The following is a 144,179-nucleotide window of genomic DNA, read 5'->3' as shown; positions in this document are numbered from 1 at the left end:
GCTTAACAACCTGATGACGGCATTATATGTTTTGATAAGGGAGTACACTATGACCACTTTTGCATGAGACTGACACGTATATATTCCATCCCAGCTCATGAACGTATCTTTGGACTGAGCTGGGGGATGGGTGCAGCCCTTAAGCCAGGGCCTGAATGCGCCACTGTATTTTTTTTCTTTTAGACTGTATACATATATAAAATTAATTGCATAACCCTTTTCTACTTATATTTATATTCTTTCCTGGGTAATTTATATATTTAGTGCTTGGTACGTATTTATATTAACGCTAAAGAATACAGTTGTATGATCACCGCAGTTTATGTACGGACAATTCCGATGATAGGCGAAATGTGGAAACATTCCGTTGATCTCGATAACAGAGTTTTCGCCCCTTAACAGTTCAAAACCGCTGGGCATGGTTTAAATTGTTTATATATATTGTAAGATGATCAAACATAATAAAGCATCAAACACTAAGCTTTATTTAGCATAAACACTAAATAATGGAAATAAGCGAAAGCTAATAGTAATCACGCCATGCGAGCGATAAATCATATAAGTCACACTTAAACAAACTCCATCGTGTTTTTCAGGTAGGGAATATAGTCGATTTAAAATGTCTTCTACATAAAAGTAATACAAATAAGAACTAATCCGTTAATAGTTTGTATAGAGCATGAAGAAATGTAGCTTATACATAACGATATAGACGTTAACATTTTAATATTCCAAAACAGTACGATAAATGGCGTGTGCAAGTTTAATAGTTATCACTCAATGAACTACAAAAACTTGAATAAAAAAATGTAAAATGGAATGAAGCTTAATGCAAAGTTTAAATAGCATATAACAAGATAGAATCAAGCATAATGCAAGTTCCAATGTCAACAAGCAATATGGATTCAAGCATAAAGCAAGTTCCAGCGTCATCAAGCAAGATGGAGTCCAGCATTGACTATTTAAATGGAAAAAATATGAACATTCATATAACTCACGCTCGAGTCTGCTGTCATTACGTAGAGAATGATAGTTTGTTAATAAGCCTTTTGGCCTTTAATAAGCCTATTAGGGATATTGTTGAAAAATTTATATAATGAAAATTAAATGCATATAACACGTGTAAATTTATTACATGCACATGTTGTGTGTGTTAAAGTACCCAAGGTACTCTCCCTTTTACATGTATTATATATGCTTATATTTTTTGTATGTATTCTATTGAGCCTCGAAACATTGTTAATATTTATTTACCTCATGTTGTCAATGTCTTGACCTGAGAGAAATAAAGATATTTGTATTTGATCACATTAATATGATATTTAAATCAGTCAATACATTCGAATATCTATAACTTCTGAAGTATTATTCAATAAATTAATAGCTATTGTATTACTTTTACATTTTTCTGTGTCAAATTTGAGAATGCGTCAAGTGTTTTTCCCAACTGATGTCTTACTTTTCACACAATAGTTGGCCAATTAACACATGTAGCTTTATATGTCAATAAAATGACAATTGACGTGAACAACTGTATATTAGTGTCTATAAATTAGTGTTATATCAACCAACTATTTGTCTATTCTGGGCAACAAAATGAAGTTCACGGAGACGTAATATCAAATTGATATGTTTATTTAGGGATAAAGTGTGAATGTCTGGGTAGGCGTGTAATAAAATGTTCAGATTTGATCAAATATTCTACATGACTGACTTTGGATGACAAGAGCGTTTTACAAAGAAAGCCGTTATTATATTATCATATACATGTGATTTAATTTTAAACTCAATCATTACCGTCATTTAAACATTAACATATCTTTAACTGATATAGTGCTAAGAAGCTGATAACATGAAAAATCCCATGATCCAATATTCGAAAGTAACAAGTTGCTTGTCAATAGAGTGCAACTTTAAGCATTACGAGACTGTATGGTAACTGACAAAATACTTTTATAGAAATACCAATCTTACGCCCAAATTTTTATGGCATGTACGTCGCATAATGACATGTTGTTTTTTTTTAAATAAGGTTCCATTTTTCCACGCTGCTTTGTTAAGTCTTAATATCTTTTCTACGTTATATTCACTAGACTAAGTTAGTTCAATATCAATTAAGAGTTCAATATTTCGAGGTTATTGTCACCAAACAGGTGTAAATCTCAATAATTATCTGCAACCACATGACAGGATATGAATGCATTGATAAAATCATGTTTGCAAACGGCAACTGTTCAAGGTTTGGTTTCGATTGTGGCATAGCATTATATTTTATTTTTCTAATGAAAACTGTTATAATTATAAGCACATCAATAATTTTATCGATGGCAAAATAGCCTTCATGAAGTGAAATATCCGTGCAAGCATGCAAAGGTTTGTACGGGGCCGCCGGCAGTGAATGTCGCTTTTCCTTGCCGAATTTTGTTGTCACATGTCGTATATGTGCACGTCTTATGTATACGCTCGTATCTTTGATATACAATGTAGATAATAATCTGGGATCATATGACTGGAAATAATCATACAGAAACATAAAATATGAATATTAACAGAATAGACAATACATTCTATGTTCATGGTACATCGCCATAAATAAAAGAGAAAAAAATCACGTCACGTAGTCATGGTAACACAAAATAATTAAATATAAATTTCATTTGTTTACAAAGGGAATGTAAAGATATGCAGGTAGATGATATTTTGTCAAGCACAACCGTACTAGAAAAATGTTTGCAAAACGAAACTGTTAAAGGTTAAAGATCCTATGACATAATTTGTAAAGATATAACTGAATTAACATTCATGATAAGAAAGGAAGGTAGTAAGAAATTTATTTTCTATAAAGTCTAAGTCAAATTATTTATAAGAAATGAATGTATATATTTTAATAATTACATCTAATGTTGACAACTATTTCACTACATATTTTACGTATTCTTCGATGTTTGAAAATTGTTTTTGAAGCATAATTATAAACATATATAAAATTTCAAATTTTCACTTAAGTGTGGTTAGATCCTTATTTATAACATACAGGATCTTTAAAGAAAACAAGTTCAATAGTTACAATTTAATAATTACAAGCACAACAAAAAAACTTATCAACGACAAAATGTTTCTCATTAAGTAATGAAAGCAAACCAGTGTTTACGTATATTCGTGCGCGTATTTACGTTCGTGTCTTTGTCTTGTGCATGTTTTCGTGCAGCATATTTTTAATTAAATGTTAAAGGCAAAATGCAGATATATATTTTTCAACTCAATCATTATTTTTAAAGTATAGATAATTACTCGTAATGAGTATATTTAAGTGACATTAAAGCCGGAAATATCATTAAGTACGATATTTCCAAACTAACAGTATATCTAATGATCACTGATTCTTCTAAATGGATTTTTTTGCTAACGGTGATAAAATCCGGTTGATTTTAAAAGGTTCCATAAAAGATTTCATTTTGAATGACAGTGAATGAAGAAGAGCTTTTATCTTTTTTTACAATTACCAACTATCATGACACTTTGGGAATAAAAACCTGTCACATTGAAACTAGATTTCTTTTTCTTTGGGACCATATGCTGCTTTTCACGGAATTACACGAGAGTGTCACATTAAAAGTTTTATTATAACCACCGTATGAATACATCTGCGAGTGTTACTAAATTCAAAATTTTACCATTTTTGAGTTTAAATGTTGAATTCTGCTTAAGCCGGTGCTAAGGGGAGTGACCGATAACTTGCAATTTCTAGTAAGTTTGAAGAAAACCCCGGCAACAGCAATCATGCGACAAGGAAACGCTCCAGGCACCGAAAAATCATAGAAGAGGGCACGATGACACAATTCAGTCAGGAGTTCTCTTCGACTGCAGTTTGGTAAGTTTATTAGCTCGGCAACTTTGATGGAGGAGAGGAGCAAATCTTTAGAATTAGTTTCTTCAGATTTGAAAGTTTTCTTGTATTGAGGAGGTTACATATGGTTGAAACTGTAAGTGCGAATAGCCAGTAAAAATCAAGATCGAATTCCCTTTCGAAGACTTGAATTATTAATGTTAATTTAGTGATAATGAAAAGTTTAAATAAGTGTCAATACGTTTATAATGTTTTTAAAATCAATGCACTGATTAAATCATGAGAAAGGTATTCGTTCTGTTAGCTAGGAAATGATCTCTGGTCAAATTCTTACTGGACAAAATAATTGGGTTGTTTTAACTTTCATATACTTCGAAACATACAGGGGTTTGTATGTGGTGCCTTTTTAAAGGTGCAACCATAAGTGCTGACATATGTTTCCATTTTCTAGATATTTATGAAATAAAAATATTTTAGATACTTTAGATACAATCATTTTGGTTTTAGTTAATACAAATTTAGTTCGATGTGTAGGAAGTTTTTAACTTAAAGACACACTCTCGAACTAATGAGCGATGAATGTAACGTTTCTTGCTTAAGGAAACAACGGGTCGCCTCAAATGGGTGTTGGACCCTCGCAGCTAGCCATCCTTAAATTACTAGCCCGACGCGTTAACCACTCGGCCATGTCGCCACTTAACAAAAGTTTAGTTTTGTGAACTAAACATAATTTAGTTAAAATGTCATCTTCGAATGAAATACTTATACCCTTTGCTAACTTCTTGGCTAATCGTATATACTCCGGGAAAATATTTACAATATTAATCTATGTATTTTATATACTGATGATAGCAATAACTGAAACTGTAAATGTTGAAAAATGTATAGAAGCTCAATATTATTTAGAGGCTTTAGCAAATATTCTGGCTTTTATAACTGTATGATTGTACTTGAATAGGACTACAAATGTTAATCATCACGAAACAGTCTTATAGACGCCTTGTTTTGTCAAATGCTAGAGATTATGAGGATTTCAGAGAGAACGGTTTTGAATAGTTTCTTGTATAACAGTTTGAAGATAAGGATTATGTTCACATTTCCTTTGAGTAGTGCCCATGTTAGGAAACTAAATGATAATGATTTAGATGCTTAACAGAAATATAATCAATTTTATCTTAATTTATTTTAGGAACGTAATCTATCTTTCTAATTTATTTGATTAGAAAATAGCTTAAGGCAATATTACGTTTGTAATTAAAGTGATCATTATCCTTATCTTGCCTTTTGATTCACTTGCATGTGTATCTTGTTCTGACATAAAATATCATCTTATATCCATTAAAACATTCATTGGAAGACATATATCTTGCGATTTTAAAAGGCTCTTTAATGGAGCAATTTTTCATTAATTTTCATAACAGGAACCAATCTAGGATTCTACCCAGACAAGCGAGACATATAATTCTCTAATATGTTTGTGTCTGAAATTATTTTTATAAACAATATGTAAATCACAAGAATAACAACGTTGTTATCGAAAAATACAACGGCTGCATAGTCAAAATGCTTAGCTCGACATTATTATATTGTCGTTGTTGGTCTTTATTATTACGTAAATATTGTTTTAAAGTTAATCAACAATTACATTTACTCATCTGTTTATCCTGTCATTTAATTCAATATTTCGTCGTCTTCATACCTTTGAAATGCATAAAGCACCACAAGCAAAAAATGGTTTAGAAAATTGTCCGATGAGTAACTGTTTTGAAATTATAATAGGACATCAAAAATACAAAAGCTTTTTATGAATGAAAAAAAAAACATTTCTGGTGCATAATGGGCATTTAAATCTTGTGGATTTCAATAGTCTATCTTTATGGCAACAGCTGTTCTCAAAATAAACTGACTTTAATGCATATATTACGTGCTAATACATAATAAGAAGTTTCAAAAAGAACACTTAATTAATGATTATGTATACGTATTAATTTGCAAACACTATTATATTATTTGTATATCATTAATGTGTGATATTATCAAACAAACTCTTTCAAAAGATACAACATTAGGAAACACAATCAAAAATTAGTCTTACAAATGTATATATTCATCAGCAAATACTCTTAGATAAATAAGAAATACTATGAATATCCAATTACCGTTCTGAGGTTCCTGCCTAAAGAAAGCAACACCATTTTCGTGATGTGTCTTAAAGGATACAAATATATCCATTGTTATATGACATATAGCTGCATTTTGATACAATTGTACTTAATTACCTTCTTGAAATTTTCCAATAATACGGGCGGTAATAACCACTAAATCTTCTGAAATAGCATTGAAAGTTGTAATGTTTATTCTGTGTTTGCATAAAATGAGAGAAACATTCTTTTCGGTAACATTATATCTGGTGTAGATCATCAGAATGTGAAAATCAATAAACAATTTTGGGTATTATGTAGCAACTCACAGCTGTACTCTCTTTAAGAGCAGTAAGTTTTGTGCTATCGCATAGTGGTTTGTTAACTTTGACAGAATATTGTATACAAAATTTTTTAATAAATTAACTAATTTTGAAATGTTATGTAGTTTATATTGCCAATTTTAACTTAACATGATATCAGAGAAGTAGATTATATGCTCATATTAAATGGTATATCTGTATTGAAAGGATTATAAGTAAATGAATAATGTAACCCAAGAGTATATCCAATGTTAAAGTTGTTTTAGATCTTGATAGTACATCATAATGTAAAATTCAATTATCATCGTCCGGGAGGATTAAAATCTATATCTTAGTTAGCATCTGATAAACTAAACTTTAAAAGCTTTAGAGTGTCAATTGTAACACAACATTTTTTTCCTATTAAGGATCGTTGAGTTAGTGTATAAAATAAGACTACACTTAAAATCATGAAAAAAGGGATTAGCTCAACATTTTGTTTTGAAAATACATTGGTGATACTAGTTTTAAAAAAAAGATGCGTTTATCACTTCAAATAAAAATAATAATAAAATTATTTCAGTCATATGATATTTTAATGGTTAAATAATAAACCGTTTTTTGTACGTAGTTAGTTCTTAATTATCTTGCATTTAAAGGCACAAGAGAGTACATTTACAGGGAAAAACGCATTAACAATTAATATCTAGTGAGCACGGGCCGTTGTTTGAGTGACTCAGAATGCCATGTAAATAAGATGACGACCATAACAGTCCGGGTAATATTATAATTCAATCATAACTTTTATATAATATCGCACTCGACGTTTGAAAGGGAACGAAATCTGGTTTTTAATATGTAAAACAAACAACGCCCCGCTGAATTACAGCATCGGATGTATATTTTATATAGCGGAAAAGGGCTGACATAATAAAATTCCCGACGGACATCGAATGTTTTTAAACTTGCACAAATGGTTTACATATTATGCAAAGTGAATGGACCTTAGCAAGTCAAGCATTGCAGATTTCTTACATTTTTGTATTTTATATGTGTACTCTTTTTTTTATATTATCATCAAAAATTAAAAAAAGAAGACATGTTTCCCGAGGTTCCATTATTTACTTTATGCGGAATAATGTTAGATTTTCTTTTATTTTGGACTTGTTTTCGATCAAGACATCAAGTGATCTACTAAATATTCACTTGTTTTTTTTTTCCGGCAACTTGCGAAAACAAAAGTAAACTATTGACATGCGAAAACAAAGGTAAACAATTGACAATTCTTGTTCTTTTATTGAAGTGAAATACTCTTTATATTGTTGTAAATACTTCCATCCGATATATAAAATAATGAAGGAACAAACAAAACTATATCTTGTTTAAATATCTTAATTTATGTTAAATAGAAATAAATATATTATTTCTCCAATATAAAAAGATACAATGACAATACATATCAACAAGGCAAGCAGGGTTAAAAGATCGCAGCCCTCAACACAACCCAGTCATACCAGCAAAAGGCATCGAACCGAATCGGGATAGGGAACAAGGGTGGGGAAAGCAGGGGAGGATATAAGTAAAGAACATAATAAATTACTAGATTAAAGCCAAAAGGGCCGCAACGAGAAACAAAACGACAAGGGCGGGCGCGCAAGGTGGATGGCGGTTGCGGCGTGGAAAAAAGGGCGAAAAACAGGGGCTATGGAAATTAAAAGAAAAGGTCAGAAAGTAACTATTTGACAACTTTAAATTGAACAATTATTTTTTGCCCGTACAACATACTATCAATATTTTATTTTGTAAGGATTACTTACAGCAAAAAAAAATATTTCTAGTTATCGTATAATAACAGGTTACCTGATTACAAAGGAAACTTAAACAAACGTTTTCGATTAAAACAATTACTAAACATTAATATTCCTCATTTTAAATCCCCCCATTATTATTTGTCAACAGTTACAAGGAATTCAGCAGGTATGTTAAAATATTTCCTTTGTAACATTCCTTTCAAGTAACACAAGATGAAGGAATTCATTTCAAAGATAAGATAAAGACTAGCTTTTTATTTGTATAATATATTGATACAAAGATCCCAATGGAAGAACAAAAAAGATTACTGTCTGCAGAAAACGTAGAATTGTACTTAGCTAGCTGATAAATGGTATGGCTTGACAGATAAAAAGTTGTTCGCCAGAATACAATCTGATAAAACACTGTTGTTTCGTTTTGTGAAGTAAATTGGAAAATATGTTATTTTTCATGTGTGAGAAAATGCGAGTATGACCCTGTGAATAAAATCTATTTGTTTTTAAAAGTATACAACTATTCATTGAATGTGACGAAATGTCGTATTGGTTAAAACAAATTTAAAATGGTACCAACGCTGATGCATAGTTTATAAGATAATATTTAACAAAAATAAAAATAAGTTACTCAAAATAATTTTCAGAGCCTACAATTGTTCTCCTTACAACTTTCGATATAAAACAATGCAACAAATATTAAATCACTGTTCCAGTGGTTCTTTTAATGGAACATGTATGCTTATATATGCAAACAAATATATCTCTTAATCAGTATTATTTTTAACAATTTATATTGACGAGACAAGATGGAGTACAATATGCATTTGGTATTCATATTTCGGACTCTGAAAATGAAAACAAGGCTTTATTTGAAAACAAGGCTTTATATTTTATTTAAAAAAACAAAACTCTATATGCTAGGGGGCGTGGACGGTAGTTTGCACGTGACAGTATCGTCAATGAACGGGCTCAATCAAACTGAGCCTGCAACATTTTCAAATTTGACGTTTTGGACTTTTTGTAAGGATTCATATTTTCTCTATTTTATAAGGTACATTATTCAAAGACATGTTTAAGGATAAGTGGTGATAAACGAACATTATACATGTACTTTTACATAAAAAAAGCACAGATAAACATGAAAAAGGTAATCTATTTATGATAACTTAATTTGAATAAACTTTTCAAAAATCCTCTAATCATTCAATTGTATCGGTTTCATATATATTATATTACATACTATGTTTGAATACATCGACTGATGTTTATTGTTTATATGTACTTTTTATATATTTCTTAACTTCTAAATTGTTTAAACATGGTTTACACTTAGTTCTTCCAGAAGGTTGTATTTCTCTCACGGTCCCTTCCGACAACTTATTGCGCATGCGAAAAGACTTACGTTTCATACGGGTCTGGTAAAATTGACGCTACACCGGAAACTTCCAAACGTTGGCTAGTCCTACAGGTATAAGGTTTTCAGTGTCCTGAAAAAGTAAAGCAAATCAATAAAATCTATATAAGTCTTTTACACTTATTCTTTAACTAGTCAAAAAGGCTTTAATGCTAAAAATTAAGCAAAGCGACTGACTATTACAGCTGTTTAAAGCGTGTTATTCTTTTTAATTCTTTATCCAAACAGAAGCTACATTTGAATGAAATTCTGATCAAGTAAACATTTAATGTGTCAAAATATTTCAAATTTCGACATTTCCTCAGAGAAGACAAAAGGGCTAACACTAAATATGTTTTTATTCGTTTACGGCGAAACGTTAACAGCTTCCGTGGATGTTATAAACAAATACATTGCTTAAATTAGAATTATGTAATATATTTAATAGAAGAAAACAAATTTTGTCAAAACACTGTTTGTAATGTTTGTTATGCATAAAACACTTGTGATTTATACTTTTTCTGTCTAGAAGTGTCTTATTACGTTGCAATAATAAAATTCAATATACAAGTGTGAACTCATTTGATGCACGACATATGTGATCAACAATGCAAGACAACTAAAACCAAGTGGCAAGGTACCCCGCTGCTCCTCAGAACGGACTTTGGAAGGAAAAATTGGCATTAAAAATTCGAATAGAAACCCAATTAAAAAAATAATGAGAAAAATAAACATTAAACCTTATGTTGTTTTTCTTGCTAAAACATGAATTCTGACTTTTTTGTGTTTAAAACATTAATAGAATACCAGTGTGTATAAAACACTTTCGCGAGCAAAATTGTCTCATTACTTTGAGATATAGCTAATTACTTGTTTTGTCGGATGCAGTTTCCGTTCTCATATTATTTCGTTCATTCTGCGAGGTGAAAAAGGAAATTACTGAGTGGTCATGAAGTATCAATTAGAGACAGATTTATTCTAGAACCAATAGTTATATTGTTCTCTCACAACAATTGATCCCGTTAAGTTTCATTTGCCTGACAATATAACGTTCTGACCTGCATGTTGTCAGCGTTATTGGAAGAAACTGATATAGTATTGAACGATGTAAACAAATTAAACATGTAGCCGCTCATCATATTAGTATTTGCAAATAAAGATAGCTTTCCTTTATTTAGTTTGAATGGATATTACAAATGTGTCCCATCCTTTAAATTTAGGTTGAAAATACACATTTGCGATCCTGTAATTATATAAAAATGCAATTTATGGTGAATATACAAAAGTCATTATTTAATTAAATACACAATATTACAATTACTGACATACATGATTCATTAGAGTATATATTAATAAATAAAAATACATTTATACCGGTAATTATATAAATGAATAAATACAGAAATGGATATATATTTTATAGCACAAAATGGCTTTGTTATTGTTTTGAATAATGACAGAGAAAGGCGTAAGGAGTTATGATTGGTTATTAGCCCGTGCAAAAGTAAAGCGAATTCAACGAAAAGAAGTTTTAAATACCAACAATTGCATATGACACCCTGTAAGAGTACCGTTTAAAACTGATATAACTTGCTCTGTGTGTGTATGTGTGTGTATTTAAAAATGATATAATCTAGGATAGTTTATTGGAAGTGTAACACATGGTGTTATAACACAGGGTAGATGTGGTAATTCATTTATTGTTTACATATACAGTCAAACTGAATATACAATATATCTTCTAAGTTCTCTATTGAAGTCAACTTTAATCAAGGCACTGAAATGACATAATAATAACAATGTTTGCACATATAATATATACAATCAATAAACATAGCATTTAATAAACATCTTATTACTATAGACATTAAGATCACTAAATGATTATAGCCTTTGTACTCTTATGTCTTACCAGTTAAACATTACATGTATAATGTTTACATTATTACAAAAGGTATAAATACCAACATACTCTTATACTTACAGATCTATGGGATCTTAAGCCTATTCCACAATAAACCAATGACAAATCATATCACTTCACATCACATACATCCTGTCTCACGTGATGGTTAACTGTGAACAAGATTTAAACATATAATACATGCTGGTTATAAAAATATAGAATTGAAAGAGAAAGTAAATGACTGCCATTTTGGAACATTCAACGCGCTGTAAAATACAACATTGCAAATAAACCGAATAATAAATAATCATTTCAGCCATCACAAAACTACCTTAAATACTTCTCACAAACACTTGGATAGCTCAACCAAATGTAAATCATATAAACAAGTTCAAATTAACAGAATGTTCTCTACATCAACCATGTAAACTCTTTTCAAAACCTGCACAACATTCCCGCCAAACTCTCGCGAGATCACACAGAAAACAAGAAAATAAAAGACCAGCAAGAACTTATCAAAACCTAAAGAAATAAAACACAGGAAAGAGCTGACATGTTTCATAATACTGTCATACAAAAATATGACCCTGCTACAGAAGTATAGGTTAAGTATAGGTTAATAAACATCTGCCAGTACAATGTAATAAATATGTATACCCTATGACACTATAACAATTCAAACATCACTTTCAAGTTACATGATACTCGACGTTACAAGGAGGAAGAACATCGGAATTTTAAAATAGGGAAAAAACGGAGGCATTTTTTTATGTATATAGCGGAAATGGACGTTATGAATTCTTGAAGGGCTTGGGCATTAAATGTGTTTTAGTGCTTCTGCAGATGTAACTACACTTATATTATATAGAAAGGTGCATTTATTCTATAATATGGTTTACATATTAGACAAAGTATATGCACTGTTGGCAAGTCCAGCATGGTTGTAGTTTTCACTCCGGGTCACGGCAGTAAGAAACATCAGATTTATAAGAGCAGTTCAGCCACTGCATCGTTCTTTGGCATGCTGCCTGTTTACCTGCACCTTCGCAAGGACTTGATAACTTCAATACATAGAAGCGCAGAGGTACAATGCCATTTGTTTATTCGAATTTAATTTAGTTCGATTGTGTTGGAAGCTATAAGCTTATTGAAACACTCTCGAAACCCGAACCAACCAGCACTAAGCGGTAAGTGTAAATTTTCTTACGGATACAACGGCTTGCCCCTAACGGGGTTTGAACCTACTAGTCCGACGCGTTTACCACTCGTCCACGCCGCCACAAAACATGCTATTAATATTTTATTTTGTAATGATTACTTACAGCAACCATGCCTCTGTAGCAGACTAATAAATGCCGTTTTAGATTATAATGTAGAAAGAAAAAATATTTGCCAAGATTTAGTATATTTGTTATTGGAACAGGTGTGCATACAGAGAACAATGATATTTCACCAAACTTGATATCTTATTATGACATGATACCTACATCAAAACCGAAATAACAACGGCAGTAAGGTAATTGAAAACGATTTCTAGTTATCGTATAACAGGTTACCTGATTACAGAGCAAACTTAAACTAAAACAATCACTCAACATTAGTATTCATCATTTTAAATCCCCCCGTTATTATTCGTCTACAGTTACAAGGAATTCAGCAGGTATGTTAAAATATTTCCTTGGTAACATTCCTTTCAAGTACACATGATACACAAGCTATGTGAAGCAATTCATTTGAAAGATAAGTTTGAGTCTTACTATTTATTTGTATAATATATTGATACAAGTGTACCAATGGAAAAACAAAAGAGATTACTGTCTGCAGAAGAGACGTAGAATTGTACTTAGCAAGCAGATAAATGCCATGTTTTGACAGATAAAAGTTGTAAGCCAGAAGACAATCTGATAAAACACTGTTGCTTTGTTTTTTGAAGTAGATAGGAAAATACGTTATTTTTCAAGTGTGAGAATATGCCATTATGACCCTGTAAATCAAATTTATTTGTTTTTAAAAGTATACAACTACATCACTGAAGTGTAAGTCTGAATGACCTATTGTTCAATACAAATGTATAAAAGCATCAACGCTTTTGCTTAGCTTATAAGATATTGCTTAACAAATAAAAATAAATTATTCAAGGTAACGGTTAGAATTTACAATCTTTTTCCTTACAACTTTGTTCATAAATCATTTAAAATCATTTAAAACAATGCAATAAGTATCAAATTCACTATTCCAGTGGTTCTTTTAATAGAACACAATTATATGTTTATATATTCTATTATATATATCTCAAAATGACTATTTGTTTAAACGATTTATAATGATGATACTAGATCGAGTACAGTAATCATTTGATTCACATACTCTGAAAATGAAAACAAGGCTTTATAATGTTCACAATTTATTTAATATAGATATTTCAGACACTGAAAATGAAAACGAGGTTGTACAATATGCATTTTGTATGGATTTGGTAGGAATGGAAAGATGACTCCATTGATAACATTGGATAAAATTATTATATCTTTTGGAACATAACGTTCACGTGGTTTAAACGCTTAACATTCATTTGTTATATTCCATAAGGTGTGAATTAAAACTAAATATCAATCTAATGTCGGCTGTTGATACAAGTCGATTTTGTTATTTTTTGTTATCTCGAGGTGTGAACCGTTACTTTAAAGTGGCTCTGCCAGCTCTGAAAAAGCATTTGATAAAAAGATGTATTGAAGCAAGTTATATAATATCAAATGAAGTCAGTGAAGATAGAGAATGATTTGGTGTTAAGACACTGTCGTACTAACATTTCATAACAACAGAAATGTCAATAATGATATAACAATATTATAATTCAAACAATACCTTGACAAACACTTAACCAAATTAAATATTTTCGTGACATTAACTTTATATTATACTCTTGACAAAGTGTTATCCCTCTGAAGTATTAATCACAACAAAATTACATGAAAGTTGACTCGGTTTGAACACTTAACAGTGTTGGAATATTTAAGTGTTGAAATCAATGATCCCTAAGGACCAGAAAAATAGAACAACACTGAAGTGCACTGAAGAGACATTTTTATAGTCTTTATCTTTCAGTTTTAGGATTTCATATCTCGATAAGTGTTCAATCTATTTTCTTTAAAGTTTTTGTTACTCAAAACATTTAAAAAAGTTTTATTTACTACGCGAGTTTCTTGTTACATGTAACAGATTTTCCACAATTCGCCCGATCAGTAACAGTGTTCGATCAGTTACAGTGTAACATCCAAAGTCACGAACGCCTTAAGTCCGGATATTTCTGGAATGCTGCAGTACGTTCCTCACGGTGACACAATTGACGCCAGGCCGGAAACTTCCAAACTCCGAACAGTCTTACATGTGTTCTGTTTTCAGAATTAACACTGTACTGAAAATTAAAACAAATCAATAAAATCTCTATTAGTCTTTAACACTTATTCTGAAATTAGCATATAAAGGTTAAAATAGATAAATACAGAATCCCTAAAGAAAGCCCAACACGGCAAAATTGAAAATGTTGCAGGCTCGGTTTGATTGAGCCTGTTCATGGACGGTACCGGAAAGGGCAAGTTACCGTCCACGCCCCCTAGCACCGGCTTAAGCAGAATTCAATATTAAACATGAACTAGTAAAATTTTGAATTTAGAAACATCCGCAAATGTGTTCATACGGCGGTTATTTAAGCATTTAAAGCTAAATGATTAAGCAAAGCGACTGACTTTAACAACTATTTAAAGCATGTAATTCTGCTTAATTCTTTGTCTTTTAACGGAAGCAACATTTAAATGATTTTTTGATCAATTAAACTCGAAACAGAGTCAAATTGTTTCAAATTTCGACCTTTCATCGGACGAGAAGAATGTTGTTGTTTTTTCAGTTAACGGTGTCATTTAACAACTTCCGTAGATATTTTAAACAAATAAATTGCTTAAATTAGAATTATACAATATACTTAATAGAATCGCATGAAAATAAGGAAACAAATTATGTAAAAACACTGTTTGTTTTATTTGCATGAAACGCATGATTTCGATTTTTTTTCTTTTGTTGTCAAAAAGTGTTGAAACGTTACAGTGAACTCATTTGATGCATAACATGTGACATCAACAATGCAAGACAACTTATAAAAAATGCCTTTGGCATAACCCAGTTATGTATGACCACTAGCAAGGTAACTTGCTGCTCAGAGAGGCACAATGACGTAGAATAACTCAAATAGAAACTCATATAAAAAAAATAAGACGAACAAACATGAAACATTACTGTTGTTCTTATTGCTACATCACAGTGAGTTTTTACTTTTTGTGTTTAAAACATCAATATAATATCATTGTGTATAATATATTTTCAAGAACAATATTTTCTCATTACTATGAGACACAGCTAATTACTTGTTTTGTCAGATGCAGTTTCCGTTCACATATTATTTCGTTCATTCTGCGCGGTGAGAAAGGTAATTACTAAGTCGCCATGAAGTACCAATTAGAGACAGATTTATTCTAGAACCACTAGTTATATTGTTCTCTCACTACAATTGATACCGTTAAGTTTCATTTGCCTGACAATATAACGTTCTGACCTGCATACTGTCCGCGCTATTTGAAGAAACTAATATAGTATTGAACGATGTAAACAATTTCAGCATGTAGCGGCTCATCCGATTGGTAATTGCAAAATAAATATCGATTTCCTTCATTACGTTAAAATGGATATTTCTAATTTGTCCCATCCTTTTAAAACTAGGTTCAAAATGAAATTAATTTGCGACATGAAGTTACTTTCAAATTGCTATGCCATGGAAAATACGGTGAATATGCTTATTACAGTAACTAATTTACATGCATATGCTCATTAAAGTAATAACTTTACACGCATTTAAAGTAAAAATTAATTCTGGCGTTTGATGCGATATATGACGCTCATTAACCTCGTTTGGCTACGTAATGTTGTTTAGGCAAGTGTATGATCAAATGGTTTCTTACATTAATGGTATATTCTAATGATATCGCATTGTAAATATATTCAACCCTTCCTCTAAAAAGAAGCACCAGATCAATGAAAAAAAACCTATAAAATAAAAAGGAGCTAAAATACACATTTCATCAAAATATAAGTTTTGTCCAAAATTCTAAATAAGATAATATTAATACTTCATATTCTACACAATACATATACAAGTTCTGTAAAAGTTTATATAACATGTATTTCAAGTTAAAATATTAGGCAAAATATATTTCTCCAAGGGTTTGTCTTGGTAAAGTTTATTGGATTAACATTCTCAACGTAAGATATTGTTTTATTTGATGTTATTATAATCCAAGACAAAGGCATGATTTTATCAGACATTAAGGTCACTGATAAAGGTCTTGGTAATTACGCAAGCCATTTCTTTTCAGCTTTTTAAATACATTTGGTTTACAACAAATCAGTATCTGTCATTTCTTGCACGCCAGAGATGTCAAAATTAGAGTTATTTGTCGTTATCATATGACAGATGTTTAGACGGAAGGTCGTATAAAAGTGTTTGACTGCACGTAAAATATACAGGGAATAACTAAATTTATTAGCACTTTAATTGGCCATATAAATTACAAACATAAATCTGAGAATATCATTGGATATTCTAAAATTAAAGCGAAATACGACAGAAAAGCGATAGTACGAATAATATTATAATCAATGTACATAATGGTATCCTCTATCTTTGCTTATGGTTTTAATAGATTATGATGAAACCTTGTTTTGGTTACGCCCCATATTGTTTTGAAATACAATTATAATGTAAAAACCTTAACACTACTGAGTGCCCTTCATAACTGTTTGAAATCACAGCTTTGAATTTGCAGAAGTAGTAACTTTTATTATTACATCATTAAAGAGGCACTGACCAATACAAAAATCGAAATAAATGCAAATCAAACAGTTTTACGTCGGCAAAGTATATGTTTGTAAAGATATTTCTTGTTTCCAATTTTTAAAATCTTTTTATTTTTATTTTGTCTGGAATTCATTTCGGTTGTCTTCACAAATTTACTTAACAGACGATGTATAAGATGTATTATAAATATTGTTTTACAATTCTAATTTGTTTATAGATTCTTAAACATTTGAAATCCCATAACCTGGAGTCCTGGTTTGTTCTAAAATCTAACTAAATTAATAACAACCTGTCAAATTTAGTGCCACTTTGGTTCTGTCTAGGGAAATAATTTAACCAATTTGTTTTAAACAAGCTATAGCTATTTAGAAATCGAAACAAGAATTGAGATTGCTGATCAAGTTTGACTCCAGTGTAATTGTATTGTTTGTTTTGTATGATGCAAAATGTCTCTCAAATTGAAGGCCAAACATTTCAAATTAAATATCAGAACAAAAATAAACATCTATTTATAAACACAAAGTTTATGTGTAAAAATATGTGTCTGTGTTCATATATGTATTTTATGATTAACCAAGTTTACTCAATCTGAAATTAAAAAGATCTATACATCAATAAAATGAAGTAATATGTCTTTGAACACTAATTAAAACCATATATTAATAAACCAAATAAGTAAATCTTCATTTAGACAAGCAATAATAAATAATTAGTTACCTTTAAAAGGTTCCGTTCTCATTAAACATACTTTCTTCGATTAAGTTAAAAAGAAACGGATCAATCTGCTTTATTATCAATTAAGTTAGAAAAGTGTCACTTCCGGGACAACTTGAACTGAGTAAATAAATTCTCATTCAAACTGAAATGTTACACAATAAAAATTCCATTCTTTTAGTGTTTCAATTATTGTTCAATTATACGAGAAAAGTCTCTAAACGAATCATTTAACAAGCTGGTCCTCACCAAGTTTTCTTTTGTATTTGTTTCCTTCATTATGTTTTTTTTATTTATCTCAATTTTATTGTGAAATGAACAAATATTATCTCTCACTGTTGTTTGTCCGTATCATATGACTCCACACGGTAATGTAAAGTTTTAACTATATGTCTTATTACTATCATTAAACTTTTAGACGTTGAAACAGTGTTGCAGAATGCTATTTTTCGAAAATTACCCGATGATGTCAAAAAAAACCCAAAAAAAACGAGAGCCGCAGGCCAAAAGATCAGTTATGATTCGAGGGCGGCGCGCAACGTCTTTAAAACCCATGCCGTGTCTTCAATGAAATACGCTGTCCCTACATCGACAAGAAGTAAGTCTGCGGAAATTTCATAATGGCTTTGAAATACCCTATTTTGTATTATCGATAGTATCAAATTTATTAAATATTAATAAGCACCAAATGAAGATCGACGCGTCATAAAAAAATATGTCATAAAAATCGAAAATAAAAAATGTCCAGAAGTAATTAATATGTAAGATAAAATGCATATACGGAAATGTTTGAGTTTTTAAATAAAAACAAATGCATTTGTATCTTCTTGCTATTGAATGTTAAATTCAATTCAATGTATATTGTATAAAAAATTTGGATTTCAAAGCGATAATATTAAAGTAAATGAATGCATCCATTTTGAAAACGGGATGATTAGTAAAACAAAAGTTGTCGGTAGGAGAGCGTGCTCGGCAACAAAACAAGTTCAAAAACTGCAATAAGTGTATAAATCCATATTAAAAATATTCACTTTCCTCTTTAGTAGTTTTAGAAACACAACCTTGAACGTGCAAAACTTAACCAAAGTGTCTCGCCAACACCGACGGCTGGTGAGTACATTAGCTCTCTCTATTCTGCACATAGTCGAGCTAAAATGCTTAAACTTCACTATTACTTCTTAAGGCCAGAATGTTAAATTTTATACAAGTTTGAAAATACTTTGAAAAGTAAAATAGATCTTCTGTGAATTGAACAAAGAAAACTATTAACACACTACAAACATCAACTTGAAATATTTCGACCCATCTAGAGGTATGAAACTTTAAACACGAACGTGTTTTGTAAATACAACAGCCTTCGGTCCACATTTTGTCAGCAACAAATTTTCCAAACTAATTATAATACAAATCAATAAATGAAGGCTACATGAGCTTTGGTGTTAACATCTATTTGGTGACCTTGCCCCAACTGACCTTTACTTCCATTCAAGGTAGAGTAATGTTCCTACCAAATGTAAAAGCCATCTCTCAATAAATAACTGTTGTACCTGCAAAAGTGTTAAAATCTATTTTTGGCAATTGAGATCTTTACCTTGACTCAAATGACTCCTTACTTCACGCGAAGGAAGGAAACACAGGCATGTTCCCAATAAAATATCAAAGCGTTCAGTTTATAAATAACGGCTGTATGAGCAAAAGTGTCAAACAGTTTTTTTAAAACCTGTGAGTTTGACCTTGACCCAGTGACCTCAAGCTTCATCAAAAGTAAGAAGACCAATAAAGGTATATATTTACCAGTTATTGGAGATACCATTAAAGAAATGAAATTGTTAGGAGAAAATTAAGATAAATTCAATTTGCCGAAATTGATTTTTCATAACAAACCCTATTTTGAAAGTGATTAGAAGGAAAATAACTGAGAAAATGGATAGCACAGATACATAACTTTGCAATATCATGTATTTTGTATTGATAAGTATTAAAGTGTAGAAATTATTGAGCTTTTAAGTACAGATAGAACTGTCTAGATGAACATTCCCTTTCGTCAGTTTTAGAATCTGTTGAAACTAAATTAAAGCAGCAACCTTACTACGGTTTCCCAACAGGATATAACATAACAATGACGAGTAGAACAAACAGGAAACAACTTGAGATGTTATATATGTGGCAACTGAACTGCTTGACGTCTATTTTAGACAATTCCGAAAGTCACGACCTGTTCTTTATTTCTAATCAAATTTCCTGTATTCCACAGAGAATTTGCGTGGGATTTTTAAAGTATTTCTTGAAGAAGACACAAAAATAAGATTGGTTAAGTATATATAATTATATTGTTTAGTAGGCCTGGTTGAAAGGCACTTTGATTCCAGTTTGTACTGTTTCATCTATTAACTATGACAAAACTAATTTTTATATCCAATATACAATTGGAAGCAATTAAATATTTAATGGCAAGATCACATAAATAACTTGAGATATTTTTTTTTGAGGTAAACAATTTAAAAATTGTAAGTAATCTTTGAAAAATGTATTGGATATATAATTAAATAAAGAAAAGTTGAACATAAAAATACAAACCAGATTTAATTAGTGAACTATTTATGTTATATAATGTTATATTTATAACTTCACAAAAATCAAAAGTTTAATCTGTCAAAAATTTCACTAAAAATAAAAGTGTTTATGATAAAGTTTAGATGAGATGATTAATATGTCACATCAGTATCACACATGTTTTTTTAATATAATATTTCTTTAAGTCTTAAAGGGTTTGCCTTCATTGAACGCCGCATTTCCTTGTTCATCTTGTTTATCATATTTTAAAAAGTTGTCTCGTACTTCACTTCAGTGTTGTTATATATTTCTGGTCTTCGGGATGATTAAGTCCAGCTCTTTTAAATGTTGAGAGTTGAGTTTTTCTAGGGGGCATGAAGGATGTTGCACTTTTTAATTATCCCTCATGTACAGACTCAATCAAACCGAGTCTACAATTTTCATGTTATTTTGCTGTTTTCCATTCTTCCGAGGGATCACTTTTGTTCTGTCAGAACTCATCCTTGTTATCTTTCGCCGTATAGGATGTTTTGGTTGTAATATTGGCTGCACTATCCAATGGTCGTCTATAAATTGGTTATATGCCATATAAAAGGTTCAAGCTTAGCTGACACTGCTTTACTGTGCCTAGACTTTCATATCTATATTTCTTGTGCAGATTGTTATTCTTCATTTAATGTTTCTTTGGTTTTACAGTGTACAGCACAATTTAGGCCATATGAATCCGAAGCAGGAAAGATGGTATACGCTAACCTCGGGTGTTACTTGACGCTTCATCTGCTTTGGCTAAGAGATGCACAGACTCAACCCTCAAAGGCTATCCCTCAGTCACAAGAGGTTCCACATTTTCTAACGCCTTTGTAAAGGTAATTGTGACAAAATATATATTCCGCGATAAAGCATTTTAACAGAATATTTATGACAGGGAAATGTAATAGTATTTGTAGTGTATTAGATTGTAAGTCAGATTGTAAATTTACCTAACGCTAGTCCTGGAGGATTTAAAATTATGTCGTATTTTACAGTTTGATAATCTAAACGTTAAAAGCTTCCGAGTGTAACTTTCAAAGTGTTTTATAATAGATCTTTTAGTTGTTACAAATGTTATATATTATTTTGCAAAGACAAAAGCGTTTCTAATTCATATATATCACATCACATAATTGTTCCCTTATTAGGTTTTGCGTTCATTAAACGCCGCCTTTCCTTGCTGATCATATGTTATTGTAATTAAGAGAAGAAAAAATAACAAAGCAACACATTTATCTTCCTTTGTTCAATCATTTATAAGTTTTTATTAGCTCACCTGAGCTTAGCTCAGGGTGAACTTTTAGGATCGTTGAATGTACGTCGTCTGTTGTCCGTCGTCCGTCAACACTTTTTCGTTAACTCTGTAGCGGTCATATTTTGTGCCTCAAACATCATCAAACTTTGTCAGGAAGCTTGTCTAGTTGATAGCTCGAATAAGTTTGAACATGGATCATCTCGGATGAAAAACTAGTTTACATGAGCTAAAAATAGAAAAACCTTGTTAACACTCTAGCGGTCACATTTTTAACTAAATCATCATCAAACTTTGTCAGGATGCTTGTCTAGGTAATTGCTCAGATGAGTTCGAACATTGGTTATCTCGGATGAAAAACTAGGTCACAGGAGCTTAAAATAGAAAAATCTTGTTAACACTCTAGTGGTCACATTTTTGACTCAATTGTCATCAATCTTGGTCAGGATGCTTGTCTAGGGAATTGCTGGCATGATTTCAAACATGGGTTATCTCGCATGAAAATCTAGGTCACAGGAGCTAAAACTAGTAAAATCTTGTTAACTACTTTTTTTATCCAAATATCCTGTAAATTGGTCTGAAAGTTTGTTCTGATGATTTCAAGGTCAAGGTCGAATATGGGTCACCTGGGGTCAAAAACTAGGTCATACTGCCCAAATATGTAAAAACCTTGTTTACATTCTAGTGGTCACATTTTTGATCCAATTATTATCAAACTTGGTCGGGATGCTTGTCTAGGAAATTGCTCGGCTGAGTTTGAACATGGGTCATCTCGGATAAAAAACTAGGTCACAGGAGCTAAAAATAGAAAAATCTATCTTGTTAACACTTTATTGGCTACTGTTGTGATCCAAATATCCTGTAAATTGGTCTGAAAGTTTGTTTTAATGATTTCAAGGTCAAGTTCGAATATGGGTCATCTCGGATGAAAAACTAGCTCACACCGCCCAAATATGGAAAAACCTTGTTAACACTCTGATGGTCACATTTTTGACTCAATTATCATCAAACTTGGTCAAGACGCTTGTCTAGGTCATTGCACGGATGTGTTCTTACATGGGTCATCTCGCATGAAAAACTAGGTCACCGGAGCTAAAAATAGAAAATTCTTGTTTACACTCTAGTGGCTACTGTTTTGATCCAAGTATCCTGGAAATTGGTCTGAAAGTTTGTTTTGATGATTTCTAGGTCATGTTCGAATATCGGTCACCTGGGTAAAAAACTAGGTCACACTGCTCAAATATGGACAATCCTTGTTAACACTTTAGTGGTCACATTTTTGATTAACCTGTCATTAAACTTGGTCAGAATGCTTGTCTAGGTAATTGTTCGGATAAATTCGATGGGTCAGGTTAGCGATCAAGGGCTATCATGGCCCTCTTGTTATTTTGAATGGTTATATGTTTAAAAAAATCTTTATGAGCTTATATAACCTGAACCGCGTGGCGAAAGTCGAACCGCAATCAAATACTGTATTAAAACATGTATTAGGTGTTTAAATTCAAACTTTAACAACATTAAACTAACGACCATGAACATACTCGATTAAACCGGGCCTGGGACTTTTACTGTTCCGCCTTTTTGGACGTTCTTTGGAGATTCTGTAACCTGGAGTAAACGTCAATCTTACATTATTATAAGGTAGAGAACAAAAACAATCAATGTTTTCCGTCGGATGGATTCTATAATAGTGTTATTTTAGTGCTTTTATCAAATGCTGGAAAACCGAGGAGGCGCTTGAAAGAACACAATTATATGAAAATTGAAGACTCGGTTTGATTGAAGCCTTTAAAACATTTTATCTCATTTTGCTGAAAAGTTTTCATGTAGATCTTTGAATGCTGGTGACTTTTAATGATTATTATTATATCAACAAAGTTCCAGTATTTTTTTTTCGTCCTATATTGGTAAGAATTAAGAAAATGCAAGATTTAGTATAACAGGTGCGTACTTTATCTCAACACATAAGAGCCTTTAGTTTATAGGTCATTGAACATTTTAAGTGTCATTGGTAACCTGTTTTTTATATGTTTTGTTCTTTTTTTAATTTTATTTTTTGTTGTGTTTTTAGTATTGTTTTGTCCTTTTTTGTTATTGGTGTTTTTTTGCTGTTGTTTTTGTTGCTGTTTTCTTCTGTTGCTGTTTTTTTTTCTTTCTTTAATACATCTGGGTGTAAAATTTCAAGTTACATGTACGTTGAAAGTGAAAGCAACGCCTATGTAGACGAAAACTTTACAACTAGTTTATTCTCTTCTACTCTTAACATCCGTTATGAATATTAGAAAAATATTGAAACATTTACGTACCTTACGTTTCAAAGTTCGCACGTTGAACGTAGATTACATGAATGTCTTTAAATATGTTGGTTATACAAAATATTCTTCCCAACATGTTTACATATGTTATTTAACAAAGCAGTTCCATATTAAATGTCATATATTGTAGATTCAGCTGGTTCACTTGCCACCTTAAATATTTATTCAAGGTGATGTATGAAGCTTAGTTTCACTGCATCGCTAGTCTGGTTTCAGTCAGCTGTCTTAAAACAAATACAAACATCAAAAAAAAGGAACTTATGTATAACTATTTTCTATTATTTAGTATTGTTGTATTTTTCAAATGAAAATAAATCGCCGGAAATATTTAAAACATATAAACTTTATTTGTTTATTATTATTATAATTATTATTATTATTATTATTATTATTATTATTATTATTATTATTATTATCTATTTATTTTTGCTATTTCTATGTTATTAGAATGGAATTTAAAAATACTAGGTATATAAAATTTGGCAGGATTAATTTGCATTACACGCCGGACACTAAAAATAGTAGCACACGACATACATTAAATTAACGCGTGTTAAGTGACAAACATGTGTTAACGGGAACACAAGGAAATGACATTTTGGCAACACACATTCCGTAACATATTAAGAAACAGCAAGAGTAAAGATTAAATCGCTGTCACAAGTCAAGCATCGGAAAAAATCCAGAATATGATGAAAGCATTCTTAGACAAACGCATGCACTATAATTAACAAAACCGAAATTCAATTATCATAAAAATGAGTCAGGAGAAATTGGTAAGCTTTTTTGTTTTATTTTTTCAAAAACATAAAAAATGAGTTAAATACGTTCATTAAACGTTTTTTTTTTTATTTTCTTAATCAAAGACAAACGAACCCTACTAAATAAAATTTTAATTTAAAAACATCCTTGACGACTAACGTTTCACAAAGTAATGAGCCTAATTTACTATCTGAATAACACAGTCTTGATGAATTCTCTATTTTGCATCCTCCCACGTTGGTAAAATTTGTAGAGGGTCAATGCACCAAACATCAAAACATCTTTCGTTCATTAAGAACTGAAGAAGCATGAAATCGTATTTAAAGCCCAAGCTAACGGGGAGAGGGTTTTGATTGGTCCGAGGGCTTCGACAGATTTCATATCATATCAAAAAGTGCCTTAGCGCTATTCCGGAATAAAAGAATTTGTTCAAATAGGTCCGCGTTTAGTTAATGTATTTCGTATGAAGAAACCATTGCTTGTTCTAAGCTTTTCACATGCTAGTGCGACATCATTTGATGAAGGGCATTTGACATGTTTTATATATAGCCACCGGGGCCTTGATTGCATAAAGTTAATTTTCTATTGCGCTCTGGGTCAAGCTCATAAAGAAAATGTGAACGACGAAGTGTAGTAATGATAATCTATCTATTTCTGCATGTTCCCCCCCCCGTTAATGTATACTTGTGTGCGCAGTATTTTAAGAATAATATATGTTGTTTTTATAAACGTTTACTAATACTTTCAACATTATTTCATTATGAACAAGTACAAAGTACATATTACAGTAACAGCTACATTGAAAAATGTTACCAAAAATTCCCAATGGTTTAATTTACAAGTGAAGTTCAATACTTCGATAGTTATCATCGGGTTTACAAATGTTAGCAAGACAACGAAGCACAATAAAGAAGCTGAACAGGGGAAACAACAAATAGAGGAGAAGAAAGATAAATAACACAGAGATATACCATTGTGGTAATAAAAGTGTTAATGAATCCTAGGTAGATTTAATTGGTTGTTTCACACTTGCCCTCTCCTGTGTTTCAAAATAACAACAGTATGCAATAAACGTTATTAGCGGCTATATTATCCCGCTGTCGTCTAAATTGCAAAAATAATGTAATTAAAATATACACTCATTTTTGTAATCCAAGACACTTAATATACATGCAAGTTATAGCCTAGCAAAGAAGCAGATCATGAAAATTCGTGTTATAAGAGTTTATTGAAACAAGAAGATGCAGGCTAGACAATTGCTTTAGGATAAAAAACAACATCGTTCAGTTATCTGTGATTCTTTAGTTAAAATCAAAGTTTTATTATTGATCTAGTGCATTCTTATGATTTTTAAAAAAAAGCTTATATAGACAATTAGATATTAGAAGGTGTTGACATCAGGTAAATGTCCTATCAATCATGCATTCAGAATTGTATTCATATGGTTAAATATCCATTGTTGTATCAAATTGTTAAAAGCGGACATTCAGGAATATGTGGTTCAGCTAATATTGAGCTGAGGCTTGAGCAGTACTCAATTTTCAACAATTAAAGATCCTGTAACACATTTTGATGGTTTGAAATCATAAATATGATGCTCAAACTAAGATTTATCAATATTGTAGGTTCCGAAAAACATTATTTATAATAAAAATATTACCGAATTTATCATTTCATGTAAATAAAGGGAGGTTGTAAAAAATTATTTTCTATAAAGTTTAAGTCAAATTTTAAAATAAGAAATGAATGCATATATTTTAATGAGTACTTATATTTTGCACAACTATTTGCAGTACATATTTTAAGTATTCTTAGATGTTTGAACATTGTTTTTTTTTTTGTTTTGTTTTGTTTTTGCATAATTATGTACATGTACATATATATAATATTACTTAGTGTGGTTTACCACTTTCATCTCAACATACAGGATCTTTAAAAGTGTTGGAACCAATGATCCCGAAGGACCAGAAAAATATATAACAACACTGATGTGAAGTACGGGGCAACTTTTTACGGCTGCCACACAGCACTTGATACCTGCTGTTGTGAAGTATACAAATCTGGACAAAAGTAGTTTACAATAAGTTTATATTTGGTTTACTGACTTAAGAGGCTGCATTACCATGGTTAACCATACCTTTAAGACGAAGCATGCAAACATAGGCAAGCTATTTGTATAGAATTTTAACAATTGTTAAGCTATAGTCAGTTAAATGTTTGGGTACTCAAAGCAATTCCATGAAAGGTATAATTTATAATCTGGCCATATGCGTTGGAAATAATATACTTTTAGAATGCAAGAGTCTATAACAGTATATCACATAAGTATACATCATAACGGCATCGCACTTAAACAGCTACAAAAGAGTTCTGAACTTCTTTTTGCGGTATTAGAAACAACTTGTGTGATTAAAGAAATGCCAACGTTTTGCGTTTTGGTGGTTTACAAATGTGTATTTTTAATACATAATATATTTTGGAAAATCGCATAGTTTTCTATGAATGTTTCACTAATCTTCGTTAAAGAAGAGACCGTGTGTCGGCATATATACCATGCGATATCATCAAAATGTATCATTAATGTTAAAAACAATTTGATCATATACTTGCACATCAAAACGAAAGTAATGGCTAATGAGCATCATAAATCGAATCAAACGCCAGAGTTAGTTTTTTTTACTTTACAAGCATGTAAATGAGTTACTATTGTGGTGTAGCCATGACATAGCAAATTTGAAGAAACTAATTGTCGCAAATTAATTTCATTTCGAGCCTAGTTGTATAGAAAACGATCTTTATTTTGCAATTTCCAATAGGATGAGTCGCTACATGCTGAAATTGTTTACATCGTTCAATACTATATTAGTTTCTTCAAGTAGCGCTGACAGTATGCAGGTCAGAACGAAATAGTGTCAGGCAAATGAAACTTAACGGTATCAATTGTAGTGAGAAAACAATATAACTAGTGGTTCTAGAATAAATCTGTCTCTAATTGGTACTTCATGGCGACACAGTAATTTCCTTTCTCACCGCGCAGAATGAACGAAATAATATGTGAACGGAAACTGTATCTGACAATTCAAGTAATTAGCTGTATCTCATGGTAATGAGACAATTTTGCTCTTGAAAGTACTTTATGCACAATGGTATTATATTGATGTTTTAAACACAAAAAGGAAGAACTCACTGTGTTGTAGCAAGAAGAATGTTAATTCTTCTCATTTATTTGATATAAGTTTTCTATTTGAGTTATTCTACGCCATTGTGCCCTTTTCCAAAGTTTGTTCTGAGCAGCAGGGTACCTTGCCGGTGGTCACATATGGCTGGGTGTGCCGAAGGCAATGTTTATTATTTGATCTCATGCGTATGTTATCAAATGAGGTCACGCAGATATATCCAATTTTATGATTGTAACGTATCAACACTTCTAGACAAATAATAAACTACTGTTCTATGTATTGCAAACATTGTTTTTCTACGAAATTTGTTTCCTAATTTTCATGCGATTCTATTAAATATATTATATAATTCTAATTTAAGAAATTTATTCGATTAAAAATATCTACGGAAGCTGTTATAGTTTCTCTGTAAGCAAATAAAAACATATTTAGTGTTAGCCCTTTTGTCTCGTCCGAGGAAAAGTCGAAATTTCAAATATTTTGACTCTGTTGCACATAAAGTGTTTCCTTGATCAGAAATTCATTTAAATGCAGCTTCTGTTTGGATAAAGAACAGCTGTTAAATTAATCAAAGCGACTGACTATAACAGCTGTTAAACAGAATTACACGCTTTTAACAGCTGTAATAGTCAGTCGCTTTGATTAATTTTTTAGCTGTAAATCATTTTATTCTTGTTTAAGAATTGGTGTAAAAGACTAATATAGATTTTATTGATTTACTTTACTTTTTCAGTACACTGAAAACCTAACACCTGTAGGACAAGCCAAAAAGTTCGGAGTTTGAGAGTTTCCGGTGTAGCGTGAATTTTGCCAGACCCGTGTGGAACGTTCGCCTTTTCGCATGCGCAATAAGTTGTCGGAAGGGACCGTGAGAGAAATACGACCTGTTGGAAGAACTAAGTGTAAACCGTGTTTAGAAGAATTCAGAAGTTAAGAAATATATAAAAAGTACATATAAACAATAAACATCTGTCGCTTTATTCAAATAAAGTGTAAAATATATAATATATGAAACTGATACAATTGAATTATTAGAGGATTTTTGAAAACTTTATTTAATTAAGTTATCATATGTAGATTACCTTTTTCATGTAAATCTGTGCTTTTTAGGTAAAAGTATAGTGTTAGTTTATCACCACTTATCCTTAAACATGTCTTTTAATATTATAAAATAGAGAAAATATGAATCCTTACAAAAAGTCCAAAACGTCAAATTTGAAAATGTTGCAGGCTCAGTTTAATTGAGCTTGTTCATGGACGGTACTTTCACGTGCATACTTTCGTCAACGCCCCCTAGCAAATAGAGTTTTGTTTTTTTTAATAAAGCCCTGTTTTCAAATAAAGCTTGTTTTCATTTTCAGAGTCCGAAATATGAATACCAAATACATAGTGTACTCCATCTAGTCTCGTCATTATAAATTGTTGAAAATAATACTGATAAAGAGATATATTTGTTTGCATATATAAGCATACATGTTCCATTAAAAGAACCTCTGGAACATTGATTTAATATTTGTTGTATTGCTTTATATCGAAAGTTGTAAGGAGAACAATTGTAGGTTCTAAAGGTTATTTTGAGTCATATATTTTTATTTTTTTAACATTATCTTATAAACTAAGCATCAGCGTTTGTGCCTTTATAAATTTGTATTAAACAATAAAACATTTAGTCTAACAATTTCAATATATTGTTGTAACTTTTAAAAAACAATATAAGAAGAGTTTTTATCACAGAGGGGTTTATATGAAAAATAAACCGTTCTTTTTTCCTATCTACTTCAATAACAAAACAAAAATGCTTAATCAGATTGTCTGCTGGCTAACAACTTTTTTATCCTGTCAAAATGGCATTTATCAGCTAACTAAGTACATTCTACGTTCTCACTGCGATTTAAAGAGGTATCTCTGCAGACAGTAATCTCTTTTGTTTTTATATTGGAACACTTGTATCAATATATTATACAAAATTTATAGTAAGACTCAAACTCATCTTTCAAATGAATTGCTTCACATAGATTGTGTATCATGTGCTACTTGAAAGGAATGTTACCAAGGAAAACTTTTAACATACCTGATGAATTCCTTGTAACTGTAGACGAAAGTTAATGGGGAAGATTTAAAATGAGGAATATAAATGTTTAGTAATTGTTTTAATTGAAAACGTTTGTTTAATTTTGCTTTGTAATCAGTTAACTTGTTATTACACGATAACTAGGAATATTTTTTAATTACCTAACTGCGTTAGTTATTTCGGTGTAGATGTAGGTATTATGTCAGAATAAGATACCAATTCTGCTGTCATATAATAGTTGTCAGTATGAACACCTGTTCCAATAACAAATATACTAAAAACGTGCAAACATTTTTCTTTCTTCATTATAATCTAAAATAAAACACATTTATTAGTCTGATACAGGGACATGGTTGTTGTAAGTATTCAAAAAAATAAAAAAAAATACTTAAAAGAAATTTTTGAGGGGGCAGCTGGCCCCGGGGGGTTAACGCGTGGGACTGGGAAAATCTAAGGTTTATGGCCTTTGTAGGTTCAACCCCGTCTTTGGAAAAACCCTGTTGTATCCTTTGGAAAACTTTACACAAATTTGTTTTACTGGTTTGCCCCAGGAACGGTTTCGGGGAGTTTTTAAAAAATTAAGCTTTTTAGTTTCCAACACAAGGGAAAATTTTAAATAAATTTGAAAAACCAAAATACTTATGTACCTTTGCGTTTCCCTTATGTATTTGAAATTTATCAAGCCCTTGGGAAAGGTTTAAATTTAAACAAGACAACTCCCGAACGTAAAGGTAAAAACTAAAAAATCCCCCCAACGATGCAGTGGCTAAACGGTTTTTGAAAATCCAATTTTTCTTACTGCCGTGATCCCGAGTGAAAATTACAACCAACCGTATAACCTTGTCTTATATGTAAAAATAATAGAGGGTAAATGCACCTTAAATTATTATTTAGTGCGAAGCACTTTAAAAACACATTTAATGCCAAAGCCCGTCAGGAATTTATTACGTCCATTCCCGATATATACACAAAAGTATGCCTCCGATTTTTCCCCATTTTAAAAACCCGATTTTCTTCCTCCTTGTTACGTCGAGAGTGATGTAATTTGAAAAATATGATCAACAAGGAAAGGTCGCGTCAGTGAACGCAACCCCCATATTGTCCGACAACATTGACCTAGCATGCTTGCATTTCACCTTGTAGTCGGTATATTCCGTAAACGTTACGATCTACTTTTAAGTCTATATGAATATAAGTATCCAATTGTTAAAAATGGCCCATCTCCTTTCACCGCCCTTGTGCCCTCTCCAGGTTTTGGTTTATTTCAGCTATTTCTTTTTTCTTTACCACGTCTAAAACACCGTAGGGGCGTCCGTGGCCGAGTGGTTAAGGTCGTTGACTTCAAACCACTTGCCCCTCACCGCTGTGGGTTCGAATCCCGACAGGGACTTTGGATTCTTTCATGTGAGGAAGCTATCCAGCTAGCTTACGGAACGTCGGTGGTTCTACTCAGGTGCCCGTTCGTGCCTGAAATAATGCACGGAGGGGCACCTGGGGTCTTCCTCCACCAGTAAAGCTGGAACGTCGCAATATGACCTATACTGTGTCGATGTGACGTAAAACCCAAAACAAACAAACAAAATCTAAAACACCGCACATCAATGGCGAGTGAAATTAGCAAATATATCGATATATTCGATAGAAACTGGCAGTGTTTATTCAAATGACCTTTACGCAAGTTAATGAAGTGCCAAGTGCCAGGTCAATATTGTTGGACAATACCGGGCAGTATAATTGCTGAGTCATGCATATCAAAACAGTGTAACAACGACACGTGCTCATGTGATATGATCTATTAATGCAAGTTTATGTCCAACCTTCTGCAAGAATAAAAACTTATTTATGTAAACGACATTTAACTCTAACCCTAACGACGTACAAAAAGCGTTTTATCATTTAACCATTATAATATCATATGACTGAAATTTGTTAATTATTATCATTTTTTCAGCTGATAGGATAAACGCAACTGTTTTAAAACAAGTATCATCAGTCTATGGATTTTCAAAACGAGAAGTAATTGTTAAAATGACGTTGTTTTTTTATTTATTTATTTATTTTTTTTTTTTTTTTAGTTGTTGTTTTGTTTTTTCATGATTATATGTGAAGTCTGTACTAACTAAACGTTTCTTAATAGGAAAAAAATGTTATTTTCTCTCAACGGTGTTACAATCTAAAACTTTTAAAGTTTATTTTTTTCAGATGCTAAGATATAGATCTAAATCCTCCCGGACAATTATTATTGAATTTTACATTATGATATAGTATCAAGATCTATTAGATATATTCCTGAGCTACATTATTTATTTACTTATAATCCTTTCAATACAGATACACCATTTAATATGAGCATATAATCTACTTCTCTGATTGCATGTTAAGTTTAAACTGGCAAGATAAACTAAAAAGCATTTCAAAATGAGTAAATTTATTGAAAATATTTGTATACAATATTCTGTCAAAGTTAATATATCACTATACGATAGCACTCAATTTATTGCTCTTAAAGAGAGTACAGCTATGACTAGCTACATAATACCCAAAACTGTTCATTGATTTTTGTATTCTGATGATCTAAACCAAAATGTTCTGTCATTTTATGCAAACACAGAATAAACAAAACTTTCAGTGCTATTTGAGAAGAAATAGTGGTTATTACCGCCCGTATTATTGGAAATTTTCAAGAAGGTAATTAAGTAGGATTGTATCAAAATGCAGCTATATTTGTCATATAACAATGGATATATTTTTGTATCCTTTAAGGCACATCACGAAAATGGTGTTGCTTTCTTTAGGAAGGAAGTTCAGAACGGTAATTAGATATTCATAGTATTTCTAATTAATCAATACTTCTGCACTAAGAGTATTTGGTGATGAATATATACATTTTTAAGACTAATTTTTGTTTGTGTTTCCTAATGTTGTATCTTGTAAAGGAGTTTGTTTGATAAAATCAAACATGAATAATATACAAATAACAGAATAGTTTTTTGATTTTAAGTAAGTCAAACGTTAAAATAATCATAAATTGCGAATTATAAAAAAACATTCAAAAAATGTCCCCTTTAAAAACTTCCAAATAAAATTTTTAAAAATTTTTTCCCCTAAAAGGGGTTAAAATTAAGAAAATAAAAGAATTAGTAAACTGTTGCGAAAAAAAATTCTCATTTTAGTGTTTGGTAAGGCACATTTTTAATGCATCGTAAATCTTTTTTTGCTTTTTTTTATTCTTTTTTTTGTATTGTTTTGTCATGTTTTGTTTTTGTTTTTTTTTTTTGTTTTTTTTGTTCTATTGTTGTCGGGTTGTTTTTGCTGCTGTCGTTTTTTGTTTTAATAATGTTGTTTGATGTTGTTGTTGTTTCTTTTATTAATATGTGTCTAAGATTTCAAATAATAATAATGCATGTCAGAAAAATATTGAAATATTTACATTTCAAAGTTCGCACGTTGATTAATGATTACATGTATATCTTTAAATTTGTTGAATATAAATGAATATAAAAAATACTCTTCCCAACATGTTAACATATGTTATTTAACAATATAGCTACATATAAAATGTCATATATTGTAGATTCAGCAGGTTCACTTGCCACTTTCAATATTTATTCAAGGTGATTTAAGAAGCTTATTTTCACTTCTTCAGGAGTCTGGTTTCAGTCAGCTGTCTAAAAACATCAAAAGCAAGGTACTTGTGTGTAAATTTATTCAATTATTTTGTATTTTTGTATTTTTATTTATTGATTTTCCTATTTCTATGTTGTTAAAATGGAATTTAAACATATTAGATACATGAATTGGCACGTTAAAATAGTGATAAACAGAATCCCTAAAGAAAGCCCAACACGGTAAAATTGTAAAATGTTGCAGACTCGGTTTGATTGAGCACAAATAACACGAATGTGACAATGAAATAGAGATAAACAGAATCCCTAAAGAACCCCAACATGGCAAAACTGTAAAATGTTGCAGACTCGGTTTGATTGAGTCTGTTCACTGGAAAGTGCAAGTTACCGTCCACGCACCATAGCACCGGCTTAAGCAGAATTCAACATTTAAACACAGAAATGGTGAAATTTGAATTCAGAAACATCCGCAAATGTGTTCATAAGTTTGCAAAACACGCCGAACACTGTAAAAAATAGTATACGCCATATATTATATTCAAAAACAGAAATATACAAGGGATGACCGGAAAGTTCATATACTTTTTTATTTTTTATTGTATAACACTACATATGTTGTACAAATTTTGTCAGCAAAAATATAATTAATTATCTAACGAAGACATTTATCAAAAGTTACTGAACTGTGACTTATATTTGTATTTTAACATATATACCTCATCATGGAGCACTTTGACAACGTCAACGGCGTCAAATTAACTTCATGTTTACCCGCTTGTAAATTTCTTCCGATTCCAACAGCCATGATACCTGTCTGGCGTATACTAAATGCATGTTATGTTGCTTTTACTTTATGATGTTCATATTTTAAATCAATATTTAAAAACAAAAATGTCACTGGTTCTCATATTGTGTGAGATGTCTGTCTTTTTCAAAGGTTGTTGTAACGCAATTTACGATATTTCGGCCATGTTACTTTTGGTCGTCTGGAGCATTTCTTTTACCATATACTGTCATCGCCACTTCTTAATCTTGTTGAATATTTAAAAACAAGTTGCCTTAATCATATTTTGGTTGGTTTTGTTTTTAAACTAAACATTCAAATCTCAGTTTGTGCCATATTAGCGTTGCTATGAGGTTAAATATCATTATGTTGCTCCGTCCGTGAATTTGACGTCAATTTTGCAACACAAAATTTATGCACCTTCATTGCCTATAACCGTTGTTTGCGTATGACGTCATACTTTTCACTAAATATCAGGTAATAGTATCTCATGATGTCACAAAAATAAAACGAGAGTTTGCGTTAAAATTACTATTTTAGCGACTTATTATTCGAGCAGCTATCGTCATGAAATCAAAGTGCTCCGTGATTCGTTGATCATGTTGCCATGGTGATCGGCGCTTTGCGAATATTTCTTTCATCATGTTTTCTCAATTTAGAAATATAAAGCAGATAAATATTTGAGCAAAATATTCAGTCATCATATTGATATGACTGCTTATATTAACTATATAGCCTTGTCTACGAACTTTCCGGACAGCCCTCGTGTAAAGTGACAAACATGTGTTTACACGAACACAAGAAAATTACATTTTGGCAAAACACATTCCTTCAAAAATTTAGAAACAGCAAAAGTAAAGAAATGAAAGCAAAACTTAATTGCCGTCACAAAGTAAACAATTGACAAAAAATAAATTCAAAATAAAATGAAAACAATATGAGACAAACACATGCACAATTACTAACAAAACCAAAATTCAATTATCATACAAATGAGTCAGGAGAAACTGATAAGCATTTTTGTATCATTTTTTCAAAAATAAAACTGAACCGCTCTATCCTTTTTTCACAACATAAAATTAGTAAATTGTTAAAATTTACTTTATCAAAGACAAACGAACCTTATTAGATAAAATTTTAATTTAAAAACACCCTTAGATTGACGACTTAACGTTTCACATAATTTGCCTAATTTACTATCTAAATAATACAGTCTTGATAAATTCTCTATTTTGCTTTCCTCCCCCGTCCGTAAAATTATAGAGGGACACTTTATGCACCTTTTTGGTTTATTAAGTTCTGTAGAAGCATGAGGACGCATTTAAAGCCCGAGGGATTTAATTTGTCCGAGGGCTTTGGTAGATTTCATTTTATATAAAAAGGTGCCTTAACGCTATTCCTGCTTAAAAAGTTACTGGTATTCCGAGTTTCTTTATTTATATTTCGTATAAAGAAACCATTGCTTGTTCGATGTTTTTCACGTGTTAGCGCGACGTCATTTGATGAAGGGCATTTGACATGATTTAAATAAAATTAATTATGGTTAACAAAATCAACAAGGAAGGGCTGAATCCACGCTTATAAATAAATGTGAACGAAATCGCGTGGACATGATAATCTGTCCGTTTCTGCATGTTTAACCAACTCCCCCACCCCGTTTATGTATACTTGTGTGCGCAATATTTTTACAATAATATATGTTGTTTTCTAATACCTTCAACTTTAATCCAATATAAACCAGTACAATTTAATGAAACCGTCTGTTCAAACATATTGAATAAAAAGGTACAGAAAAATATAGCAACACTGAAGTGAAGTACGGGGCAACTTTTTACAGCTGCAACACGGCACTTGACACCTGCTGTTGTGAAGTATAAAAACCTGGAAACAAAGTGATACCCTCTGATTCATCACAACAAAATTACATAAAAATGCAGACTCGGTTTGATTGAATCTGCACATGAGGGATGATGTATAAGTGCAACATCCCTCACGCCCCCCTAGCACCGGCTTGAGCAGTACTCAATTTCCAACACGTAATAGTGCTTGCATCAATGATCACGAAGTACCGGAAAATATAACAACACTGAAGTGAAGTACAAGCAACTTTTGACAGCTGTCCCGCGGCACTTGACATCCGTTGAAAAAGGAAACAAACAAGGAAAACAACACAGAGACATATAGTTGTACCGCCTCCGTGGTTGAGGGGTCAGAGTTGATGACTTCTAATCAAGTTACCTCTCTGCCATGGGTTCGATCCCCGGGAGATGCTTTGGTAGTCTAGTACTGGTGTAATTCTCCAGGGACGATGGTTAGGAAACAACCTGCCTATAAGACTGAAATACTGTTGGGAAAAGGCGTACAATGAAACAAACAAACAAACAAGCATATCGTTATGATACGAAAAGTGTTAATGATAATTCAAGGTATATTAAATTGATTGTTTCACATTTTCTATCTTCTGCGTTTCAAATAAATTCAATATAAATAAAAGTTTATTGTTGGCAATATTATCCAATTGTCTTCTATATTGCAATAAAAATGTTATTAGAAACGAATACATTCATTAAGAAATCTAAAACACTTAATTTGCATGCAGATCACAGCCTAGCAAAGAAGAATCAAATTAATGAAAATACGAGGGTTGATCAATATATTCGTGGACACACTCCGTAAATTATATTTTCGGGGAAGAAAAATAAATATGATAATATTTGACATTTATTCAATGATTTATCAATTTGATGTGTAAGTTTCAGGTGAATAATCAGTATATTTTATCAAAAATAACAGTTTTTAAAAATACATGTATAGCTGATCGCCGCAGCTCATACGCAACTTACGTTACGTTGTGACGTCGGAGTTACATCTTCTCAAAAAACTCACCCCCAACTTCTACACAGCGTTCATGTCTGTGCACCCACTGACTGAAAATGTTCTTATAAAATGAATTATCAAATGAACGCAACACTGACAATGCCCTGGACTGTAAATCATGGAACCCGGTAAACTTGTGTCCCTTTAACTCTGCCTTCAATTTTGGAAACAACGCAAAGTCGCAAGGGGCAAGATCCGGAGAGTAAGGCGGATGTTCCAAGACCTCGGCCCCTAGCTGGATGGTGATGGTGGTCTGGGTCTCCACGGCTCGATGGGCTGGAGCATTATCTTGGTGAAGAATTATATTTTCAAAGTCCGCGTAAACATCCGGGCGTTTTTTCCGTATCGCCGTAAGCAGGTTCCGGCGGATAACCTGAAATAGCAAAAACACCAATTGTTTGCACAAATGTTGCGTGATTTGTATTACTACTTTAGTATTTCTTTATTTGCTATTCATACTGTATATAATATTTATATTATTATAATTATGTTATATTTTATATATTTATTTAGTTTTTGTTCTTACCTTCGAGTAATAATTTGCATTGACCGTCACTCCTAAAGGTACAGCATGGCACAGCAGAAGACCTTGGCTGTCGAAAAACACAATAAACATGTGTTTGCCCATCGATCTACTGGCACGAGCTTTCTTCGGTGGCGGGGAATCTGTGTTCTTCCACTGACTACTCTGTTGTTTCGTTTCTGGATCGTAATGATATAGCCAAGTTTCGTCGTCTCCTTCTATCCTCGTTGACTGCCGATTTCACTCTCAAAACGTTCGTATCGCCACAAGTTTCGGTTGGTCTACCGCATCTCTTATCATCCTGAAGTTCTTCTCTACCGTCACGGAAGCGTTTGTGCCACTTGTAAACTAACGAACGAGACACATTTTTCGTTCCAGATGCAATTTCCATGTTTTTTTTAGTCTGCTGTGGCGTCATGCCAAGATTTACACAAAACTTAATTACTGCCCTCTGCTCCAACAACGTCGCGCTCCTCTCTGGCGTACACACCCCTGTCTCCATTGACATCTCTAATAAACAATATTAATCGTAGGCGCTTGTTTTTTTTAAATGTTCTATAAACGTTTTGAAACAACGTTGACGTCATTTTCGTATTATAAAGAAGCGCGCCAAAATAAGGACATTTTTTTAGTATTTTAAAATGGTAAGTTATAACTTTTTTAAGCTGCGGCGTTTGTACGGCATAGGGTTGCTATGGCGATAAATATAATGTACAAAATGAGAAAAAAATTAAAAATCTCAATATATTCGTATTTGCTCTAAATTCTTCTCCTAAATAGCGAAAATTCTTTATAATATCTTGATTAATTATTAAGTTATTAATAGTGTCCACGAATATATTGATCAACCCTCGTACATGTTATAAAGAGTTCATTGAAACAAGAAGATACAGGATAAACATGAAAGCAAGACAATTGTTGAATAATAAAAAATTCCATTCACCTTATCCGTGATTCTATAGTAAAAATGAAAGGTTGGTGCAAAATCGTCAAAAAGTCATTGATCTAGTGTATGCATATGAGTTTTACAAAATTTATGTTTAAGGGTGCGTTGACATCATGTAAGTGTCCTATCAATAATGTTTTTAGAATTGTATTCATGTAGTTAAATATTTATTGTTGTATACAATTGCTAAAAGCGGACATTTGGGAATATATTGAGTCTCTACATGAGGGATAATGAATACTTGCAACATCCCATGTGCAAAGCCGCACATTCATAACAAGAGGACTAAACATGAAAACATATGCAAGCTATTTTTCATAGGATTTTAACAATTGTTATGTTAAAGTCAGTTAAACCTGGTTCATAAATTATTTGGATTCTCAAAGCAATTCCATGAAAGGTATATTTTAATCTGGCCATCATTTATTTTTGAATCTATTTAAGTATATTACATAAATATATATAATAAAGGCATCGCACATAAGCAGCTACAAACGAGCTCTAATTTTCCTTTTTATTGTGGCATTTTGAAACAACTTGTATGACCGAGTTTGAAATTAAAGAAACGCCAATGTTTTGCGTTTTGTGGTTTACAATTGATTCCTTTATTTATGTCCAAACCAAAAAAAAAAAACAACGCTCTAGAGCATATACCAAAATAATCAGTTCCAGTATGTTTACTTGAGAATAAATTTATTGTAATTAAAGTAACAATTAAATGTTGTTAGCAAAATTTCTACAAACTCGTTGAAAGTTACATTAATTTTATATTAGAACAATACAGATTTAAAACGCGTTAACTTAGTTTTTGGTTTTGAAACATTTTAACGAACAAAGAACTTAAAATGCACATTTTTACGTATATAAATTGATTAAAATGCAATATTACCATTTTGATCGCCTAATACTACAGCTGTCGAATGTATTCTCCAATGAAGACTGTTGTTTTGAAGACTGTCGCTGATTATTTAACGATTAATTTCAATTCACGACTTCAAAAAATTTTGAAATACAATGTCCGATAAAGTGAGTGGTCTACATGTTTTTTTCTCTTATAATACCCTACTTTAAAGACACATTTCTACGGACAAAATGTTTAATTTCATGTTTGATAAAGTAATGTTTACGTTTATTAAGAACCCAAAAATGTTTTGGGAAAATTCCATTTTTTATTATTTTAAATAAAAGTTACATCATATTTTGTCCGGTAATAAAAATAAAAATAGATGCCGAGTCAATATAATTTTCCGCTATATTCCCGTTTTAGAATATCCTTTTCCCGAAATGGAAGTATTAATCCCGAAATTGCATTTTAATTGCATTTATGTTCTCTGACGGGCGGATATCATATTAAACATGAAATTACAATATTTTGAAAGAAAAAATAGTGTATGGTAGTGAATGCATCTTCCATTATCTGAAGTAAAGAACATTTTAAGTACACAGCATTATATATTGTCGTAGAGTCACTTAATAACACGACAAACCCTTTACAAAATTACAGGTTAATATACATAATAACAATACCTTCATAGTTTACCTTGGTTATTATTACATCATTTTTGTAGAACTGTATTACATTGATCTTGTGTTATAACGTAGTTTTTCCCTGATGCTTATCTATTCTCATTACAGAAGTCAATGTATTACTTTCTAATCAGTATTTTCTGTCGGTATTTTTCCGATCATTGTCAGATAACATAACGCATTCCAATAAAATCTTCTCTCTTTGGTTATAGCACCAACTAACAAGTCGATCATTATAAAAAAGGATTTATTCATTTTCTGCAACAAAACGTATAAAACTTACTTTATTACTCGTACTATGCTATAAAAATACGATTTTCAGCCTGAAAACATTGATAATTGTGCTTAAAATGTTTCAATTTTCAAAATGTAGATGAAGTAATTGAAACAATCAATACAAGTGATAGTTCTATGATTAATAGAAACCGACCCGGTGAACAGACTTTATCAGTACAGTTCCTGTTTAAATATTATATTTATGTCAAAGAACAATACTCCTTTCTTCTCAAGGTATGTTCTGAATTATATTATAGAGATATAAGGAATTCCTAAAGAAAGCTCAACAAAACAAATTGAAAATGTTGCAGGCTCGTGAGCAAAATTTGCATCATATTTTTTAAGTTCATGTTTTTACAGTAAGAAGTAAATTATTAAAATAAAAACAAATTGAACTGAGTAACCTTTTTAGAACAGGCAGAATACTTTTTAGCTCATTTTCACGGGGTTTTATTAAGAGATTAACATCTAGGCAAATCTAAATGAAAAACATTAAATTGAAAAAAGGAAATGTTTTATTAATGTAGATATAATTTGAATTTCTATGAAAAATGTAACACTATGTTGATGTGCATTTGCGATGTGCGACTGCATAATATTAACTACGAGTTTGACGCAAATATCACAAAATTCTTTCGACTGAAACCGTGTGAGGCGTCTCAAAGGTTCCAAACCTTTGGTGGTATGCATTTTGTTTTGTTGAATTCGATTTTTTGTCAAGTCATATACATATCAATATTTGTTCCTCTGCCATAACGACGAAACAAAGGTATTTTGTTCTTTAGAAGAAAGCATAAATTTAGTAATTTAGTGTATAATAATAAATAGCATCGCCGAATGAAAAAATAATTTGACATAAGGAAGCAAAGCGTAAACAAAGTGGTATTGTGACTTCGTTCAAAAAAATATATAACCGTATAACTTTCAAAAATGCAAAAGAAGCTTTTTAATAGTTAAATAATTACTTTTTTGAAACTTTAGCAGGACACCAACAACTGAAAGGTTTTTGAGAAATGAAATTCATATTATTTTTAAAATAGAGAAAATAAGAATCCCTAAAGAAAGCCCAACACGGCATAATTGAAAATGTTGCAGGCTCGGTTTGATTGAGCATGTTCATGGACGGTACTGTTAAGTGCAAACTACAGTCCACTACCCCTAGCACCGGCTTAAGCAGAATTGTACATTTACTATGAAGTGGTACAATTTTGAATTTGGAAACATCCGCAGATGTATTAATATGGCGGTTATCATGGAACCTTCAATGTGGCACGTAAGTGCCATTCCACAGAAAGCGGCATATGGTCCCCAAGTAAAAAATGCGTTAAGCCTCTGTTGCAATAGCTAATGAATGAAATGGTATACAATACAAAATATTTGCTTCATGTGAATTCACTGTTTATAAAGAAACAAACTGGGCTTATATCCTGCAATATCAGTAATAGTGTCCGTATATATATTTCCTCCACAACAGGATAAAACGTTGCATTGCCAAAATTCAATTACAGTTAGCTATAGATATTTATATCTTTAACCAATTATAGTTTTGTTTTACTCTAAGTTTTGTCTCACCGCGGTTGGTTTTTTACAGTTAATTCACAAATGCTCAAGTACGTTAAGTTTATTTAAACACATAAGGAAACAAATTTCAAGAATTGTGTACTTTATTTGTGCATTTTAAATAAGATTTTGAAAATAAATTAAATAAAACAAATGTATTGTTCCTTTTTAAACCAATATTCGGAGACACAAATTAGAATCAGCCTTCATTGTGCCCCTGTCTTTGTACCAAGAGGATAAAAACCCTCAGCACAAAAGAATCGACTAAATAAGTAGTATTTTGAAAAGCCAATTATAGTTCTGAATTAACATTCTTAAAGAAAAAGCACCACCAATTCCCCGATGTGTCCTAAGTAAGCTCGTGATTTAATTCTACGACATAATGAAGTGACATATTTACATAAATAGATTGTCATCGAATACAGAATAGCACATGTCTTGTCCTATTTCTGGTGTCTTAGAAATTATTACTATCTGATATTACAACAATTGACAGTAACTAGGTTGTTATCTCAAGTAACATGCAAAGAAAAAGTTTTTGAAAAGGAATTGAGTTTTTTTTTCATTTTCACGGTGTTATCAGCATAAAAAACAATTTTTTTTTTGTAAGCGAAATTTCAATGATAAGAAAACATATCCGATTAAAAGTTCCTACAAAATGTCAAAGATATTAAATCATCAATTTCAGAAATATATTAAGTCGTGAACCCAACTAAAAATCATAAGAAATATTTGCCGAAGATTCATAAAAATATATATAATTATATAATAAAGGGCTTATTTGTTATGGAGTTCTTTAATCAGAAGAAACAAGCGAGGTTTTAGTCACGCGTTAATGGCACTGGTCAGCTGAGCACTGCATACTTTAAGTATAACCAAAAAATTGCAACGTTTACATACAGACGAATGTCTGTTTAGATCTGCGCAGTTGTTGAAATTAAAGGGGAAGCATAACGACACAAAAATTTCATTACGTCGTACTAGTAGTATTCGTTTTATGCTGAGACATGACGGGTACCCTTAAGTCAATGTCGTATTGTGCCAGGAATCTTATTTATATATAGACAGAGATGACACGCTTGTAAATCCTAATGCCTTGGATATTATTAATTCTGTCCCAACTAAACGATATCTAAACTTTTAATATGCAAATGACTAAGTTAAACAAAAAATATCATAAATGAGCATAAACATATAGTATACATGTATATAAGCCATAAACAGCATCACGCCCGTTACTTAATCTACCCAAAATGAAAATAACACACACACACATGTGACATCGCCTTATCATATAAAAGGCGGCTATTAAAGTTTTTGAAGCCGCACAACACTATTCAAATCCCCTCAAGAAAAAGAAAAAAGAAAATATGTACATTTAAATTTCTTCAAAACCAACTTATTTCCTAGTTTCTAAAAGAAATCAAACGGATAGATTGAAAAATTCAGATGTTTTATTACAATCCAATGCAAAACCAATGCGTTTTGTTCCATTTGAAACAGTTCCCCTTTAGACCTTTGCTATTTATAGATGAACGTTAACGCATGATTTAATCTTAGCCTGGTTCCGCGATATTAAATGTCTGTAAACTACAGAAGGTTTCACAGTCCATTATCTGTATACGGAGATAAGAGAACATTGTTTATCCATATGAGGAAAATCTAAATAAAAAAAGTTTTGCAACAAAGCATGAAATCTTAAATTTGTCCAGTAGCGTAAAGCTGATGAATGTGAATGTGAATTTAATATACTTTTGTTTTTATTGACGACTCGCAAAGTTAATCGTGTCATTCCGCAGTAAAGCATGAAACTTTTGCAAATTTCTAAAAGACTCGGGTGCTTTGCAGACGAATTAACTCAATACCCATTTTTTTCTAATACATAATGTACTCGAGACGCACTTTGTGAGTTACAACGACATGTCTGAATGTAAGTAGGGCAGAAAATCAGATACATATAACGATTTGAAGAGTCATTCTTTAATTAGAACGCTTAAGATATTTAGTATCTAGTATCTAGTATCTAGTTAAATCTAGTATCATACGTGAAAACAAGCCACGACAGTTATAATTGGATGATGTCGACATGACATATCTATATCTAGGTAGCAGATAGTAGTTTAACAAGTTGTTACAAACAAAATATAATAGGTCATCATATAAATGTTCAAACTGAAACACATAGATTAACCTTTTTTTCAATAAAATTTTATGAGAATATATCACTATTTTTATTGCTTAAATCTGTATTTGAAATACTTATGGAAACTGTGCCAAGAGATAAATCCTTTAAACGAAAATGCACCACATTAGTTAGAATGATAACATTGTGTTAGTTAGAATGATAACATTATGTTAGGTACAATCATAACATTGTGCTGGTTACAATGATAACATTGTGTTAGTTAGAATAATAACATTATGTTAGTTACAATGATAACATTATGGTAGTTACAATTATAACATTATGTTAGTTACAATTATAACATTGTGCTGGTTACAATCATAACATTGTGTTAGTTACAATAATAACATTATGTTAGTTACAATGATAACATTATGTTAGTTACAATTATAACATTATGTTAGTTACAATTATAACATTATGTTAGTTACAATTATAACATTATGTTATTACAATGCATCATTAGCAACATGGAATCTGACACTTTTTTAATCATGTCCGGCCTTAAATGCAAACTAATTGCTTCAACCTTATGTTTCTAGATTGTTCAATCTTTATCTTAACAACAACAACAACAAAATGGAAGAAAAATATCAAGTTAGTATTTTTCATCGTATAATTGTATAATTGATCAGTTGAAATACACAACAATACAAAAAATTAAATATATCGAAAAATGTTTCATATATCTGATGTTCGAATTATTTCAGGACAGCTGACTATAACTAGATAAATTTATGAAATCGTTTATTGTGAATTTAAGCATCTGCTACATCTAAATAAATATTGAAACTGGCAAATGAACCAGCTGAATTAACAATACAAGACAGTTGACCTTTATTATATTCTTAAGCATGATGGCTTGTGTTTCATAAAGATAATAAATTATTTGCATATATAAAATCATATTTAAAACAATTGCGTAAAATAAACGTGCAAATGTTAGCTTAAAATGATACAATTTCTTTTTATGTGCATTGTAACAACGTAATCACGGGTTTTTGTTGTTGTTGTTTTTGTTTTTTGTTTTTTTCGACCGGAAGCCTTCTGTTTTCGGTTGGACTTCCTGTTCAATTCACAAGGGTAGATCTGACTATATTGTTCATTGGTCATTTTGATATTACAATCTGAAATATCGGAATCTGATTGACCATTGAAAAATAAGCAAAATAGCATTAAGGATTTTTCTGACAGGTATTCGCGTCTAATTTTGAATTGATCCAAAGTAGTTCGTTCTGGAAATGAAAAATATACATTTTTAAGTTCTTTCACTATCAAGTTAAATTTGAGATACTTAAGTTATGTTTAACTAAGCTTTCTTCTACACATTATAAGTTCCATATTACCATGCAAACTCCTACAGATTTTTTTTTAAGTTGATTTAATGAGTTATAAATTTAGTCAAATACTAACGAAACCACCCCTTACAATTACGTACACGATCCCGTTTAGTCATTCACATAAAAATAGCGAAAAGCAAACAAGTCAACGAACTATATCCGGTATTATTCAGTTATTTGTGAAGTGGATATAAAGTTTATACTTTTCATGTTTTTTACATATTGATGAAGTATTTATTTAACTGCTAACTGACTGGTTTGTTTATGATAAATGTTTGTCAAAGATTTTTAGATTAGAAAGCTTACTTTCTGTTCTGTTATTTGATTTTATGTTTTTTCGTTATTCCCAAATGTGTTGTAAATCTGTTGATTCGGGTATTTCGTATCAATAAAATGTTGTCATTTATAAACTTTCTATTGAAATTTCAATTTGATTAGACTTCAATTACTTAAATGTTTTTCTTTGAGCTTAAACGCTATTCATAACAATATAAATAAAAGAATTGCATGATGGTAAACATGTACTGAGATGAAACATATTGAGTACGAAATGAATTGTTTTGTTTGTAATTCTTATTAACTTCTTCTTTACTTTTAAAGATTTTACTTCGGAATTCAGACTTTACATCTTGCTTCTATTTAAAATACTTTGAATGTGCCAACATATGCATACGATTTTAATATTTCAAAACTTTTAAGCAAAATTCAATTATAGGCCCAATATTATAATCCTTAAGATTCCATTTCCATGTTCCTGAGATAAGATATGCAAATAAACCAATTTTAGTCCGCCGAGTATCTTCTTGTTTCTATTCACTTGCAACTTAGTAACAGAATTTAATTCAACAAATGATTATGAATAACAAATTGCTATTGATCGATTTTCTAGTTAAAATAACACAATATCGATGGTAAATATAATGTAGTAAATATTGAAACTGTAATACCCAAAAGACAAAGTTCTACGGAAACAATTGAAAATGTATAATATTGTCAGATTAGTCTGAATGAACATTTCTACGGATGTTTCAAAATTCAGGGTAATACGAGATATGACACAACGGCTATTATATGCAAACACGATAGCCCGCAATTAATAACATAGTAATTTTTCCAGTTTGTGAACTCGTTTATCAAACCTTGATTATCACTAACGGTCCATAAGTAAGTTTTATGTGATAAATCAAACGCTAAAAGCTTAACAGTGTCAGGTTCGACAACGTTCTGAGATAATATTACTTTTATGTTTAAGCATTGGTAATTTTGTAACTATTGTTATGTGTTATAATAATAATAACCAGATTTATAAAGCGCCCTTTTCATGCAAAGCACGTTCAAAGGCGCTGTACATAAAAAGAATAAAAGAACAATCACAAAAGTATAATTGGATAAAACGTAAAATATCAAAGAAGATACAAAATGAAGGTAAAAAAATAAGATATACCCGTGTGCTGCAACACACATAAAACGTTTAAAATTTCTTATAAAACCGGTTAAACTTACAGACTTGTGTAAATAACAAGAAGTAGGTAATTGTAAAAAGATGAGTTTTTAAAGCTTTTTTAAAAGACGAGAGAGTTTTTAAAGTCACGTAGATCTGAAGGTAATGTGTTCCAAAGTTTTGGTACTGCAACTGAAAAACATCGATCACCGTATGTTACAGTTCTGGAACTTGGAACATTCAGTAAAACCGGTCAATGTAAAGACCTTAATTGTCTTTGAGGTATGTATACTGTTAACAAGTTTGTACTGTATTGCGGAGCTTCTTCATGAAGGGCTTTAAAGACGTGTGTGAGGATTTTATAATCTATACGTCGATGTATAGGGAGCCAATGAAGTTCTTTGAGCACCGGCGTGATGCTGACATACCTAGTTTGTTAAGAACTGTCTTTGAGGAGCCATGTAGAAGGTCATTACAATAGTCCAGTCTCGATGTAATTGAATGATTCACCAATGATTTTGCCGCATCGTCAGTAAAATATTGCCTTATTTGACCAATTTGTCGGATGTGCATATAGCATGCTCGGGAGACACTGTTCACATGAGTATTTATTTTCTAGATGAGTATCAAGCATAGCACCTAGGTTTCTAACTTTCATAGACGGCTTGAAGACTGATTCCCCCACTTTTAAGGAAATATCTTCAGCTTAAGCAGAATTTTGTTTAGGAACGAATACAATTAACTCTGTTTTTTCAGCGTTAAGTTTCAGCAAATTGGTGTTCATCCAACTGACAATTTCGTTGAGACAAGCTTCGATTTGTTGAAATGTTTTGATTTGGGAGCTGTCATCTTTTAATTTGAATGCCATGTATAACTGTGAGTCATCAGCATAAAAGTGGTTATGTAGTTGATGATTTCTACAAATCGAACCAACAGGTTTTGTGTACATGACATAATTCTTTGGTCCAAGCACAGAACCTTGTGGAACACTATACTTCATTTCGACAGGATCTGAGAGCTCACCATTGATGCAGATTGGTTAATTTCATGGAGTTGGTGTAATTCAAGATGCTTTTCAATTTGGGTATCAACAACCTTTTCCAAAACTTTTGAGATAAAAGGTAAATTGGACACGGGGTGGTAATTTTTCAGAACATTCGGATCAAGTCCAGGTTTCTTTATCAAAGGTCTAACACGCGAGCTTTTTAAAGAGATGGGCACGTATTCTTTCTCAATAGATTTGTTAATGATTCGTGTTATAACACCTATAAGTTCTGGTAGGCATTCTTTCAGCAACCAAGTTGGAATTGGATCCAGTTCGCATGTTTTGTAAGGTGATTGAGCGATGATCTTGGAGATATCGTCTTCCATGATTGGAGAAAACTGCAGTAGTTCCGTCTCACCAAAAGGCTGCTCGAGATCGTTAAAAGCATACTCTGTGATTCCTTTATGTTGAGATATTATGTCGGATCTGATTGTCTCAATTTTGTTTCTAAAGCTCTGTGCTAGTGCTTTGTCAGATTTGCCGGACGGTAACACAACCTCACATGATTCACCCATTAAGCTTTTAGACTTTTTGCATCGCGACCACGGGACTCTACTTTCTCACTGTAATAGTTAACTTTTGAATGTTTCAATAGTTTGTTTACGTAAGAGCATTGTTTTCTATATATTTGGTGGTCTACAGTCAATTTAGTATTCCTCCACTTTCGTTCGAGCATACGTCTGAGATGTTTGGCATTATGCAATTCTTCAGTGAACCAGGGACAAGTCAGACGAAGTACAATAGTTTTGGTCCGCAAAGGTGCGTGTTTATCAAGAATCGACTCAAATTCACTGTTATAAACATCAACAAGCCTATTAATGTCTGGTATGTTAGATGCACGCTGAAGTATGGTAGATGATTCAATATCTCTTCTGAATTCACTAATATTGATTGATTTGAGCCGTCTAAATTGCACAGTCTTCCTAACAGGAGCGGGTCTAGCAGCCCTTGCATTGAAAACAATAGCAAAATGGTCACGTGAAGTCTTCTCATTATTATCGGGGAGTCCTGGGTCGGTTATAACGATATTTGAGACAGTATCATCTGTGTCTCTCGTGATGATTACATCGAAATATGTCAAGCAACGTGAGTCGATTCTGTTACATGTTGCTGCATTCCACAAGAATCTAATACACTTGTAAATTTGGCAGTATCGGCACTAGAAAGATTATTAAGGTGAAAGTTAAGGTCACCAACAATGATAATGTTTTTATCTACTGAAGCAAGCTGGGCGCGAAATTAAGGCCATTCATTTTCAAGAAACGTACTGGAATGTAAACCGTTTTGTTTGTTCGGAGGAGGTCTATATACAACCGCTAGGCGAAGAGAATAGCTCTTTATGGTGATATTGCAATCCATGTATTCAAAGGTTGTGACCAACATGTTGCGACTGCTCTCCTGGAGTTTAAGGCCAATGGATGTCTTGTATATAATTGCAACACCCCCACCACGGCTATTGCGAGGTACATGACAGATTTTGTATCCGTTTGGAACGAGTTCTGCAATCACCGGTTTATCACTAGCAGTTCCAAAATTCTGGAAGCAAAGTGATCCCTCGGAAGCATTAATCACAACAAAATTACATAAGAATTGCAGACTCGGTTTGATTGAGTCTGTACATGAGAGATAATGAATAAGTGCAACATCCCTCACGCCCCCTAGCACCGGCTTGAGCGGTACTCAATTCTCAACACTTAATAGTGCTGGCATCAATGATCCCGAAGGACCAGAAAATATAACAACACTGAAGTGAAGCCAAGTTTCAGTCAATGCCATAATATAGAAGTCATTTGTCACAATGTAATCCGAAATGGAAAGTGCTTTGTTTTTCACAGATCTTGGATTTATGGAACATACTTTTATATTAGTTTAACCTCTACACATATGTACATGGTCAAAAATATTTACCAGATTCTCAAGATTTGCGTACTTTTTAGACTTCAGATTTTCATTATGTGCTATATAATTAGTAATTGTAGGTATTTCCTCAGGACGACTTTTTAAATTATGTATGTGAACCCCTTGGTTTGTGTCCCAGGTACGCCTCTGAATTGATTTTCCATCCCTTACACCTCGTACTCTCTTCCACTTCAATAAATCAAGCTTTTTCAGTGTTGACAATACATGGGGATTAGGAATAATCGGTGATAATTGTCCAATGTCGAATAAATCAGATTTGTTGTATTGTATAATCCTTGGTATGTACACATCCATTAGTGCCCCAGGCCAAATACACTTGATAAATCTGCATGTATATATGAAATTATAGAAATATTTAAAAATCCACAATTTCCTTAAATCAACGAAATTATTTCAAACTTAAAGTACGTATATCCAATCTTTGTACGTTCATACATGTGCACGACAAGTATCACAATAATCCATGCAGTATTTCACTGGTTTTATGGTAAAATATACAGAGCAAATTTTTTGCAGCCTACACCTGGCGCACACAAAATATTGTGCAGATGAAACTAGATATTTGTTTATCTTGAATACACCTTTGCTTAAGCCTGCGTCACATTACACTCGAAACAATTATAGTGATTATATTTCAAGATACAACGTATTCATAATTATGTGCGAAAGTTGCTTATACTCATCTTGTTTGCATTAAAAGTCAAACCAACATTGTAAGGATTTATCAGTGACTTTCCAGCGAGCAATAATGGGATCCCGATGAGAACCCTGGTAATTACAGCCGTTTCCGTCAATAATAACCATTGAAATGACAATACTGTGGTTGCACAAAATTTAGTCTATATATAGAAATACTATCTTTCTCACACTCTGTTACTTATGCATATACAAGATATAACACAGTTACTCACACATATCATAACTGGAATTATTGTCTATGATAACAAAAGCATACGTCTTAATCGAATTATTGCCCTTTATGAACTAAGTATGATAATTTCTTTAGCTCTGATTGGCATGGAATTTGCATCATTTCGCTACGATTGACAATACGAAGGCCTTAATTACCTGCTCACAGATTCAGTTCTTGGCGTATATAAGCTAAATACGTTTACATGTATTAACATATATGATGTTCTTATCGTTTCAACTGTGTATTTTATTATTCTTTGTCATTTGTAAAATCAATGCAAGAACATGGTTTTTATCATTACCATGAGACAGAGCTGTTAATTATTTGTATTGTCAAACGCAGCTTCCGTTTACAAATTTTTTGTTCATTCTGTGAGGTGTAATAGGAAATTAAGAACTCGCCATGAAGTACCAATTAGATACATATGTATTCTAAAGTTGATTCCATTCAAGTTGTTTTATTTGCCTGGAAAAAGTATAAGTTCTGGCCTGCATGCTCATGACAGGAAACAAATAAAATACTGAATGGAGTTCACGAATTTAGTCATGAAATGTTGCAAGATAAATATATTTTCTTCGTTTATTTCAAACGATAAGTGTTGCTTCTTTACATTGCTGATTTTTAAAAACAAATGGAAAAAGAAGAAAGTAATTTCCGTTTAAATGACATTATGCCCATCCGAGTGCAAATTGTGAGTGTACAGGTTAATTTATATATTTTACAACGCAAAAATAGTCAATATTCCACGTGACCCTCGGACATTTCTATAAATTTCGTTCGGACTGTATCGGAAAAGTTCAGTTTAACTTTTAAGAAAAGAGGGGCAGTCTTTTTGTAATTGAGGTGGTTTAAGAAGATGTTTCATAAAATGTTTTGAAATACATTTTCAGCAAACAAACAAGTACACGTCCACGTTCAAATCCTATCAGCTGAACATACCAGGAGAGAAATTGAGACTACAGTTTATGTATGTTCTCCGAGATAATGCTGATTTATTTAACATTAGTTCTAAATAAACATGATAGTACTATCTTTAGTAAACACAAATATTGGAAAACATTTCTCATGTTGATAATCCCGACAGTTGTTTATTCTACAATAATAGTAAATCTCTAGCTAGAGATAACACATTCAGTATTTAGATTATTTATTATTCCAATGATATAAACAAGTATTTACTTGTATTTGAAACAATAAATAAATATCACTAGTTTATAACAAGTTCAAGTTCAAATTTTATTTGCAAATCGGCAAATTCTTGCCTTTGGCAATACATACAAAACATATACATACATAGATCTTGAAATATAGCACACATAACTACAAGATACATATATAAACATTTCAAATATCAGTATTCGTTTTGAAATTAACAAATAACAAAGTAGTGTTAATAATATATCATTAATTTCGTCTATATATCATTTGTTCCATGGTATTAGATCGTAAATCAAAAGCTTTGTCCAAGTACTTACTTATCAGTAATAATCTATGTTTATTATTAGATGACATGATATAATAAAACTTATTCAGTGTGGGAAAAGATGCATTACGAATAAAAAGTTTTCTTAATTCTGAATAAAATGGACAACAAAGCAGGAAGTGATATTCGGATTCTATCATGTTTTGAGTACAAAGTTTACATATTCTCTCACTTCTGTTTATACCTATATATCTGCCAGTTTCAATTTCTAGAGAATGGGAACCAAGTCTGAAACATGTCAAACGTTTTCTTAACTTGTCATTTTGTATTACATTTAGATATTCCTCAAAACAAAATTTTGATTTGAAATTCCTTAAATAAAAGAGTTTTGGCATGTTATTTATTTGCTCATGCCAATTTTGTATAAATTGATCTCTAAGGCGTTGTTTAAAAATTAAGCTAAAATCAGAAATAACATTATAGTTATCTAACAAATATGAAAATCCTAACTCATTAATAATAGTATGAGCTTGCCTAGCTCAGCATTTATTATTTCCATTAACACATTGATCTAAATACATGCTATATATCGGCGAATGCTGATTATTTTATTCCAAAACTTTAAAGATCTTTCTTTACATAAAATTGACAAAGGAAATTTACCAAGTTCTCCATAGACAGCACAATTAGGAGTTTGTTTTTTAACACCAAGTACATATTTATAAAATTTTATTTGCAGTTTATCAATATCTTTATATTTGTAAATTCCCCATACATCTGAACCATATAACAGAATTGGAGTTATCAGACTATCAAAAAGGTGCAGTTTAGTTTTTACATCTAGCTTTATTCTGACAAAAATACCCAATAGACTGTTATATGCTCTAAGGCCTTGCTCTGCAAGAGTCTTAGTTGCTTCAGAAAAGCTACCCGTATAAGAAAATTTTACACCTAAATATGAAAAATTATCAACAATATCTACAAACTGACCATCAATGTTTATACTAAAATTATGTACAGATTTCCTTCTTTCAAAAACACAAACTTTAGTTTTATTAACATTTATTTTAAGCCCCCATTTTGACGAATAACTATATACATTATCAACTTGAGCTTGCAAGCTCTCTGGACTTGTAGTGAAAAGCACGATATCGTCTGCAAAAAGTAGCAAATATTTAGACAAGAGTTCAAGGTCGCTATTCGACATTTTGTTAAGATCTATACATTTTTCAATATCATTTAAAAAAAGAATAAATAGCAGGGGAGATAATGGCTCTCCTTGCTTTAATCCAAGAGTTACATCGAAAAATCAGACAAATTCATAAAAGCATTAATTTTTACACATGACACTATTCGTCTGGAATAAATTGCCTTTAACATATTTATCATTTTACAACTAATACCAGTATCTAACAGCTTAATCCATAACGCATCTCTTATAACTGTGTCAAAGGCCTTTTCATAATCAATGAAAATACAATAGAGTTTAGAATTTTTTGCTAAAACTTTCTGAATTATGGAATGAAGAATAAAAATAGCATCAGAGGTTGATCTCGAATCTCTAAAACCAAACTGAATATCGCTGAAAATTCTCTCTGACTCACACCATTTATTAATTCTATTGCGCAATATCAACGAAAAAATTTTTGCCAACAATTTACCAAAGTGATGCCCCTGTAGTTCGAGGGATTATCATGATCACCTTTCTTATGTATTGGGACAATTATCCCCTTACACCATGAATCGGGATAAACACCTGTTTCAAATATTTTATTAAAGATAACGGACAGATATTTACTTATAAAATAATTAGCATCAATGAAAAAATCCGCCACTATATTTTGATAATCCGCACTTTTATTTCTATTTAACGATGAAATTGTTTTAGAGATCTCATCTATTGTTATTTGGGTATCTAGCTGCTCGACGTGTACAGGTGAATCACGTGACTGTGAAAAATCGTCTGCATTAAAGCGGCTGTGTTGCGTATTGCAAATACGCGAAAAATGATCAACAAAAGCATTTAAATTTTGACAATTATTGGCTTTCGATTTACTTTTATACTTATTTATATATTTCCAAAATTTGCGGGGAGACGTTTTACACATATCTGAAAGATTTAATTTCTCCTTAGATTTATATAAATATTTTGCATGTCTCTTAACCCTTGCATACTTAGTTCTGCTTGTCAAAAATAACAACATATTTTCATTAGAACTGTTGAAAGCAAAATTTCGTTTTTTGCTTAGAAAATCTGATTTAGCATTTCTGCATTCATGATTAAACCATGGCGATTTTCTATTATTTTTTTTGCTTATTTTTATGAAATGTTTTACCATGACATTTATAAGATATATCATAAATCATTTGAGATAAAGTGTTTATACAATAGTCAATATCATTTTCACCTGACATTAGTTTATCACATATATTTTTCAAAACACATGTCTATTTTCTTCCAGCAAGTTGCAAAAATTATTATTATTTTCAGTATTCCATACAATTTTATTTATTGGTGGTACCTTGTATATTTTGCTATTACTTTGACTATAACTTAATGAAAATGAAATAGGACAGTGATCTGAAAATTCTGTCATATCCATAACACATACATCGTTCAAAAGAGGAAAAATTTCGAAATCCGTTAAAAGATAGTCCACTGTACTCATAACAGCTCTGTTTCTAAAATTTTGAATGAAAAGTACAAAAACCTGGTTTCTAAACGCCCATTAGCTATGATAATTTTATTTTCTTTGCACAAAGTTAATAATTTGTAACCAAAAGAATTAACGTGTGTATCGTTGTTTGATCGCTTCGGAATATCCTGGATCTCGTCGGTCGGAAGCGCAGTGAAACGATCTAAGTGAATGTTCTCTACATGGTCCAGCCTCTCACCCGTTCAAGCGTTGAAATCGCTCATGCAGAAGACTTGACCAAGGTCACTATATTTACGAATATCCTCATTTAATTGCTCAAAAAAGTCAAACTCGAAAAGTTTGGAATTTACATCTTTATAAACATTTGAATCCTCAGGTGGAATGTAACATGTACCTAAGTAAATATCTGTTTCACATCCAAAATGCTCTTTTTTTAATTTAATCCAAACGATACCTTTTAAGTTTATATTTACAATCTCAAGCTTATTTACCAAACTATCTTTATAATAAATAACAATCCCTCCACTACTACGTTTCGCTTTTGACTTACTGTTAGGTCTAGGACCATGTACATAATCAAAACCATTAATGTTTAAATTTGTAAGTTTTGAAGTCCATGTCTCTGTTAACAGCACAATATCATATGAAGAGATGAGATTTAAAAAGTCAATATCATTCAACTTAGACTTTAATCCATTAATATTCCAAGATAAGATATTTAAGTATTCCCATTTTATTTCTTATTTAGTAATGTTGCGGGCAGAATTCTGTTGCTGGGCACCTGGAATTGTAGGCAAATTTTCTATTTCTTGTATTGGGAGAGAGTCTACCGTGTACATTTTATTATTGGCGAAAAGTTTGTCCATATGTAGACTTGCTCGTAACCCAGCTTCACGCGCTTTCTTCAGAGACGGGTAGAGTAGTCTCCGTCGCTGCTGGACCGGAACCGGAAAGTGATCGCTCACACTATAATTTATTGATCCTTTCTTGTCTAGTACTCTCTGTTTTATTTCAAGCTTGTCTTTATGATAGTTAAATTTCACAACAATTGGACGTTTTTTGTTGGCCATAAATTTTCCGACTCTATGCGCTCTGTCTATTTTCAAGGTGTTGTGTGCGTCTGCAAAACCTAGTGCATCAGTACAAAAATCTAAAATTTTCTTTTCACAATTCTCTCCCTTTCTTTCAGTAGCTGTCTCACATTCCGTAAAATCAAAGAATAATAATTTGTCTCTCATTGATCTACTTTGGACATCAATCAAATCCTCTGATACACGAGCGTAGTCCGACTTAAGCTTATCATAGCCGGATTTTATCTCACGGTAGCTGTTTTTCTCATGCTCTAACTGTTTTTCAATTAAACTATGTTTTGAGCGAATTTCATCACAAGTGCTCGAATCGAATGCTCTACTGGTCTTTCTTACTGATCTTTCATTGACCTTGCTTTGACAACTGTTCACTTTGTTTTCTAGGAAAACCACTTTCGTATCGATAGAAGTTATTTTCTGTGTCAAGCTAGCTATTTGAGATTCAATCAAATCCAATTTCTGTAATTTTTTATCAAATATATCAAATTTTGTGTCAATTTTAGATTCCAATTTTACAAAGTAATAGTTGAATGTCTATACTGGGAAGCTCAGGGGGTGAAGCATTTTGAGAGAACGGGGGTGGTGTCATGTACATCTGTTGGGGTGACTGGTAAAACTGACTAGCGTGGCCGCTAGGATATACAGGCAAAGATGCTGTGTAGCCCTGGCCAGGGTTAGAACTTTTGTCTTGTATTGGGGTTTGTGCCATTGTTTGCTCATATGTGTTTGTAGTTAATGAACGTTTATCAGGCAACACACTTTAGTCCTTTTCCTACTACCTTGTTTCTTTCCCATTCACTTTTAGTAATCCACACTTTATCAAATAAACACCAAATTATATCCAAAAATCGTTATCCCAATGATAATCCTTTATCGTCTGTATGTATTTAATTCATTTAATCCATTTCAAAAAGAATAATGCAAGAAAAATATCAATTATTTCTTCCCTCCAAATAGGATTTAAAAATTTACGTCCGCCATATTTCAAGCCTCGTTTTCAAGATAACAATGCGTCGTTTCAATGAAAACTCATTTTAAAACGAGGCTTGAGGACACCTGACAGTTGTAATAAAATTTATATTCAAAACAGTTCATACATTTATATGAACTAGTCGCAAGTAAGTATTAAAGATCCTGTAATACTATTTTGTTATGGTTTTATATCAAAAATATCATCCTCAAATGAAGATTTATAAATATTGTAAGTTCCAAAACGCATTATTTGTAAAGATTTTACCGAATTTACATTTTCATGTTAATAAGTGGGGGTAATTAGAAATTTATTTTCTTTAAAGTCTAAGTCAATTTTTTCAATAAGAAATGAATGCATAAACTGTATTCTTATGATTACATATAATATGTACAAATATTTGTCGTACATATTTTTCATATTCTTCGATGTTTGAAAATTGTTTGACAAGCATAATTATATACATATATAACATTTCACTTAAGTTTGGTAACAACATTAATTACAAGATCTTTTTTTTTTAGTAATAGATGTTGTTTGGAATATCACTTTTCCTTTCTTGATACTAAACATTCGGTGTTAGTGCTGTGTTAACAGCCTATATAAATTGATTATTTGGCTTGTTACGGTGGCACAGAGGTGACATGTGCTCTTCCTAATCAATTTAGTAAACATACGAAACAATTCTCTTTTGACAAAATAGTATCTCGTTTCTACGTAATGATGATCTGTTTCCTAGAGATATTACATCGTTCCAAAAATATCTCGTTCCCATGTTCCATCAAGATAATTTCTCGTTCCTATGACATGATATCTCATAAAAAAACACGGGATAAAATAAAGGAAAAAAGCTCATATAAAACTTGTAGATAATGAATGAATTTCAGTAAGAATACTGAATTAGATTTAATCAAAGAAAATCATTGTTCCTTGCAAACATATGATATCCAACAAGACGCAAATACAATTATGTATTTATAATTATGTATTGAAAACTTAAAGCGACGTGGAATTAATTAAATAAGAAATGCTATGAATACGCAAATACAGTTCTTATTGTATTTTTGTACAGATGGCATTCCCAATTCTTGAATGTTTTTATAGGCTCGTCGTGAAACTTAAAGCGACGTGGAATTAATTAAATAAGAAATGCTATGAATAAGCAAAAAAACATGTTAAATAACTGTAATAAATGATGTATATTATAACGTCGATAATATCAAAATTTAAGAAGTTCAAATGACAGGAAATAAAGTTCTTTAAAGAATTGACCCTTTTTACAGCGTAAACAAATGAAATATCAAAGAGCATTTCTGAAAAACAATAGTTTTAAAGCTTACATCTACCACTCAAGGTCTCCGTTCAAAATTTATGTTATGTTAGAAATGCTATGAATGTCCAAACTATAATATGTGAAGAACGTGAATGTTCGATTGACTTGTCCAAGAAACATTTATTTTATACAATAGATTATGTCACAATGCCGTAGGGACAAACAATATAGGGTCACACGAAAACACTTTTATAAAATAACTTTTAGGATTTTGTCTTTCAGACATTGTGGCCCATACATGTATATGAAATATGTACAGGATAAAAATGAAAATAAATAAAATAATAGGAAATTGATATATTAAAGCATATCATGAATTTACAGCAGCGCTACACAGTGTTTTCAGTATTAAGGCATATCTCAGAGGTCGATCGAATATTCAAATTAAGGTAAACGAAAGTAAATATATGTGTACAAGTGATTGCTGCCTTATAATATCAACAGTGCTAGCGAATGTGTCGCAAAGCGAACTATCCCTTCATTAAATGCAATACTAATCATTGGTCAATACGAGTAATTCATATAGAAATAAAGACAAAGATTTCAGGCGTGACTTCATACTAATCAAGTCTATTAATACTTTTTATTTATTTAATGAAAAGTAAGCCATATTAACCCAGAAGCTTCTTACAATAAAGAGTCCTGGTTATTAAGGTGGATTGGGCAGATTTTCTGTTGGTTTTTCAAATATTGATAAAAAATAGAAGAAATGTATCATTTCTTATAAAATATTTCTGGAAAAAAATGTTGATGTAGTTCTTAGTGACCAGTTCGAATTACTGAAGTCTTTGAATCTCTTAGCTCCAACAGGAAAGATGGTTTTGATTTAAAGTTTATCACCCGAGGTTAGCCAAAAGCATCATTTCCGTTTCGGCTCCATATTACCTAAATATATATTTTAGGGAAATAAAAGATTTCTAGTTTGTAAAATTATTAATTTCAGTACAGAAATAATTTAATTTTTTTTAAATAAAAATAAATCTTTAGAATCAGCATATATAATAGTTAGAGAAACAAATGAAGTATGTTTTTAGCGCAAAAACGGAAAATGAATATACATAGATAATTCCGTAAATAATTTTCTCTTCTGTTTTCTAATACTAGTATTTAAACATTAACCTATCACGTTTAACTTACATTTTGAAGTGAAATTAAAATAAATAAAGAACGTAATTATAATACGAGACCCTAATTGGTCTGAATGAACTTACATGAAATTTGAACTTTTTAAAACGTTATTTTTTAATCGTTTGCGCTTTAAACATATGATGCTACATTTATAAAAAATATTTTAAGCACATTTTAAAAAGATAATAGATAAGCTATATATAAAAACATTATTATCAGAAATGTTGTCGTTTGGGTTTTTCCTTCTTTTTTTTAAATGTGGTTGATGAAATGACAAAATACGATTGTTCCACGAAGAATCATGACTTACGTGTTTGAAAAAAAATTAATACGAGCTCTTTAATGACATTTGACATGATTAAATATGTGTTTTCTTTTACCTGCGGTTGAATTGGTGTTTTACAATTGTTATTGGTGACCGTTTTGTTTAAAACAACACACTTTCAGCCAGCATTGTGATGTTTAAAATAGGTATTGATAAGGAAAACAAATAAAACATCAAATTCATTGTTTAGCTATGTCAATAAATGATATACGTTACTGCGAATATTATTTGTAATTAACACTTAGAAATAAACCTTTGTCACTAGTAAAGAGCACATTTGGTATAGTATAAAACATATCCGTTGTATACTTTTGGCTGACTTACTTTAATTTGTCAACTTGATATCCCCGCATTGATAATGGACAGTTCTCAAAATGGAAACTCGATAAGTGCATTTTAGAACTCAAGCAAGTTACTGGTTAAACGGTCATTGACGTGTAAATTGTGCTCTTCTACATTGTCAACTTTTATTATCAAACACATCTGAATAACTATAACAAAATGTTTTTTATTTAAAACAATATAAAATAAAAACAAAATCTAAAATTCATGTGTATGTAAGATTTTCTTCCAATTATTAACCATTTAACAAGACAATAATACAAAACTATGAAAATAGTCAGTCATTTGTTATACATCATTTTACGTTGAACTTTGAGACAGCTGATTAAATCCAGACAAGTATGTTAGTTCCGATGCAGTGAAAGCTTGTATGTACAAGACCTGAACAAATATTGAACCTGGCTGTTTGGCATTGGTACCAGCTGAATATACAATACAAAACATAAATACTTTATTGTTAAGCATAACATGTAGGCATATGTTTTCTGATTATTTTATACATGTAAATCATATTTTTAAAGTAGAATCATAATTGCATGGTACAATAACTAACTTTACGTTAAATACCAAACATTCATCATACATGTCAAATTCTTTGAGGTCATTCGCAGTGGATTATTTTAATACGGAAACTATAATAATTAGTTGCTAATATCAAGAAATTAATCTTGAAAGAACCAAACATTTCTGTATTTAAGACTTATTGAAAACCAAATTCCTCTTAATATCATTACATGCCATGTCTTATTTCCGAATAAAAATATAACATTATATTATTATTTCACAACAAAATATATCTTCTCATAAAATTCATTTCATATTATAATAATAATCATAAACTTTGTACATGTGCAGTTCTATATGAAGCGTGTAAAACGTTTCATGTTCAGGAATATTGAGACTCTGATAAACATTAAAACACATAATGGATTGAAATTTGATGTTATAATGGTTCAAATGTTTTTAAATAGATTGCTAGATAATCATGTCCCGTGTGTATATAGTATTTCAAGCTTTCTAAATTCCATTTCATTGTTCCTTACTTATTACAGAGAAAACGTTTTTCAAAACTTACGTGTTAGGATAATGGTTAAGCAAGTAAGAATTTCAATGATAATTATTTCAAAATTTTTAGGGAAAGATAGATAGATAATTTATTGACTTATACATTAAGTGCATACATAATGTAGTCGTTTTTGTAAGTAAAGTATTTGTCTATATCACTTCATTAGCAGTAAGCGATATTTTGAAAGATAAACATGTATTTAATAATTAACATGTACCCTCTTATGACCGTATATTATTACATTATCCTTTATAACATTCAAAACAGACATTCATATCAAGTTAATTCCAATCAAAATACTATAACTATATTTTGATAACTCAATAAAACGTCATAGCGGCTTTCATAACATGTGCGATGAGTTTAAATAAGTCCGACCAGGCTTGTTCGAGTTCTGAATTCCATTTTTCACCAATAACTGGTTGTATCGCCAATATAAACTGTGTTCCTATCAGCTGAAACAAAATATAAAGTGATATTTATCATAGTCAGACCTCTTGATTCCATTTCTATATACATATTTAGTATATACTTATAAATGAAATATTGGGAAATATTGATGAAATAAAATGTGTATTTTCAGTAATAAATTTTAACGGGAACAATGTACATGTTTAAAAATGAGAATATTTTGATATTTATTTAAATGAACTTAATGTTTTTATAATCTTAACACACATTGCTATTATTCAGAAATTCACACTGCTTTCACTGGATATTAGCTAAAATGAAAATACTCTCTTCAGCGTGACATACGATTGTAAAGAAATTTTCTATTATTGATAATAATTTGTGCTTAGCCTGTACCAAAATTAAAACAAAATATATATGTATTGTACTATAAACTGAGTAAAAATGAAAGACCTTAAGTCCAAAAAATACTTACATCCATGTAGTCGACCTTTGCTGTATACATGACATGTCGAGCACCAAGGTCATGTAATGTTTAAAACATGATGTCTGGCTCATGAATACATGTAAGGCACTTGTCTACAGTTCCCATGACTCGCATAGCGTGTGACCTTAATTGGTTACTATGTGTTAAATCTTCAGGACTCATTCCTTTAAATGTTGTGAATGCATCTTGTACATCTGGATGGCTTGCAAAAAGCCTGAAATTGAAAACAGTCATCTGTAAAATCAATATATTAACGAATGTATACGGTGTTCAGACCGGTAGATGATGGTTATTTTGAACTGCCTTTTCTGTGTGTGGTTTTGATCTTGACAGTTTTATCCCATCAACTGCGTTCATTCGGCACATTAATCTTTGTAACTGATTAAACGGTTCATTTCTCCCCCCTTAAGTATGTTGTATTATATAGAAAAGGATATTCAAGCGCATACAGAACTTGCTCAGAAAATCTCAAATCAGAGGCTTAATGACCTACTTCTAAACTGAAGCTCAATATAATTGAACTTGTTGATAATTAAAAGGTTAAAGTACCTCATAACTCAATACACTGTATTCTTTAAAAAAGGAAAATAACGGAATAGAATGAACGCGATATTTTATTAGATTATAATCTTAAATGATATAAGTAAATTAGTTTAGTACCATATATTGTTATTGTATTTTAAGTGTGGAGTCAATTAATTGATATATCAAAATAAATTACATTAAATTTACATTATGTTCTCAATTTATATCGAGATATTTGACTAAGCTTCACAATGTGCTATGAATGAATTGAGAATAGTACGGAAGAAAGCTCTTAAATACATAATACGTCAGAAGAAAATGATATCTTATCAACAGAATGTAAGACTCATAACAAAGCAAAACAGATCAAAATATTGCACAATCATATAAAAGTTATCTGATCAATAATTTAGAACATTAGTACGAAACATTGAAGTAATGTTGACATACCATATTTATATTATTTGTTTGATCTTAAGTCAGGAGTTTAAACACTGTACGGATCAAAATTTAGCTCTGTATGTTTTCGTCTGGCACCCCTCAGAACGAAAGGCATAACACGAAAATTCGACAAAGTGATCACATTTTCGTAATACCGTCTGGCGCCCCGCGAAGTGAAAGACAAAAGAATGAAATTTCAACAAAATGGTTACTCTGTCATAAATCCGTGTTTTCGCATGGCGCCCAACGAAGCAAAAATACGACATGACACATATCAGCCATAATAATTTTCGATAAAGATCTTTTGATCAGATCAGGTTTTAGTTTGCAGTCAGGTTTGTATGTACTTAAGATTGATTTCAAGCACGCGAAAAATTGCTAAAGTAGTATCAGGCTATGAAAATTTGATCATAAGATTGCCTTATTATAAATTAAAAACGTGAACGACATAAAACTAATTTACCATGTATGTGTACATCACGTTATAAACATATGAATTCGAATCAACATAAAGAAATCCTAATATAATTTAGAGAGAGTAAATCAATACAGAAGTATGAAATGCAAATCAATTTTAAAGGTGAAAATTTGTGCTTGTTTAAGGAAACACGTATTTGCTTCAAAATAACACGACTTTTTCCCTCATTTTACTTGATTTGATATATTTATCTAAAGGAAGCTATTATATAGATAATTTTTAGACAGGAATTTATACATTTCTCGATGATGTAATACCGAAACCAGATAATACTTATATATTCTGAAAACTAATATTAAGTTGTTTGAACTGTAAACAACTCAATTAAGGTTAGTGTACATAAGTAATTGAAAAACTGACTCTAAATAAATAATTTATGTTATTGGTAATCTTTGCTCTGGAAACAGCTGACGCTCTGTCTTTTACTAATAGTATGTCTATAAATATGTGTATGTATTTCATAAACAAATCATCGTTTAGTCAAAAAAATAGTTATTGAATGAAAATGTTTCAGGGCCATTTTTCGTTATCATATACTATTATTTTGATAACGATAATGTAGTTCTTTGTAAAATAAATTCAAAGACAATCTATATAGAATCGTACAGTTACAATGTCTTAATACAGATGCACCAAAAGTACTGTCTGATGTTTACAGAAAGCTTTGAAATAAAACGATGCCGCTTACTGTCAAACTATTTTTCTTCCGGTGTGCATTAATATTAAATAAATGTTGAGCAAACAAAATGAATGTCTACGAATGCTACCTCCAACGCAGTTATGTAGTTAACCAGCTGATAAATGTCATGTTTTGACAGATGTGAAGTTGTTTGCCAGAGGTTAATAAGATTTTTCCAAGAATGTTATTCGTAGTTTGTTTAAAGTGCTACAAATAGAAAATGATAACAAGCCCACTGTTTAGTTCATTTTAAAGGCATTTTAATGAGTAAATTCACTTCCATTTCAAGAAAGATTCATGTGTAAATTCCTGATGCAATTAAGGACTTATAAGATATATAAATTTATATACTCGTATACCGTTTCTTTTATGTGTCTCGTACGGGACATGCGATGTAATATATGAAGAAAATGAGATAAGAAACAATTTACATAGAAATGTTAAACATTTCTGAGTGTAGTATTATTTTAGAAATACGGGAACTGTATAAGACGCCCAATTTCTTGCATCTCAGACAGGATTATCTACCGTTTACACCGGTGCGAGAAAACTCTGTCTTACACCCCCCATGTAAGACAAGTCGCGTGCTTTAAATGACGTCATTGACGCGCGACTTTATGACTGAATCGCGTTCTTAGGATGACGTCATTTTCCGTTATGAATGAAGTTGTATGTTCATACGCTACTATAAGAAAAAAGTGCGTAATGAGAATATGAGTTTTCATAATTTCTGTTCCGAAAATAATTGACATGTAATATGCAAGAAAAAGAATCAAACACCGGCAGTTGGTACAGACGGGAATATCTAGCTCTCGGGTAACTGTTTAGCGGAAACTCGGCAGAGGCTTGTTACCGCCGTAAACAGTTACCCTCGAGCTAGATATTCCGGTCTGTACCGGCAGCCAGTGTAAGATTCTTATAATAACTTGAATAATACAGAAAAAAAACAGAAAATTATTGAAGGTGATTACGATCAGTAACATCTAGTTTCTGAATTAGAAATATGTACAATTTACATTGGGGATAAAATTTAATGTCAAATGTTCAAAATATTTTCAACAACCGTGGATAAAAGAACTATTATAATGAAGGTTTGTATCCATATCTTATATCAAAAATCGTATACATGTACACTTATTTCAATAAGATAGTGATGTGATTTATAGTGTCATGGCAATATTTATGAAAATTCTGCCATCGTTTTCAACACTGATTATTTCGTTAATATTTACAGGATCAATTCATATATCATAAATCTGTACGACCCAGATATTTGAATACTTTCATATGTTCACCGACAACATCTTTACATTTTGTCTTGTGAACTATATAGGTTATAAAATTGAAAATAGACTGAGCACAAATATTCTTAAAATAGTTATCCTTTGTTTGTTTGATAAGTTCTTGCCTTGTGACGTATTTTTTATATGGGTGAGGATAAACATAAGGTAATACAACACACTGTTATCTTAAAGAATATCTTCTGTCAAAAATTGTATAACCCTCAACTGCTGAGGATAATTGTTATCTACATTATTTTTTCTTATCAATTTACGCTTCCTAATTAATTGATATACAAATCAGCAATTGCAAGAAGCTGTATCTTCTCCCAGTAAAAAAAAACAAGAACGAAAAAAAGTCTCATGTGAACAATTGCATTGAACAGTTATGTATGTGATGTACATAGAAAAATAATATAATAAAATGAACTGAACTCTTTCTTTATCACCAAGCTGCTGTTAAAGCTTTTATGATACATTCTATATGTCTATTAAAATATGTTCGTAAATCGTATTTTGAAAAAGAAGGGAGAGTTACATTACCTATGTAGATCTTCGGAAAAACTAACATTTTTATGAACTGAGTTAGTCATCAAAAACCTCATCTAACATTACATTAACTATGTAAATGATCGTAAACACTATCTAACATTGCATGAATTGAGTTTAACAATGATAATATTTTACCAGGTATACATGACTAGGAAAAATAGACATCTCACACTTGACAACAGCATCTATTCAGAATTGTTTCGTTGTTTTGGAATCACGTATGGTACTTTGTAGTTAGTACTATCAACATAATTACTTATAGTGTTACAGTCTCCTTGTAGCTGAAGGGCTGCCTTTTAAGGGTTGAGACATCAGAATTGCAGCCATCATTAAGCCCTACGTGGTCGTAAGAGGCGACTTAATGGGTTCGAATTTCTGGAGTCTATGCATGTCTTAGCTCCAGCGGACGACGTGGTTTTTATCCCTGGTGTTTTTTCAGCTTGTAGCAACCGAGGTTAGCCAAAATCATCTTTCCTGTATTGGCGCCATATGAGCTAAATTGTGTTTGTGTGCCGTAAAACCAAACTAAACACAATGACTATGTTATTACAGTCCACTTTACTTCAAACAATCGATTATTTGATGATAGTATAGCTTGACCTGCTCTTTTATAAATGTTTAAGGGTAATTCTTTATATTTAGATTTTTAAATAAATTACTATTTTGTAAATTATGAATGCATTCTTTATTAAATGCCGTAAGTAATCGGGGAAGATAATAAGAAAATTAATTTAAGAAACCTTAAGATTCAGCATACAGTATTTACATAAACAAGTGAAGTTTTAAGCGCAAAGAAAAACGTACAAATACGTCCGTAAATAACTTCCTCTAGTAATTTATAATATTCAAACATTAACCTATCACGTTTAACTTATATTTTGAAGTGGATTACAATAAATAAAAAACGTTATAATACGAGACCCTATTCTTTTTTGTTTTGTTTTTTTGTTTTGTTTTTTATCGTTTGCGCTTTAAACATATGATGCTACATTTATAAAAAATATCTTAAGCACATATTTAAAGGATAATAGATAAGCTATATAAAAAACATTATTATCAGAAATGTTGTCGTAATGGGTTTTTCCTTCTTTCTAAATGTGGTTGATGAAATGACAAAATACGAGTTCCACGAAGAATCATGACTTAAATGTTTGAAAGAAAATTAATACGAGCTCTTTAATGACATTTGACATTATTAAATATGTGTTTTCTTGCGGTTGAATTGGTGTTAAACAATTGTTTTTGGTGACCGTTTTGTTTAAAACAGCACACTTTCAACCAGGATCGTGATGTTTAAAAAAGGTATTGATAAAGGAAAATAAAGAAAACATTTCAAATTTTCACTGTTTAACTATGTCAAATAAATGATTATACTTTACTGCGAACTAATTATTTTAATTAAAACACTTAGAAAATAAAACCTTTTGTCATAGTAAAGAGCAACATTTTGGTTATAGTTAAAAAAATATCTTGTAACTTTTGGCGGAAAAAGACTTTACCCTTTAATTTGTCAACTTTGATATCCCCGCTTTGATAATGGACAGTTCTCAAAAATGGAAACTTCGAAACGTGGCATTTTAGAACTCAAGGGGCAGGTTACTGTTTTAAACGGGCATTGACGGATTTAAATCTGTTTGTATTGTATCTTCAAATTCTAACATTGTCAATTTTTATTATTCAAACAATGTGAAATAATATAACAAAATTGTTCAAATTTTATTTAAAACAATATAAGATTAAAAACAGTATGTTAGTTCTGTTAAAAACAAAATCTAAAAATCATGTGTATGTAAGATTTTCTTCCAATTATTATTACATTTAACAAAACAATAATGCAAAACTATGAAAATAGTCAGTCATTTGTTATACATCATTTTACGTTGAACTTTGAGACAGCTGATTAAATCCAGACAAGTATGTTAGTTCCGATGCAGTGAAAGCTTGTATGTACAAGACCTGAACAAAATATTGAACCTGGCTGTTTGCCATTGGTACCAGCTGAATATACAATACAAAAACATAAATACTTTATTGTTAAGCATAACATGTAGGCATATGTTTTCTGATTATTTTATACATGTAAATCATATTTTTTAAAGTAGAATCATAATTGCATGGTACAATAACTAACTTTACGTTAAATACCAAACATTCATCATACATGTCAAATTCTTTGAGGTCATTCGCTGTGGATTATTTTAATACGGAAACTATAATAATTAGTTGCTAATATCAAGAAATTATTCTTGAAAGAACCAAACATTTCTGTATTTAAGACTTATTGAAAACCAAATTCCTCTTAATATCATTACATGCCATGTCTTATTTCCGAATAAAAATATAACATTATATTATTATTTTACAAAAGAATATATCTACTCATAAAATTCATTTCATATTATAATAATAATCATATACATGTACTTTGTACATGTGCAGTTCTATATGAAGCGTGTAAAAAGTATCGTGTTCAGGAATATTGAGACTCTGATAAATATTAAAACACATTATGGGTTGAAATGTGATGTTATAATGGTTCAAATGATTTTAAATAGATTGCTAGATTATAATGTCCCGTGTGTGTATGGTATTTCAAGCTTTCTAAATTCCATTTCATTGTTCCTTACTTATTACAGAGAAAACGTTTTTCAAAACTTACGTGTTAGGATAATGGTTAAGCAAGTAAGAATTTCAATGATAATTATTTCAAAATTTTTAGGGAAAGATAGATAGATATTTTATTGACTTATACATTAAATGCATACCTAATGCAGTCGTTTTTTAAAAAAAATAAAGTATTTGTCTATATCACTTCATTAGCAGTTGCGATATTTTGAAAGATATACATGTACATGTATTCTATAATTAACATGTACCCTCTTATGACCGTATATTATTACATTATCCTTAATAACATTCAAAACAGACATTCATATCAAGTTAATTCCAATCAAAATACTATAAATATATATTTTGATAACTCAATAAAACGTCATAGCGGCTTTCATAACATGTGCGATGAGTTAAATAAGTCCGACCAGGCTTGTTCGAGTTCTGAATTTTCCATTTTTCACCAATAACTGGTTGTATCGCTAATATAAACTGTGGTCCTATCAGCTGAAACAAAATATAAAGTGATATTTATCATAGTCAAAGCTCTTGATTCCATTACTATATACATTTTTATATATACTTATAAATGAAATATTGGGAAATATTGATGAAATACAATGTGGATTTTCATTTTCCCTATTTTCACTGTAAAAAAGAATATTATCCACTGCAGAGAAACATATTTTCCGTTTTTCTACTGGTGTCTACTTCTTAATTCAGTCAATACACAACATTAAAGGAGAAGTTTTAAGAATGTTTTGGTTTATTTGTTTTCAACTGTCAAAAGCTTATTTCTTAACGATATACGAAATAAACTTTAACGGGAATAATGTACATTACATGTTTAAAAATGAGAAGATTTTGATATTTATTTAAATAAACTTCATGTTTTTATAATTACAATTATCTTTACACACAATTGTTTTTATTCAGAAATTCACAATGCTTTCACTGGATATTAGCTAAACAGAATACTCTCTTCCACGTGATATACGATTGTAATGAAATTTTCTATTATTGATAATAATTTGTGTTCAGACCGTACCAAAGTATTTACCATAACCTAAATGAAAGAAAATACTTACATCCATGTAGTCGACCTTTGCTGTATACATGACATGTCGAGCACCAAGGTCATGTAATGTTTTAAACATGATGTTTGGCGCATGAATACATGTACGGCACTTGTCTACAGTTCCCATCACTCGCATAGCGTGTGACCTTAATTGGTTACTATGTGTTAAATCTTCAGGACTCATTCCTTTTAATGTTGTGAATGCATCTTGTACATCTGGATGGCTTGCAAAAAGCCTGAAAAAAACAACATTCATTTGTAAAATCAATATATTAACGAGTGTATACGGTGTTCAGACCGATAGATGATGGTTATTTTGAACTGCCTTTTCTGTGTGTGGTTTAGATCTTGACAGTTTTATCCCATCAACTTCGTTCATTCGGCACATTATTCTTTGTAACTGATTACCCCCTTAAGTATGTTGTATTATATAGAAAAAGATATTCAAGCGCATACAGAACTTGCTTTTCGAGCCGTTTAGAGATATTATTGTATATCATTAGCACGGAGAAAATCTCAAATCAGAGGCCTAATGACCTACTTCTAAACTGAAGCTCAGAATAATTGAACTTGTTGATAAATAGCCCCAAATTGAAAGGTTAAAGTACCTCATAACTCAACTCACTGTATTCTTTAAAGAAGGAAAATAACGAAATAGAATGAACACGATATTTTATTAAATTACAATCTTAAATTATAAAAGTAAATTAGTTTAGTACCATAAATGGTTATTGTATTATAAGTGTGGAGTCAATTAATTGATAAATCAAAATAAATTTAATTAAATATACATTATGTTCTCAATTTAATAGATGGCCTGATTATAATTACGTGAACGACATAGAACTAATTTAACCATGTATGTGTACATCACGTTATAAACATATGAATTTGGAATCAACATAAAGAAATCCGAATATAATTATGAGAGAATTTGAAAGTTGGATGTTTTATAATTAACATCCCTTTGAGTGCCTCAAACCCGGTAAACAATCATTTTTATAACATTAAATTCTTTCCAGTAAGCTACATCAAAATTTGTGTTATTATATTGATGTTAACTGTGTACAACATCACCATTGGGTTAACTTGTTAAAATTCTGGAAACAAAGTGATCCCTCGGAAGCATTAATCACAACAAAATAACATAAGAATTGCAGACTCGGTTTGATTGAGCCTGTACATGAGGGATAATTGATTAGTGCAACATCCCTCACGCCCCCTAGCACCGACATTGACCGTGTACAGATACAACACTGGGATAACTGGTTGAATTCTACTATTAGAGGAATATTTCTTCAATATCTTTTCTGAGGTTCTACATCTTTTCGAACAACTTTTCAGTACACACAATAGTATGAAATGCAAATCATTTATAAAAGTGTAACTTTGTGCTTTTTTTAAGGAAATACCTGAGATAAACTGACAAACATTCATAATAACACGAGTATTCCCCTCATTTTCTTATTTGATACATGTATACTTATCTAAAGGAAGCTATACTATAGATAATTTCGACAGGAATTTATACATTTCTCGGTGATGTTACTCCGAAACCAGATAAAACTAATAATATTGGGAAAACTAATAAGTTGTTTGAACTGAATTAACGTCAGTGTATATATTTAATTGAAAACCTAACTCCAAATAAATTATTATGTAAATGGTTACTTTTGCTCTGGAAACAGCTGGAACTCAGTCTACTACTATATTAGTATATATTTTTATAAACAAATCATCTTAGTCAAATAGATAGTTACTGAGTAAAAATGTTTTAGTCTACTACTATATTAGTATATATTTTTATAAACAAATCATCTTAGTCAAATAGATAGTTACTGAGTAAAAATGTTTTAGGGCCATTTTCGTTATCATATACTATTATTTTGATAACGATAATATAGCTCTTTGTAAAATAAATCGAAAGACAGTATATATAGAATCGTACAGTTACAATGTCTTAATACAGATGCACCAAGACTTTTCAGAAAAACAGGTAATAAAACCTGCCCGTTTACTGTCGAATTATCTTTCTTCTGGTTTGCATTTATATCAAATAAAAGTTGAGCAAACAAAATGACTGTCTATGAATGCTACCTCCAACGCAGTAATGTAGTTACGCCAGCTGATAAATGTCATGTTTTGACTGGTGTGAAGTTGTATGCCAAAGGTTAATAAGATTTTTCCAAGAATGTTATTCGTAGTTTGTGTAAGTTGGTACGATTAGATAAGGATAACAAGCCCTCTTTTTATTATATTGCACGCATGTAAATGTGTTATCTTAATGAGTAAATTCACTTTAATTTAATGAATTTCAAGAAAGATTTACGTGAAAATCCCTGATGAAGTTACGGAATATTGTTTTATGTACCCATTTGTCATTTCATTTATGCGTCTCGTTGGAGACATGCGATGTAATGTATGGAATAAATGTGATAAAAAGTTTACATATAAACGTTAAATATTTTTGAGTTTAGTATTATATTATAAATAAAGGAACTGTTAAATTTAAAATGTTCTTAATATTTCAAACAGCCGTGGTTAAAAGAACTATTATAATGAACGTTTGTATCCATATCTTATGTCAAAAAATCGTATACATGTACAATTATTTCAATAAGATAGTGATGTGATTTATAGTGTCATGGCAATATGTTTGAAAATTACGCCATAGTTTTTAAAACTGATAATTTCGTTTCAGGTTCAATTCATATATCATAAATCTGTACGACCAAGATATTTGAATACTTTCATATGTTCACCGACAACATCTCTACATTCTGCCTTGTGAACAATATAGGTTATAAAATTTAAAAAAAGATTGAGCACAAATATTCTTAAAAAATTATCCTTTGTTTGTTTGATAAGTTCTTGTCTTGTGACGTGATTTTATTTTTATTTTGGTGAGGATAAACATGAGATAATACAACAAATTGTTATCTTAACAAATTTCTTCTGTCAGAAGTTGTATAACCCTCAACCGATGAAGATAATTCTTATCTACATAATTTTTCTTATCATTTTACGCTTCCTTATTAATTGATATACAAATTGCAAAAAGCTTCTCCCAGTAAAAAAAGAACGAACAAAATCTCATGTGACCAATTGCATTGAACAGCTCTGTATGTGATATACATAGACAAATAATATATAATAAAATGAACTAAACTCTTTCTTTATCATCAAGCTGCAGTTAAAGCTTTTATGATACATTCTATATGTCTATTAAAATATGTTCGTAAATCGTATTTTGTTAAAGAAGGGAAAGTTTCATGTATCAAAGTAAGAGACCTATAATTGAAAATAAATTGATGTTACTGACGTGATTATTCAAAATATTTTGAAGAAGATTTTTTTTTATTTCATAATAACCATCTCTATTCAGATACATAGCAAAGTATAATTGATTGAAAAACAAATGCCAAAGAAAGATGGAAAGTAAATTATAGAACTGACTTTGTTATTTCACAGATAGAATCGTCGCCGTCGCGTCTAATGGCTGCATACGCTGTATATTATTTAATCTGCTGCCGTTATGTTCTGTTCTTGAAATGTATGTACTATAATGTGTTCGTATATTTTACTAATTATACTTATATTATAATAACATTAAAATCATATATTTCAATCAAGCCGTGATGAGCGGTCATAAATGTTTCAACTCCTGATTTGTTAATGATATATAAATGACATTATACTTACATAAAAAGAAACATAAACGTTTGAATATACGTAGACCTCATTTTAGGCAATTGGTGGCAACACTAATTTACCTTACTTTTATTAAGATATCAGCTAGTAAATAATTTCTTATTACATGTATATAAATGTTGCTATTTGAAAAACTGATAAAGTCAATTTAAAGACTCGTTATTAAAAATGAATGTGAATGGGTTTTCTCTTTAGCAAACTTTTCGAATTATTGAATATTTTAAATACTTCTTAAACAACATTTGTGAAAAATACCTACTGAGTACGACATATAGATAAATGACAAAAAGTAAAGCAATCTTAGATAATACTTTATTTCATTAGGCTTAGAATTATGTGTATAAATTAGTGAAAAAAATAATAATACAGAAAGCTTTATTAATATCAATCCCTAATAAGAATGTTCGCTTTAAATCTAGCGTTCAGACCATCACATGTAATGTTATGTAATGTTATTTAGGTTGAAAGTATGGTCCTTATCATAACCAGTGGATTATTTACATATATTTCAATTTATTGTAATAATTTATCCATACTTGTACAACGTGAAATAAGAAGTATGAACCTAATTTTTGACATACCAAGTTTGTCAAAAGAAACTTTCAGGTTAATGCGTTCTTTTTGGAGAACAAAATTACAAAAATGTACGAACGTTAGAAAATCCCCTGATAAAATGATCCCTATGTTGTTGATTTTTTGTGTTTTTTGTTGTTTTTTTGTTGTTGTTTTTTTTTTTTTTTGTTGTTTTTTAGGAATTATGATGGAGATTCTTTTCATTTCGTCACGCGTTTTCGCAGATATTTCTAAACGTTTCTAGATATGTAATGTACTTATTTATTCTGCAAATAATGAACATATAAGTTATTGAACGTTGCCAGATGAATTAATATCTAGCTCGAAAATTTCCTTTCTCTTCATGGTTTCTTAATACAATGGCATTACAAGATTATAATCGCGACAAAGCCTATTCATCATTCTTAAGAACGGTAATTTTTATTACATAATTTCTTCTTTTTACGACGTCCTTGACTTAATATCTACAAGTCATAAAACTGCATGCCAATCTTTCCAAATGACCAGAGGCAACTAGAAATATCTCATGTGCCACTTGGCATCATCGCACAGCTTATGCGAGTTGACGTTTACGATGAAAAAATATATAACTAACCATGAACTAAACTTGATATAACTCCTATAATATAATTATAAAAACGTCTTTTTTCATTAACATTTGGTGAAAAATTTTCACGAACAGAAATTAGCAGAGAAAATTGCTGTATTGTTATTTAATGAAATATGTCATCGGAGTATTGAAGTGATTTTTCAAAATAATTTCTTTCCGTTAGTGAAAGTGAGAAACATGTTTTATGATGTCGAGTGTTTTATTTGTGTTGGACCATCTTAACGCTGAAAATTGTAAAAATAGTATAATTGATTAAATAAAATATGCTTTTGAAAAGCCAATTATTGTTCCGACTGTGTTATTTCCGAGTTTGTCTGTGACCGCATTTACTTTACAAATATCACTTAATCGGATGTTTTACTGAAAATGTAAACGTGTGTATTTTCACTTTGGTAAGCATTATATCATAATTGGTATTATAATCAACCGGCGTCCGCAACATTTTTGTTTCGATAACTGGGGGGGGTGTGGACTATATTTTTTTTTTTTTTAAATTTTTTTAATTTGTATATTGTACATAAAAACCATTATACTCAAAATTAGTTTAATGAAGTACATCTTAAACATACGTTCAAAACTTCTAGTTTAAACATTGAAAGCACTTTCGACTTATATTACATTAACTATGACTCAACAGCGTATTCTAGTATTATGTTAGTCATTAACAACACTTTCTAGCATTACATTAACGTAGTCACCATCGCCACTCTATAGTATAGCATTACCTATGTAAGTGGTCAGAAAAACTATCTTACATTATATGAACTAAGTTAGTCATCAAGAACTTCACCTAACATTACATTAACTATGTAAATGATCGGAAACACTATCTAACATTACATGAATTGAGTTTAACAATGATAATATTTTACCAGGTATACATGACTAGGAAAAATAGACATCTCACACTTGACAACAGCATCTATTCAGAATTGTTTCGTTGTTTTGGAATCACGTATGGTGCTTTGTAGTTAGTACTATCAACATAATTACTTATAGTGTTACAGTCTCCTTGTAGCTGAAGGGCTGCCTTGTAAGGGTTGACATCAGAATTTCAGCCATCATTAAGCCTTACGTGGTCGTAAGAGGCGACTTAATGGGTTCGAATTTCTGGAGTCTATGCATGTCTTAGCTCCAGCGGACGACGTGGTTTTTATCCCAAGTGTTTTTCAGCTTGTAACAACCGAGGTTAGCCAAAATCATCTTTCCTGTATTGGCGACCTAATATGAGCTAAATTGTGTTAGTGTGCCGTAAAACCAAACAAAACACAATGCATATGTTATTACATTCCACTTTACTTCAAACAATCGATATTTGATGATAGTATAGCTTGACTTGCTCTGTTATAAACGTTTAAGGGTAATTCTTTATATTTAGATTTTAAAATAATTTTCTATTTTGTAAATTTTGAATTCATTCTTTATTAAATGCCGTAGGTAATCGGGAAAGATAATAAGAAAATTAATTTAAGAAACCTTAAGATTCAGCATACAGTATTTACATAAACAAGTGAAGTTTTAAGCGCAAAACGAAACGTACAAATACGTCCGTAAATAACTTCCCTCTAGATATTTATAATATTCAAACATTAACCTATCACGTTTAACTTATATTTTGAACTGAATTACAATAAATAAAAAACGTAATAATAATACGAGACCCTATTTTTATCGTTTGCGCTTGAAACATATGATGCTACATTTATAAAAAAATATCCTAAGCACATATTTAAAGGACAAAAGATAAGCTATATTAAATAACAGAAATGTTGTCGAAATGGGTTTTTTTCTTCTTTTTTTAAATGTGGTTGATGAAATGACAAAATACGAGTTCCACGAAGAATCATGACTAACGTGTTTGATAAAACATTAATACGAGTTCTTTAATGACATTTGACATGATTAAATATGTGTTTACTTTTACCTGCGGTTGAATTGGTGTTTTACAATTGTTATTGGTGACCGTTGTGTTTAAAACAACACACTTTCAGCCAGCATTGTTATGTTTAAAATAGGTATTGATAAGAACAACAAATAAAACATCAAATTCATTGTTTAGCTATGTCAATAAATGATATACGTTACTGCGAATATTATTTGTAAGTAACACTTAGAAATAAACCTTTGTCACTAGTATACTTTTGGCTGACTTACGTTAATTTGTCAACTTGATATGCCTGCATTGATAATGGGCAAAATGTACTCGACAAGTGCATTTTAGAACTCAAGCATGTTACTGGTTAAACTGGCATTGACGTTTTAAATCATGTGTATTGTGCTCTTCAATTCTACATTGTCAACTTCATTTATCAAACACATCTAAATAATTATAACAAAATGTTCAAATTTTATTTAAAACAATATAAGATTAAAAACAAAATCTAAAATTCATGTGTATGTAAGATTTTCTTTGAATTATTAACCATTTAACAAGACAATAATACAAAACTATGAAAATAGTCAGTCATCTGTTATACATCATTTTACGTTGAACTTTGAGACAGCTGACTAAAACCAGACAAGTATGTTAGTTCCGATGCAGTGAAAGCTTGTATGTACAACACCTGAATAAATATTGAACCTGGCTGTTTGGCATGGGTACCAGCTCAATATACAATATAAAACATAAATACTTAATTGTTAAGCATAACACTTAGGCATGTGTTGTCTTATTATACATACATGTATATCATATTTTGAAAGTAGAATCAAAACTGCATGTTACAACACCATACTTTATGTTAACACTAAAAATTCATCATACATGTTAAATTATTTGAGGTCATTCGCAACGGATAATTTCAATATGAAATCTAACATAATAAGTTGCTAATTCCAAGAAATTTATCAAGAATGAAGCATACACCTGTTTATATTTGACTTCCATATTCTTTAATTATTGAAGATCAAATTCCGCTTTTCATATTACATTTCATCTCTTATTTCTGATATTACATAATAATATAATTTCAAAACAAAATATATGTACTCATAAAAGATTCTTAATTCTTATTTTAAAGAAAATGATATAATTGTAAATGTGTAGTTCTTTCTGAAGCGTATTAAACGTTTAATGTTCAGGAATAATGTGACTCTGATAAACGTACATTCCATTACAAATCATTATTAATGGACTGAAATGCGATGTTATAATGTTTCAAATAGATTTCTAGATTATGATGTCCCGTGTGTATATGTTATAGGTATTGTTGAACACTAAATAGAGAAAGTATTAAAGACTTGTAGAAAACTGAGCTAGATGTCAATAGTTTTTATAGAAAAAAAGTAATTGGTAGATTATCACAATAGATATTTTTTGTTATACATAATACATGACATCATTAAGAAAGATTCCTAAATTTGATTTCATTTTTCCTTACTTCTTACGTTGGAAATGTTTTCAATACTTACGTGTTAATTTAATGGTTAAGCAAATATGAATTTCAATGATATTTATTTCAAAATTTTAAGGTATAGATATATAGATAGTTTATTGACGTATACATTTAGTACATACTCAATTTTTAAAGAGTTAATTATTTTGTTGCCGTCCATATCACTGCATTAACAGTTTGCGATATTATTAAAGAATGTACATGTACTTAATAATAAATATGTACCCTTACATATAATTACATGATTCCTTTATAACATCTCAAAACAGCACATTCATATCAAATTTAATTCCAATCAAAATTATATATTTTGACTAAACTATATAAAACGTCATAGCAGCTTTCATAACATGTGCGATGAGTTTAAATAAGTCCGACCAGGCTTGTTCGAGTTCTGAAATTCCATTTTTCACCAATAACTGGTTGTATCGCCAATATAAACTGTTGACCTATCAGCTGAAAAATATTTACGTGAACATTACATGTATATAAAGTGATTTTAATAACAGTCAGCCCTCCTATTTCCATTAATATATACATATGTATTCTTATATGTATCCTTCACAAGAAACATTTCATAGAATTTTCTAGCAACTGTATCAATGCTTATATAGGTATCACTAAAGATTTTCCACGTTTGAAAAATGAGATTTTGAAGATTATTTTAATGAACTTAATGTTTTATAATTACAATTTTAACACATAATTGTTATTATTTATAAATTCACAATGAATTCACTGGATATTAGCTAAAAAGAAATTACTTCCTTCAGCGTGATATAAGATTTCAAATTGAAACTTGCGAGTAAAATTGATTTTCCAAAATTAAAACAAAATATTTATGTTTTGTACCATAAACTGAGTAAAATGAAAGATAATACTTACATCCATGTAGTCGACCTTTGCTGTATACATGACATGTCGAGCACCAAGGTCATGTAATGTTTAAAACATGATGTCTGGCTCATGAAAAATGTAAGGCACTTGTCTACAGTTCCATAACTTGCATAGCGTGTGACCTTAATTGGTTACTATGTGTTAAATCTTCAGGACTCATTCCTTTAAATGTTGTGAATGGATCTTGTACATTCTGGATGGTTTTGCAAAAAGCCTGAAACTGGAAACAGCCATCTGTAAAATCAAAAATATAAACAAAATGTATACGGTGTTCAGACCGGTAAATGACTGCTATTTTGAACTGCCTTTTTTGTGTGTGGTTTTGATCTTGACAGTTTTTATTCCCATCAACTGCGTTCATTCGGCACATTAATCCTTTGCAACTAATTAAATGCGTTCATTTCTTCCCTTAAGCATGTTGTATTATATAGTATAAGATATTTAAGCGCATATAGAGCTTACTTTTAGAGCCGTTTAGAGATATCATTGTATATCATTAGGAAGGAGAAAATCTCAAATCAGAGGCTTAATGACCTACTTCTAAACTGAAGCTCAGCATAATTGAACTTGTTGATAAATAGCCCCAAACTAAAAGGTTAAAGTACCTCGTAACTCAGCACACTGTATCTTTATTAAATCTTTAAAAAGGAAAAAAACGAAATAGAATGAATAATATATTTTATTAGATTACATCCTTAAATAATATTAGTACCAATACCATTTACGGTTATTGTATCATAAGTATGGAGACAGTTAATTGGTATATCCAAATAAATTACGTTAAATTTACGTTATGTTCTCAATTTATATCAAGATATTGAAGAAGCTTGCCAATGTAATGAAGTGAAAATAGTAAAGATGATAGCACTTAAAAACATAATACTTCGGGTGAAAATGATATCTTACCAACAGAATGTAAGACACATATCAAAGCAAAACAGATCAAAATACATTGTATTGCACATAATAGAAAGTTTATCTGATCAATGATTAAGCACATTAGTACGAACTATTGACAGTTCGAGGTTATGTTGACATCATATTCATATTATTTGTTTGAACTTAAGTTTGGAGTTCACACACTATACAGGATGGACATTTAGCTAAGTATGTTTTCATCTGGCGCACCGCAAAGCGAAAGGCAAAACACGAAAATGCGACAAAGTGATCACCTTGTTATATTTTCGTGTTTTCGCATGGCGCTTAACGAAGTAAAAATACGACATGGCACAAATCAGACATTATAATTTTCGATAAAGATAATTTGATCAGATCAGCTTTTTAATTTTCATTAGATTTTGTATGTACTTAAGATTGATTTTCAGTAGTTATACAGAGCCGCGAAACAATTGTGCTAAAGTATATTCAAGGCTATGTAATATTTCATACATGTAGCATGGCCTTATTTATATTACGTGAAACGACCAATAGGATAATTTAATCACTGCTATGTGTTTCATCCGTTATAACAATGAATTTGGAAGTCCACTTAAAGAAATCCGAATATAATTTAGAGAGGATTTGAAAGTTGGATGCTTTGTAACAAACATCTCTATGAGTGCCTCAAAACTGTTAAACAATCATTTTTATACCATTAAATTCTTTCCGGTAAGCTACATCCAAATTTTTGTAATGATATTGGTGTTAAATGTGTACAACATCACCATTGGGTTAACTTGTTAAACCGACATTGACCGTGTACAGATACAACATTTGGATTACTGGTTGAATTCTACTATTAGAGGAATATTTCTTCAATATCTTTTCTGAGGTTCTACATCTTTTCGAACAACTTTTCAATACACACAATAGTATGAAATGCAAATCATTTATAAAAGTGTAAACTTGTGCTTTTTTAAAGGAATTTCTTGAGATAAACTGACAAAAAACAGGTAATTTCTTCATAATAACACGACTATTCCCCTCATTTTCTTGATTTGATATATTTATCTAAAGGAAGCTATACTTTAGATAATTTAGACAGGAATTTATACATTTCTAGGTGATGTTACTCCGAAACCAGATAAAACTAATATATATTGGGAAAACTAATAAGTTGTTTGAACTGAATTAACGTCAGTGTATATATTTAATTGAAAACCTAAATAAATTATTATGTAAATGGTTACTTTTGCTCTGGAAACAGCTGGAGCTCAGTGTACTACTATATTAGTATGTATTTTTATAAACAAATCATCTTAGTCAAATAGATAGTTACTGAGTAAAAATGTTTTAGGGCCATTTTCGTTATCATATACTATTATTTTGCCACCGATTATGTAGTTCTTTGTAAAATAAATCGAAAGACAGTATATATAGAATCGTACAGTTACAATGTCTTAATACAGATGCACCAAGAAGTATTTTGCCAGACTTTTCAGAAAACCAGGTAATGAAACCTGCCCGTTTACTGTCGAATTATCTTTCTTCTGGTTTGCATTCATATCAAATAAAAGTTGAGCAAACAACATGAATGTCTGAATATGCTACCTCAAACGCAGTAATGTAGTTACGCCAGCTGATAAATGTCATGTTTTGACAGATGTGAAGTTGTATGCCAAAGGTTAATAAGATTTTTCCAAGAATGTTATTCGTAGTTTGTGTAAGTTGGTACGAATAGAAAATGATAAGAAGCCCTCTTTTCTATTATATTGCACGCATGTAAATGTGTTATCTTAATGAGTAAATTCACTTTAATTTAATGAATTTCAAGAAAGATTTACGTGAAAATCCCTGATGAAGTTAAGGAATATTGTTTTATGTACCCATTTGTCATTTCATTTATGCGTCTCGTTGGAGACATGCGATGTAATGTATGGAATAAATGTGATAAAAAGTTTACATATAAACGTTAAACATTTTTTAGTTTAGTATTATATTATAAATAAAGGAACTGTTAAATTTAAAATGTTCTTAATATTTCAAACAGCCGTGGTTAAAGGAACTATTATAATGAACGTTTGTATCCATATCTTATGTCAAAAAATCGTATACATGTACAATTATTTCAATAAGATAGTGATGTGATTTATAGTGTCATGCCAATATGTTTGAAAATTACGCCATAGTTTTCAAAACTGATAATTTCGTTTCAGGTTCAATTCATATATCATAAATATGTACAACCCAGATATTTGAATACTTTCATATGTTCACCGACAACATCTTTACATTTTGCCTTATGAACTATATAGGTTATACAATTGAAAATAGACAGAGCACAAATATTCTAAAAATAGTTCTCCTTTGTTTGTTTGATAAGTTCTTGCCTTGCGACGGATTTTCATTTTTATATGGGTGAGGATAAACATGAGATAATACAACACACTGCTATCTTAACAAATATATTTTGTCAGAAGTTGTATAACCCTCAACTGATGAAGATAATTCTTATCTACATCATTTTTCTTATCAATTTACGCTTCCTTATTAATTGATATACAAATCAGCAATCGCAAAAAGCTGCATCTTCTCCCAGTAAAAAAAAACAAGAACGAAATAAATCTCATGTGAACAATTGCATTGAACAGTTATGTATGTGATGTACATAGAAAAATAATATAATAAAATGAACTGAACTCTTTCTTTATCATCAAGCTGCTGTTAAAGCTTTTATGAAACATTCTATATTATATAACTATATTAAAATATGTTCGTAAATCGTATTTTGAAAAAGAAGGGAGAGTTTCATGATCAAAGTTAGTGACCTATAATTGAAAATAAATTGATGTTATTGACGTGATTATTCAAAATAACAAAAACATCCCATCATAAACTATGACATTTAGAAATAAGAAAAAAAAATATTTTGAAGAAGATTTTTTTCATTTCATACTAAACATATCTATTCAGATACATGATTAAATTACAAATGCCATAGAAAGATAGAAAGTATATTATAGTACTGACTTTGTTATTTCACAGATAGAATCGTCGCCTCCCTGGTGTCTAATGGCTGCATACGCTGTATATCATTTAATCTGCTGTCGTTATGTTCTGCTCTTGAAACGCATGTTCTATATGTGTTCGTATATTATACTTATTATACTTATATTATAATAACATTAAAATCATATGTTTCAATTAAGCCGTGATGAGCGGTCATAAATGTTTCCATTCCTGATTTGTTTAATTAAATTTAAATAATATGGAAATGACATTACATAAAAAGAAACATAAACGTTTGAATATACGTAGACCTCATTTTAGGCCATTGATGGCAACACTAATTAACCTTACTTTCATTAAGATATCAGCTAGTAAATAATTTCTTATTAAATGTATATAAATGTTGTTATTTAAATAAATGATAAGGTCAATTTAAAGACTCTAAGTTAAAAATGAATATGAAGGGGTTGTTCTCTTTAGCAAACTATTCGAATTATTGAATATTTTAAGTTCTCCTTATACAACATATGTGAAAGATATCTGCTGAATTCGACATATAGATAAATGACAAAAAGTAAAACAATCTTAGATAATACATTTATTTTATTAGGCTTAGAATTATGTGTATAAATAAGTGAAGAAATAATTTAGATAGCTTAATTAATATCAATCCCTTATCAGAGTATTTGCTTCTAAACAAGCGTTCAGATCATCAGATGTAGTATTTTTTAGGTTGGAAGTATGATTCTTTTCTATGTAATGTATCCATACTTTTACAACATGAAATAATAAGTATGAATCTAATTATTTGACATTCCAAGTTTGTCAAAACAATTTTTTAGGTTAACGTGTGCTTTTTGAAGAAAATGTTCTTTGGAATTATGATGGTATTCTTTTCATTCATGAAATGAATGATCTTTATCATATAAATAATTTACGCAGATATTTGAACGTTTCTAAATAATGTAATAGTAATTACTTTATTCTGTCAACAAATGAACAAAATAAGTAACAAGTAATTGGAAACGTTGCCAGATTAAGAATTTTATTATCGACGAAATTCCATTTCTCCTCCGATGTTTTTTTGTAAATGACATGCAGGTTTACTCGTACATAATATTCTTTTTCTTTACCGCGTCCTTATTAAATAATATACAAGTCCATAATTGCATGCCAATCTTTCCAAAATGATTAAAACCAGAGCAATAGAAATATCTCATGTGACCACTGGCATCAATCGCACAGCGATGAGTATGACGTTCAGATGAAAATCTATAAATATACAATGAACTAAACTATAAACTGAACATCAAGCTGCAATACAAGTATAACTTCTATAATATAATTATAAAAACATCCTTCTTCATTAACATTTTGTGAAAAATTTTCACGAACAGAAATTAGAAGAGAAAATTGCTGTATTGTTATTTAATGAAATATGTCATCGGACTATTGAAGTGATTATTCAAAATAATTTCCTTCCCGTTAGTAACAGAGAGAAACATGTTTTATGATGTAGAGTGTTTTATTTGTGTTGGACCATCTTAACGCAGAAAATTGTAAAAATAATATAATTGATTAAATTAAAAATGCTTTTGAAAGCCAATTATTGTTCCAACTGTGTTATTTCCGAGTATGTCTGTGACCGCATTTACTTTACAAATATCACTTAATCTGATGTTTTACTGAAAATGAAATGTGATATATAGAATATTTTTACTTTGGTAGAATTATATCATAATGGTATTATAATCAAACATAGCCTGCAACATTTAAGTTTCGTCGTATTGGACGATCTATAATTTTATTTGTATATTGTACATAAGAACCATTATACTTAAAATGAATTTAATGGAGTACATCTAAACAAACGTTCAAAACTTACAGTTCAAACATTGATAGTAAGTTAATTGATAAGTACTATCAACTTATATTACATTAACTATGTGAGTCATCAACAACGCATTCTAGTATTACGTAAGTCATTAACAACACTATCTAGCATTCATTTACTAACTTAGTCACCAACGCCACTCTATAGTATAACATTACCTATGTAGATGGTCAGAAAAACTATCTAACATTATATGAACTGAGTTAGTCATCACAACCTCATCTAACATTACATTAACTATGACATTACATTAACTATGTAAGTGATCGTAAACACGTTCTAACATTACATGAATTGAGTTAGTCATTAACAACACTATCTAACATTGTATGAATAGAGTTGAACATTGATACTATTTTACAAAGTATACATGACTAGAAAAAATAGATATGTAATTTCGGATATCTCAAACTTGACAACAACATCTATACAGAATTGTTCCCTTGTTTTGGAATCACGTATGGTACTTTGTAGTTAGAACTATTAACATAACTACTTATAGTGTTACAGTTTCTATGACAGACCACTGCACTTTAAACAATGGATTATCTGATGATAGTATAGCTTGATATAAATGTTTAAGGGTAATTTTTTATATTTAGTTTTTTAAATAAATTACTAGTTTCTAAATTATGAATGCATTCTTTATTAAATGTCGTAGGTAATGGGGTAAGATAATAAGAAAACTGATTTAAGATTTGTTAAATACAATTATTATGTATCACAATAAACCTTAAGATTCAGCGTACAGTATTAACATAAACATGTGAAGTTTTAAAGGCAAAGGCAAAATATACGTACAAATACGTCCGTAAACAACTTTCTCTACTAATTTATAATATTATTTAACAGGGTTCGAATTTAAGCTCGCATACTCGCAAAATGCCAGTTAAAATCCAATACAGCGAGCAGAATAACTTGAGCTCGCATTTTTTTTGCGAGTACTTGTTCATTTTGGAAGTTTACACAATTGGTTTATTTTGCGCATGCTTGGCAAGTGTCCGCTGCAGAACTGATGACGTTTACCGTACAAGCCGCAATAACTGGTGACGTTTACCGTAAAAATTATTTTTAGTCGCTCTTTTTGGTTTTTTCTGTGGCTACATTTAGACGGACTATTTATAACAGACAAATACTATTGGTTAGCGGGTCCAAGTAGTTTTATCAAGGTCAAATGTCCGTGCGGTGCACCCGTCCGTGAATACTTAAAAAATAATGGATAAATTGGTTGTTAAAAGATCGCAGTCGGACACACATGCAACCGATGCTTCTAGTGAAAATAAAAAAAACAAAATTATCTCCTAACTCTTCTGTGGGCCATACTGCAAGCCTAAAAACGGTAAAAGAATGGATGAAAGAACTGAATATCTGACATACGAGTGTGAAGGTGACTCGGTACATAAAATCGTCTGTACAACCTGCAAGCTGTATGCACCAGCAAACATGATCTCCAACGTAAGTCTGTCATATTAAGGTCACATTGTAGAACCAGTTTAACCAAATATTTAAAAAAAATCGGAATCAATATACTTTTGATAACTAGGCCTCTTCAGTATTCATGTACATGTATGTATATATACATGCTGGCAGCATATTACAGGCTTGGTTGGCATATTTTGAGGGCTGATATTTAAATTTGTAGATGCTATCACACTAACAGTAGTGAATAGTCAAACATACATATATATAAAATTATATGGATGCAGAATTACTCTACAAACAGACTCCATGATCTATTTTGTGCTTACTTTTATAGCTGAGACATTAATTATATAAATATACTCAATACCCGTTAAGTTTTCAGTCTGTTGATGTAATCAGCTGATCAATCACAATATATGCTAAAATAATGAGGGTCAAAAGCAGTACATTGTCACTTGTAAATTCTAGTCTATAAAGGCAGGTGGTGTTCCTCTAGTATAAGCCTATTCCTGATCCGAAAACAATTGTTTTTAGCTTATAAATCAATTATTAATAAACTCATTAGCATACTACTTACCTACGTAAAATAATAAAATCATTTTACTGATGTAGGTAAGTATTATGAGTAAGTGAGGTCCATTTCATAATTGCAGTTTATAACTGGGAACACAACTGTGAAGAGGGAGTCTGTGAAATTCCATGTGAACTCTACAATGCACGTGCGAGCTGTGCAGACTAAAGCAGCTCAAGAAAGAAAAAAAAGGAATGAACAAACAGATCTTGAGAAAGGTTTTCAAAAAATGGACATGACTACATCTGAAAAGATGACAAAACCTTTCAAAACTGCTTACTATATTGCAATCTTTGAAAAACCATTCACTGACTTCCCAAATTTAATAGATCTGCAGCATTGTAATGGCTTGTCACTTGGTGATACCTACCATACTGACAAGGCTGCAAAAGATCTTATAGAGCACATTGGTGGTGTGTATTTTGATGAGACCAAACATCTTTTACATGATGCTGATTATTTTAGCATATTTTGTGATGGATCAACTGATAGATCCGAAACAGAAAAAGAAGTAATTTTAATAAAATGTTTGGACAATTACTATCCAAAAATGAGGTATCTGAAGCTTGTTGAGCCTGAAAATACAAAATCCCAAGGTATATTAGAAGCCATTGACAGGGCATTTTTAGAGTATGATTTAAATAATAACAAACAAAAAACTGTAGGCTTTTGCTCTGATGGAGCATCTGTAATGATGGGTTTCAAAAGGGGTGTCATTCAGTTAATGAAAACACAGGGTAATGCCGACTGGATAAAAGCCGTATGGTGTTTGGCCCACAGGTTAGAGTTGGCAATAAAGGATGCCTTTAAAGATACAAACATGGACAATGTCATTGAAATGCTTGTGTCCATGTATTATTTTTATAAGGGTTCTGGTAAAAGGCTGAAGGAGGCTTCAGATATTGCAGAGTTACTTGGGGAACATTTCATGAAGCCTGAGAAAACTAATGGCACAAGATGGGTTGACCATAAACTTAGGGCTACAAGTAAATTACTTAAAAATTGGCCTATTATAGTCACTCAGCTTCAAAATTATGCCGAGGACAGCTCAAATAGAGAACAGGACAGAGCTAAGGTTAGGGGGTATCTGAGGCAGCTTAAACAACACAAAATGGTTTGGTACCTGGCATTTGTAAAATATATTTTGAATGAAGTGTCAAAAATTAGTTTACTTTTTCAGAGGGAAGATCTTACTGTTTATAGTGCCATGACAAAACTCCAAAGTGCTGAAACCTCCTTAAGGGCTCTTATGGACAATGATGGCCCAACAGTTTTAGAAATCAATGACAAAATTATAGATGGCCTTTTACATGGTTTTAAACTTCAAAACATCATTCCAAATGATGCATTGGTCAGAGATAGACGCAGGATAACTCAGTCTGTTCTTGATTGCCTGCATACAAGGCTTAAAAATGTGTCAAGTGATGAAGTTTTTTTAGCATGCAATGCATTTGATCATAAAAACTGGCCTCTTTCAACAGACAGGGAGGCTCTTTTGCAGTATGGAATTGGAGATGTCAGACAGATATTCAATCATTTTGAATTTGTTCTGACAAATTCCGACTGTTACCTTGTCAATGCACTGAGCCAGTGGTCCGACTTAAAATTTTATGTAACTGGAAATGCAAGGTACAGTACTTTGAACCCACTGCTTGTATGACAGTTGATTAGCCAAATGGATAAGGATAAAGGAGATTACAAGGATATTCTTAAGGTCATTCACTTGTCAAATGTTCTACCTCTGGCCAATGCATCATGTGAAAGGGCCTTTTCAACTATGAAAAGGATAAAATCAGATTGGAGGTGCAGGCTTGGGGCAGAAATCATGGACACACTGATGAGAATCAAAGTTGGAGATATTTCTCTAAAAGACTATGACCCTAGACCTGCAGTGAGAAGATGGTGGTTGTCTGGGGAGAGGCAAAAAAGACCTAACACCCTGCCATATGGACCCAGAAATTGAACCTTCCTTTGTCTTTTGCATTCACAGAGAGTTAGGTCTTTTTACCTCTCATATAAAGCCAGTATCATCTCACAACATAACAATACCTGGAGAATTTTCAGTATCAATTTGTTTCTTTTAAATGCAAATATTTTATTCACATAAATATCCACTCAATAATTTTAAGCTACATTTTCATGACAAAAACATGTCTGTACTACAAATGATTAAAAATAGCTGTTATTTGTTTAGAACTTTGTCACTGTTGCAATTAAGAACTGACATATTGTGTGCAACAAAACCTTAGCTTGGTGGCTCTGAACTGTTTAGAAAGTAATATTCATGGAAGATGCCAGCTTTATATGTGCATACATATTCACAGACATAATGTAATGATATGCCTTAATTGTTTGAATTGTTCATGTTTCGTTACAGAGTGTTTAAGTTCTGCACTTTAATATAATTTGTCATACTATATTTTAATTATGTTCAAAGTTTAATATATTGTCAATTATAGTAATAAAGATATGAAATATTGGAAATGCCAGTTGACTTCTTCATATTGCCAGTTAAACAATTTGCTACTTGCAAAAATTTGCAAGTAGAAAATATTGCTAAATTCGAACCCTGATATATAAACATTAACTATCACGTTTAACTTATATTTTTGAAATGAAATTATAATAAATAAATAAACGTGATAATAAGGCCTTAATTGGACTGAATGAACTTAAATGAAATTTGAACTTGTTTAAATTTATTTGCTGGGTTTTTTGTTGTTTTTTTTTTTTTGGGGGGGGGGGGGTTGCACCTTAAACATATGATGCCATATTTATTAATATCTTAAGCAAATATTGAAAAGATAATGGAGAAACTATCTTATAACATTATTATCAGAAATGTTCTTTTTATATAAATGTGGTTGATAACATGACAAAATAGGAGTGTTCCACTAAGAATTATGATTTAAGTATTTGAAAGAAAAATCTAATAAAAGCTCTTTTACGACATTTGACATGATTTATTATGTCTTTTCTTTTACCTGCGATTGAATTGGTGTTTTACAATTGTTATTTGTAATTGTTTCGCTTAAAACAACACACTTTCAGCAAGCCTTGTGATGTTTAAATAGATAGTATGCTTTAAGGTAAACAAATAAATCATCAAATTAAATGAATAACTATGTCAGTAAATGAAAAACGTTACTCGTATGCTATTCATCATAATCAACACTTACCCTGAAAAGACCGGGAGTAAGAAGACTTTGTCACTAGTATGGACGACATCCGTGAAGTCTCTGAAGGTTATATATTTTGGCCGACTTACTTTAATTTGTAAACTTAATACCCCCAAATTGATAATGGGCAATTCTCATAATGGAAACTCAGCAATTCTATTAAAGAAATTAAGCATGCGTGGGCGGAAACGGACATTAACACTTTTAATCGGATGTATAGTGCTCTTCAATTCTACATTGTCAACTTTATATATCATATACATCTAAATAATTGTAACAAAATGTTCAAATTTTATTTAAAACAATATAAGATAAAAACAAAATGTATGCAACATTTTTAACCATTTAACAAGACAATAATACAAAACTATGAAAATAGTCAGTCATCTGTTATACATCATTTTACGTTGAACTTTAAGACAGCTGACTAAAACCAGACAAGTATGTTAGTTCCGATGCAGTGAAAGCTTGTATGTACAACACCTGAATAAATATTGAACCTGGCTGTTTGGCATGGGTACCAGCTGAATATACAATACAAAACATAAATACTTTATTGTTAAGCATAACATGTAGGCATGTGTTGTCTTATTATATATACATGTATATCATATTTTGAAAGTAGAATCATAATTGCATGGTACAATACCATACTTTACGTTAAATACAAACATTCATCATACATGTTAAATTCTTTGAGGTCATTCGCAGTGGATTATTTTAATATGGAAACTATAATAATTAGTTGCTAATATCAAGAAATTAATCAAGAAAGAACCAAACATTTCTGTATTTAAGACTTATTGAAAACCAAATTCCTCTTAATATCATTACATGCCATGTCTTATTTCCGAATAAAAATATAACATTATATTATTTCACAACAAAATATATCTACTTATAACATTCATTTCATATTATAATAATAATCGTATACATGTACTTTGTACATGTGCAGTTCTGTATGAAGCGTATAAAACGTTTCGTGTTCAGGAATATTGAGATTCTGATAAACATTAAAACACGTAATTGATTGAAATGTGATGTTTTAATGGTTCAAATGTTTTTAAATAGAATGCTACTAGATAATAATGTCCCGTGTGTATATGGTATTACAAGCAGGTATTGTTGAACACTAAATAGAGAAAGTTTTTTAGTAAACTTTGAGTTAGTCGGAAAAAGGTAATTGGTGGAATATTACAATAAATATTTTTGTTATAAACATTACATGTTATCAAAAAGAAAGAGTCCTACACTTGATTTCATTGTTCCTTTTTTCTTACAGAGGAAGTGTTTACAATACTTGCCTGGCAGGGTTGATTTTTATTCTTATTTGTTAACGATTAAGATAAAGGTCAAGCAAATAAGAATTCCAGTAATAATGTTTTTTAAACTTTAAATATTTGGTATCTTATCACTTTCTTTAGCAGTTTGAGATACTCTCAAATAATTATGTACATGTACTTTATAATTAACATGTACCCCCTTTTGATCGCATTTTATTACCTGATCCTTTCTAACATTCAAAACAGACATTCATATCAAAAAACAATAAAAATACTAATTATATATAGAAAACTCAATAAAACGTCATAGCGGCTTTCATAACATGTGCGATGAGCTTAAATAAGTCCGACCAGGCTTGTTCGAGTTCTGAATTCCACTTTTCACCAATAACTGGTTGTATCGCCAATATAAACTGTGGTCCTATCAGCTGAAAAAAATATATAAAATGATATTTATAATAGTCAGCCCTCTTAATTGCATTACGATATACATTTTTGGTATATACTTATGAATGAAATATTGGGAAATATTGATATAAAAATTTGTATCTTCATTTTCCGTTTTTTCAATTTAAAAAAAATCCAGTGAAACATATTTTCTGTTTTTTCAATGGTGTCTTGCCGAATTACTGTATTCTTAATTCAGCCAAAACACAACGTTAAAAGGAGAAGTTTTAAGAATGGTAAGGCCAAAAAAGAGAACAAGTATATAATAAACAGAAAATTCAAGTTTTTTTCTATAAATACAGGATTTGTTTTCATCTTGTGATAGTAAAATTATCGTAAATCACTTGTGGCTACCGCAACTCGTGAAATATTTATTTTCATACCACTCGATGAAAATAAATCCTACAATTCTAGAAAAACTTGAAAATTCTCTCTGTATACTTTATTAGAAACATTTAATAGAATTTATTATCAACTGTACTAATGCTTATTTCTGTAAGATATACGAAATAAATTTAAAAGGAAACAATGTACATGTTTAAAAATGAGAAGATTTTGATATTATTTTTATGAACTTAATGTTTTATAATCACAATTATCTTTACACACAATAGTTATAATTCTGAAATTCACAATGCATTCACTAGATATAAGCCAAGATATAAAAATACTTTCTCCAGCGTGATGAAACTTTCTAGTTTTGATAACAAACAAATAGTGCATAGACTGTACCAAAATTAAAATATATATGTATGTATTGTACCATAAACTGAGTTAAATGAAAGATAATACTTACATCCATGTAGTCGACCTTTGCTGTATACATGACATGTCGAGCACCAAGGTCATGTAATGTTTTAAACATGATGTCTGGCTCATGAATACATGTAAGGCACTTGTCTACAGTTCCCATGACTCGCATAGCGTGTGACTTTAATTGGTTGCTATGTGTTAAATCTTCAGGACTCATTCCTTTAAATGTTGTCAATGCATCTTGTACATCTGGATGGCTTGCAAAAAGCCTGAACTTGAAAACAGTCATCTGTAAACTCAATATATATTAACGAATGTAGACGGTGTTCAGACCGATAGATGATGGTTATTTTGAACTGCCTTTTATGTGTGTGGTTTTGATCTTGACAGTTTTATCCCATCAACTGCGTTTATTCGGCATATTAATCTTTGAAACTGATTAAATGGTTTATTTCTTCCCTTAAGCATGTTGTATTATATAGTAAAGGATATTCAAGCGCATATAGAGATTGCTTTTTAGAGCCGTTTAGAGATATCATTGTATATCATTAGGAAGGAGAAAATCTCAAATCAGAGGCTTAATTACCTACTTCTAAACTGAAGCTCAGCATAATTGAACTTGTTGATAAATAGCCCCAAACTAAAAGGTTAAAGTACCTCGTAACTCAACAAACTGTATCTTTATTAATTCTTTAAAAAGGAAAAAAACGAAATAGAATGAATAACATATTTTATTTGATTACATCCTTAAATGATATTAGTACCAATACCATTTACGGTTATTGTATCATTAGTATGGAGACAGTTAATTGGTATATCCAAATAAATTACATTAAATTTACGTTATGTTCTCAATTTATATCAAGATGTTTGAATAAGCTTTACAATGTAATATAAATAAAGTGAAAATAGTAAAGATGATAGCTCTTAAATACATAATGCGTCGGGAAAAATGATATCTTATCAACAGAATTTAAAGTCATATCAAAGGTAAATAGATCAAAAAAACATTGTATTGCACAATCATACAAAAGTTTATCTGATCAATAATTAAGCACATTAGTACGAACCATTGTATTCTTATACTTAGTAATGTTGACATGTCATATTTATATTATTTGTTTGAACTTAAGTCACTATACAGGATCCTACGGAAGCCCATTGCGGCCGTTTTGGTGTAAGAAGTTAGAACTTATACGTTAGATCTGCGAACTTAGATCTTAGAAGTTAGAGGTTATATTGACATCATATTCATATTATTTGTTTGAACTAAAGTTTGGAGTTTACACACTATACAGGATCGACATTTAGCTAAGTATAATTTTGTCTGGCGCCCCGCAAAGCGAAAGGCAAAACACGAAAATGCGACAAAGTGATCACCTTGTTATATTTTCGTGTTTTCGCCTGGCGCCTCGCGAAGCAAAAATACGACATGGCACAAATAAACCATCATAATTTTCGAAATAGATCATTTGATCAGATCAGCTTTTTAGTTTTCAGTTAGACTTGTATGTACTTAAGATTGATTTCAGTAAGTATACAGAAGCACGCGAAAAAATGTGCTAAAGTAATATCAGGCTATGAATATTTCATCATTAGATGGTCTGATTATAATTACGTGAACGACATAGAACTAATTTAACCATGTATGTGAACATCACGTTATAAACAATCAACATAAAGAAATATGAATATAAGTTAGAGTAAGAGTAAATCAATACAGAATTTTATTTATTTTACTTTTTTATAAGTGCAAATGACGACATGTAAATAATTATTTGCAACTTTGTTTGTTTTTGTTTTTTTTTGTTTTTTATTTGTAACTAAATTCCCCTTTGAGTGCCTAAAAACTGTTAAATAATCACTTTTATAACATTAAATTCCGTTTTGCTTGTATAATCAGGTAAATTATCGTAAGATATTGGTGTTAACTGTGTACAACACCACCATTGTGTTGACATGTTTAACCGACATTGACTGTGTACGGAAGCATCATTGGGATAACTGGTTAAATTCGGCTAGATGAGGAATATTTCTTTACTATCTTTTCCGAGGTTCTAAGTTTTCCGGAGCAACTTTCTAGTACAAAGAGTAGTATGAAATGCAACTTCCAAATCAATTATAAAAGTGTAAATGTGTGCTTCTTTAAGGAAATACCTGAGATAAAATGACAAAAGCACGAATTTTCTTCAAAATAATACGATTTTTCCTCATTAGATATATTTATCTAAAAGAAGCTATTATATAGATAATTCAGACAGGAATTTATACATTTCTCGGTGATGCAACTCCGAAACCAGATAACTCTTTTCTATTCTGAAAATTAATGAGTTGTTTGAACTGAATTAACGTTAGTGTATATAAGTAATTGAAAAACTTACTCCAAATAAATAATTTATGTAAATGGTTATCTTTGCTCTGGAAACAGCTGGAACTCCGTCTATTACTATAAGTATTTTTCTTTATATGTGTATGTATTTCATAAACAAATCATTGTTTGGTCAAATAAATAGTTACTGAGTAAAAATGTTTCAGGGCCATTTTTCGTTATCATAAACGATTATGTAGTCCTTTGTTAAATAAATCGAAAGACAGACTATATTGTATCGCACTGTTACAATGTCTTAATACAGAGGCGCCAAAAAGTATTATGTCTGATTTTACAGAAAACCAGGAAATAAAACCTGCCCGCTTACTGTCGAACTATATTTCTTCTGGTGTGCATATATTACATGAACAGGAATATAAAAATAGTAAGCATACAAAATGAATGTCTGCGAATGCTACCTCCAACGCAGTAATGTAGTTAACCAGCTGATAAATGTCATGTTTTCACAGATTTCAAGTTGTATGCCAGAGGTTAATAGATTGTTCCAAGAATGTTATTCGTAGTTTGTTTAAGTTGCTACAAATAAGAAATGATAACAAGCCCACTTTTTAATTCAGTTTACAAGCATCTTAATGAGTAAATTCACTTCCATTTCAAGAAAGATTCATGTGTAAATCCATGATGCATTTGAGTGATTTTAAGATATATTGTTTTATATACTCTTATACCATTTCTTTTATGTGTCTCGTATGGGGCATGCGATGTAATGTATGGAATAAAGTGATAATAAACAATTAACATAGAAATGTTAAACATTTTTGAGTTTAGTATTATACTATAAATAAAGGAACTTTTTAAGACCCCCAATACAACTGAAATAATGCAGAAAAACAGAATATTACGATCAGTAACATCTGGTTTCTGAATTAGAAACATGTACAATTCATATTGGGGATAAAATTTAATGGACAATGTTCTAAATATTAACTACAACCGTGGATAAAAGAACTATTATAATGAACGTTTGTATCCATAACTTAATGGCAATTTATGAAAATTCCGCCATCGTTTTCAACAGTGGTTATTTCGTTTCAGGATCAATTTATATATCATAAATCAGTACTACCCAGATATTTAATGCTTCCTTATGATATGTTCACCGACAACATCTTTACATTTTGCCTTTTGAACAATATAGGTTATAAAATAGAAAAAAGACTAAACACAAATATTCATAAAAAAATTATCCTTTGGTTGTTTGATAAGTTCTTGTCTTGTGACGTATTTTTATTTTTATATGGGTGAGGATAAACATGAGATAATACAACACACTGTTATCTTAACAAATATCTTCTGTCAGAAGTTGTATAACCCTCAACTGATGAAGATAATTCTTATCTACATCATTTTTCTTATCAATTTACGCTTCCTAATTAATTGACATACAAGTCAGCAATCGCAAAAAGCTGTATCTTCTCCCAGTAAAAAAAAAACAAGAACGAAAAAAATTCTCATGTGACCCATTGCATTGAACAGCTATGTATGTGATGTACATAGAAAAATGATATAATAAAATGAACTGAACTCTTTTTTTTATCATCAAACTTTTATGACACATTCTATATATCTATTAAAATAATTATTATGTTCGTTAATTGTATTTTGTTAAAGAAGGGAAAGGAAACATTCATGATCAAAGTAAGTGAACTATAAGTTAAAACAAATTGATGCTATTGACGTGATTATTCAAAATAACAAAAACATCCCATCATAAACTATGACATTTAGAAATAAGAAAAATAATATTTTGAAGAAGATTTTTTTCATTTCATACTAAACATCTCTATTCAGACACATGATTATATTACAAATGCCATAGAAAGATAGAAAGTAAATTATAGTACTGACTTTGTTATTTCACAGATAGAATCGTCGCCTCCCTGAGGTGTCTAATGGCTGCATACGCTGTATATCATTTGATCTGAGGTATGTACTGTACTTGAAATGCATGTACTATATGTGTTCGTATATTTTACTTATGATACTTATATTATAATAACATTAAAATCATATTTTTCAATTAAGCCGTGATGAGCGGTCATAAATGTTTCAACTCCTGATTTGTTTAATTAAATTGATATAATATGGAAATGACATTACATAAAAAACATAAACGTTTCAATATACGTAGACCTCATTTAAGGCCATGGATGGCAACACTAATTAACCTTACTTTCATTAAGATATCAGGTAGTAAATAATTTCTTATATAAAAATGTTGTTATTCATATAAATGATAAGGTCAATTTAAAGACTCGTTGTTAAATGGGTTTTTCTCTTTTAATTAGCAAACTATTCGAATTTTCCTTATACAACATTTGTGAAAAATACCTGCTGTATTCGACATATAGATAAATGGCAAAAAGTAAAACAATCTTAGATAATATTTTATTTTATAAGGCTTAGAATTATGTGTATAAATTAGTGAAGAAATAATTTAGATAGCTTAATCAATATCAATCCCTTATCAGAATATTTGGTTCTAATCAAGCGTTTAGATCATCAGATGTAGTATTTTTTAGGTTGGAAGAATGATTCTTTTCTATTAAAAACCAGTGAATTATTTACATATGTTCAGTGTTATAAAGTATCCATACTTTTACAACGTGAAATAATAAGTATGAATCTAATTATTTGACATTCCAAGTTTGTCAAAACAATTTTTAGGTTAACGTGTGCTTTTTAAAGAAAATGTTCTTTGGAATTGTGATAATGGTATTCTTTTCATTCATGAATTGAATGATCTTTATCATATAGATAATTTACGCAGATATTTAAACGTTTCTAAATAATGTAATAGTAATTACTTTACTCTGTCAACAACTGAACATAATAAGTAACAAGTTATTGGAAACGTTGCTAGATTAAGAAACTTCTTATTGACGAAATTCCATTTCTCCTCCGATGTTTTTTTTTAGTCCCCTACCGGTTTACCGGAGGGGACTTTAGGTTTACCCTCCGTCCGTCTGTCCGTCCGTCTGTCTGTCAGTCCGTCAGTCCGTCCGTCCACAAAACTGGATCCCGCGATAACTTGAAAAGTACTGAAAATATTTTTATGAAACTTGGTATATGTATAGATGGCAGTATGGAGATTATGCACCCCTTTTTTTTCTTCCTATGTTGAAAATTCTGGTTGCTATGGCAACAAATAGGCTAAAAATATGGCAAATTTTACACATAAACTGGATCCAGTGATAACGCAAAAAGTACTGGAAATATTTTTATGAAACTTGACATATGGGTAGATGGCAGTCTTGAGATTATGCATGTCTTTTTCTTTTCTTCCTATGTTGAAAATTCTGGTTGCTTTGGCAACACATATACTGAAAATATGGCAAATTTTACACATAAACTGAATCCAGTGATAACTCAAAAAGCACTAGAAATATTTTTATGAAACTTGACATATGGGTAGATAGCAGTCTTGAGATTATGCATGTCTTATCTGTTCTTCCTATTTTGAAAAAATATCAGTTGCCTTGGCAACAAATAGGCTTAAAACATGGCAAATATAACAATATTTGTGATAAGTCAAAAAGAGCTGAAAATTTTTATGAAATTGCATCTTTAATTCAAGAGTTATCTCCGCTTTAAGAATTTTGCTTTTAAAATGTTATATTTTGGTAACAGGGATGTTTCAAATATTAACTTTAGAGTGTCCTTCAGTCCGTCTGTCTGTCTGTTCATAAAAACTGTTTCCTGTGATCACTTTTAAAGAACTTTTCCAACAAGTTTACTTAAAATAGAGAAAAAATGAAACATAAGTGAATGGCCAATGGCCCTTCAGAATGTTGATGGGGTTCTAACCGGTAGGGGACTTATGGATTGCTTGCAATACTATGATAATTGCTTGTTGTAAATGACATGCAAGTTTACTCGTACATAATATTCTTTTTCTTTACTGCGCCCTAATCAAATAATATACAAGTCCATAATTGCATGCCAACTTTCTTTCCAAAATGATTAAAACCAGAACGATAGAAATAGCTCATGTGACCACTGGCATAACTCACACAGCGACAAGTATGACGCTCAGATGAAAGTCTATAAATATACAATGAATTAAACTATAAACTGAACATCAAGCTGATCTACAATTATACCTTTCTTTAAAATAATATTAAAAAAACATCCTTTTTTATTCACATTTTGTGAAAAACTTTCACGGACAGTAATTAGCGAAGCAAATTGCTGTATTGTTATTTATTGAAATACGTCATTGGACTCTTGAAGTGATTTTTCAAAATTATTTCCTTCCCGTTAGGAACACTGAAGAGTGTTTTATTTGTGTTGGACCACCTTAACGCTGAATATTGTAAAAATAATATAATTGATTAAATTAAAAATGCTTTTGAAAAGCCAATCATTGTGCCGACTTTGTTATTTCCGAGTGTGTATGTGACCGTAGTTACTTTACAAATATCATTTAATCTGATGTTTTACTGAAAAAGAAATGTGATACATAGAATATTTTTACTTTGGTAGAATTATATCATAATGTATTATAGTCAAACATAGCATGCAACATTTAAAGTTCGTCATATTGGACGATCTATAATTTTATTTGCATATTGTAAATAAGAACCAATATACTTAAAATGAATTAAATGGAGTACATCTAAACAAACTTTCAAAACTTACAGTTCAAACATTGATAGTAAGTTAATTGACAAGAACTGTCAACTTATATTACATTAACTATGTGAGTCATTTTACCAGGTATACATGACTAGGAAAAATAGATATGTCAATTCGGACATTTGACAACAACATCTATACAGAATTGTTTCGTTGTTTTGGAATCACGTATGGTACTTTGTAATTAGAACTATTAACATAACTACTTATAGTGTAACAGTTTCTATGACAGACAACTGCAATTAAAACAATGGATTATTTGATGATAGTATAGCTTGACCTGCTCTTTAATAAATGTTTAAGGGTAATTTTTTATATTTAGATTTTTTAATAAATTACTTGTTTCTAAATTATGAATGCATTATTTATTAAATGTCGTAGGTAATGGGGTAAGATAATAAGAAAACTGATTTAAGATTTGTTTAATACAATTATTATGTATCACAATCAACCTTATGATTCAGCGTAGAGTATTTACATAAACATGTCAAGTTTTAAGCGCAAAATATACGTACAAATACGTCCAAAATAACTTTCTCTACTAATTTATAATATTCAAACATTAACTATCACTTTTAACTTATATTTTGAAATGAAATTAAAATAAATGAAAAAAAAACGTGATAATAAGGCCCTTATTGGATTGAATGAACTTATATGAAATTCGAACTTTTTTAAATTTATTTGCTGGGGTTGTTTTTGTTTTCTGTTTGTTTTTTTTTTGCGCCTTAAACATATGATGCCATATTTATAAATATCTTAAGCAAATATTGCAAATATAATGTATAATGGAGAAACTATCTTATAACATTATTATCAGAAATGTCGTTATCGGTTTTTCTCTTCTTTTTATATATATGTGGTTGATAAAATGACAAAATACGAGTGTTCCACTAAGAATCATGATTTAAGTGTTTGAAAGAAAAATCTAATAAAAGCTCTTTTACGACATTTGACATGATTTAATATGTCTTTTCTTTTACCTGCGGTTGAATTGGTGTTTTACAATTGTTACTTGTAATTGTTTCGCTTAAAACAACACACTTTCAGCAAGCCTTGTGATGTTTAAATAGATAGTATGATATAAGGTAAACAAATAAATCATCAAATTCATTGAATAACTATGTCAGTAAATGAAAAACGTTACTCGTATGGCATTCATCATAATCAACACTTAACCTGCAAAGACCGGGAGAAAGAAGACTTTGTCACAAGTATAGACGACATCCGTGGAGTCTCCAGGTTATATATTTTGGCTGAATTACATAAATTTGTCAACCTGATATCCCCAAATTGATAATGGGCAATTCTCAGAACTCGACAAGTCTTTTAAAGAAATTAAGCATGTTTGGGTTTAAACGGGCATTGACACTTTTAATCGTGTGTATTGTGCTCTTCAACTCTACATCTAATTCTCCAACATATTTATCAGAGACATCTAAATAATTGTAACAAAATGTTCAAATTTTATTTAAAACAATATAAAATAAAAACAAAATCTAACATTCATGTGTATGCAACATTTTTATCGAATTTTTAACCATTTAACAAGACAATAATACAAAACTATCAAAATAGTCAGTCATCTGTTATACATCATTTTACGTTGAACTTTGAGACAGCTGACTAAAACCAGACAAGTGTGTTAGTTCCGATGCAGTGAAAGCTTGTATGTACAACACCTGAATAAATATTGAACCTGGCTATTTGGCATGGGTACCAGCTGAATATACAATACAAAACATAAATACTTTATTGTAAAGCATAACATATAGGCATGTGTTGTCTTATTATATATACACGTATATCATAATTGAAAGTAGAATCATAATTGCATGGTACAATAACATACTATACGTTAAATACCAAACATTCATCATACATGTTAAATTCTTTTAGGTCATTTGCAGTGGATTATTTCAATATGAAAATTAACATAATAAGTTGCTAATTTCAAGAAATTTATCTTGAAAGAAGAATAGGGCTATGTATTTGTGACTTCCATATTGTTTCTTTTTTGCAGATCAAATTCCGCTTATATCGATTGGTGGTATATAACATTACATATCATCTCACATTTGTGATATTACATGATAATATGATTTCAAAACACAATATATCTACTGGTAAAAAATCTGAATTCATATTATAAAGATTATCGTATAATTTGTAAATATTCAGCTCTATCTGAAGCATATAAAACGTCTCGCGTTCAAGAATATTGAGACTCTGATAAACGTACTTTACATTAAAACACATAATTAATGGACTGAAATGTGATGTTATAATGGTTCAAATAGTTAAAAAAGAATGCTAGATTATCATGTCTCGTGTGTATATAGTTTTTCAAGGCTCCTAAATTCCATTTCATTGTTCAAGAGAAAACGTTTTTCAAAACTTACGTGTAAGGATAATGGTTAAGCAAATAAGAATGTCAATGATAATTATTTTAAAATTTTTAGGGAAAGATAGATATATAATTAATTGACTTATACATGAAGTGCATACATAATGTAGTCGTTTTGTAAGTAAAGTATTTGTCTATATCACTTCATTAGCAGTAAGCGATATTTTGAAAGATAAACATGTATTCAATAATTAACATGTACCCTCTTATGACCGTATATTATTACATTATCCTTTATAACATTCAAAACAGACATTCATATCAAGTTAATTCCAATCAAAATACTATAACTATATTTTGATAACTCAATAAAACGTCATAGCGGCTTTCATAACATGTGCGATGAGTTTAAATAAGTCCGACCAGGCTTGTTCGAGTTCTGAATTCCATTTTTCACCAATAACTGGTTGTATCGCCAATATAAACTGTGGTCCTATCAGCTGAAACAAAATATAAAGTGTTATTTATCATAGTCAGACCTCTGATTCCATTACTATATACAGATTTAGTATATACTTATAAATGAAATATTGGGAAATATTGATGAAATAAAATGTGTATTTTCATTTTCCTTATTTCCACTGTAAAAAAAATATTATCCACTGCAGTGAAACATATTTTCCGTTTTTCTACTGGTCAGCCAATACACAACATTAAAGGAGAAGTTTTAAGAATTTTTAGGTTTATTTGTTTTCAACTGTACAAAAACTTATTTCTTGACGATATACTTAATAAATTTTAAAGGGATCAATGGACTTGTTTCAACATGAGCAAATTTTAATATTTATTTAAATAAACTTAATGTTTTAATAACATTATAATTTTATAATTTTAATTATCTTAACACACAACTGTTATTATTCAGAAATTCACAATGCTTTCACTGGATATTAGCTGATAAGAAAATAATCTTTTTAGCGTGATATACGATTGTAATGAAATTAAATATTATTGATAATAATTTGTGCTTAGACTGTACCAAAATAAAAACAAAATGTATATCTATTGTACCATAAACTGAGTACAAATGAAAGACCTTAAGTCGAAAAAGTACTTACATCCATGTAGTCGACCTTTGCTGTATACATGACATGTCGAGCACCAAGATCATGTAATGTTTTAAACATGATGTCTGGCTCATGAATACATGTAAGGCACTTGTCTACAGTTCCCATAACTCGCATAGCGTGTGACCTTAATTGGTTGCTATGTGTTAAATCTTCAGGACTCATTCCTTTAAATGTTGTGAATGCATCTTGTACATCTGGATGGCTCGCAAAAAGCCTGAAATTGAAAATAATCATCTGTAAAGCCAATATATTAACGAATGTAGGATAGATGATGGTTATTATGAACTGCCTTTCATGTGTGGTTTTGATCTTAACAGTTTTATCCTATCAATTACGTTCATTCGGCACATTAATCTTTGTAACTGATTAAATGGTTCATTTCTTACCTAAAGCATGTTGTATTATATAGTAAAGGATATTAAAGCGCACATAGAACTTGCTTTTAGAGCCGTTTAGAGATATCATTGTACATCATTAGCACGGAGAAAATCTCAAATCAGAGGCTTAATGACCTACTTCTAAACTGAAGCTCAGCATAATTGAACTTGTTGATAAATAGCCCCAAACTGAAAGGTTAAAGTACCTCATAACTCAACACACTGTATCTTTATTAATTTTTTAAAAAAGAAAATGGCGAAATAGAATGAATACGATAGGTTTTTTAGATAAAACCTTAGATGATATAAGTAAATCAGTTTAATACTACACACGGTTATTGTATCATTAATATGGAGTCAGTTAATTGATATATCTAAACAAATTACTTAAAATATACATTATGTTCTCAAGTTATATGGAGATGTTTTAATAAGCTTCACAGTGTTATTTAAATGAAGAGAAAATAGAATAGATGATAGCTCTTAAATAAATAATACGTCGAAAAAATGATATCTTATCAAAAGAATGTAAGACTCATGTCAAAGCAAAACAGATAAAAATATTGCACAATCATATAAAAGTTATATGATCAATAATTAAGCACATTAGTACGAAACATTCAAATCTAATATCTAGTAAAGTTAACATGTTATATTTTTATTATGTGTTTGAACTGAAGTCAGAAGTTTACACACTATACAGGATCGACATTTTGCTCTGGTGCCCCGCGGAGCGAAAGGCAAAACACGAAAATACGACAAAATGATCACCTTCTCAATTTTTCGCCATGGTGCCCCAAATGGCACAAATCAGTCACTAAAGTTTTCGAAAAAGATCATTTGATCAGAACAGCTTTTTAGTTTTCAGTTAGACTTTGTAAGATTGATTTCAGTAAGAATACAGAAGCACGCGAAAAATGTGCTAAAGCAATATTAAGCTATGAATATTTCATCATTAGATGGTCTTATTATAATTAGTTTAATTACGTGAACGATATAAAACTAGTTTAACCATGTACATCACGTGGTAAAAATATAAATTTGAATAACATAAAGAAAACCTGATATAATTAAGGAGAGTGAATCAATACAGATTGTTTTAAAGTACAAATAACGCTAAATAAATAATTATTTTAAAATTGTTTTTTTTTTAATTTGTAATTTGAGTGTCTTATGCATCAAAACTATTGTATAATATTGCGGTTTACTGTCTTAATCAGCACCATTGAAATTATTGGTAAAACTATATTTACCGTATTCGACATCACCATTGGAGTTATTGGTTAAACTAATTACAGCACCATTGGGTTTCCTTGTTAAACTAATATTAACCGTGTACAGCAGCACCTTTGGGACTTTCTAGTAAAACTAAAATTAACCGTGTACGGCAACATCATTTGAATTTCTAGTAAAATTAATATTAACCGTGTACGGCATCATCATTGGACTTTCTAGTAAAACTAAAATTAACCGTGTACGGCAACATCATTGCGATTTCTAGTAAAACTAATCTTATACTTGTACGGGAACATCATTGGGATTTCTAGTAAAACTAATATTAACCGTGTACGGCAACATCATTGGGATTTCTAGTAAAACTAATATTAACCTTGTACGGCAACATCATTGGGATTTCTAGTAAAACTTATATTAACCTTGTACGGGAAGACCATTTGGATTTCTAGCAAAACTAACATTAACCGTGTACGGTAGCACCATTGGGATTTCTAGTTAAACTTATATTTAAAAAACCGTGTAAGGGAGCACCATTGGGATTTCTAGATAAAGTGATACATGTATTAACCTTGTATGGCAGCACTATTTGGATACTAGGGCTATAAGAGGTATATTTCTTCAATACCTTTTCCGAAATTCTTCGTTTTCCGGAACAACCTTCCAGGCCAAAATGTAGTATAAAATGCAACTTGCAAATCAGTTATAAAAGCGTCAATTTGTGCTTGTTTAAAAAAATATCTGAGATAAACTGAAAAAGACGTGTTTTCTTCAAAATTACACGAATTTCCCCCTCATTTTTCTTGATTTGATATTTATCTAAAGGAAGCTACTAGTACTATATAGATGATTCAGACAGGAATTTTCACATTTCTCGGTGATCTTACTCCGAAACCAGATAACGCTTTCATATTCTGTTGTTTGAACTGAATTAACGTAAGTGTATATAAGTAATTGGAAAACTTACTCCAAATAAATGATTTATGTAAATGGTTATCTTTGCTCTAGAAACAGCTTGAGCTCCGTCTATTACTATTAGTATGTCTATAGATATGTGTATGTATTTCATAAAAATTCTCGTTTGGTCAAATAAATAGTCACGGAGTAAAACTGTTTCAGGGCCATTTTCCATTACCATATACTATTATTTTGCCAATGCTACATTAGTTTTTGTTTTCGTTAAATAAATTAAAAGACAGTCTATATGGAATCGTACTGTTACAATGTCTTAATACAGATGCACCAAGAAGTAATATACTGATTTTTGCACACAAAAACAGAAGGAAAAAAAACAAAAAAAAAACAGGAAATAAAACCTCCCCGCTTACTGTCGAACTTTCTTTCTTCTGGTGTGCAACATTATCAAATAAACAGGAATATAAGATTGTTGAGCATACAAAATGAATGTCTACGAATGCTACCTCTAACGCAGTAATGGAGTTCCACAGCTGATAAATGTCATGTTTTGGCAGATGTGAAGTTGTATGCCAGAGGTTAATAAGATTTTTCCAAGAATGCTATTCGTAGTTTGTTTAAGTTGGTACGAATAGAAAATGATAACAAGCCCTCTTTTATTAATTTATTTTACATGCATGTAAATATGTTATCTTATTGAGTAAAGTCACTTTTATTTAATGAATTAAAGGAATTATCTCATGAAGTTAAGGAACTATAAGAGATATTGTTTTATGTACCTATATATAATTTATTTGATATGTCTCGCTCGGGACATGCGATGTAATGTTTGAACAAATGTGATAATAAACCATTTACATATAAATATTAAACATTTCTGAATTTACTATCGAACTAAAGTAAAGGAACTATATAAAAACCCCCAAAAAACCCTAAAAAAATATAGAAAAAAAAAACCTTTTTGAAGGTGATTATGATCAGAAACATCTGTTTCAAAATAAAAGCAGTACTTTTTTTCAGGGGGGGAAAAAATTTTATATTAAGGAATTAACTACAATTTTTCCAAATATTTCTAGGAACCGTGGATAAAAGAACTGCTATAATGAACGTTTGTATCCATATATAATCAACCAGTTAATATGTTATCCTTCATTTTAATCATATACGATACAAATATTTGTTAACTATATAGGTTACACAATTGAAATAGAATGAACACAATTGTTTCTTTGTTTACTTTGATAAATTCAACTTGTGACGTATTTTATAGGGGTAAGGATAATCATTAGATCATAAACAAACTGTTATCTTAACAAATATCTTCTGTCAGAGGTTGTATAACCCTCAACTGATGAAGATAATTCTTATCTACATCATTTTTCTGATCATTTTACGCTTCCTAATTAATTGACATACAAGTCTACAGTCGCAAAAAGCTGCATCTTCTCCCCCAACCCCCCACCCCCCCCCCCAAAAAAAAAAAAAGAACGGAAAAAATTCTCATTACATTGAACAGCTATGTATATGACAAAGAAAAAAAATATCATAAAATGAACTGGACTCTTTCTTTATCATCAAGCTGCAGTTAAAGCTTTTATGATACATTCTATATATCTATTATTAAAATATGTTCGTAAATCGTATTTTGTTAAAGAAGGGAAAAGTTCATGATCAAAGTAAGTGGACTATAAGTGAAAATAAATTGCTATAGAAGTGATAATTGAAAAAAAAAATTAATCATAAACTATTTGGAAATAAGAAAAGAACATTTTGAAGAAGATTTTTTTTCATTTCGTTTTAAACATCTCTATTCAGACACATAGCATAGTATAATTGATTGAATTACAAATGCCATAGAAAGCAAATTACAGTACTGACATTGTTATTTCAGAGATAGAATCGTCGCCTCCCTGAGGTGTCTAATGGCGACATTCGCTGTATATCATTTGATCTGATGTCGTTATGAACTGTCCTTGAAATGTATGTACTATATGTGTTCTTAAATTATACTCATTATACTTCTGTAATAATAACATTTAAATCAAACGAAACCTGCATCATTTCCAATTTAGCCGTGATGTGCGGTCATAAATGTTTCAAATTTTGATTATTTTAATTAAACTGATATTATACATAAAGGACATTATACTTACATAAAAAGAAGCATATACGTTTGAATATACATACACAATATTGCAGGCCAATGATGGCAACACTAAATTTACCTTACTTTCATTAAGATATCAGCAAGTAAATAATTCCTTATTACATGTATATTAATTTTGCTGTTTAAATAACTGATAAGGTCAATTTAAAGACTCGTTGTTAAAAATGAATATGAAGGGGTTTTTCTCTTTAGAAAATAATTCAAATTATTGAATATTTAAAGTACTTCTTAAACAAAATTTGTGAAAAGAATACCTGCCTTATTCGACACAAAATAGATGTCAGTAAGTAAAGCAAACTTAGTTAAACATCTTAAATAATTCTTTATTTTATTACCCTAAGAATTATGTGTATAAACTAGTGAAGAAATAATTTAGAAGGATAAATTAATATCAATACCTTAATAAGAATGTTCGCTTCTTATCAAGCGCTCAGATTATCAGATGTAATATTATTTAGGTTGAAAGTATGGTCCTTTTCATAGCCAGTGAATTATTAACATATGTTTCAATTTTAGTGAAATAATTTATCCATACTTTTACAACGTGAAATAATAAGTATGAATCTTATAATTTGACATTCCAAGTTTGTCAAAACAAACTTTGAGGTTAATGTGTGCTTTTTTGAAGAACAAAAACAAAACTGTACGTACTTACACAATCCCATATGTTGTTTGGAATTATGATGGTATTGTTTTCATTCGTGAAATAAATGATCTTTATTATATAGATAACATTTAAACGTAACTATATAATGTAATAGTACTTTCTATATTTCGTTAATAAATGAACATAATAAGAAATTGAAAACGTTCCCAGATGAACATAATTCTAATTGACAAAATTTCATTTCTCTTTCAATGTTTCTTAGTAAATGGCATACAAGTTTATAATCGCACAAAACCTATCTCCATTCTTAAGACGGTAATTTTGATCTTCATAATATTAATTTTCTGTATAGAACGCTAATTAAATGATAAACAAGTCTACAATCCAATGCCAATCTTCTTTCCCAAATGATTAAAACCAGAACAATAGAAATATTTAATGTGACCACTGGCATAAATCGCACAGCGACAAGTATGACGTTCAGATATGCAATGAACTAAACTATAAATTGAACATCAAGCTGCAATACAAGTATACCTTCTATAATATAATTATAAAAACATCCTTTTTCATTCACGTTTGTGAAAACTTTTCATGAACAGTAATTTGCGGAGAAAATTGCTGTATTGTTATTTAATGAAATATGTCATTTGTCTATTGAAGATGATTATTCAAAATAATTTCCTTCCTGTTAGTAGCAGAGAAAATGTTGGGTTTTGTTGTTGTTTTTTTTTAAATGAAATGAGTTTGTTTTTTTATATCATAACGGTATTTTATTTAATGCTTTTCAGTGAATTACTGATTTATCCATGAAAATTATATTTGATAATTTCACAGTGAAAATTATCAAAATATAATTTCACACTTTTCAATGACAAAACTACTTTCGTAAGATTTTCCCCATGTGGTACCTCAATTTTATTTTTGCTGACAATTCTGACAATGCCAGGCTGTTTAGAGAAAAGCAAAGCTGAAATTGATAAATAACTTAAATGTCAAAAGTAATAAAAAGAAGAAAACTGACTTCTTTTCATCCAAATTACCAATCAGTAAATATCGTCTATCAATTTTTTTGTTTCATTTTAACAGTCTAAAAATACATTCCTTCTACACGAAAAACTGCTCTTGATGACATTTAGGCATATTTAAGCATCCTTCGAGCAATAACTGCCGTATGCTTTTTGAAAATTTGAAAAGCTATGATAGCCATCAGCCCGAAGAATATGTAAACAACCCAGCGTTCTTCAGGCAGCTTTTCAACAATTCCAAGTTTCCAATTTCCTAGCCACTTTTTGAATGTTTACAATGTACACATCTGTCAACACTTGTTTATTGTCATTAACAATCCTCAAATAAGTTTCGCCACTCGTGAGAATACTGTTTTTAAAGCCCACTCGATGAAATAAATATAATATATAACCAACATTTTAGTTTCGTCGTACTGGACGATTTTTAATTCTATGTGTATATTGTTCATTAAAACCATGATACATAAATAAAATTAACAGAGTAAATCTAAATATACGTTCAAGTCTTTCAGTTCAAACATTGATAACACTATCGACTTATATTAAATTAATTTGTAAGTCATCAACAGCGTTTTCTAGCATTACGTTCGTCATTATCAACACTATCTAGCATTACATTAACTAAGTCACGAACAACACTCTATAGTATAATATTAACTATGTAAGTGGTCAGAAAAACTATCTAATATAATATTTACTGACTTAGTCATTAACTATCTAACATTACTTACATTAACTATGTAAGTGATCGTTAACACTATCTAATATTACATAAACTGAGTAATTTAGCAGCAACATTAACTATGTAAGTGATTGGAAACACTATCTAACATTGCATGAACTGAGTTAGTCATTACCAACACCATCGAACATTACATTAACTATGAAAGTGATCGGAAACACTTATCTTACATTACATGAATGGAGTCAGACATTAACAACACTATCTAGCATTACATTAACTAAGTAAGTGATCGGAATCACTATCTAACATTACACGAATTGAGTTAGTTATTAACAACACTGTCTAACATTACATTACCTATGTAAGTGATCGGAATCACTATCTAACATTACACGAATTGAGTTATATCTTACATTACATGAACATTAACTTACTTATTCATCAGCAGTATACAAGTTATTACTACATGAATTTATAATTTTAATAACTGATAGTTTAATGTGAATGTAATGTGTATCTATTTCAAATATTTAACCTTCGACAAGATAATCTAATTATTTTCTTAATATCCTAATAATTATTAAAATGACTAAGTATACAAAATTCTTATAAACATTTTTGAAATAATTTTTAAACTTTTGTTAAATTAATTCAAACATTTAGATTTGTCTTCAATTTGCAAATACAAAATGTCGTTTTAAAGAGATTTAATGAATTCGAGAAGTGTAAATGTATAAATTTTCTAGCTTAAAGAAAATGTATTTTATTAATTATTTCAATTAAATAAGAAGAGTGATCAGAAAATACGTAAACGTTTCCAGTAATATATTTATTTGACGTCTCAAAGCTTTAGCAGATTGAATTTGTGGTAAAATCATGAATGTTTTCTGAAAATGATTTCACTTTATTCAACTCAATTCAAAATGTATTTGGCACTTAAATCATTTAGCCATCATTATATTCATAAAGCCCAAATTGTTGTGATTACACACACCACACATAATTGCTAATGACATAACATATCTAATGGCGTCATGACCTGTTAGTAAAACAAACACTTTCTGTAGAACATACAATATTGCCCATTTATCTAGCTGAACTACATTGTACGAGTAAAAGAATAAATGGAAATTGTGTCACACAATCAGTCCGTTTTTAGTATAAGTACTTAACCATGGTAAGCATACAAATTTGCTAATTTCATTCTAGATTGTAAGCAAAAATTCAAATAATATACAGATTTATCATGCAATGATGTCATGATTTGATAACGACTTTTAGCACAGCGCAAGACAATACGAGGAAAACTCTTATAGACATTACTTCAATCCTTTAAATAAGTATGTAGATTAGAAAATGTGTTTGTTTTGCATGTGAGTTCACTCGTGAACACCATATTACGTATTTTCATTCATGGCTACGCCACTTATGAAATTTCAAAAACACTGTTAACTTTGTAAACAAATATCCTGTTTGTAAATTCTGACTAGTTAGTACTATATGTATGTCTTAACTGCCCTAAATTTATTATCCGTTTCTTTTATAAATTGTCCAGACAATTTGTATCAGGTTTTAGATATTCTTAATTCTTGTAACTTATTATTTTGTACAGAACGCATATGCAATTTCTATTCTCAACGCATATTGTGTTGAATGTATGCTCTTTAAAGTTTGTTATTTTAAGGCATGCAAAACAATTGTAGGATATTATGGAGTAAATTCATTCACATATTAAAATGCAATGCAATGCAAAGTTCTGAGGTCCCTAATCTCCGAATGTTATATAACATGAATCGACAACTGTGTATAAAAACAGGTAATCTCGCAGTGGTTTGTGCCAATGAAAATGTTGTTCTTGTGCAAATATACATTTAACCTAGATTTGCACGTAATTACGTAAATTTAAGATGTAAATTATGCGGGTATATAAAGTTCATGTTTTGTATCAATTAAGATATGAATATAAAGATCAACAAACGAATGCACACTTAGGGACCATTTCCAACTGCGGTCCACTGGAGAGACACAAAATGAAAGCAATTTTCGGAAAAGCCGTTTTTGTTATTAAGCATTTAGCGGAGGATCACAAAATATCAATATGTGATGCAAGTATTTTCATTGTCTGCAATTTCCTTTTATGTAAATTTATCTTACTTTCGCATGAATACTATACACTAAAGATGGAAGTTAGAAAAAAGCAACAATAAACAAGATATACATTCTACCCAGATCTTGCTTTTAAAATAAGTCAGTCTTGCAGATTATCTCTCAAGTTTTAATTACAGGCTACATGTGTAGAAGACACAAAAAGAAATACAAATCAATTACGGCTTACAAAACATGCGTCTGCTTTTTTTCTTTCATTGTTAAAAGGAAATTACTTTCTAAATTATCAAAGAAATTATTCGATTTAATATCTTCAGTGTCTTATGAATATGTCAAAATTATTGATGCAGGAACTTATAACGGTGTATTACAAAAAACGGAATACAGTCTAATGTTGTCAAATGTTGATCACGTTAATGCTGGCCCAGTCTAGGAACTAGATACTGACTATATAATTTCCATTGATAAAATCATATCATGCGATGAAAACTTTCGTATTACCAGTTGCCTAACAAGTTCACTTGTTAGTGAGCTTTGTAATTGAATGTGATAGAAAAGTATTCATAGGAAAAAATTCCGACTCTAGTATGTCTTATAAAGAAATATATTAGCTAGGCAAATATCAGGAGTGGTTAGATTAGAGTTAAATCCTTGCGGAACATTGAAATATTATGTTCAAGTAATTAGTTTGTTAATATTTTGTTTATATAAACAGACAAATAAGCACCATTATTTCTGAAGCAAAATTACATGTTTATAGAGGATGTTTGTTTTTTTGTGTAAGACAAAATAATAATCATTTTACCCTTTTTTGTACATAATAACGAGTATAAATCACATTTCGATGTAACATGAATATATAAATCTTTTTCCCCACTGGTAGCCCCATAATTTCAGGAGCTGTTATAAAAAATAAAAATAATAAGGCTGAAAATTAGTTCAAAAATGAATATAACCCGGGTATGATGATATAAAATTTTAGAAAGAAAGACATGAATGAATGTTTACTTGAATAAATATAACAAATAACATTTGTGTTTCTAAAAGATGAAGTATTTTATAACATTGATACCTAGAGGAGTAATTTATAATGTTGAATTCTGCTTAAGCCGGTGCTAGGGACTTGAACTGTAACTTGCTATCATGAACAGGCTTAACAATTTTAAACATATTCAAAAAGGGGGACTTTTTAGAGGATTGTAACAAACACTTATGTATTGTAATTAAATGTATATACGTCCAAGAAACGACAAGGATTTGAAAATGGAACTTTTTGAAAGGCCTGTCTTACTAACACTGAATTATTTAGTTATCTTTTTGGCTGGTGAATGCCAATGGTTTTACACAATGTATTACAGTTATTGCTCGTTTATACTTTACTGGGCCAAAATGTCTTAAAGAGCAAGAGCAATTTTACATGTGAAAGGACATGTAATTATCAATGAATATTACGAACGTAATCAAGCAGGAAACGTTCAATTTGATCACCATGTGAATTGAACGAACATGAAGAATCTAAGTAAGTTTTATCCATTTAATTATGATTGTGGTCAGTATTTAACTTGTAATCGTACGAACAGGACTAATTATGTCTGAATTGATAATAATTTTTAATTGAAAATATAACTGTTTACTTAATTGTAAAGATTATTAGGATTTAAATTGTCACACATTGCTAACATACTTTCGAGTTATATTTTTGATTTGCTCAAAACGTTTATATTTCAAGTTTTATATAGAAGTTATTATTAAATTTGTCTTGAACTATGAATACATTCAATATCACATTCAATATCACCTTACATGTACGCTTATCAATAAAGAGCAATCTTCAACTTGACTTCATCATATTTGCCTGGGCGTGTTTTATAAATACTTATATGAAACAACAACAGACGCCAGACGTTATTAAAAAAGAAAACGACGAGTTAATTACATTAGTAAACAACTAACTTATAGCATCAATGCTAGTTTACATGGGAAATACTCTGCACCAAAATGACGATGAAAACTGATAATTATATATTAAGTTACTATGCTGCATAATTCGTCAGGACATTCACGTGTTTGTATATTGGTCAGAATTGGTTCCGTTATAACATTACTATGTAACTTTTAGGCTTTTGCTTTTCTCTGCCCCTGCCCTTTTGGCGACCCTTATGGTATATTGCAGGGATGTGTTTAAAATGTTTCTCTCTCTTGTTGATATTAATGAATTATTTTTTGTCAGCAAATGTTTGATCATAACTAACATTGAGTGTATCGAAGCGTAGTACAAAATAGTTAACTGTGCTACATCTGTAACAATCACAATCGAAGGCTGACCATCACATTTAATTAAAAATAAGCATGTTGTTTTTTATCCACAATTGTGAAAGCCAAAAGATCTTTAAATATCAAAAAATTAGTCAGGCATTTGGATATCAGAACTTACAATGTTTTTAACTCTACCATAATCAACAATACGAGGATAATTCTGATATCAAAATAAGTCGACGATCAGACATTAATTACTGCACATTGTAAAAATTCACTTACTTCATAAACATTTGTATTCCAACTTTATCCATATCATCTTTAATTTCTTTCCAAGATTCGATAACAAGTTCTTTTTGTTCGTCTGTAAAATCAGGTAGATTTTTCTCTATATTATTTCCATTGTCGTTTTCGTCACCAGTTTTATCTGGTAAATATTTTTTTCGCGGTTGTGTATTAACATTTTTATTTTTCCGCATTGCGTCCTTTCTCTTCGTCGAATATAAACAACCCATAGTGTTATTTGAAACTTAGGTTATAACAATGTGATATATATATGTGAAATTCTATCGCTAGAGAGATATTTTGTTAATCTTATGTACCATCACATTTTGTTCTATCAAATATTCCTAATGAAATGTCCAGCTAAATATTTCATAAGTTCATATTACAAGGTTAACTGTATATCCATTTTCTTTTCTGTATAATTCTTTTTTATCTACTACCGTAAACTCTATTTCTTTCTATTGATATAAATAACGTGGGTATTCCAATACCTAACTCTACTGCTACTGAAGTTCCCAATCTGAATGAGCATTTATTGTAACAATATTGGAGGCAGAATCATGCCTGGAACAATCCTATAGAGCTCTTAACATACAATACAAGACAAACATGCCTTCAATGACTATTATTGGAAAAGTCATAGACCAATAAAATCACAGTGGTCTTGTGTTTACAATAGGTATCCTATTGTTATTTACATAAAATATTCTCTCTTTCTGTCTTATTTTTGAAAGAAAAAGATATTTGAAATCCTTCTTAATCACTTTGATATGATATCGCTGTTTCTGTCGAATGTGAAGTCATCAACATTATATAGTCGAAAAACATTTTAACCTTTTATTTATTTATTTATTCATTCATTCATTCATTCATTCATTTATTCATTCATTCCTTTATTTATTTATTTTTTATTTATTTATTTATTTATTTATTTATTTATTTATTTATTTATTTATTATATTAAAAACAACAGTTAACATTTTATTTATTTATTAAAAAAAACATTTTAACCTTTTATTTATTTAGTTTTATCTATTAATTTATTAAAAACATTTTAACACTTCATTTTTATTTATTTATTTATTTATTTATTTATTTATTTATTTATTTATTTATTTATTTATTTATTTATTGAGAGCTATAATATGATAAAAAAATCTATTATTTGAAATGGTCACGAACTCAGTTGATTAAACTAGCAAGTTCGTATATATGTCAGAAATAGCTGCCCAAAATATGTAAATGGTATTCATACTACGATCTTCTCTTTGTAAATGCATGTAAGAGAAGTTATGATAATAATTAAACAAAATTACTTATGACTACTTTTGCATACGAGTATAGGAGCTTAAGTAGGTTTAAATCAGAGTTGTCATTGACCCATATTCATGCATCTGGAAATGTGCCCCTATGTAAATACATGACAAAACAATTAATGAAATAATCATGAGAAGAAATGCCTTAAACACTTCATCAGATTGATTTAGGTAATCTAGGTTACTTCTTTTTAAATGAAAATATTTTTTAAAGCGAAACACTTAATTTGCATATAAAACTTATTACTAATTGAAATTATTACATTGGGAATCAACTACATACGGTACTCTACCGCTGTCAAATTTGGCCAGTTTAGCTTTACATTTCAAACATACTGCCTATTATAATGGTAACTGACATATAAAAAAGTTCATCGCAATCTTAAGTTCAGACTTTAAAAAGCACTGTGGTAAGTAGTGTTTCATCGGATGTGTGTATGTATTACTGTAAACAACCCAAACTACACAGCGTTCAGCCCTTTGTGGCTTCGGGTTTGTCTTTAATGATTGAGGTATAAAAATTGCAGCCACTGTTTTTCCCTGCGTGATCTTAAGAGGCGATACATAGGTTTTGAACAACTGGAGTCTATGTATTTCTTAGCTAAAATCATCTTTCCTATTCCGGCGTCAACTATACTGGTGCGTGCGCCGTACAACAAAACAACAAACACACAACGTTCGTTTAAATAATCCTAACATGTTTTAGACCATTTTTAGATACAATTCCAAAATTCAAAGGGTTTAAACTCATTTAGTTGCATACACTGTTAACTATGGAACAATTTACTAGCCTTAAATTAAACTTGCAGTGAAACAGTAGATAAATTAAATTAAACACTATTCTATTATTATTTATTCTTTATGATACATTTATTTTGATGATAAATGATATACAATTTGACTTTTAGCATACTTGTTTTGTTTTATTACCGATAATATTAAAGCCATGTCTAAAGATTTACCGGTAAAACTAGCGTATTTATGCTTGATGAAAGATTTATGCTTGATGATAAGATTGTAAAAGTAAAAGTATTTGTTTGTTCTATGTCGATACAGAAACGATCTTGGTAATCTAGTTTGCCAGTTAATGAAACTCGTTCACCGACCTACAAACTCTATAATCTGCAATTTGCTTTAGGTTTTGGAGAAGATTATTTAGTACTTTATCATAGAAAATCAATTTATCAAATGCCATTTTTGTCTGACCAAATATGTGAAAAATATTCATGCAGGAATATATTAATATCTACAAGATTAATAACCAAATGCAGACGACACAAGTCCCAAAGCTTATCGCTTTCTTTCGTTTTAAGTAATGGAACATTCTTTGTTTCAATTGATTAATATAGTGGATATCAAGATTTCAGTGGTTGCCTAGCAAGTGCGCTTATAGAAATGTACTGTTAGAGAATAAGATGGAAAATAATGTGAACTGGAAATATGAGTTGTAGACATGTTGTCTCATAACATGATTTATATCATTAAACAATTTTTACTTATTAAAAATTATCAGACGTATTAAACTTAAAACATTTCACCACTTTAATTTAAAGAACAGCAGGGTTTTTTTTTCTTTGTTTCTAGACTCTTGAAAAATGACAGCTCATATTTTTGTCTTTCAACCATAACATCTTTCACTTTCTTAAGACAATCTCACAAATATAAAATTACGGTTTTTAATAAATATGTGTCATATCATATTCTATAATTAATTACTAATGCAACAATTTGTATTTCATTGTTTAAATATGACCCGACACAGACATGTTCATGGGCAATTTGTTATAGCCGCAGGTAATATCATATAACAATTGCCTGACTTGTTTCATGATTATATGAAACTATTATCCATATCTTCTGTTTAGTATATAAGTTCAAGTAAAATATTGAAGGTTCTTAAAAGAGAAAATTTCACCAGTTTATTTTAAATGTTGAATTCTGCTTAAGCCGGTGTTAGAGGGCGTGGGCGGTGGCTTGCACTCCATGAACAGGCTCAATCAAACCAAGCCTGCAACATTTTAAAATTCTCCTTTGGGGCTTTCTGTAGGAATTCTGTTTTTCTTTATTTTATCTTTTAAATGATCACAACTTGTTAATTTATGTAATGGATATTTAAACAACAAATTTCAGATAAAAATTTCTCCACGACCCAGCCACACAGGACCATCGACAAGTAGCCCAGCTGGACACCAAACAAAAACAGGACAGGACACAAGGCAAAACACGCAACAAAACACAGCAACGCAAGTATCTTAAGGTATTAGATGTATAATTGACACGTTTTCAAAAGGCATTCAAAACTTTATATTAATAACCGGTACTATATTCTGGACATAAATATAAAACAAAATACAAAAGATTACCATCTTAATTGAAAATACGTTTGTACTTTTGTATCAGTTTTATACAATATCAAAAGCAACAACAACAACAACAACAAAGAATAGTTTTACATTATCTGAAGAACAGTTTTACTAGTTTTATTTTTTTAGTTGAAAAATACTTATAAAGAACCATACTTTTAAAAAAAAACTACAAATAAAACCAATGATAAATGTCTATTTGGTTTATTGAGACAGGTACTTGATATTTTACATTGAATATTAAGAAGGTGGGATACGAAAAACTTTTTGATTTTTTCATATAAATAGGGGTATCAAATATTATTCAATAATAATTATCTAGATCCAAATCTAAACATTTGTGAAAAATATAAAAAGAGTTTACCATGTCGATTTCAAATTATAATCCTTTTAAGTTGTTACCCTGTCCATTTTCCCGCAATTCACAATAAAAATTATGCATAAAACTTTAATTTTTCTTATTTTTAGATTTTATATAAAAAAAAACAAGAAAAAGATCAAAATCCGGCCAAATAAAAAGAAAAAGAAGAAAAAAATTGAAAAAAAATGCCTCTTCTGGGGTTTGAGCCCACGCTCTATCGAAACTCTGTGTTCTCACTGAAAATGTATACTCTTCAGAAAGGAGATAATGCAATAAAGCATCCAATACCTTAAGAGGGACAGCGTTTATCCGCTCTAAATTATAATTCCTCAGTTCAGCATTATTAAACGATACTGATGCATATGTCTCAGAATTCTGCTGATCATAGTTCAATTACAGAACAATTTGATAACAGTAAATGGGTGGCCATCGTATAAAATTACTTATTACTTACGTTATAGAATGTACAGGTAGTTATAGAATGTAGTTATTCGTAAATTGTAACACTTTGGAATTAAATTCTATACATAATCATAGCGCCTGTAACAAATATTATACCATATCGTGAGTGTTTTGAGATAACACTGTTCAGGTTTATAGAAGAATTTATTAACTTGATATCGAAAGAAGAGTATCTTTCTCAGCAAACAATGAATAACAACAATATACATGTATTATGAACCTATGTTCTATTACTCTTACCTATAATCATCAACAAAATACATTCCATTATTATATAAATATCATATGGGTAAACAATTATCCAGAGATACATAATTTTTAATAGGGATAAATTTTTCCATGGGTGACTGATTTGTTGACCTTTATTGCACTACCTACTTAAACTCTTTGTCCGTAGTACATTTTTATGTTACATATTTTTTTCAGAAAGTACAACTTTTTCAATAGCATCATCAAGTTGGTAGAATAATTCTTTTCTTAAAAATTAAAAAAAATGTGTATACGGAAATGATGTTGTTGGTTGTTGGTTTTAAATCAACATTTCAAATAACTTTCATCGTTTACTCTGTCATCACGATAGTTATGTTTAAAATATATGTCTGTATCATTGTCACAGAAAAAAGCCGCCATATAAATACCAGAGCAGAATTTTTGTTACATTACATGGTTTGGTTTCTTTAAACAAATAAATCAAAGAAAACATTCCGTCATTGTTTTTTAAAACTTGTCTATTGTCTGTTGTCAATGCAATTACTGCTTTCAAAGTGTCTTGCGCATTACTTCTGAGAACTAGCAATAGGAACCGTAAATTGAAAGTCTGTTAAAATAAATCAAATTAATTGTAAAGAAAAGTCAGAAAATAATAGATGTCTGTTTATATATCAGGACGCGAAACTCGCATTTAAATTGTTCAGCTACTAGACACATATTTCAAATCTAGACATCTTATTAAGTAAAAGTAGAACGTTCGTAAGAGTAATCGTGTAATATGTGTGTCATGAACTATCGAGATGTGTTGGAAAACTACTTTTTCTAGAATTGATATGAATCTTCCATGAGTTACAACTATTACTGTTCTGAGATAATAAGGGTACATTAGGGTACATCAACTTTTAATATGTTTAAAAAATATTCCAGTATTTTTAAAAAGGTAATAAATATTTCAAAACAGAACATCAAGCCTTTTGTTGGCTTTTATTTGGTTTTCTAAAGCAAAAAAAATACGGGAAGTTTTTGAGACTTGTAAAATTTTTTTTTACTTCTTTTCAAGCCCTTTATTTAAAATTTTGTCTAAAAACAACCAAGGGAATTTTAGCTTTAGAAATTAAATTTCTGTTTAAAAACATCAATAAATGTGGGAAAAGCAATCAAAATAATAGATGACGACGTGAAAATTGCATTTAAATTGTTTTGTTACCAGACACATCATCTAATTTAACTAAAAGTCGTAGTTCGTTTCGTTTGTAAAGTATTTGTGTTGTGACTGTATGTCCAAAGAAAACAGTATTTCTATTATTGATACGGATAAACAATGCAATTTGGAAGAGAAGAGAAAAGCAATAATGTACAAACGCCTTTTCACGCCTCATCTATGTAGACACAATACCTGAAAATAAGAGTTGATCTGTAGATTAAACGTTATTTTTATTTTTTGGCACAGGCATAATGTTTTTAATCAATTCATTTAGATTTTGGTTTTAAAGAACTTATTATAAAAAAAAACACACAAAGATGAAATTGGAAACGAATCTTGTAACCATTACATGTTTATGTTTACTTGCAAACTTATTGATTTTACATCCGCCATTTTAATCTGCAAATGTCGAATACCAAAAGTATATATCAAACGCAAATAAGTTTTTGTGTAAATCGTTACAGTAAATTTATTGGTAATAGATTCAGTGTACCTTTTATAAAACCTAGTATCGCACAGATGTAAGATTTGCTAAAACAATGAGAGTAAAAATCAACTAGGAAAGGCGACGTTGGATGTTCAGTTAAATATTAAATTTTTGAACCGTAACCACTTACATAATAACTCTTTAGCTCTGAAAACGAACACAGTCACCGGGCAAATTTTCTTAGATAACTAATATTCTAAAATGTAATTTTTGACAGGTCTTTATAGACCCATTATATTACTTTTCGACGGGATTCGGGTCACCATAGGTCATGAATAACGTAAGATACTTCTCAGTTCGAATTCCGATCCATTTGTTTACAGATGTCTATTTTTCTTAATTCTACTTTATGAAAAAAAAAAACGAAAGAAACGAAAATCAAAATAGAACACATGTGTTTGTCAAAGACGTCATTATATTCTCTTGCAACATTATACTTGTACTTGCATTAAAGTCCACTGAGGGTTATAGAAAGCAATGTTCACCCGCAATAAATGATGTCGTTCGAGGTGTTGTCAATGGTGAACATTGTGTCTCTCGCTCTCGACAGTGGGGTGTGATATTGACTTTATTATACCAAACACATACCACTCTCAAACATAATGACTAATATCTATAACTCGGCACCGGTATTCGCGTGAGGACCGTTTGGTATTGTTGACATTTCACATTACAGGAATGTTACCATCTTACGTCACATAAAGCTATATAGAAAGAAGTCGTGTACAGAGTGAAATATGTTACAGCGAGTTATTATCATAGGAAATTTTAAAATCTCTTCTTACAACGGAAACTTCAAAAACATGGTATTCAACACAACTAATTCGTAGGATATTCCTACGATGTCACCGGAGACAGAGGCGGAAACTACCTGTCGCGTTTCTTAACTTAATCGCAAGTTTTATTGTAATCTACGAATCAAATTCTATTGCAAAAGTTTTAAAAAATATGATACTATTGGTAATTGTCCTTTTACTGTTACCCAAACATTTCATCATTTCTATCAGTGTTTGACCTCATTATAAATTATAATCATCAGAAAAAGTATCACAATGTCAAAGTCGTGTGGCTGTTTTAGACGAGATAAATTAAATAATGCTGAACAATAAAGCATTGGTATACAGCGCCATATAGTTCACAGCTATATACCATTGTTCGCTTTGTGAACATATTGCCAGTATACAACGAACTTAAGATGTGGCATGACTTGCAAACAGAACAATGTGATTTTTATATTCACGCTGGGTGTATGATTAGATATTAGCTATTGAATTAACTAGTGTGATAGGAAGGACAAACGTGACAGCGACAGATGACAACGAAATGACGTACATGATGAATAAGACGAGAAGCGTGGTAATTATATCGGACGGAAAAGTGTAAGTGGAATCGTAGTGTTCGCGCAATACCACAACAGTTACACTATGTTTATTAACGAAAATTATAAAAATTACTACATGTATTCAAACACAATAGGAATTATTTCACTCATATTAAACTATGACGTTTATAGACGTATTAACTACAAATATAAATACTACATTAAAATAAATTAAATGGTTTTGATAATAAGCGTTCTAAAATACTTACGGAATATCATTCCATAATAATAATTATACTTTTGCTACTATAACATAAACATTGTCTCTGAAAAACACTGCATGGACGTTATAGCTGTAATGTACTTAGAACACTAAGGACACCTTTCTATAAGTAAATTATTAAGTGCAATTTGGACTGACAAAATAGAAGAAAAAATCCCTTTAGAATACCCTATGCGGCAAAATTGGAAATATTGCTGGCTCGGTTAGATTTAGCCGGTTTATTGACGCTACGTGAAAGTGAAAGCCTATTAAAGTTTTGAATTTAATAACATCTGACGATGTGTTTATACGGCGGTTATAATCAAACCTTCAATGTGACTGGTTTTATGCCATTTCATGACAAGCGGTGCATGGTCCCCACGTTAAAGAATTAATGGAAATTTGAAAGACAGTCAAATATTATGAAGCTTGTCTTTCATAGATAAGACGTCAAAAGACAAAAACGCAGGTAGCATTAGATGAGAGCAAATAATACAGTATACAAGATGGAAAACCGGGAGATAATAAAAAGGAACTGTCAGTTCCACAAACATGCACACACAGCAATTATGTCGTGCTGAACGATCATTTGGGATTAAAAATATCATCGTTGGGTGTATGTACAGGGCGACTTTGTGCGGCCCCAACACGGCACATGCGATACAAAAGAAAACAACAAAAACAAAAACCATAGAGAACGCCCAAAACGGAAAAATAGAAAATTTTACAGGCTCGGTTTCATTTTGCCTATCCATGGACGGTACTGGAATGTGCGGAAATAAATAAAATGGACATTTTAAAGCTTGTTTATCACAAGAAATTTTCAACAATGTTAATATATACCTGCGCTGACTTTGTCATATATACATGTATTCTCTTGTCTGGTGACACCCTCAAACGTTAAAATATTGTTTAATGCTTTTTTGCAGTTTTTACAAGTATGGAATAGTGAAGTTTTTGATTCTGCTAAGTGTTTAAATTATAGAATAGATAAAACTCAATTTAAATTAGAACATTATTTACTATGTTTACTAAGAAATTTAGCAATTTCTCTCTGTAAATTAAGATGTCTTAATTCTAATATTCCTATAGAGAAAGGTCGCTATTTTGGTATTGAAAGGGAAAATAGAACATGCTCACTTTGTAATCAGCTAAAAATAGGAAATGAATTTCACTATATTTTTAAATTTCCTTATTTTAATCATGAAAGACACATGTGTTTATCAGTAATTATTATTCAAGGTTTCCCAGTATTTTAAACAGAAATACTTAATTTAATCTAGCCATTTTTGTCAAAGCTATAATGCTGAAATTTCAATAAGTCATCTTCCTTATTTACTTATTTACTTTATGCCATGTTTGTATTATTATTTTTTGTTTTGTTGATTTTTCACTCTTATGCCCTTAAGGATCTTGAGTTTTGTTTATAAATAAAAAAGCAATACTTTGTTGTATATGTGACCATTGATGTAATTAAAGGATTTTGTTGTCGCGTTGTTATTTACTCATGCCGTGATAAATTTGGTCTTTGTTTATCAGTCAATATTTCTTTTGTCTAAAGAAAACCTCATTATGAAGTATATTCTTCTGATATATATCACACGCTGTATATCATATGGAAAATGTCAACAATTCAATGATCGTGTTTTGTGGTTAGAATTATTTTTTTGATATTGCTTGTCATGCAACAGACTGAAAAAGGGTATAAAATAAATGTGGTTGTAAAAATGAATAAATAAAAAAGATAGTTAAATGAATAGATTCTAAATAAAAGGTTTATACATGCACAGTACCTTCTTTAAAAATGAAAAAATCAACTAGTTGAAATTGTCGCTAAGCATCTTATAATGACAGAGAATGCAGTGGAACAGCAACCAGTTTAAAAATTGAATAAGTTTTATATTTCTCTTTTTTAAAGATTCGTAATTATACGAATTTATGCTATTTTCTGTATAAAATCCATATTCTATATATAGACCAGTTACTTGAAGAAAAGTCAACAGAAATACTATCAGAAATTACTTTCTGATTTGTCGGAATTTTCACTAATATCACTTAAATGACAAACTTAAAGATAGTCAAAATTAACGATGCAACAAGTTTTGAAAAACAAATGTTCTATCATGAGAAAAAAATCAAATATTTTGTTGCCTGCTTTCCTCCCAATAAGATGTTATGGTTTTATTTCCGGAACGTCCATTCATAATCAAAAAAGTAATTTCCCCTACTTTATATTCTATATAAATTCATAGAACTTCTGTCTGGCAATAATTTACATGGATATAAAGATATTATAGTTAATATGATCAAAGAAATTCCGAAATTCTAGAAATGCAACTAGACACTACAGTATTTATGACTTGATTACGCTATAAATTAATTGTTTATATTGAAAATGCAAGGTTTGTTAAATAAATGTGTTGCAACTATCTACATGTTGTTGAATTAAAGGATCGAAAAGTCAATTTTCTTTTGACATGCTATTTGTAAGACTTCGTATAACTTTGTGTTCTATAATTATCTCTATTTACGCTGACACTGTTTTCATTTTTCTCTTTCATCATTCGTATACCATTGTTGAGAGATTGCTTTGCATCAAAACTCGTATAGTTTTAGTTTCCTTTAATGAAATACCCGGTATTTTAAAAAAATATATTATACAAAGAAAACTTCTGTTTTTTTTATTTCTGGTGTTAAAATATAAAATGACAAAATTGAAAATGTTGCAAGCTCGGTTTGATTGATCGTTCATGAACGGTGTTGGAAAGTGCCAAGTACTGTCCATGCCCCCTAACACCGATTATCATGGAATCTTCAATGTGAAATTTTCGTGCAATTCGATGAAAAGCGACGTACGGTTCTCAAGTAAAAGAAAGCGTATGTCCTAAACGAAAATAAAAAAAAATGGGCGGAACTAAACAGTAAAGAACTGAATATTGAAAGCTTATTAAGCCTGTATATCACAAACAAGACTTCAAAGATAAATTTCAAAAGCAGACACCATATTATAAGAGTAATTATACAGTATTCAAGTAGGAATGATGGGACACTTGAATACCGGAACCACCCAAATTGAAAAGGGCAGATAAAAGAAACTAAATTATATCATAAACATGTACATACAACAGTTATGTCGTGCTGAACAACCTTCAAAAATAAAAAATATAACTTTCTTATTATATGTATGGGGCGACTATTTACGACCCCCACATGGCATAAATGATACTGATGTAGCAATAAAATAGAGAAAAGCGAAAGCCCTAAAGAACGTCAAAAACGACAAAATGTTGCGCATGAACAGACTTATGGATAAAATACGAGAATACAGATCAACAAGGCAAATACAATGTTCACAGTACACAGCCCCTGAAGAAATGAATTAACATTAGAATCACAAAAGCGGGATACTCAAATGGCCGAATGCAAATAAGTAAAAATATGGATGGGATCATTTTAAACTCTCTTCGTATGATTTATATGATTTTCTTAAATGGTCTTAATGCCAGTGTAACGTGTCAAAAACCAGATCTTCGTTGACTGTTTTTTTTCTGTTGTTGTTGTTTTTGTGCAAAAGAAATGTTTGACACCAGGGCACTTATAGAATTTTGAGTAAATAATTAGATATATTCGAAGAACCCGAAACATTTGCAAATAGCCTTATTTCATACCACCGATTGAAATTCTGAAAATCATACAAAATCACAAATCATAAACAAATGGTATCTTTAAGTAACATATTTCTTACTTTACGCTTCTGTGTATTTCATGGACACTATCGGAAGTGTATCATTGGCACATTCAGTGCTGTTAAAATGCATTCACAACCATACACAATAAAATAAATGCTGATTAAACCATGAAGTCTTGAAAGTGTCATATTTAATTGTGGCTTGCTGGATATTTGTGATTTTTTGTTTCCTGTCAATTAACGTAACTTCTTTCTCCGTCGTGTAATTAATAATCATTTCCTCAGATTAATCCATTTACAGACAGGTTTTGTCTAGATTTCTAAAATTCTATATCGTAGACAAGATAATGATGGTGGTATCGAATGGTTGTTTGCTAGGTGTATCATAGGCTTCAAAGACACACATATATTAATTGTTCCCTATGTAATTTAAATGTTGTTACAGTATGGATGATTTTGAGGCCATAAGACCTAGACTTTATATTTACTTCTTTCAAAGTGCCTCACGGCGCTAGAAGTTTTGTTCTTGTTTTGTCACATTTTGAATGCAGATGTCTATGTTTTATAACACCTTAGAATAAAAATAACACGGAAATGAACAAATGAAATGCTATGCCTTATATATCATTAATATTCTGCAAAGTTAGCATTTCTTTTTTAACTAATTATTTTGTGATTTGACACTTTTTTCATTTTACATTTTTGTATATCCAGTAACGCCGGAATGTGAAAATAAAGCACGATTCGTGCAAAAAGTATCGCAAAATTGTGCAATGAATTGCGGATACGTGACAGGGATTCCAACACGGTAAGTAAACTGGCCAATATAATTTTATTTAACCAAACTGAAAACAGGAAGAGCCACATACGGCTGTGAAAACATTATTCTTTATCCCTTATCAAGATTATTTCCACATTATTGCTTACTTTTCAAGATCATTCGTGAAAATAATTGCTTGACCACCGTTTCGAGCGTGATTTTGGCATCAAAACGTATGATGTTTTTTAAAAATGGAAATGTAATGTAAGACAGCAGAAAACCCTTATGTTTATTTGATTTTTCACTGAAATTCTTTCTGTATGTCTCATATAAAGATAGTGCCATCCAATAACACATGCAATTACTTGCTGTCAGTCTACGTTAAGATTGTTTCAAGATAAATAGAGCAAAGAACATTACAGTAAATCAACATTTCTAGCTTTAAAAGAAAATTGGATTTCTACTTAAATTGATTTGATACGTCTGATTAAATAAAAGAAAAACAAAACATCGGGATAGAAAATAAACGGTTATTTCTCAAATTCATAGTATCGTTGATCGTATGTTTCAAAACAAAGGGTTTATAAAACCACGCATAGTTCACAAATACACACGTTCATGACATTTGTATCTGTGCTAAATAAAACCATGCTGTCTGTTGCACTTTTTCATTATCCCTCATGTACAGACTCAATCAGACCGAGTCTGCAATTTTCATGTGATTTTGATGTTCTTAATGCTTCCGATGAATCCCTTTTTTTCAGATATTTCAAAATATGACATGTATCTATACTGATCATTATCACAATTACAGTTCGTAATATTTTGATAACTTACCCAGTTCTTTCTACAAGTAAATATGTAACGTATGTGAAATGCATTTTCTTCAAAAACATCCATATTATGTGTAGCAACTATTTGTTATGATAAAAAAGGCATCAAAACAATTGAAACCTATTTAGTTTATCCGTATAACAAAAAGGAAAGCATGTTTTCAGTGTATATCTCACTGAAAAGTAAAAACAAATGCAATATTGTCACGAAGCACGGAGAGCAAGAGAAAATTGTGAACATTTCCGGTCTATTGTCCCAATAGCCTTTATACTATAAAAAGAGTAATGATATTTGAATCGAGAATATACCATAACGAATAAAACGAAAAACCTTTGTATGTAAATTTACGAAACCGTATTCCAAACCTTATGGACCTTATGAACATGAAAATTTCGAGAAAACATCCTTGTAGTGACATGCAATGAGTATACCTTTTGTGAGAATAATATAAAACACGGTATGTTAAAATCTTGTTAAATGGATTAACAACAAATTGACGAATGCAGTCAACATTGTGCCTTAATTCAAGCTTTTAACTATAAAATCATACAAGTCATGAAATAGTTTGATATTCTTAACAGTTCTATACACTACATTGTTTAACAAAGCATGACATTTCATAACGCATTCACAAACCAAATCAAAATGTATAAAATAAATAACCATGCGATTAGGAGTTTGAACAAAATCTTATTGCAACTGTCTTGATAAATTTGCCATTAAACTATTCATATTTTCGTTCACATTTGTTCCACGAACTACATCTCATCTTATTAACGATGGGCGGATGCACTGTTGGTGATATTTAACATACTTCGGTAGAAAAGAATATCATGTTTGTAAATTATATCCGCTGTTATGAAGATTTTAATCAAACTCACATTAACAGACATGGCACATATGAACTCGACAAGATTAAATTCACACTCAATAGTAAGCAAGATAACATTCCCGCCCAATCGTCGGCAAAATAACATTCTCGCTCAATCGTCGGCAAGATAACATTCTCGGTCAATCGTCGGCAAGATGACATTCCCACTCAATCGTCGGCAAGATAATATTCACACCAAATCGCCTTTGTTGAAAATGTTTTTGATTTACATTGAACATTTGTTTTGTAGCATAAACAGAAAATTTGTTTCTTTCTCATTATTTCCATGGCGATTAAGCATTGATTTCTGACTTTAATTACTGTTCATGCAATTAAAAGTTTTGCAAAAGATAGAAGCTTTCCCGTTCGTTGTCAGCCATTTTAAATATTAAACTTGCATTAAGTAGATCAAACAGATTCAAAATGCTGAAAAGTTGATATATCTGAAATAGTTGATTTCTTCGAAATAATTTGCATCTCTGAAATAAATGGTATCATCTCTGAAATAAATTCATGATTTGTTTTTTCTTATTCTTCATCACTTTTCCAAGACAAAACATTCAATGCAACAACAAAGTCCTTTGTAGCTCAATATGTTGTATCCTGGCCGTTTTTAACCACAATGGCTTGAAAACGATAATAAGATCAACAAGGCAAAGGTAACGTTTACAGGACGCAACCCCGACACACCAAAACTACCACAGCAGGGCATCTAGAAGGCACCAAACCAAAACTGAGAGAGGACATAAAATAGAAAAAATAAGAATCCCTAAAGAAAGCCCAACACGGCGGAATTGAAAATGTTGCAGGTTCGGTTTGATTGAACCTGTTCATGGACGGTACTATCAAGTGCAAACTACCGTCCACGCCCCCTAGCACCGGCAACATTTTCAATTATGTTGTGTTGGACTTTCTTTAGGGATTCTTGCTTTCTCTATTTTTTTAAGCACAATTCAACATTTAACATGAACTGGTACAATTTTTAATTTTGAAACATCCGCAGATGTGCTCATATGGCGGTTATCATGGAACCTTCAATGTGACACGTAAGTGCCATTCCATGAAAATCGGTATATGGTCCCCAAGTAAAAAAAATGCGCTTGTCCTAAACGAGAAAACAATGGGCGGAACAAAATAAAATGGAATTTTGAAAGGGGATCAGAGGTTATGAAGCCTGCATATCACAGATAAGACGTCAAAAGACAAATTTAAAAAGCAGGCCACATATCCTAAGGGTGATTCAACAGTATAATTCAAGTTAGGAATATTGGAACCACCCAACAAGAAAATAGCCGAATAGACATAACTAAATTACCACAAGCACAACAATAATGTCGTGCTGAACGATCTTTAAGGATCGGAAATATAACATCTCTGATTAAATGTACGGGGCGACTTTTTACAGCCTCCACACGGCACAAACAACGCTGATGTGGCGATAAAGTAGAGGCGCCGATAGAAGGAAAGCCAACTTAAAAGGTTTTTATGTTGACTATTTAGTTGACACATTAGGTTGTGCATGTGTTTTTGTAGTTGCTTTAATGTTATATCAATTCCATCTTTTTCTTGTAAGGTGGTTTCATTATTCCTATGTAAAAAAGATTTTAAGGATACGTTGACCGCTTTCTAATACATCGTTTGACACCAGTTGGTGATACAAGCTCACTCTATCACCCGCTCCCCCCTTCATTTTTTTACTTTCACTCAGTGCATTCAGATGGAGGTACCATCACGAATGAACAAATCACCGGTTGTCCTAAATTCGTAACTAAATAGCTTGCTGGTGCGGATTGGCGTTGGATATGAGCTTGCAATTACCATATTAGTATATTAACAGAGCCTGTTTTACATGTATTTGCAATTTTGACGAGTTGAGCAACCTTAACGAGAAAGAACCGTTTTATCATTTTAATTTTTGTATATGTGTCAGTGACCGTTATCTATAAACGAGCTGTGAAATTGTCAAGAAACTTATCTGTTGAATTTAATTATGTCGTGGGCGATTTTCACACACATAACAGTAATTATAATTGGATTTATTTGTGTTACAGTAATGTTAATAAGTTTACCGAGCCTGCAACATTTTCAATTGTGCCGTGTTGAACTTTCTTTAGAGATTCTTATTTCTCTCTATTTTACCTACTATTTATCACTGTAACTTACTTTATCATGGAATTAATAAATAGTTTACTAACTTATTGGTATGAAAGTTAAGTATTAAAATATTAACATTTTCTCAGTAATGTTGTTGCTATATAAGAGGGAAAAAATGGTTATTTTCATTTTAAAATCAATAAACCCTCAGAAATGCTTCCATTTTAATTTCGAAAAAGCTCTTGGCTTTTTGTGTCCTGTAAGTTTCCAAACTCATTGGCCATTTATCTGAACAGAATTTTGTATAAAAGTTAACATACTACGTTGTTTACATTTGTACTTCTATGACACATTCTAAGTTAATTTATTCGTGACATACAGTGTGAAGCATCAAACATTTTATTGTATCATAGTTAAGGGACGCTCCCTCGTACAAATCAGATAGTCTCGTGTTTCGATGCTCTTTCTATTACTTAAGCATCATTTTAACTTCAGAAAACTTAGTATATTTGCATCTTATCAGTAAGTCTCCTTACATTACTACATAGTATCGAACATTACTGATATTGCATTTAATGGCTTACCGTGTTAAAACGTTTAACTATTTAAGCATCATTTGAGCCGTGTCACGACAAAACCAACATAGTGCGTTTGCGACCAGCATGGATCCAGACCAGCTGCGCATCCACGCAGTCTGATCAGGATCCATGCTGTTCGCTATGGCTTACCGTGTTAAAACGTCTAACATGTTATTTCAACTATTTAAGCATCATTTGAGCCGTGTCACGACAAAACCAACATAGTGCGTTTGCGACCAGCATGGATCCAGACCAGCATGCGCATCCGCGCAGTCTGATCAGGATCCATGTTGCTCGCTATCAGTTTCTCTACTTGTAACAGGGTTGGTAAGCGAACAGCATGGATCCTGATCAGACTACGCGTATGCGCAGCTGGTCTGGATCCATGCTGGTCGCAAACGCACTATCAGCATGAGCATCTAAACAGCATGAACCAGTTCTCCGTTCTAAATAATATGCAATCGAAAATTAGTAATATTGTATAACATTTGTACATAATTCTGTTGTTTCGTAATTAAATTTAATATTGATACTGTGATGAGAATATATTTATCACGAATATTTATTTACACAAATTCATTAAAAAATAGTTTGGCTACACTTTGTGTTGTACAGTGATTGTTTTTATTAAATGAAAATATTTTTAAAAAAAAACTCAAGGCTACGACTGTTTTATCGTTTATAACCTAAACAGTTTTTTTTTTAATTTGTCTTTCTGTTAAAATCTATAAATAAGGTTGTGTTATAAGGTCAGCTTGAGTAGATTTACAAGCAAAAGCACTAAACAGACAAGTCGTGTACCATTATACGTTTTTAGTTTACCTTTTTATTGTATAAGAGAAATTGTATTTAGATATGTTCGTTTAGGAAGTAAAGCTCATTAAGTAGAAAAGTGGAAGAAAATTTGTAACCGACCTGATATCAAGTCTTCACGTTGAGGGTACATAAAACACCATTAAACTTCGTTAAACTGTCCCTCTTATTATTTCATAATTGTTCCAATGTTCTTAACCAGATATTTTTGAATTCAGGAAATATTGTTAAATGCTTCCAATGATTTTCGCAACTATTACTAGTATTGCTTTAAAATAAAATGAGAACTATTGAATACTTTGATTTTAAATATTTTTATTGTTTTTACTCAGCTTTGTAATTTCGCGTTACGTTTTGTTATTTTATTACATTCAAAAATACATTAAATGGTCCTTGTAAATTGTGTTATTTGAGCAACTTTATCAAAGAATTTATCAAGCATGTAGTCATTGAAGAAGACTAAAGTGTTTTGGTATTTTTGCCAAGTTTTTGTTGTTTTGTTTTTTTGTAGATCTTTTATTATTAAACAAATAATGGAAATATGTCTAACTTACTTTAAGAGCATATATACTCCAACCATTTCTCCATCACCCTTTATTTCTCTCCATGATTTCAGAACAAGTTCCTTTTGCTGGTCGGTAAACACAGGAACTTTCTGTTTCTTCTTGTCAGATTCATTTGGTAAATATTGTTTCCTATGTTTCGTTTTAAAAGAATTACTTTTAACCATGGTGCTTCTTTGATAAGTTGAATATATGCAACCCATTTTGTAGTTATACTTAAAGCAAAAATAAACATACAAAACGTAGAAAAATAGAATTATTTATGCCATTTCAGTGTTTATTCCATTTCCAAACGCACATGTCACTAACATCTTTATATTGAAATCCTGTTCTTCTATTTATATATTTTATAATGAGTTTTGCCAATCCTTGTAATTCGATCGTGTCATTTACAAATTTATCATGTCTCAGATAAAACAAACCTAAAGGTGATATTGATGAGTATCTGGTTTCAAAGACAACACCTTTGAACACGTGCTGCTACATTTGTATATCATACAGTGAGTTATCGACCCTGTTACAGCTTTATAAAGTTTTTATGTTTTAAAAGCCATTATTTGCATCTGTCGTTCTAATTCAACAGCATAAAATAAAAGGCACGTTTTTACATGTCTGCTCAACAACCAACTAAACGGGTATTTTGTCAATCAATATGTATATATTTGATGTTGATTAATTCTAATGATACGCAGATTGATTTTGATAATTCACAGATGTAAAATAATTCATCATATATTTTTTTTTAATTAAGACTAGTGACGATTTCCGGAAAAAAAGGGATCTTAAGAAAGGCAAACAAATATTTCCACTTATGCATTCCAATTGTTCCTTCATTTAATTAACTCCTTAATTTTACAGCTTGAAAAAAAGAGCTAGACACTTTCCGTTCATTGGTTTCTAAGGTTTGGTTCTATCTTGCTTTGGCGAGTGTATGTTGCGGCCATAGAATGCCACCATTCTTGTTGATCTTGTTTTTCATATTTGATTAACCATTTGGCGATGTCACGTTAAGAACGAGTAACCTTCTAGAATTATAGGGACCAACCTGTCAGTCAAAATATTTAAAAAGCAGATGATGGAGGCTGAGATCCGTTCACTCTTTGAGATGACTGTATGTTTATAAATTATAAACGTACATACTTCTTTCAAAACACGAATCCTGAAAATTTGATTTATATATATATATAATAATAATATAATTACATCAAAGTTAAATTCATAGAAGAGTTGCATGTCTTATTCCTAGCCATGTAAATTCATATTTGGCCAAAAATACGTGTCTTAAAAATCATTTATTTTATTATTTAGAATTTATATTTACTGCATACGTATTGTTTCTAACTCTCAATATGCATATAAATTAGTGTATAATGACAAATTTAATTATAATAACTAAATGGCAAGTAGGTACTGAAAGTAAACAAACTTAATTAAACTTCTTGGAAAAGGTAGCTAGAATAGTTTGATTTTATAAGTTTTGCTAAATTTCGGCAAACCTTTCCAAAATGAGATTTTAAGATAATGCTCATTACTCATTTAAAATGTTTCTGGCTTATTTGGTTATCTGTCAGAGGCAATGAGCGAATAAAACACACACGACTGCGTCTCTTTTATTGAATTTAAAAGGAAAAAAGTAAAAGATACACACATCTGTCAAGTCTCTAGCACATCCGCACTAGACAAAGAAAACAAATTATAACCTTACAAAAAACTCTTGTAGTAACATATGTTACGTAACATACGTTACATAACTAGGTTTTTCTGGAATAACGTAAATACGACATCCTGTAATTACATGAATAACATAATCACAACATAACACTGTCGCATGTGTGAAACAATCATACGAAACTAAGACAAATAATTGCATGTTGATGCAATAGTATCTTGTCACACGTCCACTTTTTTCAAAACGCTTTAATCATGCAAATTTTAAAATAAAAACGTGTCTGTCTCTTATTATTTCTGCGACATAAAACGTTTTTTTTTCGGTTACTTTTTCAATACTAGTAATTGATAAAAATTGTGACATGAGAAAAATAATATGAAAAATATTTTACAACGATTAGATTTTTATGAAATAATTTTTTGTCAAACGTGTGTTTTTATTTGAGCATATAATGAATTATAAAGTTATGTTTCTTGACACCTTACAAAATGCATGTACCTTCTGCATCCAAAAATTGTGGAACTTGAGTTAGACTGAAAATATATATGTATGATAAGCTTCATATTTTCAATCATTAAGGTAAGTGCAAAGTTAGAAATATGATTTGTTTCCTTAAATGTGGTCGTTTCTATTTTATCTTTGAAAATTAAAAGAGCAATGTAAATAGTGGAAGAGAAAATTAAACATTCAAAAGTATGACAAATACCACAAATATATATGAGCGAGTAAAGTTAAACATGGATTTTAAAAGCTGCAGAGAAATAAAACTGGAAATGAATTTCGAAATAAAACAAACTGTCTTTGTTCTTGACTTGTTATTTTTTAACATGATCATTTAAACTTTCTTTATTTAAACAACTTATGCTAACTTTGGCGCTTCTATTTTGACTGTTGTATAACCTACTTTATAAACTGAGCATTTACACCCTGACATTATATCCATCATTTACTTTCTGCAAACCATTATTAGAGAACAACCACCTTTTGTAAAACTTCGGGAATTACAGGAATTTGTTTCTATTTCCGTTATCGTGATTGATTAATTCGGCAGATATAACCTTCTATGTTGCAATTTAATTGATTTATTTATTTCCAATGCATTTATTTCATGTTTATTTATTACGAGTAAAGAATGAAATTAAGTCAACTATTAAAGATATTGTTTAAAATATCGAATATTTGACAATTAATTTAGATATTGTTAGTAGGGGAAAAGCTGAAGTAGGTTTTGAAACACTATATATGCTGATAAGAAAGTGTTTCTTTCAAGTTACGCTTTTTATCATTGCATGTTGCAAATTATATGCTAAAATCATTTATTTGTGATACTGGAATATATAACACAAATTATTAAAACCTAACAAATGTTAACACTTATGTTTTCTATTCAGTGCCCCAATTCGATTGTGGTTCTCAACCAAAGAACTAAATATCAGATTAAAGAGTATTATGGTTTTGAACTCCGGTAACACTGTTATCACAATTAACGACATCTGCTGTTCTTACTTTAGGGCAAATATTGTTGACGTTTTAAATTGTTTACAGAACGAGTTCATAGAATGTGTAGAATATAACGATTTGTTAAATAAATTAATTTTCTTTTTTAATTCCGTTTAAAACATGAATAGCATAAAGATAATCTTTCAAACTTTACAAAATGCTATGGCAAAAATATTTATCAAATAAATCATAATATTAAAGAATAAGTATCAGAACATGTGCCAGTTAACACTTTAGACAGTTCTTGATGATAAAGGGACAACACAATTAATTTAAAAAAAGAAATTATGAAAACATTACCACCATGTAAGTTATAAGTGCATATGTAACTTGTGTATCGTGATTCATATTCTTTATGACATTGTTTCCTTGTTTTGAGAAGAGTTTAATTTCTTTCTAAATAGGTTGCAAATGTGTCAAAAATAACGTAGCCAAAGTCACCATATCTTGGTGCTTTTTTGGATGAGTCTCTAAATTTCAAAGATCAAATTAAAAGAAAGTGTAGAACTGCTATGTTAATTTATTTCAAGATCAAGAGCATTCGAAAGTATCTGACAAAGGGAGCCGCTGAAACACTTGTTTTATCTTTAGTAATATCCCATTTAGATTATTGCAACATCATTCTATATGGCATATCTCAAAATGAATTAGCCAAACTTCAACGTATTCAAAATATGTGTGCCAAACTGGTGTTAGGTCGTTCCAAGTATGATAGTTCTAAACAAGCATTATTCGATCTGCACTGGCTTCCGATTAAAGCACGAATCAGTTTCAAGATACTGACATACATGTATAACTGTTCGGTAGGAAACGCACCATCATATTTAATAGAGCTTTTGTCTCATCAAGTGTCAAAACGAACCTTAAGATCATCCTCTGTTGGTTGTTATGTTGTTCCTTTTAATAAGAAGAGGACTTTTTCTGACAGAGCTTTTAGCATGATAGGACCAAAATTGTGGAATGAACTACCTATTAATATGAGAAAATGTGAATCTGTTTAAATTTTCAAAAGACAACTGAAATCATTTTACTTCAAGGACTTTTTTGCACTTTTTTTAAGTGACGCTGAAGGCATTGTCTGTTCCTAATTGTTTTGTGCATGTTTGTATATTTCTATCAGTTTTTATTATTTTCATTGTACAATAATATAATAAAGTCTAGCCCATGTGTTATCATGTGCAGGGGTGCAGGGGTGTAGATTGTTACATGTTGGTGGGGATTGACCCAATCACTGTGACCGTCGCACTGCTGGAAGTATTGTGTATGGTAGCACTGGGAGTAGCACATATAAGGTATATAGCTGTACAACGCCATTGAATATGTATTCTATATGTAGAAATAGGCGTTAAATCAAGTTTTCAAGTTTCAAGTTTCAAGTTTTATGAACAGAAAACACACCTTATTATTATGCACTTAACAAACGTTTATTTACGTAAAATACGATTTTAAATATAATGTGTTTTAAAAAGAAAAAAATAAGCAATAAAAAATAACTTGTGGTTAAGTATCTGTTCCATAACATAAAAACCTCAAAATGTATTCTTCAAGGCCTTAATGTCCGTTTAAAACACCTCGGAAATGTAATATAAGACCCTGTCGACCTGTAAGTTTAATTGAATGTTTCTTTTAGTGATTAATAAGAGTAACATAAAAAATCCTCCATCCAATAACACAGGTAATTTATTGTTGCCAGTCATTGTTATGAGTTGACGATGTCTAGAGCAAATAATATAACAGCTACAGTAAAATACCTTTATCCAGGTGTTATTGTAAATTGGATGTTTGCCTAGATTAGATTGATATATCTGGTGACATTAAAACCGTTATTTTATAACAGGTTACAATCAGGTAAAAAAAGTCGTTAATTACATATACGGCCGTGCATACCTGCAAGGAGATATATGTTGTTAAAATGTTTAATACAACTGTTGAAAATTTTGGACACAACTGTTATTGAAATAGAAAACGAAAGTATCTTTATAGAATGGCAGAAAGGTCTGGTTTCCTTTTGTTTTTCTTCACATTAAACCATTAATATTTCAACGGTCGGAAATAGCACCTAAACAATACGTTGTGACAGATTTATTATGTTTCCTGCAGTTTATCAAGTAAAAAATAAAATATCAACAAATAATCACTCTACACATATAATGTATGCCAATTATTTTCTGCAGGTATGTGATAAAGATAACAAAATCATTACATGGTTTGTTATTTTATATTTAATGTACACGTATATCTTGAATGTCGACATTGATATATTGATGGGTTTTTTTTGTTTTGTTTTTTTTTGTTTGTTTTTTCACAGCACAGTATTGTCAGTGTTTTCTATGTAGGTTGCATATTTGCTAAAAAAAAATGACTCCACGAGCAAAATACGCAGCATCAAACTGTTGTGCAGCTAACACAGTTATAACCGTAAAACTTGATATTTAAAATGGATAATAAGAGAAACTTCGAAACGAATGTAGTATGTGGTTTATTTAATCATTTCATTGTCCTTCGCTGTTAATGTCTGGGTGTAAGATAGACTTAGCTTCATTTTCTAAAGAAAATAAATATATTGTCCTACAACTTGTATATGATTATACTCGTATGTGTTTATGTTAAAAGGATTTGGCTGATTTAACAACTGATTTTTATTTCAGTTTAAGTATCATTTAAGTGATTTCCTGTCCGTGTTCTGCCTACCGCCCTGTCCTATTTTGTTTGGGGTCCTCCTAGGCTCCTTGCCGCTGGGTCTTGTTCCTGGGTCGATTAGGGGTTGCGTTCAGTGAACGCCGCCCATTCTTGTCGATCTTGTTTAGCATATTTGGTATCAAATAATACTATAAAATTAACTTCATTGAACGCCGCCTTTCCTTGTTGATCTTGTTTATCATATTTTATTGTACAATTTGATTTGTTAAACAACCCTTATTTAATTTGATCGCTGCCTGAAGTATACCATAAGCAATTCTCCCTCAATAACTAATGTAATAAATTATTTTCAGACCTTGTTACGATTATTTCAAGACAACTAGAGTAACGAATATTAGTGACACAGTGAAATAAATTTTCTAGATCTAAATGTAATCTAGATTTAATTGATACGTATGATGTCATTGAAGCCGTCAATACGTACCAGGTTAACATCATTTATTAAATTTATTAAGAACTATTCCAGGAAGGTTGTGTAATAGATTCATAGCTATGTATTGATTCCTACCAGTTACAGGGTTATAATGATTTGTACAAGGTATAAGGTTCTGTCCCAAAGACATTGACATATTTATTTTAAACTAAACTATACTATTACAATCAATATTTGAAGAATATACCGGCAAAAATAATAATTACGCAACATTTGCCGGAAATGACAACTTAAAAAATAACCTTTTAGTATAAGTAAAAAAATTATAGACATCTAGATTAATGCTTTACTTAGTATCGTGCCCCTTGTGGCTGAGTTGGTCTTTAATGGTTTAGGCAAAAGACGTTTATTCCTGCGTGATCGTAAGAGGCGAATACAGGGGTTTTAATAACTGAAGTCTGTGCATCTCTTACTTCCGGCATGTGAGGTCGATTTGACCAATTATGATGCTTTGAAGTTGTAACACAATTGTATGACAATTTTATACGTTGTCATATATTTAAAAATACAATTTTTTGTAGTAGGAAGATCGTGATCAACAAGGAAATGCGACCTTCAATGAATCAACTTTTAAATAAGATGCAAGCTTTGATGTTCAACAATTAACATGTTTCGACCATTACACATAAATATAATCTTTACATAAACCTCATGTTTTTAAAGAAAAGGAAATCCGTTATATGGCTTAATTTGTGCAGTGACTTATGTATAGAATGCTTGTTTGTTGATATATAATATTAAACTAAAGGTCAACAAAGGAAAGCTATACCCGCGGAACCATATAATTCTATCATACAAGTCACCTGCAGGATCATAAACAAAATTACATAAAATCAGAAACGTTTTCTAGGCAATAACGAATGTCGTCATAATTCAAAGTTATAACCAGACCAATTTTACTCAATCGTAATAAGTTATTAGAAATTTTACTTTAATGTGACGATGTTTGCCCTGTGTATCTTGAATCAATCTTTACACAGACCAAACTGACAACAAGTTATTGTCTGTATTATTGAATAATACTATCTTTAACAGAAACTGGGAGAAGATATGTCCAAAAACCATGTAATTATACTGACTTTTCAAATGTTTGTGAAGTAAGGAATACAAAGTTGAGTGCATTATCAATACACAATATGCGTCCTATATTTTGATTACATCATATGTAACCAAATAATCTAAAATCACTTTTCTACAACACGATTTCCAACTTAAGATAACTTTTATCTGTAAACTCCCTTGATAAATTAGTAAGAATCAATGAGAATGTACCAACCGGCCTTAATTGGCTCTAACGACAACAAATTTAACAAAACAACAAAACAAATACAGATACCAATCTGAATAATTAATTTGTTTTTTTATTATTTGGCAAGTTTTTTTAGAATTGCTAATTGCATAAAATTAATGCATTTTGTAACATTACATTTTTAAGAAAGGATGAGACTGATGAACGAAATATTTAATGTCTTTATACAATTTGAAAACAACATATGTTGGCTGATAAGGAATTGATGGGGAAAATTTGGCGTTTCAGTAGGATAAGATATATTTTGTGCAAGATAACCCTAGAACTGGTTAATTGATACAGGTAAAATATTTGCTGTTTTTCATTTAGAGTAAGATACTGCGTTCACTTAAATAAAAACAAGTTTAGAAAGTGACAGATAAGGTAAAAGACTATCATTTATTTTATTGAAGAATTTATACTTACTGCATACGTATTGTTTCAAACAAAACACATGACTGCGTCTCTTTTATTCAATTTAATAAGGAAATTGTAAAAAGTACACGCATCTGTCAAGTCTCTAGCACATCCGCACTAGACAAAGAAAACAGATAATAACCTTACAAAAAGACTCCTGTAGTAACATATGTTACGCAACATATGTTACATAACTAGGTTTTAATTGGAATTACATTATTACGACATCCTGTAATTACATGTATAACATAATCACAACATAACACTGTCGCATGTGTGAAACAATCATATGAAACTAAGACAAATAATTGCATGTTGATGAAATAGTATCTTGTCACACGTCCACTTATTTCAAAACGCTTTAATCATGCAAATTTACGTGTCTGTCTCATATTACTTCTTCGCTATAAAACGATTTTTTCGGTTACTTTTTCAATACTTGTAATTTAAAAACACTGTGACCTGAGAATTATAGAATGAAAAATAATTCACAACGATAAGATTTTTAAGAAATGATTTTTTATCAAACGTATGTTTTTAATTGAGCATATAATGAATTATTAACTCATGTTATTCTGGACACCTTACAAAAAACGTTTTAAGTAATGCATGTACCTTCTGCATCCAAAAAATGTGAAAATTGAGTTAGACTGTAAATACTAGTATATATGTATAATAAGCGTCTTATTTTCAATCAATAAGGTAAGTGGAAAGTTAGAAATATGTTTTGTTTTCATAAATGTGAAAGTGTCTATTTTATCATTGAAAATCAAAAGAACAATGATATAATAAATAAAATATTGGATAAGAAAATTAAACTTTCAAAAGTATGACAAAGATCACAAATATATATGAGCGAGTTAAGTTAAACATAGGTTTTAAAAGCTGCAGAGAAATAAAACTGAAAATGAATTTCAAAATAAAACAAAATGTCTTTGTTCTTGTCTTGTTATTTTTTAACATGTTCATTTAAACTGTGGTTGGAACATTTTCTTTTTTAATAGCATGTACTTCCTTTAGCGTTTCTATTTTGACTCTTTTATTACCTACTTCATGAACTGAGTATTTTACACTCCGATATCATCTCCATCATTTACTTTCTGCAAACCATCATTAGAGAACAATCAACCATTGTAAAACTACAGGAATAACAGGAATTAGATTCTTTATTCGTTACCGTGATTGATTTATTCGGTAGATAACACCTTCTATGTTGTAATTTAATTGATTTTTTTATTTCCAATGCATTTTTTCATGTTGACTTATTAAGAGTGAAGAATAAAATTCAGCTAACATTAAAAGATATTATTTAAAATATCGAATATTTGACAATTAATTTAGATATTGTTAGTGGGGGAAAAGCTGCAGTAGGTTTTGAAACACAGTTACACTATATATGCTGATAAGAAAGTGTTTCTTTTAAGTTACGCTTTTTATCATTGCATGTTGCAAATTATATGCTAAAATAATTTATTTGTGATACTGGAATATATAACACAAATCATTAAAACCTAACAAATGTTAACACTTATGTTTTCTATTCAGTGCCCCAATTCGATTGTGGTTCACAACCAAAGAATTAAATATCAGATTAAAGAGTATTATGGTTTTGAACTCCGGTAACACTGTTATCACAATTAACGGCATCTGCTGTTCTTACTTTAGGGCAAATATTGTTGACGTTTTAAATTGTTTAAAGAGTGACTTCATAAAGTGTGTAGAATATAACATCTTGTTAAATGAATAAATATTCTTTCTTTAATTTTCGTTTAAAAACAAAGAACAGCATATAGATAATTTTTCAAAGTTTACAAAATGCTATGACACGAATATTTATCAAATAAATCATATTGTAAAAGGATAAGTATAAGAACATGTGCTAGTTAACACTTTAGAATGTTCTTGATGATAAAGGGACAATAGGATTAATTTTGAAAAAAAAGAAATTATGAAAACATTACCACCACGTAAGTAATAAGGGCATATGTAACTTGTGTGTCGTGATTCATATTCTTTCTGACATTGTATCCTAGTTTTGACAAGCATTTTATTTCTTCTCTTTTTTATTCTATCTAAATAGGTTGAAATGTGTCAAAAATAACGTAGACAAAGTCATGAACAGAAAACACACCTAAACAAACGTTTATTTACGTAAAATACCACTTAACAACGTTTATTTACGTAAAATACGATTTAAAATATAATGTGATTTAAAAATAAAAATATAACTTGTGGTCCACAACATAAAAACCTCAAAAATACTCTTCACGGCCTTAATGTCCGCTTAAAACAACTCCATTTCAGGGAAAAACGGAAATGTCGACCTGTATGTTAAATTGATCGTTTCTTTCAGTAATTAATTAAAATAACAAAGAATCCTCCATCCAATAACGCAGGTAATTTATTGTTGCCAGCCTTTGTCATGATTTAACGATAACTAGAGCAAAGAATATAACTGTAACAGTAAAATACCTTTATCCAGATATTATTGTAAATTGTATGTTTGCCTAGATTAGATTGATAAATCTAGTGACATGAAAACCGTTATTTTATGTCATACGTTAAACGTGAAAACATTACTCCACGAAAATTGTTTCTTAGATTGATAGCATTGTGAAGAATAATATCTGTATTTTAGATGTATACATTATTAGAATGTTCAATGACATGAACAATTCCTCTAAACTAAGCTTAGAATAAAAATTCATACCTATCATGAAATGAGATAATGGCTATAACGAACAAAGATTGGTAGGTTGTTTACATAAAAAGTTATTTATTTTGTGTTTCATAAAATCTATAATTAGTTTTCACATGTGATTTTGTTTGAAAAACTAGCAATAAAGAGAATAAAAATATGTTCATAGATCTAATTGATGATGAATTATATCGGATTACCATTAATGCAGAAGTGAGTATACGAATATGTTTTTTGAGCTTACCTTACAGTGCACTCCAATAAAGTCTACCAAAAAGTCATAATTGCCCAACTTTTTTACTGTTGTTTGTTTTATTTATTTTAACGTTTAATTTATTCAGATTTGAAAATACCTTACACGAGTAACTTAACGTAATTTATGGCTAGTAAACGCTCAGTCAAAAGTGCTGAAATACGGGCTTACAGAATAGCTCGAGCAAAACTCGGCATATGGTCCCCAAAACAAATAGTACAATGGGCGGTA

The 144,179-nt window shown here is 30.5% G+C and overlaps 2 protein-coding genes and 1 long non-coding RNA gene across 6 annotated transcripts; 1 reads left to right on the top strand and 2 right to left on the bottom strand.

Moving 5' to 3' along the window:
- Positions 1 to 11,144: 11,144 nt before the first annotated feature.
- Positions 11,145 to 11,960, bottom strand: LOC132731635 (uncharacterized). The gene is made up of 3 exons (XR_009625914.1): positions 11,729 to 11,960; positions 11,476 to 11,567; positions 11,145 to 11,268 (listed from the first exon to the last, which is right to left on the bottom strand). It is a non-coding gene; the product is annotated as an uncharacterized LOC132731635 (long non-coding RNA).
- A 74,369-nt stretch (positions 11,961 to 86,329) lies between these two features.
- Positions 86,330 to 88,635, top strand: LOC132731633 (zinc finger protein 862-like). The gene is made up of 2 exons (XM_060717845.1): positions 86,330 to 86,437; positions 87,058 to 88,635. Exons 1-2 carry the CDS (start codon positions 86,330 to 86,332, stop codon positions 88,633 to 88,635), a joined length of 1,686 nt encoding a protein of 561 aa, XP_060573828.1.
- A 1,851-nt stretch (positions 88,636 to 90,486) lies between these two features.
- LOC132731634 (globin C, coelomic-like) lies at positions 90,487 to 133,399 on the bottom strand. 4 transcript variants are annotated; one of them, XM_060717850.1, is made up of 3 exons: positions 132,982 to 133,399; positions 92,684 to 92,909; positions 90,487 to 91,868 (listed from the first exon to the last, which is right to left on the bottom strand). In XM_060717850.1, the coding sequence occupies exons 1-3, from the start codon at positions 133,191 to 133,193 to the stop codon at positions 91,734 to 91,736; spliced, it is 573 nt and encodes a 190-aa protein (XP_060573833.1). In that variant the 5' UTR covers positions 133,194 to 133,399; the 3' UTR covers positions 90,487 to 91,733. The 4 variants fall into 4 exon arrangements, with proteins under 4 accessions (XP_060573833.1, XP_060573830.1, XP_060573831.1 ...); XM_060717847.1 differs by lacking the exon at positions 132,982 to 133,399 and adding an exon at positions 114,801 to 115,388; XM_060717848.1 differs by lacking the exons at positions 90,487 to 91,868; positions 92,684 to 92,909 and adding exons at positions 101,111 to 102,514; positions 103,133 to 103,358 and having other exon boundaries at positions 132,982 to 133,365.
- Positions 133,400 to 144,179: the final 10,780 nt, after the last annotated feature.

The sequence above is a fragment of the Ruditapes philippinarum genome, unplaced genomic scaffold (assembly GCF_026571515.1).
Source record: "Ruditapes philippinarum isolate M1 unplaced genomic scaffold, ASM2657151v2 ctg2622_1_1_1_1, whole genome shotgun sequence".
NCBI classification, from domain to species: domain Eukaryota; kingdom Metazoa; phylum Mollusca; class Bivalvia; order Venerida; family Veneridae; genus Ruditapes; species Ruditapes philippinarum.
The sequence above is the reverse complement of the archived record's forward strand: the minus strand, read 5'-3'. Positions and strand labels throughout refer to the sequence as shown.

Excerpts from the sequence above, each read along its gene's own strand:
- LOC132731634 (XM_060717847.1), bottom strand. The coding sequence starts at position 115,033 with ATGGGTTGTTTATATTCGACGAAGAGAAAGGACGCAATGCGGAAAAAT. Across the intron at positions 92,910-114,800 it reads GGAATACAAATGTTTATGAA|GCTTTTTGCAAGCCATCCAG; the intron begins GTAAGTGAATTT and ends TTTCAAGTTCAG. Across the intron at positions 91,869-92,683 it reads CAAAGGTCGACTACATGGAT|CTGATAGGACCACAGTTTAT; the intron begins GTAAGTATTATC and ends TATTTTTTTCAG.
- LOC132731633 (XM_060717845.1), top strand. The coding sequence starts at position 86,330 with ATGGATGAAAGAACTGAATATCTGACATACGAGTGTGAAGGTGACTCG. Across the intron at positions 86,438-87,057 it reads CAGCAAACATGATCTCCAAC|TTTATAACTGGGAACACAAC; the intron begins GTAAGTCTGTCA and ends TCATAATTGCAG.